The following is a 139,532-nucleotide window of genomic DNA, read 5'->3' on the forward strand; positions in this document are numbered from 1 at the left end:
TTTATCAATCCCTATTTTCAATATCATTCACTCAGAAATGATACTCAATATCATTTCAGTTTTCTTAAATTGATGAATTCTTTTTTTGTGTCCTAACATGTAATCTGTACTTCTAGGGGCATTTAAAATGAATGTATACATGAAATGAATGTATATATTCAGCTGCTGTTAAATTAACTGTCTGTTCTAAAATTCACTTTATATCCAACAGTTCCTTGTATGTGTGTCTCTGGGTGATCCGTCCATCATTGAAAGTGGTGTATCAAAGTGCCCTACTATTACTGCATTGCAGCCTATCACCTTTCAAATCTATTAATATCTGTTTTAAATGTTTAGAAGCACTAATGTTGAGTGCCTATACATTTACAATTGTTATATCCTTTCAGTGAATTAACCCACATAATTATACAATGACCTCTTTCTCTTGTATTACATTTTTTTTATTTAAGGTGTATTATCTGATAAAGTATAAGTTACTCCTGTTCTTTTTTGATTTCCATTAGCAGGCAACATTTTATTCCTTCCTTTTCAGGTTTCATTTGTCATTACAGGTAAAGAAAGTCACTTGTAGGCAGCATATAATTTTTTTAACTACTCATTCAAGTACACTGTGCCTTTGATTGTAGAGAACTTCATTTATATTTAAGGTATTTAAGATATATTTAGTATTCCCATTTTTTTCAATTTTTCCTGATGGTTTTATATATTTTTTGCCCCTTTCATTCTGGTTTTTTTTTTTTTTTTTTTTGTAATTAATGATTTTTCTCTAATGGTATGCTTTCATTCCTTGTTTTTTTTTTTTACCTTTTATGTAACTACCATAGGTTTTTTTCTTTGTGGATACCATGATGATTGCATAATACATCTTTTTTTTCAGGGCCTTGTACATGCTAGGTACGTGCTCTGCAACTGAGCTAACTCCTCAATCCCTGAAGAACACATCTGAAACAGCTGTTTTATAACTTAATTACAAATTAACTTTGATCACATGTAAAACTATAATTTTATTCCAGTACCACCTCTCGGATATTAAATTGTCCATGTCACAATGTACATATTTTAATGAATCTCTGAACAAATTGTTGGGGCTATTGGTATTTTAAGGGTTTTATGTTCTAATTCTCATGCTAAAGGTATAGGTGATTTACAGAGCAATATTAAAGTATTAGAAAATTCTCAGTTTTCTTCATTTTACTGATGAATATTTACTTTTATATGTTTTTGTTTTACTCATTAATGTTCTTTTCCTTTCCTGAACCACTCTTTTCAGCATTTCATGAAGTACAGTTCTGACAGTTATGAACTTCCTCTGTTTTGCTTGTCCAAGAAAGTCTTTATCTTTCCATTTCTGAACAACAGCTTTATATGGCATTGTATTCTTGCTTGGGATATTTTTATTCCTTCAGCACTTTTCATTTATTATTTTACTCTCTCCTGGACTATAAGGTCTCCACTGAGAAGTCTGCTGCCAGTCTTACTGATACTCCCTTATATGTCATTTGTTTTCTTTTTTTTTTTTTTTTGCTTTCAGAATCCTCTGTTTGTGCTTTTCTTTTTACAGTTTTCTTATAATGTCTTGGTGTCTTATTTGAATTAAATGTGATTGGCAACTTTGACCATCCTCTGTCTGGATATTTTATCAATATTTGGAAAATACTCTCATATTATTTCTTTAAATAAGCATTCTGCCTTTTCTTTCTATTCTTATTTATAGACTCTTCTAATTTAAATATTCACCTTTAATAATTTCCAATAGGTTCCATAAGCTTTCTTCTTTCCTATCCATCTTGTTTCTTTATCTCTCTGATATATTTTTAAATAATCTGTCTTTGAGTTCACAAATTCTTTTTACTTTATCAATTCAGCTAATGATTTTTCTATTGTATTTTTCCTTGATTTCATTGTATTTTTCATCTCCAGGCTTCATCTTGCTAATTTTTTTTAATTGAACTCTGCTGAAATACTGTTTTACTCACTTAAGATTTTCTTGATTTCATTGAATTGTTATTGTTTTCCAGTAATTTCTTGAAGTTCACTGAATTTCTTTAAAATTATTGTTTTTAATTTTTTGTTAGGTTGCATATCTCCATTTCTTTTGAGTCAACTACTATAAGGATTTTGTGTTTCTGGGGGTATTGTGCTTCAATTTTTCATGTTTCTTATTTTGTTGATATAATGTCTATACTTTTTAAGGAGAAAGTATTTCAGTCTTTACAGACTGACTTTGCCTGAAAATACCTGTATGCATGTGCATAGGTAATGTCAGGCTGTGTGGTGTGGTGGGAGTTTGAGGAAGAGGTCTTGTTACTGGATTCCTTAAACAGGAATTTTTGTTAGCAAATGGCAGGTCTTGAATATAGGTACATGGGGTGGAATCATTGACTGGATCTCCATAGAAGGGTCTGGAGCCTGGGTCTATGAGGATGGACTTGAAGCCTAAGTCCATAGAAATTGGCCTAGAATTTCATTTCCACTCTGAAGCCTGGATCCATAGAAATTGACTTAGTACTGAGTTTGCCTAGAGCCTTATACCACGGGGACAAGACTTGAGCCAGAATTGTGGTAGTGTTTCAGGAGCCTGGGTCTGTATGGGTGTTTTATGAGCCTCAGTCTATGTAGTTCAGCCTGACATTGAGGACTAAGGTGAATCTATACCCTAGTTATACTGAAGCATAACTGGACCCTAGTGCTGTGGGAACCAACCAGAACACTGGGGCTATTGGTTTGATGTGATGCTGGATACACTTGGATCCTGTATCTAAAAAGACTAATATGGAGGTAGGGTTAACAGGTGCTGATCTGAAAATCTAACAAAGCAAAATGGTGTTGATGCAGACCTGAAACTTTTGACTGTGGGGGCAAATCCAGATTTGGTGAATAGGAAGTTGCTTTTGGTTTCTGAGTTTGCCTTGAATTCTGGAACAGTCAGAGCTTAAGACTATTGAATCTGGTCTGGCACTGAGGATAATACAGAAGCTGGGATCACTGTCTGGCCTAATGAATGATTGGAGTAGATATTGAGTCTCCTATTCAGGCCTAGAGCCTGGGCTTTGAGATTCAACCTGGTGGGAAATTGGGTCTAGAGGCTCCGTACAGTGGTTGCAGTGGCGGGGAGCATTGAGGCTTACCTCATCCTGGGTTATGCTGCTGTATGTCTTGATTGGGATTCTGTGGAAAAGTCCAAGTAGTTCTTTCTCTCAAAACTGGGGTGACACAGGTAATATAAAAATATTCTTCACATACTGTGGGAATTGTCAACTCATTTTTTTCTCGTATCTGTACTATACTCAGATGGTATAATCTATCACCTGTTTTCTTTAACTCTTGTCATAGTAGTTACGTATGGATAGTTATTTGAATTGTTTCTACCAGGGAATGAACACTGGAATGAATCCTATTCCCCCACCTTTCTGATTCCTTTCCCTAAAGATAATATTTTTTAAAATATTGAACAGCACTTTCAACCCTAATTAGAAATATTTTTTAATTATATGGTTCCTTGAGTTTAAGAAATTTCAATAATTGAGAATAAGTATGCCACATGAATATTTAATATCAGTAACTAAAAAGTAAAAACAAAAAGGAGAATACCTTCAGTTCTCTTACTGGAATATACATATATTTACTGTGAATTTCTTTCATATGAAAAAGAATGTTTTACTAGCAATGTCTATTTTTACATTGATACATACATAGAGAGCACTGTTAAACATCTGTATAGACACAATTTATGTTATATATGGACACAAGAATTAATCAGTGCCAGGCATTGTGGCACATGCCTATAATCTCAGCAAGTTGGGATGCTGAAGCAGGAGGAGAAAGCTGAAAGCTAGCCTACCAACAACAAGGTTCTAGCAACTCAGTGAGACCTTCCTAATAAAATATAAAATGGGGCTGAGGATGTGGCTCAGTGGTTGAATTCCCATAGTTCAATCCCCAGTACCCCTGCCCCAAAAGAAAGAATCACTGACGGTTAGAATTTTTCTTTTGAAAGTAAATATAGATATTTTATATTAATATTGAATAATACTATTAGAATTTCATTGGCTTTGCCTCAAATTCTGAAACAATTCATTAGGAAGAAGTATTGCAAGTAAATAAATATATATTTTACAGAGAAAGAAATATGGCATGTCTAATAAAATACATTTTTGAAATATTATGACATAATAATTACTGAATATCAGTCATATCAATATAAGTGGAATTAAATAACAGAAAAAAAATAATTTTCAATCTGATTTACATGTCCCAACAAAATGAGGTATAGGAGATACTCCTAAATCAAAATGATATAAAGTAGTTAAAATTTAGAGTAAACAAGAGGCAGGTGGACATAGAGAAGGTATGGTGATCCTGATTCACTCTTCAACCTCTATGGAAACAGATGCCATTTTAACATAAAAAAATGAAATTTAAAACAAATATTTCAGATTTGTTTCTACACACTGAATAACACAGCAAAATCCATTGTGGAACAAACTCTCCAGATCACCAGGGACATGCAGATAGAAATGCAATAATAATAGGATAATTTACCAAACTACACATTATAAGGCTAAACAACTTAGAGAAAGAAACAAAGAAAAAATTTAAAATTAAATAACATAATCAGTTAGGAATATTGCATTATATTTTGAATGTGACACCCTGATAATATTAAGTACTCCTTCTCCAGTGCCCAGGACTTTTATGTAAAAATTGATATGTTTTATGACAAAGAAACATCTATATTATATTATTCATGCAATCAAAATATTATAACCAGTTTCTTCTAATAATAATGTAATAAAACTAGAAATCTCTAAAGAAACAAAAAGAAAAAATACTATTTGCCAGAGTTCCCCAGAGAAACATACACACATACACACACAGTTGTTTGGCTTTTTTGTTTGTTTGTTTGTTTGTTTGTTTTCTGCCACTGCTTGAAGTCTAAATCTCTGGTGAGCAACTTGCTTATTTCTATAGTGAGCAACTTGCTTATTTCTATAGTGAGCATGTGGCAGTAGTATGAATATCACTGAAGTAATTCTGACATTTGGTTGATAAGATTTACATTAAAATATATTTACAGAAATTCTTTGTAACTAGCATATAGCTACACAACCTTTATCAATTTCAAACACACTTGGTTTTCTCATACATAAAACTTACTGAAATGTTTGCCAAGAAAAGCAATTCCAAACTTTCTTCAAGCAGTTACTAAGGACCTATCTACAAATTTCCTCTATGGTAAAATAGGGAAAGAATACTATAAAGCTGAGATAAAGCAAAGACTAAGATAATAAACTCTTGATTAATTAATCTATACTTATTTTATTGGCAAGTGTCATATGCAAATATGCACCATTAACATCATTCTTTTCAATAGAGTGCTTTGTGTTTTTGTAATTTTTCCCTCCTTGTTGTCCCATAGTTCAATTCCATGAGCACATAAGAACTAACAAGGAAAGGCATTTCTTTCTCTGGAGTATATTATCTCCACATTTGTTTAAAAATAGTTAAAGTGTATGCGAAGATTTTCTATGCTGGAGTTTACTTTTACTAATTTATATTCATAAACTATGATATTGCATATCAATAGACAATCAAGTTCTATAATGTTGATGTGTTTTAATAAAGTTGTATTTACTGATTTGCCTTTGAACAGGTTTTACCTTAATGTTAAGATACAAAAGAACTTTTAGCTTATAGGAAAGCAACTAAATATTTCTAATAATAAGTATAGAAATACAATCTTTACACAATTTTTACAGTAGATTGGCATAAATAATACAGACATACATTAAAAATTTGCTTGTCAATACTGCCTTATGTTCACTTAAATTTTGTAGTGAAATAAAAAATTGGACTTTTATTAACTATGTACTTTGATGACAAAACAATTTTAAAGTGTTAAAAATATCTTTTTTCCTAAACACTGAAATCCAAAGATCTAACATGTGAAATTAGGAGCCCAATTATGAAACCTGGGTGCACAACAAGATGGCAGCTGGAAAAGATCCCCTAAGGATTGTCTCCCTACAGACAAATCAATAATAAGTTATACATACAGCACCAGATTACCTTCATAAAAATTGAGGGAGCCAGGTGAGAAACTGCAGTGACTGATTTCAGTATAATAATAATAAAAACCATACTAAAGAAGGTGGGAAAGAAGACCCATACTACCCACCCCCAACTTCAAGCCCCTTGAGAGAGATATCTCCTTCTTGGAGGATGGAATAAGGCCTAGACCTTATACTTGACACCCCATAGTTGGCCTGCCACTGTGAAACCAGAGCTAGTCAAGTCCTTCAAACTCTGTCCCCAAGCAAATAACTGCAGAAAATGCACTGGGCTTCATTATACAGATGCCTACTGCCCACATCATCCCTTCTCCAATTGTGAACAGAAGAAGGGGAGCTGGATTGCATCCACAGCCAGGTGGTGCACCAACACAAAAAAAAATTGTTTGAGAGGTCGGTGCTGTGGATTACAGGGTGGTATTTGGCATCAAGAGACCTTTATGGAAGGCAATATTCAAATACAGAGCTTGTAGATCTGTTCCAACATCAGAGAACATCAGCAGAACAGGTTCCAGTGCTGGCTAGTACCATTCATCCCCCAAGACAAGGCAGGTCCCTGCAACTATGAGAATCAAGAACCACCCAGATTTATGTCAGCTTCCACAGCCAAGGTACCTGAAATTAAACAGTGTTTCCTCATATAACCAAAAGATCTGGGAAGAAATCAGGAATGAATTAAAAATTTCTTAAAACAAATGGGAATGGAAATACAATATACTCAAACCTATAAACTGCAATAAAATCAATTGTAAGAGGGAAGTTTATGGTGATCAATATCCACATCAAGAAAGTAGAAAGAGCCAGGAATGATGGAACACACCTGTAATCCCAGCAGCTCCAGAGGCTGAGGCAGGAGGATCAAAAGCAAAGCCAGCCTCAGCAAAAGCAAGGTGCTAAGCAACTCAGTGAGACCCTTTTCTAAGTGCATTGTTCACTCTGTTGTACAGATGTAATCTCTTGTTGGGTTCAAACCAAGAAACAAGCTGTGTGAAAGTTCTTTCTTATCATCATTTAGTCATTGTTATAGTTTGGATCTGGAATATTCCCAAAAGTCCCATGTGTGAAAGGCTTTATCCCCAGCTTGGCACATTGGGAGGTGGAGAAAGCCCTTAGAAATGGAATGTAGTGGGAAGTTATAGGCACTGGGGCATGCCTTCACAGGAGATTATGGGACCCTGTTCCCACCCCCCTCCCCTCTCTTTCTTTTTGTTCCTGACCATGACGGGAACAGTTTTTCTTTGCTACACAATCACACTGTGATGTGTCCCCACAGGCTCAAAACAATGGGGACAATCAATGGGTCATGGAATGAAACCTCCAAAACTGTGAGTCAAAATATATCTTTCCTTTTTAAAAGTTTATTATCTCAGATACTTGTTACAGCCACAGAAATCTGACAAGCACATCCATTCTTGAGTTCTGAATTTTTACTTTTGTTTCTTGATAGGTGGAGTACTTTATAATAGTTGGGCTGGGTATAAAATTCTTAAGCCACAGCTTCTATTCTTTTAACATTCAATTTTGGGGGAAATTATTTATTGCAGAGAAGAAATCTGAGTCTTTTGAAAGTAAAAAGATCATTTTCATGTTTTATTTTTTTTCTGTCTAGATTTTTAGAAGATTTTTAATTTACCTTGGGATTCAAACTCAGAATTCATCCAGTTACAGTCTTCATTATTTGGTCTATAAAATGATAATATTTTCCTAGATACATTATTAATTTTTTTAAACTCTGGGATATTTCTTCCTATTGTATCTTTGATTATTATAACTGAAGCAATAGTGCATCCCTCTTCATGGTGTTTATTATAATTGATTGATATTTCTTCCATAAAACATTTAGGGTGATGCCTGGCATTCACTAAGTGCTCAAATATTTATTTCCCTTTCCTCTGCCCTTCACGGTTATCTTCTGGAATAGTCAGGCTTCTTATTTGGGCAGAGTTCACATATATTCATAAATTAGTACTGCCTGACATCCTTTTCTTCAGATCTCTAGAATTAGGTCCATGATAGGGCACCATTGTTTCCTGGAACACATGAGGTACCTGTATTTCAGAGAGAGAGGCTTTGAGATCTGACCTGACTCTCTAAAAGCACTAAGCTTTTGATCTGGTACAAACCAACTGCAACTGCTCAAAAAAACATATTGAATATAGAGATGGGCATTCTGAACTTTCAGAGAGTGAAAAAGCAAAGAAATTCAGCCACTCATCAATTCTTTCTACAAATGCAATTAGTCTGGCTAAGGAATGTAAACAGGATCAAAGAGTCTTCAACCAGCTATTAAGGACCTATCTACAAATTGCCTTTATGTTAATTATAATTCAAGCACTCTAGAAACACCCACATAAGTTATTTTCATGCAAATTATAAATCACTGCAGAAGTTTCTTCACAAAATGACCTGTGCACTACTACAAATTAAGCAACTTAAACATATACAATTGGTATATGTGCTAATTACAAAGGTGTTTTAGAGACAAATTTACATATATGGAGACATTTATGAATTAAATATGTGACATATTTATAAATTAAATATGTATTTATTGCCCACTAAACTTTTTAGAAAATTATATGTACTGATGATTTTCATGCTAACTACAAGGCATGTAATTTGAAATTATATTTGCAAATAATCTATGTGCTAATTACACAATACTTTAAGAACACTAGTGTAGAAATGATTTATGTTCAAATGACATACCTAAAACCTCAAAAATGCTCAAATTCAAATGATTATGTGTTATTATACAAGACCCTTCAAAAACACCAATGTGTACTAATTACATCAATACTTAATTTCAGAAACATCTAATAAAAATCAAATGCAAGCTAATCACGAAACACTTCCTTGTGATTGATGTATGTTCTAGTTGTTAGCTTCTCTTATTTAAGGACCAACTGTCATCAACAGATTGACAGCTTTCTTCTACTTGATACTTATTATGAACATAAGTAAAATGTTCAAGTTCATAATACAAAGGTCTCAGAATTTGGGGCTTGGGTTGTGACTCAGTGGTAGAGCACTTGCCTGACATGTGAGAGGCCCTGGGTTTGATCCACAGCACCACATGAAAACAAATAAATAAAATAAAGGTATTGTGTCCAACTACAAGTAAAAATAAATAAATATTTTTATAACTTTATTTATTTATTTTTATGTGGTGCTGAGGATCAAACCCAGGGCCTTTCATGTGCAAGGCGAGCACTCTACCACTGAGCCATAACCCCAGTCCCAATAAATATTTTTAAAAAAAGTTCTCAGGGGTTGAGGTTGTGGCTCAGTGGTAGAGCACTTGCCTTGCATGTGTGAGGCACTGGGTTTGAATCTCAGCACCACATATAAATAAATGAATAAAATGAAGGTCCATCAACAACTAAAAAAAAAAATTAAGTCTCAGAATTTGCTTTTTTCTCCCTTCCTTCTGCATTCCTGCCCAATTACCACAGACTGTTCACAATTTGGAATGCTGGGAATCTGAAGAACCATCTCTTAGAGAAAAACTCAAAAGGATCCCTTTTGTCCATCTGGAAACATCACACTAAATTAATAAATGAAATATACTTGCTTTTAACCACTCAGTCTATGTATTACTATTTCACATTTTAAAAGAGTATTATAATTTCAATTTGTTTATTTGTAAATTTCATTATTCAGCCTATCATGGCCACTACCACTTCCATATGACCTTTCTGGCATAGGAGAGTTTACAAAAGATTTCTATATTTGGGGCTAGGGGTGTAGGTCAGTGATTGAGTGCTTGCCTGGCATCCACATTGCCCTGGGTTCGATCTCCAGTACTACAAAAATAAATATAGATTTCCACATTCACCATCTTATTGGTCTTGTGTCATATAAAGGAGGGATGAATAAAGACTAGAGATTAGACACTCTCATTTTGTGGGACGGCAAAGTGAGGCTCAGGGTAGCACAGCTGTATTTCTTCCAGGCCCAGCTCCAAAGTCAGCCAGGCTCCACAGCCTACTGGCCCCTCTTCCACCTGGTCCCCAACTGGCCCTTCCTCTACAAGCAAATCTCCAATAATCACCCTTCCAGAAGTCACCAGAACAAAACACCAACACTGGCCCCAGCCTCTACTCTCTCTTCCTCCCTCATCCCATGCTCTCTTTCCCTGGCTATGTTAGGTCGCTTTCCTCTCCTTCCCCCACACCATGCTGGTATTTACCAACCAGATTGGGAGTCCCCAGTGTGCTTCTCACCTCCTTAAGAGTGAAAATGGATACCCCAGAGATTGCAGTTTAATTGACTGATTAATAACAGAAAACCTAGTTGAATGCCCCCAGCTTTTCTGTATGATGTCTTGGGAATAAACACAGTGGGGAGTGCTGAACTGCAGAGCGAGCACTAGTACTTTCAATTTAAAGAGTCAATCTCATACCCCATGATCCGCCTGCAAACCCCAGGCTTCAACAGATTCGCCTCCTTCCAGAAGATCCTCAAATCCACCTTGAGAAGGTGCAAATTACAGGTTCTAGTTCTTCCCCATATCTATCTATCTATCTATCTATCTATCTATCTATCTATCTATCTATCTATCATCTCTATCTCTATCTCTGTCCCTCCCTCCCTCCCTCCTTCTTTTTATTTGGTCTGCTGTATATATATGCATCTCAGTAAATGTTCTCGAGTGCCATTGTAAGGTCTGTGAAGAGCACAATGTGGGCAGCACAGGTGATGTGGATCTCTAGTGCTGAGGATGGAGGGATGCAGTGAACCTGATCCTCCAGTCAGGCCCTTAGCTACAGCCTGCTCCCGGGGCAGCCTGATGGGAAGGCTTCTGGGACTCAGAGAGCTGAGGTAAAAATTGTGAGCTGAGCTCTGAGTGATCAGGGAGCAGTCATGAAGGCTCCCTGGACCCCAGTCTCCTCTTCCAGGCCTATCATCAACCATAGCACCTGAGGCCTCACTGGGGCCACCTGGGCATCTGTAACAAAGTATCATAGGCTGAGTTACTTCAACATTGGAAATGCATTCTCTCACACCTCTGGAGGCTGCAAGGCCAAGATTGAGGTGTGGCAAGCCTAGTATTACCTATGCCTTTCTCTTTGGCTCACAGATGGCAGCTACCTTCTGGTTGTGGCCTCACAAAATCTTTCCCCTGTGTGTCTGGGTGTCAGATTTTTTCTTCAAACGGCCCCAATCAGCCTAGATTACAGCCTCTCTCTGAAGGATTCATTTTAACTTAATCATCTTTAAAAAGCCCAATCTCTGAATGGTCACATTCTGAGTCCTGGGAGATTAGGACTTCAACATATGAATTTGAGGAGAGAGAAAATTGAGACCATATAACATCATTGCTGCATCAATAGATCCAAACCCCTAACTTCTACTGGCTTGGTATGTTCTATGACCTTGAAACTCTGCCCAGCTTCATGGTCCTAACAGAATATCACCAACACAAACTGGAATCCTCAGACATGTTTTGAATTACTTTGTTGTCTTGGCCCCTGCCCAACTCATCTCAAACTGCCCCCCAGGGACCTGACACCCCAAATACACTATCCTCAAACCCCAGTGTCCACTGTCCCTTCCCAGGCACCGGCCTGCCTCAGGTGTCTTCATATGTGCAGCCTGTGTAGCTGAAGCCCACTGTGCATTCACCACAGGAGCCCCACACCTGCTCACACCCCTACCTGGCACTCTTCATGCCCCCAGCCCTGACCTCACTGACATCACTGCCTCCTGATGGACCTGCAAATACAAACCACATCTCAGCCTCTGACCACCTCCTAAAGGCCGAGGGTCTTAGAATCCAGTCCTGCCCATTCCTCTTTTCTTCACAACATCTCCCTGACCACTCCTCAACTACCTGCCACATTTTCACACAGGCTACCAAGATGGTTCCCTGACCAATCCCCAGACAAAGGCCTCTCAACTACCTTCTGACCCAAGTGTTCTCTGAGCTTTAATCCATGCTCATTAATGAAGAGGACCACCTTGTAGAGTAAATGTTTATAATGAGAGAGTTCCTGAAGCAGAAATGATCATTACTGTTTTTGTTGAAAGGACCCACCAGTCACTTCTCTAAGTGAACTAACCCCTATCTCCTGGGGTTAAATTTTGGATCATAGAAGATCCACATAATCATACCCTATAATTAAGGTAGATGGACATTCATTTGTTGGGGACAGGTGCATAGACCCAAGGACACGAGATTGCCCTTCCATTCCCACCTGAATCTCTCGTTGAGCAAAAATAAATTTGCCAGTCAGGTACAGTGAAACATGCCTGTAATCCCACCAGCTCAGGAAGCTGAGGAAGAGGATCACAAGTTCAAATCTAGCCTCAGCAAACGTGAAGCACTAAGCAACTCAGTGAGACCCTGTCTCTAAATAAAATACAAAATAGGGCTGGGACTGGGGCTCAGTGATCAAGTGCCACAGAGTTCAATACCCAGTACCCAATTAATTAATTAATTAATTAAAAATAACAATAAATAAATTTGTCTTTTGGGTTGGCATGGAGCCAATAATATCTGGGTGCTTGGGGAAATGGGTAGACTCTCCAGTAGCAATGCCTGAACTTGACTGCAAGTTCAAAACACAACCACCAAACTCAAGTGCTTAATGACACCCTGGTGAACAGCTGCCAGTGACACCCTTATGGGCAGCTGGGACCTATACAAGGCTATCTGAGACCTCACTGGAGGAGCAGTGCTGTTGCCTGAGTAGAACCTGGAACATTATTCTCCCAGCAGAGGAAATTGGTGCACCAGAATGCATCATCCACTTTTCCAACAGCGACCTCTTGTGAACACTGAGAAGTACAACTTGATCATTTGTAGACTATTCTCTTCCTGGCTTTTGGAAGCAAGATAGACCCCTTGGACAATTTGCTACAGAGAAAGAAGTCTCCAGAGGGAGAAAGTGGACTCCCTGGAAAATTTGGCAGGTGGGAATTTGAGGAACAAATTTGAAAGAGACTTTTTTTTGCTTCACCAAAGTGAGAGCCTAGTGGTCAGTAAGTTTATGAAAATAACCCAAAATCTTTAGTCCTCATACAAATGCAAGTTAAAATCACAAGCACATAGCACCACACATCCTACAGAAGGGAGAAAATAAAAGAACTGATACCAAGTACTGGAAGGATATAAATAAACAAGGGCATGAATGGGGAGCATAGATAGAACATAGATCTACCATAGATGGTAGATCCAGGCCTGACTATTCATGTCCCCATGTGCCCCCCACAACTGGGGAGTGGGATGCAAAGGGGGGATCTGAAGAAGGGGTGTCACCAGCCCTGCATGTGAGCCAGAGAGTCAGGACAGGCAAAACATCTGTAGCCTGGGACACATCACCAGGGCAGTGCCCTTCACCTTTCCATCAGGACCACCCTGTCTTTGGAAATCACCAAAACTTGTGACTTTCACCCTCAGCAGAGTCTTGGTCTCCAGAAAATCCAACAGGACATGTTCCTCTTCCTAATATTGGATGTCAGGAGGCCCAAAGAGGCAGCAGCTTTTTCTAGTCTCCTATTATTTTCAGAAATGCCAGTAATGCTGACAGGTTCTGGGAGAGGAGTGAGTCCCCTGCAGCTAACCAATATAAGGGCCTCAAGATGCCTTGTGCCTATGACAAGTGTGAGCTTGCAGCAGCAGAGACCTGGAGTCTGGGGTAAGTGACTTTCTTTCCTTTCTTCCCTGTTGGTTTGGCTTAGTTTAGTTTGATTGCTGTTGGGTTGCTAAGGACACTGTGCCTTCAATACAGAGCAAAGTCACAAACTCATCTTCTGCTGGGTCCTTAAGGAAATGTGTGTGTGTGTGTGTGTGTGTGTGTGTGTGTGTGTGTGTGTGTGTGTAAGAGAGAGAGAGAGAAGAAAGAGAGAGCTGAGGAGGTAGGAAAAGCAGGTAAAGCAAAGACAGGAGCACATGGAAGAGGGAAGAGAGAGTAGAACAGAGAATAAAGAATAAAAAAATGAGATGAGCAAAATAGCCAGTGGTGGTGGAGAGCTTGAGAGATAAGAAAGAAGGAAAGAAAAGAAAAATAGGGAAGAGAGAGGGGAAATGTAAGTTTGGGGAGAGAGGAAATGGAAAAGAGAAGAGAAGACCAAGCATAAGAAAGGAGAGGATGCACACCTGTAGGCCCAGTGGTTCGGGAGGCTGAGGCAGGAGGATCACAAATTGGACACCAGCCTCAGTGACCTAGTAAAGTCCTAAGCAACTTAGCAAGACTCTTTTTCTAAATAAAAATAAAAAGGGCTGGGGATGTGGCTAAGCAGTGAGGCATCCCTGAGTTTAATCCCTGCCCCCCCCCCCAAAAGAAAATGGAAGGAAAGAAGAAAGAAAGAAAGAAAGAAAGAAAGAAGAGAGAGAAAGGCAGGAATGAAGGAAAAGGAGAGAGAATAATAAAAAAAATAAGAAGGCAAACAGGGCTGGGGCTGTAGCTCAGTGGTAGAGCACTTGCCTGGCATGTATGAGGCACTGGGTTCGATCCTCAGCACCACATAAAAATAAACAAATAAAGGCATTCTGTCCATCTACAACTACAAAAAAAAATAATACAAATTTTTTAAAAAGAAAGCAAGAAGGAAGGTGCTCAAGTGTCCTGTCCAAGGTCTTCAGGACAGCCAAGCTTTCTCATGCCTGCTAATCCTGGAAGTTGTCAGGCAGACCCCAGGGAAATCCTGAGACACAGACCCAAGGGGAGAAGCCCAGGCCCCAGGGAATCCATCCTCCCTGACTTTCAGATTATAGTTAGGATGGCCAGAAATGTGGCTGAACATGCATCCTGAGCCCTAGCAGCCCCAGAGAGGAACTAAAGCAGTGTGTGGTCAGAAAAAAAAAAAAATTCTTTGCCTTTCTATGGGACTGTGAGTGCCTTTGGGTTGGCCAGGGCCACACATGCTATGGTCCAGGACCCCGCTGCTCAGTTCATGGGCTCCCCTCTGCCCCAGCCCATAGGCCCCACTGAAACTGAAGGACATCTCACCCTGAGATGAGGGTGGCTGTTGTGGTCTGCTTAAGTGTCCCACAAAGGTCCATGTGTTAAAGGTTTGGTCCCCACTGTGGCTCTTCAGGGAGGTTGTAGGACCCTTAGGAAATGAGGCCTAGTGGGAAGGCCTTAGGTCACTGGGGGTCAATGTCTCTTCCTGGGTCACAAAGTGAGTAGTTTCTATGACACGTGTTCCTGCCATTGCCATCCAGCACCAGAGGGTTCACTGAAGACCCAAAGCAATAAGGCCACTTCATCTCAGACTAGAACCTCTAGAACTATGAGCTTAATAAATCTTTTCTTTTTATAAATTATAACGTCAAGGATTTTGTTATAGTAACATAAAGCTGACTTCCACAGTGGCTTCTCGGCTTCTGGAAGAGCCAATGCTGTTTTTCCTAATAATTTAAGCTATTTCCAGATCATCTTAGGCCCCCATATGGATGATCTTCTCAAAAAAAAAAAAAAAAAAAAAAAAAAAACACTTTGATATGGAGTCCCTATTACAAAAATCATTTAGTGTGTTGTATAAGTCAGGGTGTATAGTAATTGTACGTAAATGCCAACTTAATATTAAAAACAAAGGAGATTTGATTCATTGTCTTCTGATTTTTAAAGTCATATTTCTAATGAATAACTTTTGGGGAAAAGTGATTTCAGACTCTCCTTTACAGAAATTTTTTAAAACTCATAGGACCAACACAATGGAGATACAGAAGAAGAAAAATAATCAAATAAACAATAGAATAATGTTCTGCCATTGGAAGTAAAATCTTGCTTGGAACTTTCTAGAGGCTTGCACAAAATAAAGTCATAACCAAGAAGCTGAAAAACACTTTTCAGAAAATTTCCTCATTGTTTACCCTACTCTGGATTCGGAGAGAAATATTTCAAATGAGACTTTATTTAGAGACCACAGCATGAATTTTCAAGCACTCCCCTCAAAGGAGCAAAGTTCCCAATAATGTTTTAAAATGACATTGCTGCAGGAAAGACGGCTCTGTAGAAATCTTATGAGGCCCTTCTTCATTTCTTGCAAACTCTTTGCAACATTGTTTGGTCTCACTGCTTGTCCTAGTTTTGTGACTCAGCATGGAACCTGAAACCAAACAATTAAAAATAGTGAAAAAGATGCCAATTTGAACCTAGGAGTAAAAATCCTACTCACAGAATTGCAAATTTAAAATATATTTAATAACATATACTAGGCCCTTTATATCTATGGATTGAAAATAATTTTGAAAGCTTTGCCTCTGTATTAAACAGGTACATACTTTTTTCTTGTTGTTCCCTAAACAATAACAGTGTAACAACTATTTCCATAGCACTTAAGTTGTTTTTGCATTGTAAGTCACCTAGAGAGGGTTGATAACATAAAGGAGGATGTTCGTGGGTTCTATGCAAATATTAGACCATTTAATATAAGGGACTTGAGCATCCTTGGACTTTGGTATCCAAAAGGGTCCTGGAATCATCCCCATAATTAACTGAGGGACTGCTATATATAAAATAAATTATGTAAAATATATCATAAAACATAGGATAAATGTTTATATATATATATATATATATATATATATATATATATATATATATATATATATAAACATTTTTGTGTCCACATGTGTCTATGCTTTGTTCCTAAGTGTTACAACCCTGTATTCATTATGAAGAATTTAAATTTGAAACAGAAAAATGTAATGAGGAAAGGTGTTGCTTCTACAAATAACTCTGTGTGCTGAAAAAGGCTTTTGGCTGGGTGGCCACACCAGGGCCCACTTCTTCTGGTGCCAGCCACGATGATGACAGGCCCAGAAGCCCGACACACAGGGCAGCCCACAGAAGCCTGGGGCAGGTGTCTTAGTTTAACAACTCCACATGGCTTCTGCAGGAATCTGTCCAAGCCTTTTTTCAAACTATTTATACATTCAGCCTTTTCCTAATTGGGGAAAAGATGGAGGGGGGCTGGAAAAAGATTTTAATCACTTGTGATTGCCTCCTTGTCCAAAGATGAAAGATGACAGAGCAGGTTCAATGGTCCTGTATTGAAAACAAGCTGTGGCTCAAGGATCACACTAGGGTCTTCCTAACTTGACTGTCACTTAATCTTCCCAATACCCCTGCAGGGTGGGGCTCTGCAGGGCAGGGATCAGCAGAACACGTCGTACTGGGGAACCAGGCTCTGAGAGGTCAGGACAGTTGCCCAAGGACATGCGCAGTCTATGTGGAGAGAGTGTGAAACCTGGTCCGTTTGCTTGCCAAGTCTGGGGCCCTTCACAAGTGGCCAGCTCTTCCCTGGGTGCCAAGGGCAACTTAATGCCAACATATCCTGGTAACCACCTGGTGGGAGCCCAAGTGCCAAGTACAAAGTGTCAGCTGCAGTTCAGCTCTTGTCAATGTGTCCACCACCTCCCTGCTCCTGCTTGCCCTCCTCACTCCACGACTACTGTGGGTGGCTTTTCTGGATTTTGCAGAAACAGTAAATGAAGGTGGACATGTATGGGGGTCTCCCAGCTCTAAGAGTTCATAAAATAGTCCAACAGCCACAAGACTTTCATAAAAAGCCCATTTCTGCAATGGCGAGGCACGAAGTAACTCAGTGAGACCCTGTCTCTAAAGAAAATACAAAATAGGGCTGAGGATGTGGCTCAGGAGTCCAGTGCCCCTGAGTTCAAGCCCCAATACCCCCCTCCAAAAAAAAAAAAAAAAAAGAAAACATGCTACCATCCACAGTCAGGAAGCCAAAAATTATCATTTCACAACAGGGGGCTGCAGAGCCTGTACACAGCTTGCTGCTGAGCGGGAGGCGCAAAGAAAGCAAAAGGAGACAGAAGTGAGGTGCAGAGGCAAAATGGCAGAATGGCTCCTTGTACAAGCTGCCAGCTTTATTTATATCAATAGGTTACATTAGGTCACTGGCATCAGTATTACATTATTTTTCATTGTGTCATTAGGCAGATTATAGAGTTAGCAACATTAAGCAGCTTATTCCTCAGTTAATATTACAGTTGCCCTGTGCAATGTTAAGGGTTTTGTGTAGCTCTCAAGAAACTCCATTGTTTAAAGTTACTATTATGTGGACAGGTTTAGGTGCAGCGGAGGTGACAGTGGAGCTTGGTGAAACATGATGGTTGTCTAACAAGAGAGTTTATTGATTCCCAGGAGCTGTGTGCCTGAGATCAAGGGCATCTTGTATCTTTGCACAGAAACTTTCCCAGCAGCTAGGTATCCTGTACTTTTGTACAGAATCTTTCCTATCACCCAGCATGCCACAGCCATGAAGCCATCAGACACCGCAAAACCAAACACAGAAAACTTACAGCTCTCTTTTCTTGTTTTGTATGGCCTTTTGGATGAATAACACTTGTCTTCTCTTTAATATTGGTGGAATCAAAAAATAAGGTAGGTCTCGACAACAAGCACAAATAACAATCCTAGTTATTATTAGTAAAAATCCACCTATGAATAATTGTTTGTCTTAGATGAATTGACAGTTTTAGCCAGGTGAACCCAGATATTATAATGGGCTCTAAAAGTAAAAAAAAGTTTGATTTTACTGGATTTCCCAAAGCTGGGGTATAACAACAGAATATTATCATTAGGATGAAAGAATTTACAGAGTTTTCTGTATACTTAGCAATCAAAGGGGTGACTAAATTTTCTGGACTACATTTTATTTTTTAATTTGTTTTAATAAATAAAAGTTATACATGACAGTAGGGGTTTTTAATTTAAACAAAGAGTTAATTTAGGTTTACCTTCAGTAATTGGTAAACATGTTCTAATGACAGTAGAGTTAATTAGTTATACATGGGGAAGCCTGTGACATTCTTTTTTAAAAAAAATTAAAGAAAGCTTGTATATTTGGAATCTTTTTATTTTTTCTCTTTCTGTGCTGTAACATTAGGGAGGCACTGGTTAATAAAGCCAACTAAAAACAGATAAGATACCTAGCCAATTAGTTTGGATTTAAAAGGGACACTTCTGTCTTAACTGGTTTTTCATAAGCCTAGTAAACCTTGTAGGCCCTGTATACATTTTAAACATAAGGCTAGGAGAGCTAGAGATCCAGCAGAGGCTAAGAAATAAGGAAAACTGCTGTAATCATTTTTTTTTTCTTTTGTAAGATTATTCTCTTAAAGCATGACGTAGTAGTTTATATTCTTTCTGGAGAGTTATTTTTGTTTTTGTTTTAAATCTTGTAAATATTGTAATATTCTCCACATATGGCTGAACATGAGTGATGATTTGTTGTAGATTGGAAGGGGAAGAGCATAGTAGCCACAGGGAGCTTTTGGATACCTACTTATTATGGCTTCTTTTGCCCTTAACTGGGATAGCCCTTTGTAGGAGCCAATGTATAAGGCCATACCATAAGAGGTATTACTATAATCCTATAATTGGTTGGTTTCCAATAATCCTGTAATTGGTTGCTCATTTAAACAAAGAGTTAATTTAGGTTTACCTTCAGTAATTGTAAACATGTTCTAATTCAGTAGAGTTAAATTTGCATTTCCCCTTTCATTCAAAGGTTGTTGACTGAAACATAGGGACTCACAATCAATTAAGCAACGGAGGATCCTTTGGGGAGGTTTAAGGGCATATGGGACCACGTTTGGACATATATTGTACCACATTTGGACATATATTGTACCACGTTTGGACATATATTGTACCAGTATAATTAAAATCAATTACTCTGAGAATAACAAATTGTCCCTCTTTAGCATTAAGATGATAATGATTAATGATACAAAATTAATCCAAAACTATTCTTGGGTAAATTAATCCAAAAGTATTTTTGAATTTGAGTAGTAATTTTATATATTTCCCCAGAAAGTTGCATTTGAACATCTGCAGTAGTAATTAAATTAATATTAGAGCTCCCTCTAGTGGCATGAAAGGATTCCTGCAAGGATGTTTTGTTTAAATTGGAAACATTTGTATCATGGAATCTTGAGGCAATTGGAAAAAACGGATTCCCCCTCCTTTTGTTTTGGGTCCACAGGTAGCAATTCTTTAAATACAGCAAAAGGTAATTATGCTCTGGCTGGCTAGTGGGATTTAAATTAATAGGACAAACAGCTAAAGTATGTGTCTCTCCCTCCTTTGTTGCCTGCTGTGAACAGTCAGCCAAGGGAGATTTAAACAGGGGCCACAGCAGTGGAGGAGGAGAGTGCTGTGAAGGCAGAGGGAATGTCTCTGTAAAGGAGACTGTTGCAGCTGTTGCTAAGGGGGAGGGAACATTTGCTGAGAAATATAGAACTTATAAATAGCATGGCAACAAAGAAACCAAGCTTCCAGCACAAGCAAAGGAGTATGTGGCTCTTCATGAAGATTTTTACCTATGTCTTCCCAATATTTTAAACATAAGGAATCACTTTCTGGTTACCAAGGACAAGAGTCTATCTCTGTCAGCAAGGCAGCAAGATTAGCACTACTTACAGTATGTCCAGTCTTGTGAAGTAAAAAGGAGAGCTCAGTCCGATGACATCATGGAGCATCAGATAGGGAATTCCCCATATTGGGATTGGTACCAGCCAATTAAAGACATGTGTTATAGTCTGCTCCAGTCAGTAAGCTATTCTTTTCCTATCAGCACATCTGGAAGAGACCCTTTCTCAGGCGGATCTGTTGCTTTAAATTCCCTGTGGATAGAGGCTTTGAAGTAGTGTGGGGAGAGAACTCTCTTGTGCCCCATGTTGGGTCCAGCTGCAAAGAAAACAAAAGGAGACAGAAGCAAGGTGCAGAGGCAGAATGGTAGAAAGGCCCTTTGTCCAAGCCGCTAGCTTTATTTATGTCAATAGGTTACCTTAGGTCACTGGCATCAGTAGTACATTATTGTTCATTGTGTAATTAGGCAGGTTACAGACTTAGCAACATTATGCAGCTTGTTCTTCAGTTACATATTAAGTTGCAATGTGCAATGTTAGGGGCTTTGTGTAGCTCTCAATAAAGTCTATTGTTTAAAGTTACTGTTATGTGGACAGCTTCATGTGCAGCCAAGAAGCAGGGAGCTTAGTGAAACATTGTGGTTGTCTAACAAGAGAGGTTCTTTATTCCCAGGAGCTGTGTACCTGAGATCAATGTTGAAGCTGATAAGACTCTAGCACAGAGCCTCTGCATGCAGGGCATTGCTACAGCAGCTAGGCATCCAAGTCTTTTTGCACAGAAACTTTCCCAGCAGGTAGGCATCCTATACTTTTGTATAGAATCTTTCCCAGCCACCAAGCATGCCACAGCCATGAAGTCATCAGACACCCCAATTCCAAACACAGAACCCTTACAGGAGGGGGCATCTGGGTTGGTGCGTCTGACAGATGGTCTTTCTTCTGCAGCCAGGCAGGGTCCCTTTTCCTCAGTGAGCCTGGCCATCCCCATCACTGACAATCTCAGATGACCCAAGTTCCCCTGGCATTAAAAGGAAGGATGGGACAACTGTTCCCACCTCAAAGCAATTGCCTGGGCTTCTACTTTTTCAGAGTACCTGGCTTATGCAACAGATGGCTTATAAAAAGGAGCTAGTGTGACAGACTCTGGTGGTGAGGAGAACAGGATTGGAAACCCCTGGCTGTTGACCTTCAGCAAATGACTCAGCATCTCTGTTTCTTCTAATAGGGACTATTCTTCTGCACTTGGCTGTTAAAGAAACATTAAAATAATGGCAGAGTAAGTCCAGGATGCTGTGACTGGCCCCAGGATATGACTAGAGGGTTACATTAAGCTCACATGAGCTGCTTTTGCTAAGATGTTGGGTGGAGATGGAGGAATAACAGGAAGATTGCGGGAGGTGGAGAAGGGTAGAGGGCAACTTAGGAAGAGAGGGGCACCAGCCAGGATGGCCTTGCCCTTGAGCATAACTCTGCAGGCACCCTGGGTGAGCAGACCCAGCTCCCCAGGTGTATGACTTCTGTATTTTCCCAGACCAAAGGTTTGGTGCTCTCTTCACCCAAGGTTGTGAAATTCTTGCTATTTGTGGAGGAGGGTCCCCACATTGTTGTTCTGCACTTGGCCTGTAACTGCGTCTTGACTCTCGATCAATGTAGCCTATTTAGCCTCCACATCTGCAAAGCTGGGTCCTTGGATAGTGACCCAATGATGTGAATGGCAATGCCCAGGGCCTTCCAAGGAGGTGCTAAGCACTTCCCTGTGCTTGGAACTAAGTAAATGCACATCTAACATGTTAGTGCATTTGGAACTCAACGCCCGTATGGCCACATGTAGAAGAGGGAGGGGTGAATCCCAGTGATTTGGAGCCAGACCAACCTGCATTCAAATCCTAATCTGCCACTCACCAGTCCTGGGTTCTTGCACAACTTCCTTCAGTCCTCTGAAACATACTGATGCTGTCGCTAGAGTGGATAAAGTTGATGACTCCATCATGTCTCTTCCAGGTTCTTTGTGGAGCTTAAATTGGGATTGTGTGTGTTAAACACCATGCCAGACACTTCAATAGTAAGCGTTAAAATTCATGGACAAGTGGCCATGTGGATCCCAAAGTTCTACATCTGCACAGTCAGCTAACCTCAGATCAACTATGTTTTAAAATTTTTCCAGAAATGTCCAAATAGCACAACTTGAATGCACAACAATTCAGTGTCATGAGGATGCACCTGCCCACCTGCCTGGGCTCCCACCAGCTCAGCCTCCAGCACTCTCTATAGGAGCATCCATGCTTGGTCTGATCTTTCCTCTAGGTGCCAGGTGATCAGGCCTGCGATCTGTGTCTGTACTGAACACATACAGACTTCTTCTGTTCTTGCCCTTGTTCCCTGAACAACACAGCAAAACAACTGTTTGCATAGCTTTTAGATTGTATAAGGTGTTTTAAGTCCTCTAGAGATGATTTCGAGTCTATGAGAGAATTGTGTGGTTATATGCAAATGCTATTACATTTTATTTAGGGAACATGCTCAGTCTTGTATTTTTGTTATTGTGAGGGGTGGAGGCTGGGACCAATCCACTGGGAGATACAGAGAAAACTGTACCCATTTGTTGAACTTCTGTGATGTACCAGGCACTGAAATCAACTCTGAGCATCCCATGATGAACCAGACAGACAGGTCCTGCCATCGAGTGGCTCACAGTCCAGATATGGAGGCAGAAGATAAGCAAGCAGGTGGGCAGAGTGCTGCAGGCCACTTCAGTGGTGACCTTTGCTCTGAGCAACCTGGGAAGATAAGGGCAAGAAGTAGGACTAGGCTATCCATCATGAGAAGGTTCCTTCCCACCCCAAAACTCAAATTCTTTGTGAACTGAAGGCCACAGATTTCAGCCTTACCCCTCAACTCATCTATTGGGGAAGGGAATTATTCTCCAAAAATTTCCATATGATTCCCCCAACTTCACTCCTGAACAAGGGTCTGAGTCTCTCCCACCTCCTAAAGAGGAAAATTTCCCTGAAAACACCCTTCCTAAGTCTCTGCTTCCTTTTCTGGAAGATGGGGACAATGCTCCAACCCATCCATCACTGATTCCAATCACTGGGAACTTTTGGATTGTCCTCAATGTCCTGTAGCTGAGTGGGTCAAATTGGGGTTGGTATTGTGAACTCGTTCCCTGGACTTAGCATCTCTGAGGTGCCAGGCAAGGTGCTGGGCTGTGAGGGGGATCATGGTTTCTACCCTGTGTGGACCCTCCCTGGGTGACTGTGAAGTCCATACTGTGTGGCACTTGGCCTACCTCCACAGTGTCAGGCACACTGCCCATTGGCTTCTCTGGGAAGCTTTCCAAGCCCACCCAGGCCCTCCCACCCATCAGAGATGCTGATTTAATTAGTCTGGGGCAGGGCCCAGACAGCAGTCTGTTTCACAGCTTCCCAGGTTGGGGGCTCCCCCCAGCAGTCCAGATGGAGAATCAATGGCAGGCAGAAGAGCCAAGTACATTTCAGAGGCAGCTCAGTTGCATGAAGTGAAGAAATAGGGTCTATGGAGGGAGAATCTGTGGAACAATCAGGGCCAGCTTCCAGGAAGTAGGGATGTTCTGCTGTGCCCATGTAGGAAAAGCATTTCAAGCATAAGGAACAGCATGTGCAAAGTGTGCCAGTGGGTGTTCCTGGAGCAAGGTGATAGAGGCAGGAGGGAGGGGGTCCAGGCTGGAGAAGCAAGTGCATCAGCCCAGGAAAGGAGGAAACTACAAGGCTACAGTGTATGTGTCCATGACATTGGATGGACTCAGTTTTGATGATAGAGGTGCTGGTGGGGAGGCTCCTATGGCATCCTAGAAAGCTACTGTGTGGCCAGGGGGCTCCCACCAGAGACTGCTCCAACCAGCAACCAGCCCCAGAGCAAGCCCCATCCTGACCCAGGGCACAGGGGTGGGCATCAGACCTAGAATGGAAAGGGGTCTAGATCCTGGACTGTGGGTGGGTCACATCCTGTGTTGATCTTGACCTCTCAGTCCCAACTCCAGGGCCATCTGTGTCAGGACCCCTACCCACATTTGAGTCTTAGACCCTGCACCCACCTAAGAGCATCCAGACCTTTTTGTGTCTAAAGAGCAGGGCAGGATTAACCCCTGTGTTCATGGTCCATTGCCTGGTTTTTAGATTCCATATTAATTTCTTGCTTCTGAATATTTTTCAGATTCTATTTTCAGTTTAAGACTAGTTCTCCTGTCAACAGGCTCTTTGCAAAAGTGGAAATGTATCTGGTTAATAAACGTGTTGGAAAAATCTCGACTTAGTGGGAATCGGAGAGAAAGAAATTAAAGCAAGAAAGTGCAACTTCCCCCCTATTTTTTAAAAATTATTTTGTCATTAAAGTTATTTGTCTATGAAAGCCAGAAGATGGTGAGGAGGCCCCCACCACCCCAACATAATGGGAGTGTGGTGTGTCATTGAAAATGTAGCAACAAGCACCAAGATCTTTCTAAAAAGCATCCTCTGGCCCCCTCCTCCAGCTGCAGAGTAGCATCTTGAACATGGAAGGTGAGGGATGCACAGAGATAATGCTCCCTATAGCATTAAATATGAACCACCAAATGTGTGGTGACCTAAATGTCCACCCAAGTGAAAAATAAAAAAGCATTGTGACATCTAAAAGAGACTATTACACAGTCATTCCAATGTTCGGGCAGGGGGACTACATGGAAGCATAATTGTAACATAATAGTAATTGAAAAGGAAAAAAGGTACAAAATTCCATAGCAAACAGGATGTCAAGTGCAAAAGAAAAACAGGCACAGGATAGACTGAGAACAGCAAAAATACCCTCCAGTTACATTGATGGAAATGAAGGGTCCTCATTGGCCTCATATTGTGGCTCCCCTCCTCTACCCTCTCCCAGTACCATTTCTATTCTTTCTAAGAAATTATGATTTCCCCTGAACACTGAACCTCTCTATAGCACGGAGGTCAGCCTGGAGGTGGGTCCTAGTTCCTCCAGTCCATCAGCCCTGTGCTTTGGACAAATCACCTCCTTTTCTGAGCCTCATTTTCCTCATCTGTAAAGTGGTCCTAATTTTCCTTCTAGGCCACCATGGGGAAATTAGAACTGAATCAAGGTGTCTAGTCCTTGGACCAGCCTGAGCACTGGTCAGCCAATAACACCTGGTCCACAGACTTATGATCATTTTCTAAAATTAGATATTTTTATGTGTCCTTGGCTTTCTTTCACTATAATAATACCCAAGACAATTAACTTATAAAGACAGGAGGTTTATTTGGCCTCATGGTTTCAGAGGTTGCAGTGCATGCCCAGTTGGCCCTGTTACACATCATGGTGGGGAGCTTGTGATGGAGCAGGCTGGGATCAGCCCTTGCTATCTCCTTCCTGGCCTGCCAAATGGTCCTGCTCCAAGAGTCGGGAAGAGATTGTTCTAGAAGTCCCATATAACTGTGTCCTTCTCTGGTATATGGGAGTCTTTGGTCTCCCCAGGGCCCTCTGGGGTAAATATTAATTCCATGTCTGACATTCAAGGTTCAGCAGTCTTGGGATAAAGTCTCTGTCCCAGCCCTGGACACTTCACCCTTCTAGCTACAGTGAGCACCATTAATTCTGCCTAAATGATGGGATGTTTCTTTCTGCTGGACCCTTCCCCATGTGAACCAGCTGTCAGACTCCTATTCATGCTCCCTCCGGAATCCCAAGAGCCAAGACCTCTTAGAACATGCCCCAGGAAGATCCCCTACCCACTGGGACCCTTGTGGGCAACTCAACCCTGCTGTGGCACATTGACTCCACCTGCCTAGTAAGCCTTTTCCCATCAGAGCACATGGTGTGGTTCCTTGCCCCCACATTTAGTTGAACATCTATTTAGTCCTACATGTATGTGTACCAGCTCCTGCACTGTGGATTTAAAAGCACATTCATGTGTCATCCCCCAAAATTATTTATTGAGCACCTGTATATTCCACTTACTGTTCCAGGCTGCCACAGTTGTCCTGGCCACAGGTGTGGTGGCTTGCATGGGACATTGGCTTCCCTGAGCATCTCACCTCTCTGTGCATTGGAGATTTTCAGTTTCAGTGCATGCAAGAGCATGCATGCACACACACATACACACAAGCACATGCACAGTCTATACTGTACAGCCTAGAACGTGAGTGATTAGCAGGCTGAAGTCTTATAACATTGAAGTCTTGAGTCCTTTCAACATATTGTGTACCAACTGTTTGTCAAGCACCCTGTTTATGAAGACAGCCTCATCTCCTGAACCTTTATGTCAAGTTCTGCAGGATCCACCAAAGAAATAAGAAATGATCCACCAGGCATGGTGGTGCATGCCTGTAATCCCAACTTCTCTGGAGGCTGAGGCAAGCAGATCACAAGTTCAAGGCCAGCCTCAGCAATTTAGAGAGGTCCTAAGCAACTTATTGAAACCCTGTCTCTAAATAAAAAATAAAGAGGACTGGGGAGGTGGGGATGTGGCTAAGCACCCCTGGGTTCAATCCCCAGTACCAAAAAAGAGTGAGAGGGAAAGAAGAAATGAGATGCTCCTGGAGGAGGCAGTGCTGCTCTGTCCAGCCTCCCCCACCTCCAGCATACACCATATTCGCTGACCCTCTGGCCATTACCTCAGAGACCCAGCAACCTCCCTCCCATCAGCACTCCAAAGGAGATACCAATCCAATGAGCCTTTGCAGTGTCATGTAAATCTGGGCCCTAATGAGGCAAGCACCTCAGATCTCTTGGTAATTAGGCTTCAAGTGGCCCTCATAACTCAGCAGCTAATTACCTCACCAGCTCTGTCAGCTTTGGCTTCCAAGGAAACCAGCCTATTTCCCTGGCAGAATGTATTTATTTATTTATTTATTTATTTATTGGGATTTGGAGAAATATACCTGGTACCCAGAGGCCAGAGAAATATACCTGGTACCCATAGTTTTGAAATGCAGATGCTTAAAATGAAAAAGAATGATAAGAGTTGGCCAGGCTCCAGCTCTCCAGATAGCAGAAAAGATGTCATTGTAATAATTATTAGATTCAATGTGATATGACAGAAGCCATGTGAAGCAGAGGCTGGCAAGGTTCATGACCCCAGTTCCATGTCCCCAGCAGTCTGATTCCATCACTGGGCCTTGGAACTTGCTGTTCTCTCTGCCTGGCACTCTGTTCCATGCAGGCCCTGGCAGGGAGACTCATCTCATGGTTGAGTTAGTTCTGAGATTAAGCAGTACATCCTCCTGACACTGTCCCCTGTCCAGGCATGCCATTCTCACCTGCTGAGGAGTTCTCATAGAAGTTTCTTCACCACCCCATCTCTGAAAATAAGTTGCTCATCAACTGTGGACTTGGCTATTGAGTTTCTTCCCCAGATAATGGAAGCCTTTGTCCCTCTCCATCTTCTCTGTGTTCCCGATGCTGAGCTTTGGACAGATGCATAGTGGAAAGTCAGGGCACATGGTATTTGTTGAATGAGTAAGTGATCAGGAGTCACAGAGGGCCATGGCAATCCCTGGCTTCTGGTCTCCTCTCTTCTTCTGCCTTCAGCCCCAGAAACCATGCAGTCCACTCTTTCTTAGTACATATGGGGAGACTAAGGTTTGGAGTGCCCTGGGGCCACACTGTGTGCTTGTGGCAGGGTAGAAAACAGAATCAAAGTGGCAGAGTGGGAGAAAAGTAGAATTTGGAGTCCCACCACTCTCATTTGGGACCTGGGCTCTGTCTCTTCACTTGACCTCTCAGAAAATCAATCTCCTCCTACTCCCATCACACCTAGGGAAGCACATGCAAAGCACACTTGGCACACAGTAGGTGCTCGGCAAATGATGCCTCAGGCCAGACCCAGTGATGAGCACTGTATACTCGCTTGTCATTTCCTCCTGTCAACAGATACTGAGAGGAATCACCCTTCCAGAGAGCATGACAGGCTCAGAGGCATTTGTCACCACCCGAGGCTAACCAGCCAATGGGAGATCCTGACTGTGAACCTGGCTACTCTGACATCAGAAGCTGAGTTATCTGTCATTTCTCCTGCAATGGAGGCTCCTTAATCTGTAAAATGGAAAAGCCAGACTTGTGGTCATCCTGCAAACCCCTGGGGTTTCCTGGGAAGATGGTTGGGGTATGGCATGGTGGTGGATGAAAGGAGGGAGAGAAGGAGGATGGTTGAGTGGGCAAATGGATAGATGGATAGGCAGATGGACAGATGGACTGATGGATGGATGCATGGATAGAAAAATGATTGGATGGATGAATGGATGGGTGGATGGATGAATGGATGGATGGATGGATGGATGGATGGATGGAAGGATGGATGGGCAGATGGACTGATGAATTGATGGATGTATGGGCTGATGAATGGATGGATAGATTGACAGATGGATAGATAGACTGATGGATGGGTGAATGGAGAGATGGATGAATAGCTGGATGGACAGATGGAGAGATGAATGGATGGATCGGTGCATGAGTGAGTGAAGCAGTGGGTATATGGCTGGGTAGATGAGTGGATGGGGTAAAAGAGTGGATCTAGGGATAGATAGGAGGACAGGTGAGGGGACAGTGATTGGGAATATGGATGGATGGGTGGATGAGGGTATGGAGAGTGGTGTGTGTCTGAACAGAGGGATGAATTGAGGGATGGGTAGAGGAAGGAAGGTAGGTGAGCTGATTCTCTGAATACCATAAGCATTGTTTTTCCCTCCAAAAGCCATTTCTTCCTGTGACTGGCAGTGGTCCTCTCCAATCCCTTGCTCTCTACAGACATTTCCTGTGCAGACAGGTTCTCAGGACACCTGCTGGGCCTGCCCTGTGCACACCCCTCTACAGAGAAGAGGAGAGGCAGGTCCTCAAGGCTCTGGATCAAGGAGATCCAGAGGGGGTCTCTTGGGCTTCTCTCTGAACACATCCAAGCACACCCTAGAACCAGGGGACCCACACACTATGCATTCTAGAATGTACTTCCCCCAGACAAACTAATGAGGAGGAAATTTTATTTTATTTCCTCTGTTTTGTGTCAAAAACTGTCTATCCTGAAGTCCTTTCCCTGTCTGCTAAAGCTCTTCCCAAACACACCTTCATTCTGCTTTTAGGCTAGAAACAGGTCAATGAATCACCCTTAAGTTTCCGCGGGTACACGACCCCTGGGTTCATGTGTGTCTGGGATGGATGGGGTCGGGTGAGATGTGGAAGCAGCCTAGAGATCGGAATCCCCATTGGTACAACCCCTGAAAGAGTGCTGTGGACCACTGGCTTCCTCCTGGTCAGGAAAGGCCACCTGGAGCTGCATGTTGGGAAGAGAATCCTTTTAGGTTGCCATTGCTGGAAGGTGGGAACCCTGGTGATCATGGCTTATATATTAGGGGCCCCACATATTAGCACAGGGGAAGAGGAGTCTCCTATTGGGTTGCCAAAGGTTTCCTCTTTGCCCTGGCCAAGTGGGCAGGATGACAGCTCTGAGCTGGACACAGCATGCTTTCCTGCAGACTGAACCACCTACCCAAGTCTGGGACTCAGTCTCCCCCTCTGAGAAATGGGGGCAGTTCTCAGACTCATCTCACAGCACTATGAGCAGGGTAAGCAGTAAAAGGAGCATGCCTGGCACATAGTAAGTGCTCACCAAATCCTCTTCCATATCATGACCCTTCCTACAAAGCCTCCAGTGTTCACTGAGTTCACCACATTGCCAGGTGGCCTCAAGCAAGCTCTTCCCCTGCTCTGGGACTCTGTTTCCCCATTTGAAAAGTAATGAAGCTGACCCCAATGATGTCCCATGATCCTTATTGCTTTGCCATCTCTGGTTTGAAGTTTTGAAACTTGAAATCCATGCATAAACAGCATCCCAAAGCACATATTATTCATTATATGGATGATATACTTTTGACCCATCCTGATTCAGACATACTTTTTCAAATCTATGCTTATTTCTCTTGCTAATAAGGGTCTATGCATAGTAACTAAAAAGATACAATCAACTTCTCCTTTTCCATATTTAGGCAGTTTGATTGACGGAAGTACAACTTGACCTCAAATTTTACAGATTAGAACTGATGTTTACATACTCTCAATGACTTTCAAAAGTTAATGGGAGATATAAACTGGCTAAGACCTAGCTTACAGTAAGTAATCTACTGCAGATGTGAGCCCTTTGTTTGATGCATTATATGGAGATCTCTCTCCAGCCTCTCCTTGACAGCTCACAGCAAAAGCAAAAGCTGCCTTATCAAAAGTTGAAATTGCTATCAAGATTGCACAATTTTCTAGAATTAATTTACAGAAACCTATACATGTTTTGATATCTGCTACTTCTCATATGCCCACGTGGGCTATATGGAAGTCTTCAGGAGTTATCAATTTGATAACCAGTAACTTTAAACAATGGACTTTCTTCAGACTTACAGAAAGCTCCTAACATTGCACATTGCAACTGTACATTGAAACTGCAGAAAACTGCACAAATGTTGCTAGTCCTGTAACTTTCTGAGTACAAAGAATAATGCTTGCATAGTCTTTAACCTGATGATGAGACATATATAAATAAAAATTGCTGGTGTACCTCTTTAGACCTGCTTCTCCATCAGAGAGCAGTGCTCCACTCAACTCCGGCTTTATCTTCAAAAGCATCTGTGTGCATGAGTCTTTATTTTTTTTCTTTTTTAATGTATTATCTCTCTTTTTTTTAAAAAAAATACCTTTGTTTATTTATTATTTTTATGTAGTGCTTAGAATCAAATGCAGTGCCTCACACAAGCGCTCTACCACTGAGCAACAACCCCAGCCCTGAGTCTTTATTTTTCTTATCCCCACTTTGCCCCTCACTAGAACCTGCTCATTTGGCTGTGCTGGTTGTGGCACCAGGGACTGGGTGGATGGCCAGGGCATAGACCTGGAGGCTCCCAGCTGACATCCTCCTTGCCCAGGAACTTCTGGAAACTGCTTTAATGGGGACTTGCAGGCAGATATGTGAGGAGAACTGTTTGCTAAAGCCTCAAGGCAGGACAAGGGAAGATTTCAGGCCTTGCCAGTTTGTGGGCATGAACAGGATGGTGGTAGGGAGAGGAAGACATAAAGGGCCTTCAACTCACAGTAGTTTATGCATTGTTTGTTGAGCCCTATCATGCACCATGCGAATGTAGCCTAAAAGTGGATTCCAGCAGACAAGCAGCCCAAGCAAAGGGTCTGAGGCAGGGGCAGACTTGGTACATTTGTGGCTGTGCAGGGAGTTGAGGGTGGCCCAAGCAAGGATGCATATGAGAATAGCTTCACCAGATAAGGCAGTTTAGGAGATGATTTAATTATTTCCCTTGTGCTCCAACTGTCATATAATCTCTTTTACATTATAGATGAAGCATCTGAAGGTGAGAGCAATGAAGGCATTTCCAGGTCCGATGGGTAATGCATGACAGAGCTGGGATTCTAACCCAGGTCTGCCTCTAGAGAAGCTTATCTGTCCCTTATAGCATGACTTTATGACAAGTCCAGACCCACCCAATCTCAAACCAATGCTTTCCAGAGTGTCAGAGCTAAGGGGGACCTCAAAAGACCCTCAGAGTCACCTTGTTCATGGCACATAATGAGAAAACTGAGCCAGGGACAGGGGGAAGGGCATGTAACTTGCTTAGGATCAGGTGTGACAGACTACATCCTTGTGTGACTTCCACAAGTACATTGAAGGCTACCACAATTAGTGAAAACCAATGTCATTTAGGATTTGTGAATTGTTTGGTGGGCACATTCTTTGAAGACCATGGTTCTGCAGTCCCTTGAGTTGACAAAATGCTGCCTCCTGCACCTGCCTTGGAAAGTCACAGGTACATGAGTCATACAAGGCTCTGATAAGTCCTTCTGCAAAGGAGTTTTCTAATATTTCTTTAACCCAGCACTTCCAACATTCATTTGAACATATAATGAATAAGTGTGACCAGAATGGAGACATTTCAGAAGTGATCTTGGGAAAGACTAGTCTTGGTAACAGAAGTTTCAAGTGGTCTTGCTGATCTTGGAAAAAAGAATTCTGTATGTACTTTGGAGACTGAGTAAGATGGTGAAGGGATGGAGAGAGATTTAAAGGACCAAAGGGCTATTTCAAAGTAAAAAATTATCCCTAGGAGGATCCTAAGTTGGATTGTGGAGAGATTTCCTCCCTCATTCCAGAAAACAGAGCCAGGGCCCAGGAGGGTAGGAAAGGGGTTGGAGACTATACCTTAGATGGGCCATCTTGGTAGAGCGTGAGCATCCCATCACCAAAGGTGTGCAAGTAGAAACTACAAAAGTGTTGCATTACACTGCTAAAGGTCACATCCTCTAGGATTTGGGAATTCAGGGTAAAGAAATGCAACCCAGATTCGGCCATGCTCTTTTACTTTCAAGAGTGGGCAAAAATAAGCCAAACATGTCACATTCATCTGACGTTAGGAAATTTTTTTAAAAAAATAATAGTTGGACACAATACCTTTATTTCACTCATTTATTTTTTACGTGGTGCTGAGGATCAAACCCAGGGTCTCACACATGTGAGACAAGCACTCTACCACTGAGCCACAACCCCAGCCCAGGAAAATTTTTATTAATAAAATAGTTCCTATAAAAGCTGTATGAGCTCTCCACAGTTCTTCTCATCTTGACAGTAATAAAACTAAGCCTGTAACTTCAGGGTCATCTCAATATCCACAAGAGGAAACATTTTAAGAAGTATAAAAAGAAAAGTGATTTAGAGTCTATTAACATTTTTAAAAGTGTGTTTACAAGAAGGGGGAGTACATTACTGGCTCGAGGAAAGATCCAGAAACATGAGGAGAGTGGAACCATATCAATTTCCCTCCATCTCCATTTTAACCAGGAAGACTGCATCTTCCTCTTCAATATCCCAACAGCTGCTGGCTCGATGTTCTCCCTTCACTAAGAAGGTTTGGTTGGGAAAGGGTGGTGGGCAGGATGCAGCAGGCAGGTGCCATGGGCTAAAGGTGCACAGATTCCCAGATCTGGGTCCCCAACCTGGCTGAGCCCTGATCACTCTGTTGGGACTCAGCCTTCTCCTATGAGTATAGACAAGTGATCTGGCCAGTGGGGACTGGGAATCCAGGTCCTCTCACTTAGCTCAACAGCCTTAGCTTTCAGGCAAGGCTTGTTATGCCTCAGGGAATGGAAAGATGCACACATAGTAAGTCCCCACCTAGCTGTCTCCCTCCCCTTGCTTCCCCCACAGCCACCATCTGTGCCCCCTAGCTGAGCTGAGCCCTGGTTTGGGGAGTGGAGTGTCATGGGGTGAATTTCAACCCACACATCAAGACAAGTACATAGAAACGATTATACAATGGACTTGAGGCAACCCAGTGCCTCCTTCTACTCAGAGTGAAGGGGGACTGGGCCCAGGGACACCTTGCAGGCGGGCAGAGGCAACCCCATCAAGGGTTTGTCAGGTCAAGGACTGAACCTAGACTCAGACCTCCACCGTGACAGTATCTCAGACTCCCCTTCCAATGCACACGGGCACACTCACCCACACATGCACACACACACACACACACACGCTGCAGCCAATATGCACGCACACATGCATGTGGTCCAGCCCAATCTCATGCACATGGATGTTACATACACATGCCAACATCATCACATGTGCATGTGCCACACTTCTTAGGTGCTCACACGTACATGTCAGCGTGGCTGTCCATGTCTGCTCACAAGTGCACAGATAGTGCACAGACCAATGCATGCACAGCCCTGCTCTTTTGAATAGGCACACTTATGTGCACACACAGGGGACAGAACCTCTGATTGGATCATGCTGCTGCCCATTTCACAGATGAGGGTGGAAGTATTGATCCAGGATCATGGAGGCAGTCTGTGGAACCTCCCACTGAGACCTAGGAGGCTGGGCATCTTTAAAAGAGAAGCTACATATTTTCATATTTTTACAAATTCTTTCCCAATCCACCTCTCCCTATGACCTGTGCAGGACCCATTCTATGATAGGTAAATGTGTGTTGGTAATAGTAATAATTCAGTTAAAATTTCCTACATGCTATAACTAAAACTTCCTACATACTATATGCACTTTATGACTTTTCTGTCATTTACTGAATGCAAAACTCCTCGCCCAACACACAGCATATAGCAAAAGTATAATCAATGTTTATTAAATATATGAAAGAATTAATTAAACATCCAACACCAAAAAGTGAATCTCTTGACTTCAGCCCAGTGCTGGGATTCAGACAGACCTGGACTGGAAACCCTGCTCTGCCACTTAGTTTGTGATGTTGGTTGAGTGACATTCCCTCTCTGAGACTTTCACACACGTAAAGTGGGCATGCTGAAATCTGCCCACCAGACACAATAAGCTCAGCATATAAAATGCTCAGCCCAACACCCAGATCAGCCCACAGTGTGGTCCTTGTTGCTGTTGGTGCAGATGACATCACTGTGTCATTCTCCACAGGAAGGCTGGGAAAGCCTTTCTGAGTGGTTGCGTCCTCCGCTCAGCTTGCAGTTGTGGGTCAAGAAGTTCAAGACCAGAGGTCACATGTGTAGTACACAGGTTTCACCCACCTCCCAGATGTGTTTTGTTCAGCTAAGGTGATACTTCACCATTTTGTTTGTTTGTTTAGTTAAAGAAGTTGCCAATACTTAAAGATTGAAAGATTTCACATAAAAGAACAGACTCTTGGTCTCTCTTGGAATCTTTGCAATTCGAAGCACATCAGAATCACCTTCTCTCAGAGCTGTGGTCAGCTGGAGTTAAGAAGTTTCTGCCCCTTTCCATGGGGCATGAGCTCCTGGTTGCCCCATTCTCCCACCTCTCCCTATTGCCTCCCTCCTGGCCAGCTTTGTTTTTCACCTGCTCCCAGAGGCTTTGTACTTGGAAGCTTTGCTTCAGATATTTTCTTCTGTAAGACTGAAGCTCCAAGTCACATTTAACCAAATGGACTTAAACAAGAAGGTGAAAACCTCACACCTTACCAGAGTTGGGTGGGCACTTCCCCAACCTCAGCCTGGGGCCCAGGATGAAATCCCTACCTTCCTCCAGAAAGCCCCAGCACCATCTGGCTACCCACAACTACCCAGCTGCCTATACCCACCCTAGAAACCCACCAAGAGCCCCAACGTGCCCCTGCCCCTTCTAGAAGGAGGAGGATGAGCAGAAAAAATGCGTCCTTTCTGACCAGGCACACTGCAGCTCCTTGACTCTAACTGGAGACATGGTGTTTAGATGACGGCAGAGTCTACCCAACTTTCAGCCTGGGGTCCCACCAACAAACCATCTACTTTAGAAAGTTTACCTGACATTCCTGAGCTGGGTGGGCTGCCTTGCCAAAGAAAACTCCAGCAGAGCTCATCTTGGTGCTGGCTCCAGCCCAGGCTCAGCCAGAAACATGAAAACATTTACTCATCTGGCCTGTGTGATGCCCATTTCCCTCAGGAAGTTGTTAGGGCTCCGCTGGCTCCATGGACTTGGGGAAGGCACTTCTGAAGGGGCCTATATTCCTCAGCTCGGCCAGGCCTGGCTGCCCAGACAGAAAACACCACAGCCACCCCTGGAGAGGTGAAAGAAAGTGCTAGAATTCCAGGGCTATTGGAGGGGGGCTTTCTGAGGAGTTGGGAGTGGTAACCCTCCATGGAGAAGAGCCCCCACCTGTCGCCATGGGCTTTCAGGTCACAGTCTGACCAGCTCCATACCCACCTTGTTGTGTTGGCCAATAGAAACATCCCTAGAAATGGCCAAAAGAAGGCCAGGTGGGTGGTGGTCTCCATGCTGACAGCTCTGAGGAACGACCTCTCACCACCCTCTCTCTCTCCCCTGTTCTCTTTTCCTGGATGCCTTTCCCTGAGGTTCTCCTGTGCCCTCCACATCCTCTGGTCTGAGGCATTCCTGTGAAGGTGCAGCTAGCCTCCCAGCTCTGAGAGCCAGGGACTGTGGTCAAGAGGTCCTGGAACTTGTGGTGCAGAGACAACAGAGCCCTGGGGACTGCTAGGTCATCTGTTAAGTCCCGCAGGGATCCTCCTGCTCTCTCCATCCCCTGAAGTGGCTGCAATAGCCTCCTCCAAAACCTACCAACCTCCACTCCTGCCTCCCTCTAACCCATTCTCTGAGCCAAGGTCTGCACAACCTTTTATCTGTCAATTATAGAATAAGGTAATGTGTGCATTGCTTAATGACAGGGACACGTTCTGATAAAGGTGGTTTCTTCACCAAGGGAACATCCTGGACCATGTTCACACCAACCGAGGGGGTGGACGTCGATCCTTCTCTCGATGAAGTCAAGAAATGCAGCCTTAGAAAAGAAAAGTTTTGGAGGATTAGGAAGATGGCGGCGAGGGGAGTGCATTGCCCCCGTGTGCTGCTTCACTGTGTGGGAGTATGACAAGTCAGGACGGCTAAAGGCTATCTTGTTAGGAATTTCCAGCAATAGTGGGGTGCTCCGGAACCTGGAGGAAGGATTTCCATCGCACGAGGATCGGCTACGGGGACTCAAACGTGAGAGGTTTGTCGCACGGAGGGTAACACTGCTTATTCAGCAAATCGCCCCGCGGCTAGAGTCTGCAGCGTGCGCTGGGAAACAAGGAGATAGCGACGCAGGAATACAGCTCTGCAGTTTCTGCCAGCCGTGCAAGCACCGTACTCAGGGCTGAACTCTGGGTTTGAGACGGGGGAAGGAAGCGGTCCATCTCGGTTCTCCACACCGGTCAGACCACAGAGGAGGCCAGCGGACACCATGTTGGAAAGCTGACGTCACCATCCCTGTTTTTGACTGACCGCAGCTCATTCAGCCATAGAACAGGTAATTTCAGGCTGCCATTCGCCTGCGGCTTGCAAACAGATTGCTCAGGCTCAGTGCCTGGGTGCTTCTTAGAACCTGCTCTTATCGGAGCGAACACCGAGCGCGGGGCGGCCGAGTTCCGGCTCGCGGAACCGCCCTGGCCCAGGGCAGGGGAGCCTGCGGAGGCTGCTTCTTGGACCCTGCTCCTATCAGAGCATACACCAAGCACTAAGCGGTCGAGTTCCAGCTCCCGGAACTGAGCCCGCGGGGGCTGCTTCTTGGAGCCTACTCTTATCGGAGCATACACCGAGCACGGGGCGGCCGAGTTCCAGCTCCCGGAACTGCCCTGGCCCAGGGCTAGGAGCCCGCGGAAACTGCTTCTCGGTCCGGGTCCTGCTGAGGGCCGGTCAGGACCCACCCGTTGCTTTGGTTGCCCGGCAAGGGGAACGAAATGCTGCCATTCGCATAGGATACCAACATGGCAGAGATCTGATGTCATCAGAAAGCGGCGGAGGAGAGAACTTCATCAATACCAGCGGCGACAGAAACAGTTGGTCTCCTGGTAGGGGGGGTGAGGCACAGACACCCGAGTCTCCTCGATTTGTCATCGAGCCAGAGGGGAGGAGCCGGGCCGCCGCCAGCGCCCGGAGCAGGCCCAGCGGCTCGCCAGCATGGTGTCCGAGTGACCCCAATTGGAGAGAGGGCGGAGCGGAGCCTCCACCCGCGCCCGCAAGGTGGGCAGACCCGCGACCCAGTGGTACACGGGCGTGGTAGGAGGGGCAGGGCAGAGCCGCCGCCCGCGCTTGCAAGGTAAACAGACCTGTGACAGACTGGCGGGTCAGGCCCAGTGGCCTGCCAGCGTGGTACACACGTCACCCCAACTGGAGTAGGGGCAGAGCAGATCCTTCGCCCACGCCCTGATCAGGTCCTGCCGGTGTGGTGGTCACGTGAACCCAATTGGAGTGGGGGCAGAGCGGAACCGCCACCCGTGCCCGCAGGGTGAGAAGACCTGTGACCAACCTGCAGATCAGGCCCAGGGGTCCGCAGGCCTGGTAGGAGGGGCAGGGCAGACCCGCCGCCCGTGCCTGCAAGGTAGGCAGACCTGCGACAGACCTGCGGATCAGGCCCAGGAGCCTGCCGGCATGGTACACACACCACCCCAATTGGAGTAGGGGCAGAACAGAGCCGCCGCCAGCGCCAGGAACAGGCCCAGTGACCTGCAGGTGGGGTAGTCACGACACCCCAATTGGAATAAGGAGAGAGCAGAGCCGCCGCCCGCGCCTGCAGGAAAGATACGCAAGCAGTATGAAAAGACAAGGAAAGAAAGGACCACAAGCAATGCAGGTCAACGCAACATTAGAAGAGGTAACAGCTGCAGCAGATGGAATGTCAGATAAAGAATTCAGGATATACATGCTTCAGATGATCTGGAGTATCAAGGAAGACATGAGACAGCAAAATCAGACAATGAAAGATCACTTCGACAATGAATTATGCAAACAAATCCAGGAAGCAAAGGATCAACTATACAGGGAGATAGAGTTTATAAAAAACAAACAAACAGAAATCCTAGAAATGCAGGAAGCAATAAACCAACTTAAAAACTCAATGGAGAATACTACCAGCAGAGTAGAACACTTAGAAGATAGAACATCAGACAATGAAGACAAAGTATTTCAACTTGAAAAGAACATAGACAGCTCAGCAAGACTGTTAAGAAACCATGAGCAGAACATCCAAGAAATATGGGATAACATAAAGAGACCAAACATAAGGGTCATTGGGATACAGGAAGGGATAGAGGTTCAAACCAAAGGAATGAGCAGTCTATTCAATGAAATAATATGAGAAAACTTCCCAGACTTGAAGAATGAGATAGAATCCCAAATCCTAGAAGCCTACAGGACGCCGAATGTGCAAAATCATAAGAGATCCACACCTAGACACATTATAATGAAGATGCCCAACATACAGAATAAGGAGAGAATTTTAAAAGCTACAAGAGAAAGGAAGCAGATTACATTTAGGGGCAAGCCAATCAGGATAACAGCTGATCTTTCAACACAGACTCTGAAAGCTAGAAGATCCTGGAATAACATATTTCAAACACTGAAAGAAAATGGGTTCCAACCAAGAATTGTGTATCCAGCGAAATTAAGCTTCAGGATGGAAGATGAAATTAAAACCTTCCACGATAAACAAAAGTTTAAAGAATTCGCAGCTAGAAAACCATCTCTTCAAAACATCCTCGCCAAAACATTACAGGAAGAGGAAATGGAAAATTACAATGAAAACCAACAGTGGGAGGTAGGACACTAAACGTGGGGAAAATAATCAAAGAGGAAAACAAACCATGTTTAGTAACAGAAATAAACAAATATGGCTGGAAGAACAACCCATATCTCAATAATAACCCTAAATGTCAATGGCTTAAACTCACCAATTAAGAGACACAGGCTAGTAGAATGGATCACAAAACAAGACCCAACAATATGCTGCCTACAGGAGACGCATTTGATAGGAAAAGACATACATAGGCTGAAGGTGAAAGGTTGGGAAAAATCATATCACTCATATGGACTTCGGAAACCAGCAGGAGTGTCCATACTCATATCAAATAAAATAGATTTCAAGCCAAAGTTAATCAAAAGGGATAAAGAGGGACACTACATACTGCTCAAGGGAACCATACACCAACAAGACATAACAATCATAAATATTTATGCCCCAAACAATGGTGCAGCTATGTTCGTCAAACAAACTCTTCTCAAGTTCAAGAGTCTAATAGACCACCATACAATAATCATGGGAGACTTCAACACACCTCTCTCGACACTGGACAGATCTTCCAAACAAAAGTTGAATAAGGAAACTATAGAACTCAATAACACAATTAATAACCTAGACTTAATTGACATATATAGAATATACCACCCAACATCAAGCAGTTACACTTTTTTCTCAGCAGCACATGGATCCTTCTCAAAAATAGATCATATATTATGTCACAGGGCAACTCTTAGACAATATAAAGGAGTAGAGATAATACCATGCATCTTATCTGATCATAATGGAATGAAACTGAAAATCAACAATAAAAGAAGGAAGGAAAAAGCATACATCACTTGGAGAATGAACAATAGGTTACTGAATGATCAATGGGTTATAGAAGACATCAAGGAGGAAATTAAAAAATTCTTAGAGATAAATGAAAACACAGACACAACATATTGGAATCTATGGGACACATTGAAAGCAGTTCTAAGAGGAAAATTCATTGCTTGGAGTTCATTCCTTAAAAAAAGAAAAAACCAACAAATAAATGATCTCATACTTCATCTCAAAATCCTTGAAAAAGAAGAGCAAAACAACAGCAAAAGAAGTAGAAGGCAAGAAATAATTAAAATCAGAGCTGAAATTAATGAAATAGAAACAAAAGAAACAATTGAAAAAATTGACAAAACTAAAAGTTGGTTCTTTGAAAAAATAAACAAAATCGACAGACCCTTAGCCATGCTAGCGAAGAGAAGAAGAGAGAGAACTCAAATTACTAGCATACGGGATGAAAAAGGCAATATCACAACAGACACTTCAGAAATACAGAAGATAATCAAAAACTATTTTGAATCCTTATACTCCAATAAATTAGAAGATAGTGAAGGCATAGATAAATTTCTTAAGTCATATGATCTGCCCAGATTGAGTCAGGAGGATATAGACAACCTAAACAGACCAATATCAATTGAGGAAATAGAAGAAACCATCAAAAGACTACCAACTAAGAAAAGCCCAGGACCGGATGGGTATACAGAAGAATTTTACAGAACCTTTAAAGAAGAACTAATACCAATACTTTTCAAGCTACTTCAGGAAATAGAAAAAGAGGGAGAACTTCCAAATTCATTCTATGAGGCCAACATCACCCTGATACCTAAACCAGACAAAGACACTTCAAAGAAAGAAAACTACAGACCAATATCTCTAATGAACCTAGATGCAAAAATCCTCAATAAAATTCTGGCGACTCGGATACAAAAACATATCAAAAAAATTGTGCACCATGATCAAGTAGGATTCATCCCTGGGATGCAAGGCTGGTTCAATATACGGAAATCAATAAATGTTATTCACCACATCAATAGACTTAAAAATAAGAACCATATGATCATCTCGATAGATGCGGAAAAAGCATTCGACAAAGTACAGCATCCCTTTATGTTCAAAACTCTAGAAAAACTAGGGATAACAGGAACATACCTCAATATTGTAAAAGCAATCTATGCTAAGCCTCAGGCTAGCATCATTCTGAATGGAGAAAAACTGAAGGCATTCCCTCTAAAATCTGGAACAAGACAGGGATGCCCTCTCTCTCCACTTCTGTTCAACATAGTTCTCGAAACACTGGCCAGAGCAATTAGACAGACGAAAGAAATTAAAGGCATAAAAATAGGAAAAGAAGAACTTAAATTATCACTATTTGCAGATGATATGATTCTATACCTAGCAGACCCAAAAGGCTGTACAAAGAAACTATTAGAGCTAATAAATGAATTCAGCAAAGTGGCAGGATATAAAATCAACACGCATAAATCAAAGGCATTCCTGTATATCAGCGACAAATCCTCTGAAATGGAAATGAGGACAACCACTCCATTCACAATATCTTCAAAAAAAATAAAATTCGTTTGTCCCCCTTGTATTATTTTTCCCCTTCCCCTCACTTCCTCTTGTATGTACTTTTGTATACCTCTGAGGGTCTCCTTCCATTTCCATGCATTTTCCCTTCTCTCTCCCTTTCCCTCCCGCCTCTCATCCCTGTTTAATGTTAATCTTCTTCTCATGCTCTTCGACCCTACTCTGTTCTTAGCTACTCTAAAGGGGGCAGAGAGAGAAGAGGGGAGGGGAGGGGAGGGGAGGGGAGGGGGGATAGTAGAGGATAGGAAAGACAGCAGAATACAACAGACACTAGTATGGCAATATGTAAATCAATGGATGTGTAACTGACGTGATTCTGCAATCTGTATATGGGGTAAAAATGGGAGCTCATAACCCACTTGAATCAAATTGTGAAATATGATATATCAAGAACTATGTAATGTTTTGAACAGCCAACAATAAAAAATTAAAAAAAAAAAAAAAAAAAAAGATAGTAAATGTACTGAAAAAAAAAAAAATAAAAAAAAAATAAAATACTTGGGAATCAACCTAACAAAAGAGGTGAAAGATTTATACAATGAAAACTACAGAACCCTAAAGAGAGAAATAGAAGAAGGTCTTAGAAGATGGAAAAATATACCCTGTTCATGCATAGGCAGAACTAACATCATCAAAATGGCGATATTACCAAAAATTCTCTATAGGTTTAATGCAATGCCAATCAAAATCCCAATGGCATTTCTTGTAGAAATAGAGAAAGCAATCATGAAATTCATATGGAAAAATAAAAGGCCCAGAATAGCAAAAACAATGCTAAGCAGGAAGTGTGAATCAGGCGGTATAACGATACCAGACTTCAAACTATACTACATAGCAATAGTAACAAAAACAGCATGGTACTGGTACCAAAACAGGCGGGTGGACCAATGGTACAGAATAGAGGACACAGAAACCAATCCACAAAACTACAACTATCTTATATTTGATAAAGGGGCTAAAAGCATGCAATGGAGGAAGGATAGCATCTTCAACAAATGGTGCTGGGAAAACTGGAAATCCATATGCAACAAAATGAAACTGAATCCCTTTCTCTCGCCATGCACAAAAGTTAATTCAAAATGGATCAAGGAGCTTGATATCAAATCAGAGACACGCTGTCTGATAGAAGAAAAAGTTGGCTACGATCTACAGTCGGTGGGGTCGGGCTCCAAATTCCTCAATAGGACACCCATAGCACAAAAGTTAATAACTAGAATCAACAAATGGGACTTACTCAAACTAAAAAGTTTTTTCTCAGCAAAAGAAACAATAAGAGAGGTAAATAGGGAGCCTACACCCTGGGAACAAATCTTTACTCCTCACACTTCAGATAGAGCCCTAATATCCAGAGTATACAAAGAACTCAAAAAATTAGACAATAAGATAACAAACAACCCAATCAACAAATGGGCCAAGGACCTGAACAGACACTTCTCAGAGGAGGACATACAGTCAATCAACAAGTACATGAAAAAATGCTCACCATCTCTAGCTGTCAGAGAAATGCAAATCAAAACCACCCTAAGATACCATCTCACTCCAGTAAGATTGGCAGCCATTATGAAGTCAAACAACAACAAGTGCTGGCGAGGATGTGGGGAAAAGGGTACACTTGTACATTGCTGGTGGGACTGCAGATTGGTGCAGCCAATTTGGAAAGCAGTATGGAGATTTCTTGGAAAGCTGGGAATGGAGCCACCATTTGACCCAGCTATTCCCCTTCTTGGTCTATTCCCTAAAGACCTAAAAAGAGCATGCTACAGGGACACTGCTACATCGATGTTCATAGCAGCACAATTCACAATAGCAAGACTGTGGAACCAACCTAGATGCCCTTCAATAGACGAATGGATAAAAAAATGTGGCATTTATACACAATGGAGTATTACTCTGCATTAAAAAATGACAAAATCATAGAATTTGCAGGGAAATGGATGGCATTAGAGCAGATTATGCTAAGTGAAGCTAGCCAATCCCTAAAAAACAAATGCCAAATGTCTTCTTTGATATAAGGAGAGTAAGTAAGATCAGAGTAGGGACGAAGAGCAGGAGAAGAAGATTAACATTTAACAGGGATGAGAGGTGGGAGGGAAAGGGAGAGAGAAGGGAAATTGCATGGAAATGGACGGAGACCCTCAGGGTTATACAGTGGAGGGGGTAGAGAGAGAGGAAGGGAGGGGAGGGGAGAGGTGGGGAGGGGGGATGGTGGAGGACGGGAAAGGCAGCGGAGCACAACAGACATTAGTATGGCAATATGTAAATCAATGGATGTGTAACTGATGTGATTCTGCAATCTGTGTATGGGGTGAAGGTGGGAGTTCATAACACACTTGAATCAAAGTGTGGAATATGATATGTCAAGAAATTTGTAATGTTTTGAACAACCAACAATAAAAAATTAAAAAAAAAAAGAAAAGAAAAGTTTTCACAGTAAGCACAAGATGAATGAGGCTTCCACTGGCATAACCTGCCAGACCATTTTACCATCAGCATTTTTTGTAATTTTATTGTATATTCTCTTTTTTTTTCTTGGTACTGGGAATTGAACCCAGGGGTGCTTAACCACAAAGCCACATTCCCAGCCCTTTTTATTTTTTATATTGAGACAGGGTCTTGTGGAATTGCTGAGGGTGGCCTGCCTCCACCTCCCAAGTAGAGGACTGATGGGATTGTAAACATGTGCCACTATGCCTGCCAAGTTGTGGTATATTCTAAAACAATGAATAAAAGTACAGTGTAGCAAATACACAAATTAATGAAATTGACATTCACTACCATTATCAAATATTATGTATCGTACGTAGTAGTTGGTGCTATACTTTTTAGGTTTTGTTTGTTTGTGATGGGGTCTTGCTATGTTGCCCAGGTTGCCCTTGAACTTCTAGGCTTAAGTGATCCTCCTGCCTCAGCTTCCTGAGTAGCTGGGAGTATGGGTGCATGCCACTGTGCCCTGCTTGTTTAGAGATTTTATATAAATTGAATAATTATATTGATAACCTCAACCATGGCATTATAGTTTTTGTGATTTCTTCCCTTCAACATTACATGGTGAGATTCATCCACAGTGTTGCAAGAATCTAGAATTCATTCATTTCACAACTTTCTAGGACTTGACAGAGCCTTTAGTATTTTAATGTGTTTATGTACATCATAACTCATCACAAGCATCACCTCTATGCCAGGTCCAAGCAATACAAAGGTGACTAAAACTGCATTAGGAATAAATAGGATAGATGAAATACACTGGCCTTAAATTTGATTGTAGTTTTTTTGTTCTTCCAGTCCTGCTGGGCCGACTTTGAGGAAATCCCTGACCATCTCTGGGCTTTCGGTCTTCTAATTTGCAAAATGCAAGTTTAGTGATCGAGACTCCCTCAAAGACTTCTCTCCTGATACTTCCATACCCATGTACACATATTTTAATTAATCATAGGATTTTTTAAGATTGAATGGGCCTTGAGGATTTGGGCACTGTGAGATACTGGAAAGGGCAGGGACAGTAGGTGGAAGTGATGGAATGTGGACGCCCAGAGCTTTAGGAGGAAGAGGAAAACAGTAAGGCTCAAGGGAGGTTTCGCCCAGAAATATAAAAAAGAAACAATGGTTCAGGGCACACCACCTGGTGGCCAACTCCCTGCCTATTCCCACCCAGTCATGAACACCATCAGAGGTAGCCAGAGACTTCATTGTCCAGAGCACATGTTCTCAACACAGGTGGACGTTCCAAAAAAAGAAAGAATCCTACAGGTGAATGTGCAGGATTCACAGTATGTCTGTGGTACTAAAAATTCATTGGTGCTCAAGGGCTAGCAGGAAAAAATGTCTAAAAGGGCTCCTTAGGGGGGCGATAATAAAAAGAAAATGCTAGGTTGCCAACTCCAATGTCCAAAGGAGACAAGTTGAAACCTTCAGGAGCGAGGTAGAAGGTGATGAAGAAATAGAGGGTGGTGAAGATTACAGCAAACTACAGTGACCAGACCGAATACATTATATCATTTTTAAAAGTGTTATTATTGTTCAGGCCAAAGAAAATACATCTGCAGTTTGATTAAACCGACCATTCCCCACATTGTACCTCCAGATTTAAAGAATCCAGCCCTGTCTCAGTCCTCATGACCAATGGGAGGGCAGCTTCATTCTGGCTCAATGCCCATTGGCTGGTGTGTGTGTGTGTCTGTGTGTGTGTTCGTTCGCACGTGCACACCCTGCTCCAGATAGGATGCTTGGCCTTGTTCCTCAGTATCTGCTGGAGCCTACTGAGGGGATTAATGCCACATGGTGCATAAATAATGCTAAGAGATAAATGTGCAGATTGGCAATCACAGATTGACTGCTATGATCAGGTTTCTGAACATGACCTAATTGATCCACTGCCTGAAATCAATATATTCAGCACTGTTTTGTTAAGCACCTGTACAAACAAATCGTGACAAGAGGAATACACCACCTTGTAGGTTTAAAGAGACTCAGACTCGTGTTTGAAACTGCCTGGGAAGGATCTCTTGGTTCTCCGGACTTTCCATCACCTGGCATCAGTGATGTGCCAGAGCCAAGCAAATGTACCATTGTCAGAGAGGTATGGTTGTTGCCTTTTTGCAGATATGGAAAGGTTATTTTGGTTAGAATCTTGCTGTTAATAGACAGAGGAGTCAGGATTCCAACATAGTCTGTTGACGCTTAAATTGCTACTGTTTATTTTTCCGAGTATTTTCTGATTGCTCAAAACTGGTGGCACATCAGGGGAGATGTCCCAGACACTGGGGACATGCAGTGAACCAAACAAGACTCTCCCTCCAGAGAGCTCCATCTTGGAGTCTTTAGTTCAAGAGGGGACACTGCTATGGTTTGAATGTCCTCTCCAAACTCATGTTGAGACGTGATTGCCATTATGATGGTACTAAGAGGTGGGACTCCTAAAAAAGGATGAGATCCCTGTGCTCTGGCCTCATGAATGAACTAAGCCATCATCACTGGAGAGCATTCCTGAATCAAAGTTGAGGTTAGTCCAGCATTCTCTATCTTGGATAAGGCTGCTTGCCTTTCATCAGGGCATCTGCAGTCCAGAGGTCCTGGCCACTTGGAACCTGAGAACCCTGAGACAGATCAACCTTTCTTTTTCTTAAATGATGCAGTCTGTAGTGTTCTATAATAGCTGCAGAAAACAGATGAAGATGGCATCTCCCACAAGGATCTATGGCCAGTGTAGGATCCCTGGGTGGTGGGAGGAAGGCACACAAGAACACAACAGATGATGCACATCTGGAGCTTCCCTAGTGAATGAGAGGTGCTAATGACCACTGCCTACCTCCTCTTTCCAGAACTGACTCTCAGATTCTTTTTTCTCTAGGGAAATACCTCTCCTTGAATCTCTCCCAAGTGTTTTAGGTAGGATTGGCCCCACCTTTCACCTAAGGGGTACGACCTGATAGATTAAATTAATCAACTCTTTCCATTCTCCTGATAGAAGCATTGGTACAGAAATCATGGGACCCAGTTAGGCCCATGACACAAAAGATTATGCTGAGAAATAGGAAAGTTTCTTTTCTCTTTTAAGTAGGAGTTATAGAGCATTCTATGGCCTAATGGATAGTGCAGAATGAGGCTGTATATTTGCTAAAGCCATATCCATCATAATGAAGGAAGCCTCTGAATCAAACTGTACTTGAAGCTTATTTTGAACAGCAACTTTTCATTCATAGAAGCCAGTGAATTTCCCTCTGGCCTTTTGTTTGTTTGTTGTTGGTTGGTTTGGTTTGGTTTTCACCACTTTGAGCTAAGTTTTCTGTATCTACCACCAAGGACTCCTCACAGACATGGAGGGGTTTAACTTCCTAGTCTCTTCTGGATCAACACATTTAATAAAGTTCAGAGCACAAAGCACCCTAGAGCTCTCGACATTGTGGGGTAGTGGAGAGGAGGTGAGGGTGATGCACCATCTGCCAAATGTGTTTGGTTCTTGCTCTGTCATTCTTCACTTCACCCCTGTCCTTTCCTGCTCCCCATGCACCTCTCACCCCACACACCATACCTGGGGCTCTGGCCCTCTTTCTTCCCAGGGTCCCTGCAGGCCTTGCTCAACAGAAAATGACCAGGGTTTCACTCAATTACACACAACTGGGGGGAAGTCATATGGGTTTGGCCGTTAAAAGGGTCCAAACTCACCCAGCGTAGCTGAAATGGCGTAAATGTGTAAAGAGACCCACCTCACAGTGAGCCCTGCAGCTGTAATGCCAGAGCCACTCTTAGAGTACACTTTTTTTCCCTCTCATTTTATTTTACCATTATTTTTAATGGACAAATCACAATCATTTGTGGTCAACATGTACAACATACTATTCAGAAATGAGTCTACATTGTGAAGAAACTAAATCAAACTTAACATATGCATTCAATCTCACACTTAATTTTTCTTGGTGTCACACTTAAAATCTAGTCTTTTAGCAAATTTCAAGAATAAAATACAGTCAGGTGAGAAGGGTGGTGCATGCCTGTAATCTCAGGGAATGAAGAGGTTGAGGCAGGAGGATCTAAAATTTGAGGCCAGCCTCAGCAACTTAAAAGACCCTGAGCAACTTAGTAAGACCCTGTCTCAAAATAAAAAAAAATTAAAAGGCTGGGGATGTGGCTTAGTGTTTAAGCACCCCTGGGTTCAATCCTTGGTATCAAAAAAAAAAAAAGAGTACAACACAGTCGCCCCCCTCCACCTCCCACTTATCCACAGCTTTGTATTCCCTGATTCCAGTTAGCCATGGTCAATTACAAAGATTATAAAATGGAAATTTCCAGAAATGAACCACTCTTATTACAATGTCTTATTACATTTGTTCTCTTAAAATGCTGTTGTTATCTCTGACTGCACCTAATTTATAAATTAAGCCTTATCTTTGATGTGTATGTATACGAGAAAACATAGTCTGTGCAGGATTTGGTCCTTTCCAAGGTCTCAGTTAGCTCTGCAGTGTTGGGGTGTGTCTCCCATGGATAACTGGAGACTACTGAATGTGGTTGTTTACTGCTGTCACCATCCAGTGCAATGGCTCTCTTGAACTTATTTCTATTAGTGTGATGTGGACAACTGTCCCTAAAGCCTGGTGTGTGGAAAAGACTTCATCCCAGCCTGTGGCACTATTAGGAGATGGTGGCACCTTTAAGAGGTGGGGCATGGGGGAGGAAGGTAGATCATTGGTGCATGCCCTTGAAGGAGACTCTCATTTTTTCTTCACTTCCTCACAGCCACTGGGAAAGCAGCTTCCTCTACCAGGAGCTCCTGAGCTGATGTTCTGCCAAGCCACATGCCCAATAGGGCCTACTAACCACAGACTGTTCAAACCTCTAAAATTCTGAGCCAAACACAAACTTACCTCTTGATAGACTGATCATCTCAAGTATTAATTACAATAATAGGAAGCTGTCTAACATGCTTAGTCTCTTGATTTAAAATAAGAAAAATGTCATGAATGGTGGCATTTGCCTATGATCCCAGTAGCTCAAGAAGCTAAAGCAGAGGCATCACAAGCTTGAAACCATCCTCAGCAAATTAGGGAGGCTCTAAGCAACTTAGCTAGACCCTGTCTGCAAATATAAATATACAAAGGACAGAGGATATGTCTGAGTATATAATTGCCCCTGGGTTCAATATGTGCTAGCAAAACAAACAAAACAAACAAAAATAGACTCACCAAATTTTCAATCTTTCTGATAGTTTTGTTTACTACAATTTCCCTCTGGAATCATGACACTGAGATTAGCTTCCAGAAAATCACTTCCATTGAACTTCCCATCATTCACTTCCAATCAAAATCCTGCTACCCTGGTTTTGATCCTTCTCAATGAAATGCCCAACATTTCATTGTGAAATGAGGCACAGCATGTGACAACTCTAAGTGGAACAGGCTGGCATCCAGCAACTTGGTATTCCACTGTGAGGAGATTCCAGGCTCCGGTAGGAGATTGCACTTGCTTTCTCTCCCCACTGGGTGTTTCTGGGCCTTGGGCGCCATGGGTGCAACTTAATGCCTGCTGTGACATCCTGGCCACTCTCCAGACACCTCCTGATGTCACAGACAGGCGGACTGACAGCACTATGACGTCACCATTCCCCGGGCAACCAGAGAAGTTTGTGCTCCGCGCTGCTTCAGACAGATTCAAGACAAGCACCAGCTCAGTTGTGATGATATGAGGGAAGACCAAGGGACCGAGCCTCAGGGGCATGTTCTTTTCAAGAAACAGGATCCCGATTTTTTCACCTACTGGAAGTGGAGCCAGGTTGTGCTGGGGGCGTGGCCCATTTGGCCTATGGGCGATCTGGCTCCTTCCCCGGCCCGAAGCCTGCCTGCCTGTATCACCTTCCAAGGCCTCTAGGTGGCACAGTCTAGGCTTGGCCAAATGAGGCATGTTAGCCTCCTTAACTCCTGCCACCTCCTGGAGGCAATTGGATACACCCCAGGTCCTGTGAACCCTGGAGGTAGGGAGGGGAACCCGCGTAGACTTGAGGATCACCCACCATAGCGCCAGACCCAGCGGCATTGCCCTCCAGCCCTGCTCCTCCAGGCCCTGGCTCACCTGAAATATTGCCCAGTCAGGGAACTGGCCTGGGCCCTACCAGCCATATGGAGTGGTGGCTGTTGACATCTGAGGGCAGTGGAGCATCCAATGCGGCTGGGTGGTTTAGGTGAAGTTTGAATTTGAAAACATCACACAAATTCTGGCGGGGTGCCCCTTCATTCATAGGAAGCCAGTACAGGCGACAGCTGGAATCTGTGGAGAATGAATGCTAAGGAGAGGTGGGTGGCAGCTGTGCTCTCTAGTGAGGGTGAGAGGGAGGGAGTCACTGAGCATGTGTGAGGGAGGGAAGGAGTGAGGTAGCAAAGGAGTATCCCTGTTCTTTGCACCCAGGGCACCTGCCAGGTCCCACCATGGTTACTGATACCCTGCACAGAGGCCCAGCCCAGAAACTTTCTTTGCCTGAGTTTTCAACAGTCTCCTTAAACTCACCTTTAGATGCAGAAATATCTGACCAATCTGTCTTAACATAATGGTTCATCCTCGTGGCCTGACTGGTACCTATCAGACACAAGGCCCTCTGTGACGATGCCAAGGGTCCTTTGAGCAGCCCCTGGAGGATACAGATTTTAGGTGAGCATCACAGACCCTGACACAACAATGCTCCAAAAAAGTTAATGTGATGGATGAAACAAGTGCCTAATAGTGCCGTGATGAGCACACTTTTCCAGTGCTTAATGTCATCTTTACACATACACCATGCTCAAAGACAGGAATTGTACAAAGTTTTTAAAGCTGAATATTTACAAAGGAAAGCTAAGGACTTTTCTTTGGAACACTAACTACAGAAAAGAGTTGGAAATGAAAGGCTAACTTAACAGACACAGAAAAAATTGTAATTGTCAATGGTTTCCTGAAGAATACCAAAAGTTTCATCAACTTCAAAATATCACCAGCAAGAAGTAAACGGGAGAAGATTAGGTAAGCAAAGATAAGAATTGACAATAAATCAACTTGCAAAGGACCTAAATGCAGAGTTCTGAGATTGGCTCTTCTATGAGTCTTGCTCACTCTGTCTTTGTTTTAGTCTCCCCTATCAAGCCCAGTGACCCAGATAGCTTCAAAACTAAAGCTGTGAAAGTGTTGAAAGCTTCAGCTAAATTCCAGATAAACTGCCCTCAAAAAAGATCATCTTCCTCTACAGGATCATTCTGATCTTGCTTCCTCCACAGATCATTATCCTCCTATGCCCTGTATAATTTACTGGAAGAAGCAGTTGTTGCAGGTAATCTGGAGAAATATGCTGAAAGAAGCCAAGAGCCTCAAATTTTGTCTTCACACAAGCCAAGGAAGCTAGTTTATCTTTCATAGCTATGAGGTTGTATGAACTACAGGTGATTATCCATGAAAAGAGCTGGCATCCAGTAAATCAGAATCTGAGTCAAGTAAGTGGCATTCAGCTTCACGAAGAACCGGATAATGAACCTCATGAAGTCATACATCAGGATGTTCCACAAAAACCAAGAAAATCTTTGTGATATGTGGACCTCCTTGAACTTACCAAAGAGAGGCAACAGGACTGACCAACAATAAATCAATTTGGAAACTACAATGAAAGAAGATGGGCTACTGCGGCATGTAGATCTTACAAATATAAAAGGAAAATTTTCTACTTTCAGAATGCTTTGGTTTCTCAGATTCAGAAATGCTTATGGAAATAGAGGTAGTCAAAGAGGCCCTAGTTGCTGCGCTTATTTCACCAGGCAGGCAGAATGCCAGCATCAAGAACAATGGCGCATGTAACCTCCCTTCAGGTAATCCCTTGTTGAAAGTAGAAACATCAGCACAATCTCCCATTAGAAAGTTTGAATCATTCTGTTTCCACTCAGGATTTACAGTCCCCAGAAAGCAATGTTGAAAGGTCTGGGACAAATAATGAATATGGCAACTACTCCCCGTGTCTAAGTCTGTGACAGTTGCAAGCCCTCTGTGGAATCAGCAGAAAAGTCTTGTTCATCTATAACAGCATCCTTGAGTTTCGTGAACTTTTAGTGCTACTTCGGAAAGTACATCTGAAAAAGTCATCTGTCTGTCATAAAAAGTAGCCAAGGGCCAAACAAGTATTAAAGGCTTTTCAGAAAGATGGACCCAAAATGAGCATGTGAGCTGCAGTGAAGATTGTGTGCATGTCTCCTTTCATCAGTCCATATCTATATCAGTGAAGATAGAAAACTTGGGCATTGCCTTGGAATTGGAATAGAAGATGTAGGAAATATTAACTACAGGGGTCCAGATTAGTTGGCTGACAAGGGAAGTGTCCCCAAATCTTAACAGTCAGTAAGTGAAATCAGCTGTGTCACTTTAACCTCAGCAGAATCATCTTATCAGTTACATTGCACCTTAGATGTAGAAATTTCATCCAAACTTGTAGCAGGTAAGGAGCATGCACTCAGCAGACTTCTGAGATTTCTTAATTTCTAATAAATTAAATCTATTAGCATGAACTCATGATATTTGTTTTATAACTTGAGTTATAATCAAATACTACCTTGGTGGCTCAAATTGTTCCATCTTTGGCCGTTGGATTCTTTCAGTTGGCTCCAGTGTCCCATTGACATACATACATTTTGGTATCTCCCCTGCCCCTCTTCCTCTCCCTTTCTCTCTCTGTTCTGGCTCTTTACTTCATGACTTTCTGGCACCATATAGTTCCAGGTTCATCTTATATACTTTCAGCCCCTCTTGGAATCACCTATTTCTCCAGGGATCATTGGATACTTGATAGAGAATGGTATAGAAACCAACATTGTGTTGCTAGGTGGAGTTGTTGCTATAGGGTTTTGTTGCTTCTGGGCCCTGTGAGCTGACATAGCTAGGAAATAGATGGTGTATATTAATCTGTGTACATTCATCTGTGGGTATGTAGGCATCTAAAAATATTCACACACATAGCCCTCTATATCTTCATTAAACAAACATGAGTTCATATTGATGTCTCCAACTCTAATCCATTAACACATGGATCATTCCACCCTCCTTCCCTCGCTCACTTCAGTAGTGGTAAACCTGGTTTGTTCATTTGCCACGCATGTATTTAATACTTGTCAACGCTTTCTCCACCCTTGATTTATGTACTCCTTTAGATTCAAAATTTGTTTGAAAATTCAGATATCGGCCTTCAGAGCCATCATATTGTCCTGTTTTTCACACTGTTAACTGAGCTTTGGGAAGCTTAAATGGTTACTTCATATCAGTGTCTCCTCCACACTTAATTTACAGAGCACCAACATGAAAATTCCATAAATAAGCAAGAAAAAAAATTATTTGTAAAACATAGAGAAAACAAACAAGGAGAAAATGGGGGAGAGGGAGGTAGGAAGTGTAGGCAGCAGTAGGCATCCCACCTACTCCCAGGCTGGAGGGAAATGGTCCAGGCAACAGTGGGAATGAAATGAACTAGGAAGTTGGCCAACAGCCGCAGCATCCTGGACTCCCTCAGGGACTATTCTGCAGGGTTAAGCTGGATTGATCAGCATCCCATTTATTGTTGTCTAAAGCCCGGGTGAGGAACCTGCTTGCTGCCTGGGGAAACAGATCCTTGGGACCAAAGGAAGGGCACCTCTTTTAATGTCAAGCAATATGGAGATGTAGAGAAATGTGTGACTCCTTGCAATGATGCAAGGAGGAAGGGATGGGACACTGGGTCAGAGGCAGGCCATGTCAGTTCAACCCTGTAGACATGTCTGCCTCCTTCCCATCATACCTTCTTAGCATCTTGGGCTTCCAGTTGACTATAGAAAGGCAAAGATCTGAGATAAGTTTGTGTTGGAAATCTAGATAGAGTATAAGATGCAGGTTGGGGAGTAACAAGACAGAAAACCTGTATGGTTCCCAAGCAAGCTATTCTTTCAGTCCAGTTTTTGCTTCTTTGACCCAATGTTATGCCTTCTAAATCAGAAGAAATTAGGCTGGTATATAGTCCAACAGTTCTGTGCTCAACACTCTCTGGGCAGGCGCTGTGGGAGCCTAAATACAGAGTTGCTCCTTGCTGTGCCCAGGCCAAAGACAGGATTGCCAGGAGTGATGAAGGGAATGTGCATGCATCTGAGCACATTTTTCCTTGCTATGGTCTTGACTTTCTCTGTGATGAGGGGATGCTGCCTGGGTGGGCCATGGGGCTCTGACTGAAGTTTGGGGAAAATGATGCTTCTAAATATGAGGACATTTATGGTGCTGAATCCCATGTTCACCATGGGGGTGCAGTGGCTTTGGGGGCTTTACTTATTAGGTCTTCTTCAGTTCCTTTGAGCATTATTTAATAGTTTTCAGTGAACCAGACTTGTATGTCTTTGGTTAAATTTATAAGTATAGATATTCTTCAACTTGTGATAGGGTTATAACCTGAAAACCCCTTTGTGAAAGGTTGAAAATGTCATTAAGTTGCATATACATTTAATACACCTAACCTACTGAACATCTTAGCCACACAGTATATTGTAGTACTGGTTGTTTACTCAACACAGTGAATTGTACTGGTGATTGCCTGGCTCAGCTGGGAGCTGTGGCTCACAACAACTGTGAAGCTTCTCAAGACACCATCATATTGAATGTTGCTGCTCTGGGAAATGTCAAATTTACAGTATAGTTCCCACTGAATACACATCTCTTTTGCACTATTGTAGAGCTGAAAACATATAAGTTGAACCATTATAAATTGGAGAGCATCTGTGTGTTATTCTTTTCTAATGCTGTTGTAAATGAAACTGCTTTCTTCACTTCCTTTTGGATTGTTCATTGATAGTATACAGAAATAAATTATTTTGCATATTGATCTTTTATCCAGAAATATTGATGACTTATTATTTCTAACAGTTTTTGTTTTTGTGTGGACTTTTTAGAATTGTTTATATTTAAAATCATGTCTTCACAGACTATAGATAATTTCACTTCTTTTCTAAGTTAGATGTCTTTTCCTTTTTGTTGCATAATTGCGTTGGCTAGGATTTCCAATAAAATATTGAACTGATGTGGTGAAAGGGAGCATCCTCATCTTATTCCTTAGGGGAAAAGTTTTAACTTTTCACTATTGAGCATGGTGTTAGTGGCCCTTCATTATGTTGAGGGAGTTGCCTTGAATTCCCAGTCAGTTATAGTTTTTTATTGGTGAATTATAATTATGCATAATAGTGGGATAAATGCACTTTAGTGTCACATATTTGGACATGTACATATGAGAACAATATAATTGGCTCAATTTTGTTTTGTTGAAGTTTGCATCATGAAAATGTGTTGGGCTTTGACAAATGCTTTCTTGCATCAGTTGACATGATCTCTTTTTTCCCCTTCATTCTGTTAACATGGTATATTGCACTGATTGAATTGGATGATTTGTGACCACCTTGCATTCTTGTGATAAGCCACTGATGATCATGGTGTCTAATATTTTTGCTGTTCTTTTGGAAGTGTTTTGCTAGCATTTTCTTGTGATGGTCTGTGAGGTTTTTTGTTGTTTGTTGTTTGTTTGTATTGTCATTTCTTTGTCAGGCTTTGCTTTCAGGGTAATGTTGGGCTAACACAATGAGTCAGAGATTGTTCCCTCTTATATTTGTTAGAATATTTGAGAATTATTGGTGTAAATTTTTATTTAAATACTTAGTTTAATTATCAATATAGTCATCTGTCATGGTGTTTTGTTGGGTAGTTTTTGACTATTGATTCAGAAGTCTTTATTTGTTATTCCTCTGTTCCTCCTTTCTTTCACTTCTTGAGTCAGTTTTAATTGTTTTGAGGACTGAGTCCATTTTATATAATTTAAGTTTTGGTGTGCAATAATTTATAGTATTTTCTTATAATTCTTTGTGGAAAAAAATTCCAAAAGATTGCTAGGAATCTTCCTCACTGCATTTCTGATTTTAACAATTTGCTGATTTTTGATGTAGTTAAAGGATGAACTTTTGATTTTGTTTTATCTGTTGCTTTTCTAGCATTAAATTTCATTAGTCTTCACTCTATCATTAACTTCTGCCTTCTGCTTGGTATGACATAGCTTATTCTACCTTTTCTGATAGTCTACTGTAAGCTTATTGATTTTCTTCCTTTTCACCATAGGCATTTACAAGCTATAAAGTTCCCTCTGAGCATTGTTTTCACTACATTCCTTTAGATTTAATAAGTTGTGTTTCCACTTCATTTATCCCAAATTATCTCAAAATAAAGATTTTCCCTGTGATTGACTTTTGTGATATACTGGTTGTATGATGTTTAATTTCCATGTGTTAATTTTCCTGTTCTTCTGTTATTAACTTATAGATTCATTCCACTGTAGTAAGAAAAGATAGTTTGTATGATTTCAAGCTTTTAAACTGCAGTGAGGCTTGTTCTGCTGACTAAAATATTGGTCTAGTCCAGATAAAGTTTCATGTGCCTTTGGAAAGAATATATATATATATATATATATATATATATATATATATATATATATAAAATATTTTTAGGTATAGATGGACACAACACAATGCCTTTATTTTTATGTGGTGCTGAGGATCGAACCCAGGTCCCGCCCATGTTAGGTGAGTGCTCTACCGCTGAGCCACAATCCCAGCCCCAAAAAAGAAAGAATATATATTTTGCTCATTTGGGATGGAGTGTTCTTTGCATGTTTCTTTTTCTTTTCTTTTCTTTTCTTCTTTTTTTTCCCCTTTGGTTGTGCTGGAGATCAAACCCAAGGCCTTGTACATGCAAGGCAAGCACTCTACCAACTGAGTCCCTTCAGTAAATGATGGATTAAAAAAAATGTGACCTATATACACAATGGAATTTTACTCAGCAATAAAAGAGAATAAAATAATGGTATTTGCAGGTAAATGGATGGCATTGGAGAAGATAATGCTAAGTAAAGTTAGCCAATCCCCAAAAAACAAATGCTGAATGTTTTCTCTGATATAAGGAGGCTGCATGGGAGGAATAGATGAAAGATGAACTACAGATAGGGCAGAGGGGTAGGAGGGGAAGGGAGGGGTCAGAGGGTTAGCAAGAATAGTGGAATGTGATGGACATCATTATCCAAAATACATGTATGAAGACACGAATTGGTGTCAACATACTTTATATACAACCAGAGATATGAAAAAGGTTTTTGTATATGTGTAATATGAATTATAATGCATTCCCTGTCGTTTTTTTTTTTTAAAAATCAATTAAAAAAAGAAAATTGCATTGGATTCTATTGCCAATATGTGCTGGTTTCTCCTCTATAGTCTGTATGTTATCAGGGAACTAATAAAGGTGCTTCTTTCTGTTAAAAAATAAAGTTAAAAGAATTTACAACTAGAAAGTCTACATTACAGAACATCCTTGGCAAAATATTCCATGAGGAGGAAATGAAAAGTGACAATAAAAATCAGCAAAGGGAGGTATTACACTAAAGGAAAAAACAGTCAAAGAAGAAATCAAGTCAAGTTAAAAAACCAAAAGTGCCGCAGTCTGGCTGGGCACAATCAGGAGCCACTTGTCAAAAGAAACTAACTTTATTTTTAGAACCACACACGCCAAACAAAACAGCCTCTCAGGAAAAACCCTCAGAGCCTCAACTGCCACCACCGGCTTTCCACAAGCCTCTCTCTCCCACCCAAGCTTCTTCACCTCCCACAATCCTCCTGCTCTTGAGGCCGATTGGCTGGGTCACGTGGGCGGAGCCAAAAAAGTCCCCCAATGAGCAGCTCCGTGGTCTGAAAGGGCAGGGAAATAGTCCAATGAGCATCACCGCAGAGGAGCCAATCAGCTAGATGTTGCTGGGGCCGAGGAACCAATCAGCTAGATGTTGCTGGGGCCGCTGTGAGCCAATCATCAGCCAGCAGCTGGTGCTGGCAGCTGGAAGTTTGCTGGGGCCCCTTCGGCTGTGGCTCTCAACATCTCCCCCTCTCTGTTTAAACAACAAGCATGTGGCTTAGGGACCGTGTCTGTTAGGCAGTCCAATTCAACATATGGTCCTTACCCGTCATCGGATGAACTGACCTCTAGGCGTCAGCCTCCTGTCTTAGGTTGGTACCACTGCAATTGGATCATACCCGTCACTGACTACCGGTCCAGCATACAGCTATACTTGTGGATAGGCCTTTGCACCAGTAGGGGGGTGAGGTTCTTTGCCTCACCTCTGTTGGCCCCCAAATTTTAGACCATCACTAGTAGAGGAGGATGCAAAATACCATGACATTAAGCCAATTGAGGGCTCCTTTGAAAAATTGTACCACCGGTGACATCATCAGCAAAAATACCCCAACACTACCACAAGTCGCTGCACCAACAGATAGTTCACAATGCATACAGGTGAGCTCACAATGTGTCCAGGCAAGTTCTGCAAGCAGTTCAGTGATGGCTATTGTAGAAGCTGTAGATTGGTTTTATCTTTGACTTCACCAGCACTGGGATGAAGATAGGAATTCTGGCAATAATGGCTAAAGAAAAAATTATGTAACATTACAGAAGGCACTAAAAGAAAACAATTTTCTTAACAATTTACATTATCTTTAAGAGAATTATTAAATATAATGAAAAGGAAAGGTGAAAGTAAACAAACAGATCTGTTAACCTTCTTTTTTGTTTACATATTAAAACAATCCTCAACAGTTGTTTACCCAATTTAAATTAAACCATATAAATCACGTGAAAAAAAAAATATTTGGATCCATTTTATCATGAGCGCTCATCATATATGATATATGGACATACGTACATTCAAACATATAACACAAAACACAAGTGTGCACACATAATATAATACATACAACACATAACATTATAGTAAAGGCCTTATAACTTTTTACAGGTGAAATCTCCATTGCAATGTTTAAAAACTCTATAGTCAAAAAATAGAACTGATCAGCAAAACATTAACCTAGGTCTGTATGAGCTCAAAAAACAAAATAGAACTTCATGATATGGCAAAGGGCAATAATAAAATAGATATTGAAAAAAGCATCCTGGTTCTGTTGCAGATGTAAGAATAGCCAAACTGGAGTTTTGGATATCAGTTGTTATGGATTTGAGCCAAATCATCTTCTTTTTGGTCTGTAGAAATCGCTTTAGTTAATCTTTCTGGAATCCAAATCGGCTGCTGTTCTCCCTGTGGAAACACATAAACAGACCCCCGACTCCAGACAATCACTGGGTCAGGACCTTGGTTAATCTCTCTGGAATCCAAATCGGCTGCTGTTCTCCCTGTGGAAACACACAAACAGACCCCCGACTCCAGACAATTACTGGGTCAGGACCTTTCCATTGTCCTGTTAGAATATCCTTCCAAAGTACCTTGGGCTTATGCACATTTTTTGGACACATATGCCTTTCCGCAGCACTAAGTCCTGATGAATCCAAATTTAAAAAGTTTAGAGTAAAAAGGGTTATTTTAAGTTTATCTTTGGGGAATATATACCCCTTCCCAATTCCTTCTTTTTGCTTTAATAAGTACATTTTAATAGTTTGATGAGCTCTTTCAACTATGCCTTGTCCCTGTGGATTGTATGGGATTCCTGTTATATGAGTAATGCCAAATGTTGAGCAAAATTGTTTAACTTTACTTCCAGCTGCCAGCACAAAAGTAAACCAAAACAACTGGGAATACGAATCATGTCTCAATAAAAACTCTTGAGTGTTAATGGCCTAAACTCATCAATCAAAAGACATAGACTGGCAGATTGGATTTTTAAAAAATACCCAAAAATAAGCTGCATTCAAGAGACTCATCTCATAGGAAGACATCCACAGACTGAAGGTGAAGGGAAGGTTGGGAAAAATCATACCACCCAAATGGACTGCGTAAGCAAGCAGGGGTTTCCATCCTCATATCAAATAAAATAGATTTCAAGCTAAAGTTAATCAAAAGGGATAAAGAAGGATATTTCATACTGCTCAAAGGAACCATACATCAATAAGACATAATAATCATAAATATCTATGTCCCAAACAATGAAGCATCCATGTTCATCAAACAAACTCTTCACAATTTCAAGAGACAAATAGACCACAACACAATAATTCTTGGTGACTTTAACACACCTCTTTCACCACAGGATAGATCTTGCACACAAAAGCTAAACAAATAAACTATAGAACTCAATAACATAATCAATAACTTAGACTTAACTGATATATGTAGAATATTTCATCCATCAACAAGTGAATATGTTTTCTTCCCAGCAGCAGATGGATCCTTTTCTAAAACAGACCATATATTAGGTCACAAAAGCAATTCTTAGCAAATACAAAAAGTAGAGATACTACCCTGAATTCTGTCAGATCATAATGGAATGAAATTATAAATCAATGATAAAATAAAAATTAGAAGCTATTCCAACACCTGGAGACTAAATAATATGATATTGAATGAACAATGAATTGCAGAAAAGAGGATTTTAAAAATTCTTAGAGGTAAATGAGAACAATGATACAACATCAGACACTAGGAAGGCAGTACTAAGAGGAAAATGCATTGCATGAAGTTCATTCCTTAAAAGAAGAAAAAAGTCAACAAAAAATGACCTAACATTACTTATCAAAGCCCTAGAAGAACAAATCAAGACCAAAAGTAGTAGAAGACAGGAAATAATTAAAATCAAAGCTGAAATCAATGAATTGAAATAAAACAAATAATTTTAAAAATTGACAAAACAAAAAGTTGGTTCTTTGAAAAAATAAATAAAATTGATAAACCCTTCACCATGCTAATGAAGAGGAGAGAGAAAACTCCAATCACTAAAATCTGTGATGAAAAAGGAAATATCATAATAGACACTACAGAAATACAGAAGATAATTATTTTTTAAAATTTTTACTCTATTAAAATAAAAAATATGGAAGACACTGAAAATTTTCTAGAGTCATATGATTTACCCAAACTGAATCAAGACAATATATACAAGTTAAACAGATCAATTTCAATCAATGAAATAGAAGATGCCATCAAAAGCCTACAATCCAAGAAAAGCCCAGGACCAGACATATTCACAGCTGAGTTCTACAAGACTTTCAAACAGAACTAATACCAACACTCCTCAAATTATTCCATGAAATATAAAAAGGAGGGAACCCTTCCAAATTCATTCTATGAGGCCAATATCATCCTGATTCCAAAACCAGACAAAGACACATCAAAGAAAGAAAACTTCAGACCAATATTTCTAATGAACATAGATATAAAAATTCTGAATAAAATTCTGTCAAATTGATACAAAAACATATTAAAAATATAGTGCACCACAAAAAACATATTAAACATATAATGCACCACAATCAAGTGGGTTTCATCTCAGGGATACAAAGTTGGTTGAACATATGGAAATCAATAAATGTAATTCATCACAACAATAGACTTAAAGATAAGAATCATATGATCATCTCAATAGATGCAGAAGAAGCATTTGACAAAATACAGCACCCCTTTATGTTCAAAACACTAGAAAAACTAGGGATAACAGGAACATATTCTCAACATTGTAAAGGCTATCTACACTAAGCCTCAGGCCAACATCATTCTAAACAGAGAAAAATTGAAGGCATTCCCTCTAAAATCTGGAGCAAGAGAGGGATGCCCTCTCTCACCACTTCTATTCAACATAGTTCTTGAAACACTGACCACAGCAATTAGACAAAAGAAATTAAAAGGATACAGATAGAAAAATAAAACTCAAATTAGCACCATTTGGGCTGGGATTATGGCTCAGTAGTACAGTGCTTGCCTAGCATGTGCAAGGCCCTAGGTTCAATCCTCAGCACCACATAAAAATAAATTAATAAAATAAAGATATTTTTAAAAATTAGCACTATTTGCCGACAACATGATTCTATACATAGAAGATCCAAAAAATTCCACCAGAAAACTTCTAGAGCTAGTAAATGAATTCAGCAAAGTAGCAGATACAAAATCAACACCCATAAATCAAAGGCATTTCTGTATGTCAGTGACAAATCCTCTGAAAGGGAAATAAGAAAAACTACCCCATTTACAATAGCCTCAAAAAAATAAAATACTTGCAGATCAACCTAACAAAAGAGGTGAAAGATCTCTACAATGAAAATTACAGAACACTAAAGAAAAAAAAATTTAAAAAGACCTTAGAAGATGGAAAGATCTTCCTTGTTCTTGGATAGGCAGAATTAATATTGTCAAAACAACCATACTACCAAAAGCACTCTACAGATTTAATGCAATTCCTATCAAAATCCCAATGACATTCCTCATAGAAACAGAAAAAGCAGTCATGAAATTCATCTGGAAAAATAAGAGACCCAGAATAGCTAAAGCAGTCCTTAGCAAGAAGAGTGAAGCAGGTGGCATCACCATACCAGAACTTAAACTATTCAACATAGCAATAATAACAAAAATAGCATGGTAATGGCACCAAAACAGACTGGTAGACCAATGGTACAGAATAGAGGACCTAGAGACTAAACCACATAATTACAGTTATCTTCTTTTAGACAAAGGTGCCAAATATATATATTGGAGAAAAGATAGTCTCTTCAACAAATGATGCTAGGAAAATTGAAAATCCATATAAAACAAGATGAAATTAAACCCCTATCTCTCACCATGCACAACACTCAGCTCAAAGTGGATCAAGGACCTAGGAATTAAACCAGAGACCATGCATCTAATAGAAGAAAAAATAGGCCCAAATCTCCATCATGTTGGATTAGGCCCCAGCTTCCTTAATAAGACTCCTATAGCACTAGAATTAAAACCAAGAATTAACAGATTGGATAGATTCAAACTAAAAAGCTTCTTCTCGACAAAAGAAACAATCAGAGAGTCTACTAATTGGGAGCAAATTTTTACCATTTGCACATCAGATAGAGCACTGATCTCTAGGGTATATAAAAAAACTCAAAAACCTAAATACCAAAAAATAATAATCTACTCAATAAACTGAACAGACACTTCTCAGAAGATATACAATCAATCAACAAATATATGAAAAAATGTTCATCATCTCTTTTAGCCCGCGACCAGCACCAGCTTCATGAATAAAGGTTCGAAATGTGAGAAATCTCTAGGGAGTTTTGAATTAAAGAGTCAAGACTCTAATTACCTTTAAACCAGCTCCAAGATGGCTCCTCCTAGCTCCAGCCTCCAGTCACCTATTATGGTAGCAAGGTTTACTGAAGAGGCTAGCAAGCGAGAGAGAGAACATGCCAGGGAGTGGACTTTTATTGGGGAACAAAAAATTCTGGGGAAAATACCATCCAATGAAGATTAAGGGGGGCAGCGTCCCAAGGTCAGGGGCGACAATTGGGTCTTCGGGGTAGTGGCCAGACACGCCTCCACACGGACAAGCCCTCAGACCTGAGAAGGGTGGGGAAAGCTCTGGACACAAGATGTACCTAAGCGCCTCTCCCCCAGCCAGGGAGGTAACTCAAATCACATGCGAGGATGGCCTCCCACAGTCTCTAGCAATTAGAGAAATGCAAATCAAACTACTCTAAGATTTCATTCACTCTAGTCAGAATGACAGCTATTAAGAATACAAACAACAATAAGTGTTGGCAAGGATGTGAGGAAAAAGGCATATTCATAAATTGCTCTTGGGACTGCAAAATGGTGCAGCCAATACGTAAAGTAGTATGGAGATTCCTTGAAAAACTGAGAATGTAATCACCTTTTGACCCAGCTATCCCACTCCTCCATCTATAGCCAAAGGACTTAAAAACAGCATACTACAGAGACACAGCCACATCAATGTTTATAGCGCACAATTCATAATAACTAAACTGTGGAACCGACATAGATGCCCTTCAGTAGATGAATGGATAAAGAAACTGTGGTATATATACACAATGGAATATTATTCAGCATCAAAAGGTAATAAAATCATGGCATTCTCAGGTAAATGGATGGAGCTGGAGAAGATAATGCTAAGTGAAATTAGCCAATCAAAAAAAAAAACAAATTCTGAATGTTTTCTCTGATATAAGGAGGCTGATTCATAGTGGGTTTGGGAGGGGGAACATGGGAGGATTAGATAAACTCTAGATAGGGAAAAGGGGTGGGAAGAGAAGGAGGAAACATGGGTGTAGAAAAGATGGTAGAATGAGATGGACATCATTACCCTAAGAACATGTATGAGACACAAATGGTGTGAATATACTTTGTATACAACCAGAGATATGAAAAATTGTGCTGTATATGTGTAGTATGATGTGTAATGCATTCTACGGTCATATATAACAAATTCAAATAAAAAAAAATTTAATAAAAGAACACAAACCACGGGCTGGGGTTATGGATCAGCAGTAGAGCACTTGCCTAGAATGCATGAAGCCCTGGGTTTGATCCTCAGCACCACATAAAAATAAAAAATAAAAAAATAAAGGTATCTAACTTCAATTAAAAAATAAATACTTTTTAAAAAAGAATATAAGCAACAACAAGTTTTGGTGAGGATTTTGGGGAAAGGCACACTGTTACATTGCTGATGGGACTGCAAATTGCTGCAACCAATATGGAAAGCAGTGTGGAGATTCCTTGGAATGGAACCACCATTTAACCCAGCTATTGCACTCCTCAGTTTATACCCAAAGGACTTAAAAACAGCATACTACAGGGACACAACCACATCAATGTTTATATTGGCACAATTCACATTAGTGGAACCAAACTTCAATAGATGAATGGCCAAAAGTTTTCTCTGATAAGTGGATGCTAATCCATATTGGGGGTGGAGGGGGGAGCATTGAAGGAATGGAGGAACTTTAGATAGGACAAAGGGGAGGGAGGAGAAGTGAGGGGTTATGGGGGTAGGAAAGATGGTGGAATGAAATGGACATCATTACCCTAGGTACGTGTATGAAGTCACCAATAGTGTGACTCTACTTTGTGTACCACCAGAGAAATGGAAAATGTGCTCCATTTGTGTACTACGAACTAAAATGTATTCTGCTGTAATGTATAACAAATTAGAACAAATTAATTAATTAATTTTAAAAAATCAAAACACCAAGCTGGCATTTCACTAAAACTCATATATGAATGTCCCAGCTGCTCTCTTGATATCTTTACATACTGATGTTCTTCAATTTTCCCTTGAGTTTGTCTTGCTGTTTAGCTGTTCTGGGAACTATACTAGGTATTCTACTAATTCCACAGTCTAAGAAGTGTTTACATTTGATCAGTTCAATCGTATACAGAAAACTTACAGATATAGCAATCCCCATACCGGTCACCACATAAAAATAAAAAAATAAAATAAAGGTATTGTATCTAACTTCAACTAAAAAATAAATACTTTAAAAAAAAAAAAGTTTGAGTAGTCATTGGTATTAGCTTTATATGAATTGAACATAATTTGTATAATTTTCCTTTCTAGGCTTTCCACATTCCACGGTGCAGCACTGGGTGCTCCAAACCCTCACTGTCAACCTCTGCATGTCCACTTGACTGGTCGAGTCCTGAGCCAATTCCTGGACCCTAAAAATTCACAGGTGTGTTAGTGCACGTGGAACAGAGCACTGGGAGTGTGTAGGTGGCAACAACGCCAACGCGCAGTCTGCCTCCTCCCGCCGCCTGCAGGATCTCCAGGGTGCTGTGTCTGCTGGTGGGTTCTCTACTGCAGTTACCCGTGCCCGGCACATCTTCGCTGGCCTTCCGCTGAACATCCTGCGGACCAGTGAGGGTCTTGTGGCCTAGTGGACATGAGCGCGGTCCCTTCCCTGAAGCAGGAGTTTCAGAGATAGACATGATTGCCTGTGCGCATGCTCTTGACCCACAGTCCATCTTTGACGGTTGAGGAAGTTGAGGTCCAGTCGCCTGGGTCGCACCCACTCTGTCTAGGTCACTCTGTCCTTCCCTGTCAGACATTTGGTCTAGAAAATTCAAAATCAGGGTAGGAGAATCTTTTAAGGGGAGGAGGTATTGGGTGAGTTCAGGAACCTAAACTCAGTTTGATGGCTTGTGTGGGAATTGGTGGGAAAAAAAAATAGAACCATTTGCAGGAATGATATTTCATTTTTGACCAGATGTCTGCTAGCTGTGAATGGCTGGGAGGAGGGAGAGCAGATCTGTTACATAATGGGGAGTGGGCAGGGAGCTTGACTTTATCTAACAGCTTCCTTAAATGATAATGATCTGGGAATTTGATTTATCAAAGTTGCCCCCACCCCTAGACTATAGATTATTGAAGGATTTTTTTTTTTCTCAGAGCTCAACAATCACCTTTTCTTGACTTCTTACTAAAACTGGGCTATAACTTGATTCAGTGATAACATCCCAGGACTGCTGTCAGGCTAGATAAAAATTTTGTCAGTAGTGCTTTCATTCGTGAAACTACAAAAAAAAAAAAAAAAAAAAAAAAAACAAGTTATTTATTTGGTCTAAAAAGATATTTTTTTTCCAGAGCTTTCAAAAGAGGACAAACTGAAAGAGGATCTTGTCACCTGCCATACTGACCCTCTTTATATATACCTGCTTGTTCATACTGTTCATCATATTCTTCTCTTTGTAGGATTTTGAAAATAGAATCTGGTTTCAAAAATCAGCTGGCTTAACATCGAGGCATAATTACAATTAATGTTTTTAGCAGGAAACTTGGGTAGGAGTCCTCAGTGCTTCTTCCCTGGCTTGACTTGTAATAATAGATTTTGTTTCTGTTTTTTTTTTTTTTTCCCCAACATTCCTGCTCTCTAATTCTTCAGAGGTGTTTAGTAAATGTTCTGTCTCTGGATTTTGCATCAACATAGTGATGAAAATTGTACTATGCCCATTACCACAGGAAATGCAGGTAAAATTGACCTTGTTAATTACTATTGGCTGTTATTGGAGGAGTGCTGGGCTTGGAACCCAGGGCTCATTCAGGAAGCACTCAACTTTACCACTAAGATAGACACTGAACCCTCACAGTTGGACTTGACTGGAATTCACAAGACAAGGCTTTCCAATAAATCTCATTTAAATTCTCTCCATGACCCTGGTCAGCAATCAAAAACTAATAAGTATCACATTTCACATGGCATAGCTGATATGGGAGCATTAATCAGCCTACTGTTTAAGACAAAAGGATGGTCACAATGAGTTTGTAAAATGAAATCCAGGGAGGCACCCAAAAGGAACACCTGCTCTAGTCTTTCCAGGTAGTAGCCTTCTGGGAAAGGCTACATGGCTATATATAAATTAAGTATAAATGGGAAGGAATGTAGGACAATCTAAATGTGAGTTGGAAAACCTGTAGTTGATGGCAAAAAAAAATGTGCTGCTCCTTGGCAGCACATTAACCCCTCTATTTTGCTTAAGCTTGAGGAATTTTTCATTCTTCCTCATGGAAATGAGTTAATTGGTATAGAACAAATATCTTTGTGTGTTCTGATTTGTCTGAGGAATAGCTAACTGGGTCACTGAAGAAATTAGTTTATAAATTCCTAGAATCAAATGAACATGAAAACACAACAAACCAGACTTGTGGGACACAGAGCCAACACCGCTGAGAGAAGTTTATAGCAGTGAGTGTCTATAAGAAAAAAGATATCTCAAACTAATAAACTAATGATGCATCTCAGTATCTTAGAAAAATTTAAACCAAGTCCAAAACAGCTAGAGAAAAAATAATAAAGATCAGTGCAAAAATAAATGAAATTAAATCTAAAGCAACAATACAAAATATCCTTCTTCAAAAAGATAAAACAAAATTGACAAACCTTTAGCTAAATTAACCAAGAGAAAGACAGAGCCAAATCAATAAAATGAGACTTGGTACCCATAACAGATTCCATAGAAATTCAAAAGATCATTACAGACAATTTTGAAGAACTTATAAGCCAGTATATTGGAAAATCCAGAAGAAATGGAAAAATTTTTACCAAACTTGAACAAAGATGATATTAAAAAACCAAAATAATAGCTGAGTGTGATGGCACATGCCTGTAATCCCAGTGGCTTGGGTGGCTGAGGCAGGAGGATCACGTGTTCAAAACCAGCCTCAGCAAAAGCAAGGTACTAAGCAACTCAGTGAGACCCTTTCTCTAAATAAAATACAGATCCTCTTCCAGTCTGTCCTCTTTTGAAAGCTCTGGGGATGTGGCTCAGTGAGAGAGTGCTCCTGAGTTTAATCCCAAGTATCCCCAAAAAAATAATAATCAAAATAATGAGTAACAATAAGATTGAAGCAGGAATAAAAATCTTACAGCAAAGGAAATAAAGCTCAGGTCCAGATGGAGTCGATGCTGAATTTTACCAAACTCCAAATGAAGCACAAACACCAGCACTCCTCAACTTATTCCATAATGTGGAAGTGAAATGAAACTGTCTAAACTCAGTCTACAAGGCCAGTATGACCCTGACTCAAAATCTGACAAAGATAGGACAACAATAACAACAACAACAATAATGAGAGCCTGCTATCCCTGCCCAGGAGTGGAACCAAGCACTGTGGTAGATGTCATCTGTGAGTTAAGTGTAGGTCTCCTCAGTGGAGAGCCTGCTCCTGGGGCTTTCCTGTTGCTCCTGTAATAGGCACAGTCTGATTAGACTTTTGTGACTTTTGGAGAAGTCATTAAGTCCTTATTTCTGGTTCCAGTATTAAGAAGTCTACTGGTCTGTCCCCCCACTGACAATTGTACCCAGGGATTCTGTGGGGGAGATGATGATTGGGTCCAAAAGGTAGGTTGGAGCCCCTGGGTCTCCAAGCCCTCAGTAAGGTCATCACTGCCACCACCATCTGATGCTTTGTGTCTTTACTGAGTTCTTCCTTTTCATGGAAGTTTTTGAGGTGGTTTTTATTCCAGTGCCCATTTTCCTTACAGTAGGCACTTTGGTTCTTTCCTAAAGTCATTTTCCTTTTGGGGTAAGGCTCCCAGATCTAGATTCATTCATAGGTTTGCATGTTTTGGATGACAAAGTAGTAGCCTATTTGGCCTTTTTAAATTTCCTGGTCATTACAACCATTGCAGGCTTTGTCCACCGACTGTATAGGGTGCATCTCCATAGCTCCTCCAACTTTTGGAAATACATGCCTGATCCCAGGAACTTTTTGTTCTGTGAAGATCATATTGACCAACCCTATGTTCTCAGGGACTTCAGGTTCTAAGTTGGCATAGTGTCAATAAGTCAAATGTACTCTTTTAGGTAGGCCATAGGGTCCTCTGTGACCACCTGTTATAGCTGTTGTATTTTGTTGAGGCTCTTGGCTTGGACACCCCTGCTTGAGTCCTCCCAGGATGTACTTATGCTAGTGGTCCAATCAGATCATGTCATCATTTCATCTCAATTTTAATCTAGTTCCACTAGTGGTATCACTCCTGCTGGACAGGGAGTGTTTAGGTTGTTGGCCTTGTGAAGACTCTAGAGACTTTCTCTACATTAGCCTTATTTAAGAGGAGATGGCTGTTGTCAGCAGTATACAGTATATTTAGCAAAGTCTATATATTGAGCCAAGAGGGGCAGTAGGTGGGCAAAGAGGTTAGAAAGGGAGTTCCACCACTCTGAGGGTCACCACATTATGGAGGGTTAGAATTCTGCCCATTTAGCAGAAGTCAAAGAGTGGGGTATAGGCCCTGAGATAGCCAGTTAGCTGCTGCTCCCATGAGATATTGTCTCGGTGGAAATTTCTCTGCCCAGCTGGTTGATATCCTGGCCAAACTGAGTGCTCTGACCTGTCTTAAAGGGGGAAAGCATTTCATAACCACCCTCCTTTGTTCCAGTGGTCCCATCACTGGAGGGAGTGTCAACTGAGGCCTAGCCAAGGGGAGTGGAGGACCTGTTGGGATCAGGAGAGTTTCAGGGCTTAAAGTGATTTGCAACATTTTATCTTCATTTTGGACATCTCTGCTGTTGTCTGGCAAAGGCCTCTCTGTTTGTGAACAGATGGCATTTCATCCCATTTTCCTAACATTGATGCTAAATTCTAGATGCAAAATAGTTTAGTAATCTTTTAGAAAAAGATTTGTTAATCATGGGTTAAGAGCTACAACAGAACAGTCAGTGAAATTCTCTCCAAGAAGCTTCCTGATAGTAAAGACTTAGCATTTCCCATAGTTACAACAGTAATTTCCCCAATATCTTGGTTTTTCTGTGTACCTTATATCTCTTTTCACTATCTGATACCACAAACCTGACAATTTCTGCTTCCCCATTCAAGCAAGTGGTTTAAACCCAAAGAGTTCCAAAGAAATGAAATCAGAGAGAGCCAGGTAGAGAGGCTCTATCTATCTGTACTGGGGAAGACTCTGACCACTAAACCCAAATAAGATGACAGTCAACTACTAGCCACCTTTGAGGGCAAAGCTATCAAGAAATGGGCAGGAATGGGATGCAGGTCTGAGTCTCTATTTTGCCCCAGGATCACAGAGATCAGGGCAAGACCTGTGGGATGCATCTAAACAGGGATCAAAACAGGTCCTGTGAGGGAGAAGATGGATGTTGTCTTAGGGTAATCTTTTTCCTCTTGGCCCTGCCCTGGAGGCTAATGGTCTGGATCCTGGTCCATCAGGGCCTGGGATAGATGAGGAAGGGGCCATAAAGACAAGGCTCCTCTTCATTGTGCCACCACAAGAAGCAGAGAAGCCAGGGTGAGAGGCGAGCACAGACATGCACCTGGATGTGACCTAGCTCATAGTGGTGCTGATGCCTGGAGGTGATCTTGAAGGTTTCTGCTTGGGCAACTTTTGGGATACGGTACTAAAAGAAATGGTACCAATGCCTCTTTACATGGGTTTGCCCTTCAACTTGTGTCCCTTGGTCCTCTTGGAAGTGCCCTAGTAGGGGCACCACAGTGTATAGGCCCAAGCTTGCCCCACAGCACTGTCTAGTTCTTGGCTCCCTTTACTTTTAGGACAGATACTTGTTGCCACCATGGCAGATATCAGATCTGGGGACAAGTCTATCCTCCTGGTTCCCATTGAGGTGGCTGACACTTCCAACCTGGGGGGGGTGCTGTGCTTTGTTTAGCACATGTTGACCAGGGAGTCTGTTCTTGGGGCCAACTCTGGCCATAGCACTGGGCCTTTGTGTGGCAGCTACAGAAGCAGAGGCAGATTCAGTAGATGTACCAGTGGGCCACACAGCCTGGCTGACAACAGAAAGTGTCTAGGTGCTCACATGGGTACCCAAAGTGGAGTTTCTGGGTGTGTAAGCTCCGAGGGCTGACAGAGTTCGCCTGCACAAGTCTGTTCGATCTTCAATAAGGGTGGAACCCTTGCTGAAGCTAGACCTGGATGAAAACTGGAGAAATATGGGACAGTGTAGGCCCTGTTCTTCTGACCATTTGACGAGACTGCTTCAAATGTTAGGTGATTTACCAAACCCTTGAGAGTGGAAGTGTCCATGGCTGAGATCCTATGGCCACTCTTGTGGTTTGGGCCCTGGAGAGAGGGGAGGAAGCTCCCACCAGTGCCAGTGGGAGACCCCAGGAGAATGGGCCACTGGGCATGGAGCCAAGCTTGCCATTGTGCTGGGTGAGGGCCTGGACAAAGGTCAGAAGCAACAATTGGCAGGCTTGGGAAGAAAGGGATGAGAGTGGCTCACATTCCATGGGGTGAGAGTGCTCTGGGAGGAGAGAGCAATCCACCACCACATTGGACTCAGAGACTCCAATATGGAGGTACTAAGGATATTGGAGAAGGCAGAAGTGGCCCTTTTGTCTGAAGCCCCAAGATGTCACTTACCTGTTCCCTCCTCATGCAGAGAGGGCCCCACAGGGACTAGAGAGCATGGCACAGCTGTCCCAGAGGACCTGAGCCTCACCTCTCAAAGCACTGTTGATGTGCTACAGAGTCTTCTCTTGGTCTAGGTCCCCAACAATGACTGGAAATGCCAATTCCAGAGGTGACAGCAGTCTCTGTGCAAGGGCACAGCTGGAGAGGAATCTTTTGTTTACCTGGCCTACAGCTGTCAACCATGGGTGAGCACTTCTTCCACAAAGCTGGCTGCTCTGCTGTCTGTCTGATATCTTCTTGAACTGGCCTTCTTTCAGGCAGTCTCTGAGACTGAAGAGGGAGCCTGGGAGCCGTTCTCCTTCATTTCTGAGGATGCCAGGGGCAGTTTTCAGTTGGATGAGCCCCAATCCCTCCTCTTCAGTGGTGGGAAATCTCAAGTTGAGCTGTATGAGCTGGTGATGGCCTTTTGTTCACACAGGAGGCCCTCCATCTTGGAGCTCTGGGCCTGAAAGTTTCTCAACAGGGCCCCAGACCTGGGCACAAAGGAAGACTGGCCTCCATGGAGCACCAGGAGCCTAAAGGCAGACTGTGTACTCCCAAACCATTTGTGCCCCCCTTCTGCTGCTCTCTGACTTCAGGGTCTTCCTCCTGCTCAGCCACCCCTTTGCTTCTGTCTCCTGGAGCTGTGAACAGACTTTCCAGTGCAAGGGTTGGGCAGGCCAAGGTGTTGCAAGCTGCCAAGGCCTGCTCCTGTGCCAAACAAGGTGTCAGTTTGCTCAGTAGGTGATCTAAACTACAGGAAATCTTGAAAGGGGCAGCAGGCAGCAACAAATGGAGACAAGCTGTGTGGATTGAGGTAAAGGTCCCCTCTCCCAGAAAATTGTTGGGTCCATAAAATCCCTAAAAGTGCCTGGAAGGCCTTTTTACAAACCACCAATGTACAGTGTCAGGATATGTGAGGGATAGCCCACTTGCCCATGGGTACCAGCAGTTAAGCATGGCCAGCCAGTGGGCCCTTGGAAAGTGTAGTAAGCAGATTACATGCAGGACCCTTTTGGCAGATGGTCCTTTTCCCCCAGGGTCAGGGGCAGTAGCAAGGGGCAAAATTTGCCCAGGGGACTGCCCAGGCAACAATTGGAGAAAGTTTGATTCTGGAGTTCCAGAGTGAGCACAGATGGTCTTTCTTCAGGAGAACATGCAATATTTGGCCTGTTGCCAGGACACATGTTTGGAAAGTACAAGCAAAGAATGGGCATGTGGGCAGAAAATCAATGACCAAGGGCACAATATACTGATATGCCAGAAAGGGGCACATATGCAAGGTAAGTGTGTTTACACAGATGCAGGAAGGAAGGATGGATTGTGTGCATGTGTTTTTGCTTTCATGTGGCCTGATGAGACAACATGGGCTAGTGGATCCCACAGGCCCAATGGCAATGCATGAGGTCTCCACATCTCCTGGGGAGGATGGAAGATATTGGTATTGAAGGCCAGCAGCTCTTGCAGTAGCAGAGAAACCTCTGCCCATGGCTGGGCCCTAGAGCTGTCAGAGAGCTCTCAAGGATGATCCACACCATGCACATGAGGAAACACTGGGAGCAGGGTTACTGGCATAACAGCAACTGCATGAGGAGACAGCTTTAAGATAGGGCCTATGTGTCCTTCCATCCATGTCCTTGGAACACCAGAGGGAGCATCTGTGGGAACAAAAGTGCAAGTACCACCCAATGTTGGCTAGGGTGACAGCTGAGGGGTGGAGCATGGCCTGCTGGGAGGACAGCTTACCCTGTGACCCACAATCTTTTTTCTAGGTATTAAAGGCAGAAAAGCCAACTTTGTGTCCTCACGAACACATGTATGAATGTTTGGGCAGCTTTCTTCATATCTTCTAGATGCTGAGGATCTCCAATTTGTCAAGTGAGTTTATCATCAGGGTTTGGCTTTCTGGAAACAACAGTAGGTATCCAAACTATTTCACCATCCTGTAGGAAGTCTTATTTGCCAAGGTAAATAAAATACAGAAACCTGTACACACATGGACATCACTTTGCCATCCACTCTCTGTCAGAGTTGGCATTCTGTTAGCTTTGTATGAGTTGAACAGCACCATGTCAAAGTTAGTTATAAAGCTCTAAAGCTTCCCATATTGCCCGTGCATCTGTCTCATCTCTGGGAGTGAGTCAGGCCTTCTGAAGCCACTTCCACATCTAGCTTATGCAGCGATCCACCAGGCAGTGGCCTGGGAAGGAGCCCTAGTAGGATGGGAACCAGTAGAGGGCTGGTAGGGTGTGAGGGGATAGTGTGAGAGCAGTGTGGCAGGGCCTGCAGCCACCAAGGCTGTTCCCAGTTCACAGCAGGTGAGGACCATAGTGATACCTATGGGTCCCAGGATCCTGGTGCCCTGAACTCCCCAGGGCTATCAGAGAGCTATCAGGATAGGGCTGACCAGACAGAGAGGAACTGCTGCAGGGCTCCTGGTTAAGAGGCATCTGCAAGAGGTGGCATCTTTGAGATCAGGGCCTATGTGTCCTCCTGTTCTTACCCTAGGGACACTGGAGGAGATGGCTTCTGAGAACAGAAGTATGGGTGCCACTAGATGTCTGCCTGGATGGCAGCTATAGAATGCAGCAGACCCAGCTGATAGGGACAGCTTACCTGTCGACCGCAATCTTTTCCTAGGCATTGAAGCCAGAAAAATCAGGCTCCTGTTCTCAAAAAAACTTGTTTGTGAATGTTTGAGCTGCTGTCTTGGTATCTTTAGCTATGGAGGTTCTCCAGTTTTGTCTTGAGTTTATCTTTGTTGTTTTGCTGTTTGGGGAACAATAGATGGTATCCTATTTGTTCCACAGTGTAAGAACTGTTGACATTTGACCAGTTCAATCCAATACAGAAACCTTATAGACATAGAGATCCCCTTATCCTTCACTCTTTGTAAGTTAGAGTTGCCTCTGGTGTTCATTTTCTATGAATTGAAGGGCACCCTGTCAGACTTTGTATAATTTTTCACTCTAGAACTTTCCACATTCCACAGTGTAGTACTGGGTGTTCCATCCTCCTTAGGTGTCTGGTGATGTAAGTTGATGTGAGCTGTGAGATATAGTGGATAGGCTCTCCTCACCTCTTCCCCGCACCAATCCACTGGCCCTCCCAGATACATAAGATACATCAACTTTTGGCGTGGACCCATGCTCCATCCCCTGCACGTGAATTAGTTAGGGTCATGCCCACTGGGGCTTGGCCACTCTGTCATCCCCTGTGTTGACATGGGAGAGCTGGTGCTTGTCTTTAACCTTCTTTGGGCATGGGCAGGACCAGAGTTTGCCTGACTTCCCTCAATGGGTGGTGAAATCAGGAGTTAACCAGAGAGGGGTCATGAAGTCATAACAGGCCTTAGTGTGATACTTTAAGCCCTAGGGCCTGAAAGACCCACCAGGAGAAAAAACAAGTGCAGGGTCTGCAATCACCAGGGCTTTTGAAGTGAAAGCTGGTGAATGTCAGCTTTTACAATTTTAATATCACAGTTGTCAAGTACTTTATCTTCATTTCAAGGAAGCACTATTAGTATAGTTAGACATTTGTTTTAAAGTAATCAAAATCAGGGAAGGAGGGATATTAGGGAGAAGGGATGTTGGGATGTTGAGTGGAAGTGACTTTTAGGAAGCAAAAGTCACTGATGGTTTGAGATAGGAATTGCTGAAAAAAATGGAACCTTTAAGGGGGCTGACAATTTTTCCTGGCCTTTATTTGGGGTGGATATGTGATGGTTAGAATTTTTGTTAAGGAATGGCTAGGAAGAGGGAGAGCAGATCTTAAACAAATAGTTTGCATTACAAAGGGGTGGGGGTTGAATTAATACAATAGCTTCTTAGGTAATAATGATGATCTGAGAATTTAATTTATCCAAGTTGTCCCTGTACCTCTTGTCCCATGCCAACAAGGATCATTGAAGGTTTTCTCTGGTCAGAGCTCAGCAACAGCTTTTTGTTTGCTTTCTTGCCAGGACTGAGATATAACTTAATATGATTACACATCCCAGGACTGCTTTTCTTGACAAGTAACTAAAATTTTGTCAATAGTGCTTTCAAGTATGAAATTGCAAAATTGGTTAACAAGTGATTCATTTTGTCTCAGAATAGTTGTCTTCTAAAGCTTTCAAAAGAGGTCAGACTAGAATAGGATCTAGTCACCTGCCATACTGACCCTCTTTAGATATTCCTATCAATGCTTTCTATCACTTTCTCCTCTTCATAGAATCAGATAAATATAATCTAGTTGGAAAAGAAGCTGGCTTAAAATAGAAGAATAATGACAATTAGTGTTTCCAGCAGGAAACTTGGCTACTATTTATGAGGGGATGGCTCTTGTCAGCAATTTTCAGGATACTAAGCAAAGCCTATATATAACATAAGTGGGGCAGTGGGTGGCAAAGATGCTTAAAAAATGGTCCCACCATTTCTGCCATGTAATAGAAGGTTAGAGTTCTTCTCTTTAGCACGCCAGAAGATGAGAGTGTGGTGTAAGTTGAGAGAGAGTGAGTGACTGACTATGGTATCACTCCCCAAAGATATTTTCTTAGCAGGAATTTTCTGAGTGCCACCGGGGTGAATGCCCTGGCCAAATTGTTTGCCCTGCTGGGTCTTCAAGGAGCAAAGGTCTTTGAACTTACCATCCAATGAAGGAGATTTTAGGATGATAATCAGTGGCCCCATTGACGAGAGGAAGGCCATCTGACACCCAGCAGAAGCAAGTGGAAAAACTGTTGTGATCAGAAGAGCTTCAGGGTTTAAAGCAGTAGCATCATTCTATCTTCCCCTTTGACCTCTTTACTCTCAACCAGCAGAGGCCTCTCTTTTGGTTTGTGATGCCTTAGTACCACCAGTTCAGAAGGGCCTTTATTATATAAATCATGAAAGATTGAACACATGGTATTTCATCCCATTTTCCTGATCTTTGACACAAAACTCCAGCTGTAAAATAATACAGTCATTCAAGGACCCATGTTTGCATCTAATACATACACAGGCCAGGTTGTGTTCCAGCAGTAACTCCTTTTCTTCTTGCTCACAGGTTCAGAGCTACAAGCAGAGAATTCAGTGAAAATTCTTCCCAGGAAGCTTCCTGATAGTATGGGCTCAGTGTTTCCCTACTGACAAATGACAACAGTGATCTTCTCAATACCCAGGTTCCTCTGTGTATCTCACATCTCTTCTCACCATCTGGTCCCACATATCTTGCAATTTCCACTGTTCAGAAAAAAAAAAAAAAGTTATAAGCACAAAGAGCTCAAACAACAAGGAAACCAGAGAGAGTCAGGCTGAGGGCCTCATGCCTCTAGTGGTTAGGACCTCAACCAAGGAGCCCAAATAAGATAATAAACTCCTACTGTCTAGTTTTGAAGCAAAGGGGCTAAGAAAGGCAGGAAAAGAATGCCATGTCTCTGAACCTCAAGTTTCCCCAGGATCACAGAGGTCAAGACAAGACCTGTTGTATGCTTCTAAATGGGGCACACACCAGGTCCTGCAAGGGAGAAGGTGGATGTTGCCTTTGAGCAGTATTTTTCCCTCTTGGACTCCACAGGATTGGGTTCTGCCCTGGAAGAGGGTGGTCTGGTGGATGGTCCAGCACTCATGGGACCTCTCTGGTGGCAGAGCCCTGGGTAGATAAGGAGGGTGCCCTAAAGTCAAGGTTTCTCTCCACTGTGCCCCTATGAAAAGCAGAACTGCCAGGGCAAGAGGCTGGCACAGATGTGTAGATACATGAGCAGCCTTGCTTGAAGTAGAGTTGGTGCTCCAAGGTGACCTTGGGCGTTTTCTGCTAGAGCAGTCCTTTGAAGTTGGCACTAAGAGACACTGGAGGCTCCAAGCACATGGTTTCTCTTTGTTCCATGTAACTTGGTCACAATGGAAATGCTCTGGCTTGTGGGTGTTCAGATCCAATCTTGTCTCAGTGTGCTGTTTTCTCCTTGGGTTTCCTTCTCTTTGGGAGCAAACGCACATTGCCCCAAACACAAATATCACATCTGGGTGTAAGTCTGTGCTCCCAGATCTCACTGAGGCTACTGCCAACAGGGATGTGCAACAGGAGGAGGCCTTTCTGGGGATAGTACTGGTCCCTGGAGATGAATTTGGGGATTTCTGCTTGGGCAGGACTTTGTGGCTAGCACTAAAAGTAGAAACCAGTGGCTGTATGCACAAGTTTGATTTTCATCATGTGTCCCTTGGTCAGTTACTCTGGCTAGTGGCACTACAGATGTTCAGTCCCAAGCTTGTCCCTTAGCACTGTCTGATGTTTGGGGTACCTCTTATTTTGGAGCAGAAACTCATTGCCACAAAGGCATATATCAGATCTTGGGGTAGTCTGTGCTCCCAAGTCACATTTATCCTGCTGGCATGGTCATTTAACTAAAGATGGCTATTCTAGGGGTGGTTCTGGCTCCCAGAGATGAACTTGGAGATTTCTGCTGGGGCAGGGCTTTGAGATTAGCACTAAATTTAAGGGCATTAGTGGCTCCATGCACAAGTTTGCTGTTCATCGTGTGTCCCTCTGTCCCCATGGATGTGTTCTGGCAAAGGACATTGCACTGTTTAGGCCTGTGCTTAACCTATAGCACTGTCTGGTTGTTGAGGTCCCTCTACTTCTGAAGCAGAACAACATTGCCACAAAGGCAGATATCAGATCTGGGGACAAGTCTGTTCTCCTTGTCCCATTAAGGGGGCTGGACTTTCTTTGGCCCATTTTGACCAGGGCTGCCTGTTCTTTGGGCCAGATTGGCCACATCAGGGGGCCTCTGTGTGGCACCTACAGAGGCAAAGATAGATGTAGTAGATGTACTAGCAGGCTATGAAGCCTGACTGATTATGTCAGGGTGCTTACACAGGTACCCAGATTGGGTTTCTGAGTGGGTAAGCCCCAAAGGACTGACTGAATTGGGATGCCTAATACTGGAGGGCCTGCAGTAAAGGGTGGGGCCATGCATAAACCTGAACTTACAATTCTCATTAGTTCTTGCATTCTATCTGCTTTTCACATTAGATGCATGTACATATTGATTATAGACTTTTGAAAATCATGGTATTATAATTCTATTATCTCTGCCACACCAAAACTTGGTTCTGAGGCTTGGCTTGCTCTCTCTTCAAACTGCATATTCTCTCTGTTAATGTTGCATATCTCCTACTTTCTCCATTAAAGATCTAGCACAGTTGATTTAATTTCTCAGTTGGATAATCCTGAAATCATTGTATATCTTTCTATGGTTCTGATGCTACTTTGTCTCTGCAAATGATGCTTTTTTCCTTTAAATGTGCCTTTTCACATTTAGTCCTGATGTAGACATGATGTACTGGTATGCAAACATTGAGAGAAATATGTCTTAGTGTGATGTTTTATATTTTTCTGGTTCAGATTTGGGGAGTGTTGTCCTGTGCTGTATTTTTTGTTAATAATCACTTGTGATGTTGGTTTTCCATGGGGATTTCTTCTTCATAAGGTCTGAACCTTGCGGCTCCTTCTGTTGTAACCTGCTGTTAGTATATGGAGGTCCTAGCAATGCAGGGTGAGTTGTGGAGAGAGAGGAAGCCTTCTTTCATCCTGTGACTAATCTGTGAGTGAACCTGAAACCCTGGACTTCTAGAATTACTAATTTTATTTTGAGACACGATCTCCTCAGTTGTCCAGCCTGGCTTCAAATTGGGATTCTCATGCCTCAACCTCTCAAATTTCAGGGTTTACAGGTGGGTGCCACCGTGCCCTGCCCATGTGCTTTTTGAGCACAATAAAAACTGGAAGTTACATATTGCTTCTCTGGGTAGTTTATAGAATTTTGTTCACACAGTACTGAAATTTATTATATGTATGCTTTTTTAACACTATATCTTACATGAATGCCCTGTATTTAGAGGGCACCCTTTGGGATATGTAGAAGGTCCTACTCAATCTGCCTGGAACTCTGGGTCGCAGTCCTGTTAAAGTTGTGAGAGACCCTGTAACTGCATTTGTCGCTATTATTTTGTCAGTCGTTGTCTTCTTATGTCTTATAATGCCCTAAAACCTTATGTAATATATTTTAGACTGTGATTCTAAGTAAAATTTTGGAAGCCATGTTTTGATACTGAGACTTATCTTTCTTTGATTTGACTGCCTAGAATCTCAAGAGCCAAATTTGAAATTCCAGTTTACCATTCATCCTAACTTGCATAATTGTGTTTCTTCTCCCTTCCTTCTTTTCTTCTTTCCTTCCTTCCTCCCTCCCTTCCTTCCTTTCTTCTTTCCTTTCTTCTGGTACTGGTGATTAAATTCATGGCCTTGCATACATTAAGCACACACTTTACTACTGAGTTACACCCCAGATTCTATGTATCTTTTTAAATATATTTTTCTTAAATATATTTTCCTATGTCATTATTATATTTGTTTGTTTAGTAAGCTACCTTAAATCCTTTGTGAAAAAAGGTGGGTTATAGTTTATCTATAGAAATTTGAAGCTCAGAACTCTACACAGACCCTTGATATATAATTACTAATAAAATTTTATTTATTTTAAAATCTGGTAACCATTCAAAATCATTAGTTCTCATTTAGAACTAAGGAACAGAGGAAATCATTTGGAAATGCATTCCAATGTCTAATTGTAAAAGTTAGTCTGTGCCCTTATTAGTTCAGGGTATAATGTATGTATTTGGAATCTAGTTTAAATAGTGAACCAGACTATAAATATAGTTCCCAATTCATCACTTACAGGCATCCACTGCACCTAATTCTTGCTTTTGCTGGGTTCAGGGTTTGGCCTCCTGACTTGGGAAATGAAAAACTCTGAAATTAAAAAACTCCATTCTAAGTCACAGTTACTTCAGGAACAAGTAATAGTTGAGTGATGAATTGCTGGAGCCTCTAAATTTAGAGTTGTTGGGTTTTCAAGTTGGCAGAATGGAGAAAGTTGATTTCCTGGCTGCTCCATGTTGTGAAACCAAGAAAGCAGACAGGTAGCTTCTCAGCAAGGTGGGGGGTGCAGGAAAGCGGGTTTACTGGAATTTAATACTGTACATTCAAAACAAGTTGGGGACTCAAGAGATTGTATAGAATAAAATAAAGAAGGATTCCCCAGAACCACAGCCACTGCATGGCTTGAGGCACCAGCCAGGGAATAGCAACACAACATATCAAAATCTCTAGGATGCTATGAAGGAAAGTTTATTGCATTGAGCTCATTCATTAAAAGAATAGAAAGTTACCAAATAAATAACCTAAAATCGCATCTCAAAAGCCCTTGAAAAAGAAGAAAAAATCAACACCAAAATCAGTAAAAGACAGGAAATAATTAAAATCAGATCCAAAATCAATGAAATTGAAACAAAAATAAATAAAGAAACAAAAATTTGGTTCATTGAAAAAAATAAATAAAATTTAGAAACCCTTAGCCAAGCTAATAAAGAGAAATAGAAAATTCAAATTACTAAAATTCATGAAGAAAAAGGAAATATCATGATGGACACTACTGAAATACAATAATCAGAAGGTATTTTGAAAAGCTATTCTCTAATAAAATGTAAAATTTTGTTATTTGGTTGGTTTGATTGGGGTGGGGGGCGTCTTACACATTAGTTATGGTTATGGTTTTGGTTTTGTAGTGCTGGAGTCCAAACCCAGAGCCTCTGCACTCTACCATCTGAGCTACATCCCCAGCCCAAGTTGTACAGTTAATGAACATAGCTGTATGAGATCTGATTTAATCTCTCATTCCAGCTTCATTTTTAATTATGTGGCCCAAGGAAATCATTTTTTGTGCCTAGGAAATAGTATTTATGTAACACTAGTTAATTAACAAATAAACATGTAGTCTCATTTTATAATAAAAAGATGGTATTTGGCAGAATTTATTTATGTCAATTGTTAGAAGCTTATATAAATTCTCATGGAATTAATGTCATATAAGTTCCTTATTCAGCCTGTGAATGCATATTTACCACACAGGCCAAGTGGAAAGAGTGCCTCTGCATAAAAGTGATAGAGGATAATTTTTAATACTAGTAAGAAAATAGTAAAATTTAAATGAAGTTTTAATTACCTTGTGCCACAGTAAGATTTTATAACTGACAGGAGGGAAAATGAATCTGTCTTGGTCATTTTTTTCTTTTAAATCTTTATATCCTAGAAAGTAAAAATGCTTTGTCTGCCTTTTCTGACCATCTTACCATATATGCATTTCAAGGATCACTTTATTGCATCTGTTTTCAATCTGCACAAGCCTTTTATATCACAGGAAATTGAAGCTACATATGAGTCTACAAATTATTCATGTGTGCATATGGAACATTTTAGTATACATTAATCTATGATTTGCCCATCCCTCACTGTCTATAGAATGAAGTAAAAACCCTTATAGAAACTTAATGATTTCTACCAGTCTGGCCTAACTTCCATATGAATCTTCAGCATGGGTAGAAATTATTTCTTTCAGATTTCTGCAGTTCTAAGAGACGCTTTCTATGGCAGTGGTTTGAATCCCAGCTCTGCAGATTTCTAAAATGATTAGTTTACTATGAGACTACCCTTCAGAGATCCACAACTCCTGGAAGCTTAATTGACCAAGGGTCCAGGCTACTATGCTCTGAAACCTGTCACTGTGCTTCTGCCAACAAGACCTTTGTTCCCTCATAGCCCAGTGACTGAACATGACAGAGATACTAGGAAGGTCTGTTTCTAAAAGACACAAGATTGCTCTGTTAGCCAACTGAGGCTCAATTACCCCCCACTGGCTTTGTCAACCCTTCCTCTCACTATATGGCAGTCATGGACACTTCCACTCAACCTTTCTTCCCTCTGTCTTACACTTGGGGTCAGACTTGCACTGTAATGAGATTCCACCCCATCTTTCCCAGCTGCTCCCCATATTCTCTCCTAAAAATATTGCACTTTAATTCCATATTGGCACCTACCTCTGGGGTGGTTAAACTGGGACAGGCCCATCCATTACCTGGCACACCAAGAATATGCCACCCTTTGGGTAGGTGGGACCCATATAGTCCCTAGCATAATGGTGCAACTTAATTTCACTAGTGTTTACCAGGGACAGTGTCCTAGAAGGAAATACTGTAGTAGGTGTGAAGATACAGGCATTTATAGAGTGTGGGAAGGTAACACTGCCGCAGTCTGGCTGGGCACAATTCAGGAACCACTTGTCAAAAGAAACGAACTTTATTTTTAGAACCACACACCACACCACACAGCTCCTCAGGAAAAACCCTCAGAGCCCAACTGCCACCACCACCACCGGCTTCCCACAAGCCTCTCAACCTCCCCCACTCCTCCTGCTCTTGGGGCTGATTGGCTGGGTCGTGTGGGCGGAGCCAAAAAAAGTCCCCCAATGAGCAGCTCCATAGTCTGAACGGGCGGGGAAACAGCCCAATGAGCATCACCACAGAGGAGCCAATCAGCTAGAAGTTGCTGGGGCCGCTGTGAGCCAATCATCAGCTGGCAGCTGGAAGTTTGCTGGGGCCCCTTCGGCTGTGGCTCTCAACATCTCCCCCTCTCTGTTTAAACAACAAGCATGTGGCTTAGGGACCGTGCCTGCCTTAGGTTGTCCAATAGTACATATGGTCCTTACCCATTATCAGATGAGCTGACCTCAAGGCGTCAGCCTCCTGTCTTAGGTTGGTACAATTGCAATTGGATCTTACCTGTCACTGACTACCGGTCCAGCATACAGCCACACCTGTGGATAGGTCTTTGTACCAGCGGGGGGGTGAGGTTCTTTGCCTCACCTCTGTTGGCCCCCAAATTTTAGCTGAACGACCATGACAAGCAGAAGGGAGGAAGATACACCAAGCCAATTGACGGCTCCTTTTGGAAAAATTGTACCACTGATGACACCATCAGCAAAAATACCCCAACACTACCACAAGTTGCTGTACCAACAGATAGTTCACAATGCATACAAGTGAGTTCACAATGCATACAAGTGATACATAATCCAGGCAAGTTCTGCAAGCAGTTCAGTGATGGCTCCTTTTGGAAAAATTGTACCACCAATGACACCATTAGCAAAAATACCCCAACACTACCACAAGTCGCTGCACCAACAGATAGTTCACAATGCATACAAGTGAGTTCACAATGCATACAAGTGATACATAGTCCAGGCAAGTTCTGCAAGCAGTTCAGTGATGGCTATTGCAGAAGCTGTAGATTGGTTTTATCTTTGTCTTCACCGGCACTGGGATGAAGACAGGAATTCTGGCAATAATGGCTAAAGAAAAAATTTTGTAACATTCCAGAAGGCACTAAAAGAAAACAAATTTCTTAACAATTTACATTATCTTGAACAGAATTATTAAATATAATGAAAAGGAAAGGTGAAAGTAAACAAACAGATCTGTTAACCTCCTTTTTTGTTCACATATTAAAACAATCCTCAACAGCTATTTACCCAATTTAAATTAAACCATTTAAATCACATGAAAAAAAATTTGGATCCATTTTTTCATGAGCGCTCATCATATATGATATATGGACATACGTACATTCAAACATATAACACAAAACACAAGTGTGCACACATAATATAATACATACAACACATAACATAATAGTAAAGGCCTTATAACTTTTTACAGGTGAAATCTACATTGCAATGTTTAAAAACTCTATAGTCAAAAAATAGAACTGATCAGTAAAACATTAACCTAGGTCTGTATGAGCTCAAAAAACAAAATAGAACTTCATGATGTGGGAAAGGGTAATAATAAAATAGATATTGAAAACAGCATCCTGGTTCTGTAGCAGATGTAAGAATAGCCAAACTGGAGTTTTGGATATCAGTTGTTATGGATTTGAGCCAAATCATCTTCTTTTTGGTCTGTAGAAATCACTTTAGTTAATCTTTCTGGAATCCAAATCAGCTGCTGTTCTCCCTGTGGAAACACATAAACAGACCCCCGACTCCAGACAATCACTGGGTCAGGACCTTGGTTAATCTCTCTGGAGTCCAAATCGGCTGCTGTTCTCCCTGTGGAAACACACAAACAGACCCCCGACTCCAGACAATCACTGGGTCAGGACCTTTCCATTGTCCTGTTAGAATATCCTTCCAAAGTACCTTGGGCTTATGCACATTTTTTGGACACATATGCCTTTCCGCAGCACTAAGTCCTGATGAATCCAAATTTAAAAAGTTTAGAGTAAAAAGTGTTATTTTAAGTTTATCTTTGGGGAATATATACCCCTTCCCAATTTCTTCTTTTTGCTTTAATAAGTACAGTTTAGTAGTTTGATGAGCTCTTTCAACTATGCCTTGTCCCTGTGGATTGTATGGGATTCCTGTTATATGAGTAATGCCAAATGATGAGCAAAATTGTTTAAAAGAGGTAGAAGTATAACCAGGGACATTATCTGTTTTTAACTGTTTTGGAACACCCACAGTGGCAAAATTTTGTAAGCAATGAGCTATAATATCTTTAGTTTTTTTCTCCGGCATGAAGGGAGCCCATCAAAAATCCAGAAGAAGTATCAACTGTAACATGCAAATATTTTAATTTTCCAAATTCTGGCAAGTGTGTGACGTCCACCTGCCAAATATGGTTAGGTATCAGTCCTCTAGGATTGATTCCAAGATTAACTTGTGGTAAAAAGGTCACACAATTTTGACATGGTTTTATTATTTGTCTAGCTTGTTCCTTAGTTATTTTAAAATGCTTTTGTAAAGTATTAGCATTGACATGGAACTTTTTATGAAAATTTGTAGCTTCTTCTAGTGTAGAGAAAATATGTATGTCATGTGTAGTTTTATCTGCTAAATCATTGCCCAAACTAAGGGCTCCAGGCAATCCTGTATGTGCCCTGATATGTCCTATAAAGAATGGATCTTTTCTGACTTTGTATAGTGGAAAGCAAAGAGAAAACAGTAGAGGAATGGGAAATCCTACCAGCATCTTCAAGGGATACTATAGCATTAACTATATACTGACTATTGGAAAATAAATTAAATAAAGAATCTTTAAACATCACAAAAGCCTGTAATACTGCATTAAGCTCTACCTTTTGAGCTGATTGTTTGGGTACTAAAAATGTAAAAGTTTGATCAGGTGTAACTATTGCTGCTGTACCATTATTTGACCCATGAGTGAATATATTTGGAGCATTCATGATAGGTGTTTTTCTGGTCATTTTTGGAAAAATTACAGGATGCAATGACCAAAGAGACAATAAAGGATTAGATGGTAAGTGGTTATCAAATGAAACATTAGATTTGCACATGATTATTGCCCAAGTATTTAACTCATTAACTAACTCATCAATTTGATTCATAGTATATGGAGTAATAATTTTATTGGGAGAAATTCCAAACACTCCCTTTGCTGCTTTTATTCCTTTGAGTATTAATTGTTCTACAGCCTCAGGATACCTAGTAAGAATAGTGTTAGGAGAATAAGATAAATGTATCCATAATAATGGACTTTCTTGCCAAAATACTCCTGTAGGAATATTTTTTGTTGGTAGTACAATAAATAATAAAGGCAAACTTATATCAATTCTATCCAAATGCATATTTTCCATATATGTTTCAATGATTTTTAATGCCTTTCTTGCTTCAGGCATTAACATGCAGGGTGAATTTGGATCTGGTGGACCTTTTAGGATATCAAATAAAGGTTCCAACTCTCCTGTTGGTATACCTAGATAAGGCCTTATCCAATTTATGTCTCCTAATAACTTTTGAAAGTTGTTAAGTGATTTGAGTTGATCTACTCATATTTGAATTTTTGGTGGACGGACCATGGTTAAGGATAATAGAACTCCTAAATAATTAATTGGAAAATTTAATTGTACTTTATCTATTGCTATCTCTAGATTATAATTTTTTAATAAGTTTGTAAGTGTGGCATAACATTCTAGCAATGTGTTTTTATCTTTGTGTGCTAATAATACATCATCCATATAGTGAAATATTTGTAGTTCAGGATTTTGATTTCTAAGTGGCTGGATTACTTTGTTAACATAAATTTGACACATAGTTGGGCAGTTAGCCATCCCTTGAGGGAGTACTTTCCACTCATATCTCTGATCAGGACCTTCATGATTCAGTGCAGGGATAGTAAATGCAAAACGTGGACTATCCTCAGGATGAATTGGAATTGAAAAAAAAACAATCTTTAATATCTATAACTAAAACATACCAAGTTTTTGGCAAAGCAGACAATTGAGGAATCCCCGATTGAGCAGGTCCCATAATAACCATCTCATTATTAATGGCTCTTAAATCTTGCAGTAATCTCCATTTACCAGATTTCTTTTTGATGACAAAAATGGGAGTATTATGGGGAGATACAGAAGGTTGTATATGTCCTTCCGCTAATTGTTGTTTGACCAGGTCATGGGCTGCTTGTATCTTTTCTTTAGTCAGGGGCCACTGAGGAACCCATACTGGTCTTTCTGATTTCCAAGTAATTTTTATTGTCTCAGTGGCCCTTTCTGAAAATCCAACCCATGTCTGTCTGTTCCTTGATCTATTTGTATTGGTGCTGCTATACCTTGTTCTTGTTTTTCTAATCTTTTTCCTTTCCTAAAACCTTGTATAGTCATAATAGTGGGTGAATTTTTGTTGATGTTATTTGTTAATGTTAAACCTAATTGATCTAGGACATCTCATCCCCATAAATTTACGGGAAGATGATCCAATACATATGGCTGTATGGTTCCTTCACATCCTTCAGGATCCTTCCAATCTAATACCATTGCACTTCTATGGGGATTAGTCGCCACTCCTAGGCCTCGAAGCATTTGAGTGGCTTGTTGTAATGGCCAATGTTTTGGCCATTCTTGACGAGAGATGATGCTAAGGTCTGCACCTGTATCCAGTAGCCCATTAAATTCATGTCCTTGAATATTTAGTTTTAGCATGGGGCGAGAATCTAAATTTAAAGAAAGCATAGCCCAATCTACACCTGTGGAGCCTAATCCCTTGGAACCTCTTTCTACAGTACGACTGGAAATTTTATCATGTAGGCTGGGTATTATTAGTAACTGTGCTATTCTATCTCCTGGTGAAATTACTGATATACCCTTTGGAGAACTGGCTATAATTTTTATTTCACCTTCATAATCGGGATCAATTACCCCAGGACTTATCATAAGTCCTTTTAGAGTAGAAGAGCTGCGTCCCAATAATAAGCCTACTGTTCCTTTGGGAAGAGGTCCTTTTACCCCTGTGGGAATGATTTGAACTCCCATCTCTGGAGTTAGTACTGATCTGGCAGAGGCGCAGATGTCCAACCCTGCGCTCCCTCTGGTTTGTCTGATGAGGGATCTAATGGAAAATGTGTCCTGGGCACTACCCTGATGGGGTTGCTGGGTTCCTCCAGTGCTCCGTATATTTGTGGTTTTGGGCCCCGGAGCATTGGGCCCCCCTGTCCATTTTTTAGCAATGGAGCCCGATGCCTTTCTCCACGATATCGTGGATAAACACCTGGTCCTTGTTCATTTTTTGATAATGGAGTACCCTTTATGGTGGTTTGAGAACGGCATTCATTAGCCCAATGTCTCCCTCTACGGCATCGTGGGCAAATACCCGGTATTCTACTCCTTTGATACCTAATTTTGTTAAACCCTCCTCCTATGGGGCAATTCCTTTAAAAATGTCCTGTTTGTTCACAATTGTAGCATGTTCTTGGCCTGGCATCTAAAGCCTGTTTTACTGCAGCTGTCACAATTTGCCCTTGTTCATTAATGTCTCTGGAATCTAAAGCCTGTTGTACTGCAGCTGCCACGATTTGCCCTTGTTCATTAATGTCTCTACATAATTTAATATATGTGTTTAAATCTTCATGTTTCCATGGTCTAATGACTTCTCTACACCAACGATTCACTTGCTTATAAGCCAGTTGTTTTATTAATGGTATTGCTTGTTCTGTATTCCCAAAAACTCTGGTAGCTGTTTGAATAAGCCTATCTACAAATTCAGTGTAAGATTCATTAGCTCCTTGTATTACCTTAGATAATTGACCTTGTAAACCTCCATGCCCTTGTAAAGTCTTCCATGCCCTAACCGCATCTGCAGCAATTTGTGCGTATACACCAGGATCATATGCAATTTGTTGCTGCTGATCCTCATAAGGTCCCTTTCCTAACAACATATCTAGATTTCTCTGAGGATAACCAGCTGCTGCATTTTGCCTAGCCGTCTTCTTGCAAAATTCCTCATTGGCAACCTTCCATAACAGGTATTGTCCTCCATTTAGCACAGATTTACACATACTAGCCCAATCTGCTGGCATCATGTCCAAGTTGGTAATGGATTCGACCATGCTTATAGTGAAGGGTGCTTGAGGACCATAGGTTGTTACAGCCTCTTTTAGCTGCTTCACTTTTTTGAAATTTAAAGCATGGTGAATTCACTGCCCTCCTGCCTCAAATACAAGGTGTGTTAATATTTGAGATCCTGTCTCAGGATCCAAACTATCAACTGCGGGGGTTGGGAGCCTCCCAGCATATGGAGGTGGCGCTGTTGGTTGGACACTTACACCCTCTGGTGATAGAAAGGTGTTAGTAGCAGTCTCCTGTTGTAACTTTTCCCCTGATGGCTTTTTCTGCTCTAAACTTTCTTCCTCTGTCTGACTAGTTCGAGAGACCTTCTCTTTTACTTGAATCTTTTCCTCTGTCTGACTAACTTGAGAGACCTTCTCTTTTACTTGAATCTTTTCCTCTGACTAACTTGAGAGACCTTCTCTTTTACTTGAATCAATATGTCTTCTCCTTCCTCTACCATTGTCTGAACTGAAGGCTTTGGACTAAGCAAACAAGATACGAACGTCCACAATGGCAATGTGCCAACTGGCAGAGTCCCTGGGCTTTTCTTTTCTATTCTTTTTAAATCTTCACCATGATGGTTCCATTGTGATATATTTAACAACTCCTCCTTAAAAAGCCATGGGCTACATTTTTGTATTGTATCAACGTATGTCCTGACTGCTCTTTATTTTACTGGGATGCCTCCTTCCTCTAACAATTTACTTAACACTCTTTCGGTTTGTTTTTTACTAATTTCTGATCCCATATTTCTACTATAATACAACCCAACAAGATGATGCCAAACAAAGCCGAGACAAAATGAAACAAAAATGGAACAACAAAAAATCATTATAGCCTTTCTATCCTCCTGAAATGTCCATCCATCCTTTCTCCCTATCTGTCCCTCAGACGCAAATAGTTTTTCCTCAGATGTGAGCGGTTTTTCTTCCGTCTCACTCATATCCAGGGACAGGCAACTTAAAACAAAAGTGAAGCAAAACAAAAGAAGAATCTTAAAATGGCTACCCATCCTCTCGCCCTGCCCTCAGGGGCGAGCAGTTTACCTTATCACTTACCCTCAGTCGTTTCCCGTGCGGCCCACCAAATGCCGCAGTCTGGCTGGGCACAATTCAGGAACCACTTGTCAAAAGAAACAAACTTTATTTTTAGAACCACACACCACACCACACAGCTCCTCAGGAAAAACCCTCAGAGCCCAACTGCCACTACCGGCTTCCCACAAGCCTCTCAACCTCCCCCACTCCAGGCATTTGGAAAATATAGAGTGTGGGAGGGTAACACAAAGACAGCCTAGTTGGATGGTTACTGCTAACTTGTATTGGTGCACTGCAGAAGGAAAATGAGGAAGACCTGTTAAGCAATTAAGAACTAAGTGTGAGGGGCTTTGTGGTAACTTATAGAGGCTATTATTACCTGTAGTAGAAAGACAGATGCAGTTAAACTGCAACTCAAGAGCTAATTGTTAAAAGGCACAGAAATCCAGACACTTTTGAGTGTTGAATATTTAACTCAGGCAGGTTTGTTAATAAGAGGCTGGGGATAGACAGCCTACATCTTGGGAGCAAATCTTTACCCCTCACACATCAGATAGAGCTCAAATATCTAGGATATATAAAGAACTCAAAAAGCTAAGTGCCAAAACCACAAATAATCCAATCAATAAATTGGCCAAGGAACTGAACAGACACTTCTCAGAAGATGATATACAATCAATAAACAAATATATGGAAAAATGTTCATTATCTCTAGCAATTAGAGAAATGCAAATCAAAACTTACTCTAAGATATCATCTCACTCCAGTCAGAATGGCAGCTATTATGAAGACAAACAACAATAAGTGTTGACGAGGATGTGGGGGAAAAGGTACACTCATGCACTGCCGGTGGGACTGCAAATTTGTGCAGCCAATATGGAAAGTGGTATAAAGATTTATTGGAAAATTGGGAATGGAACAACCATTTGACCCAGCTATCCCTCTCCTCAGTCTATACACAAAGAACTTAAAAACAGCATACTACAGGTCACAGCCACATCAATGTTTATAGTAGCACAATTCACAATAGCTAAACTGCGGAACCAACCTAGATGCCCTTCAATAGATGAATGGATAAAAATAATGTGGCATATATACACAATGGAATTTTACTTAGCAATAAAAGAGAATAAAATCATGGCATTTGCAGGTAAATGGATGACATCGGAGAAGATAATGCTAAGTGAAGTTAGCCAATCCCCAAAAAACAAATGCCGAGTGTTTTCTCTGATATAAGGAGGCTGACTCATAGTGGGGTAGGGAGGGGGAGCATGGGAGGAATAGATGAATACTAGATAAGGGAGAGGGGTGGGAGGGAAAGGAAGGGGACAGGGGATTAGCAAGGATGGTGGAATGTGATAGACATCATCATCCAAAGTATGAAAACACGAATTGGTGTCAACATACTTTATATACAACCAGAGATATGAAAAATTGTGTTATATATGTGTAATAAGAATTGTAATACATTCTGCTGTCATTTATTTTTTCAAAAATCAATTTTAAAAAATAACTAAATAAAAGGAAGACATGCATAGGCCAATGACAAGTATATGTCATGAATTATAATTAGCCTAAATATGTGTACCTTGGGTTCAATAAAAACATAAAATATATAATATTATACAAGGAAGGAGATATAATCTGAGTATGTTATATGGCACAGAAGAGACTGGCACATAAGTAATATCAATAATAAATAGTAATCTAACAAAAAGTGTCATAGAGCCAAATTTGGAGATTAAAAGAGTGAATTTGTGTGGCAAAGGGGGAAATGATAAGTAAATCCTCATCTTCTTCATTGGGAAGTCAACAGATAGTGCCTAAAGTGGAAAAGCAATGTCACAAAATTATCACATTATTTAGAACTAAAAAGGTAAACAAGAGAATTTGCAACCAGAGTTCAAAATGGTTGACTATTGTGGTGGGTTGGGAGTGAAAAAGGAAGTTGGTGTTTACAACAAAGCTGTTAAAAAGCTGACTGACCCTTTAAACTGTGTAGAAAATCAGTAAATTTAGTAAAAATTAAAATTATAAATTAATTAAAGGTGTTGTCAGCAATAACTGAAAAATAAGTGTATAGTAAAAAATAATGGAAACTCATGCCTGAAGATAGTTTTCCTAAAACTGATCCTATCAGTTGATCTATTATTTCAACCAATTGGTTCTCAGCCAATTCTTTGGCCATTTTTTAATTTTAAAAAAATCTGAAGAAAGTATGTGCTGTGCATCTACTTGTACTTCTATTGGATTAATAGCCATATTGCATACAAAAATAGGTTAAACTTTTATTTAGGAATTATGAACTGAAAAGACAACTAAGATATTGTTCTGATTAAAAGTAAAAGCTCCATAAAAATAATTGAAAAATTGTTACAAAGTAAACCAAAAACTGGAAAAACTATTGTCCAAATGACATAACAGCCTGGGATGGTGGTGCACACCTGTAATCCCAGCAGCTTGGTTGGCTAAGGCAGGAGGATCACAAGTTCAAAGCCAGCTTCAGCAATTTAGAAAGGCCCTGAGCAACTCAGAGAGACCCTATCTCTAAATAAAATATAAAAAAGGGCTGTGATGTTGCTCAGTGGTTAAGCACCTCAATCCCTAGTACCAATAATAATAAGAAAATTGTTAAACACTGAAAAACTGGGTTTTGCATAATTCTGCAAAAAAAAATCCTGCTCTACACTTCTGGTAGAAAATATCCTTTTGTTCTGGCATGATGAACCATACCCTAAAGTGAGGTTTTTAGCACTGTGTCAATTAGCCATAAACTGTGTGTTTTCCTTTCTAGTTACTGTATATCAAGTGTGTCAGTGAAACACCACCCCAAGACCCTAGCCAAGAGGATGAGACACAGGTCACAGGCTATCTCCTCTGGCCACTGATCTAATCTGAAACAGAAGTATGTACAACAACAGTAAAAGCTGAGTTTTAACAGAACATTTAAAGTTTATATTCTTTAATTGTGTCTCCCTTAGCACAATAGCCAAGAAAGCCATTGGTCTGTCTCCTCTGAGATGCTCAACATTATTTACAGTGCTTCCATAGTTGGGGGTAAATATTAAATCAGGGTTTCTTCATATAAGAGGGAAAGCACACAAATAAAAGGGATTTGGGGTCACACATTGGTAAGGAATAACTAAATCCAACCTGCCCAAATCCTAGTCAAGCCTGAATACAGGGTTACTAATGACTTTGAGGTCTACAGGGGTTCAAGGGATGCCTTCTTCCCCCTTGTTTTTCAGATGGGTAACACAAGCAATCATACACTGGGATTCCTTTGATCTTCAAACCCTGAGGTAAATGCCTAATATTTTCTCTACTCAATTCTGGCCCAAATACTAGTTAAAGAACAGGGAGAGATGGCTCTTGAAGGAAGTATAAACTATAACTCCGTCTTACAGCTAGACTTACATGAGCTGCTAAGAGCCACAGCCAAGTAATATGATGTATGGCATTTTTGGTTGAAAGGTGATGCCAGCAAGCCATTGAGATGATATGATTATGTTAAGATCTGCATTCATATGGATATTGGACTCCTGCTGTCCACCTCAGCCTGCTAAGGGACTCCTGGAGAGTTCCCATTGGTTGGGGAAGTGCGGTAGGAGGGAATTCCGGAGGAGGGACTTCCTGTTGGGGTCCGGGAGAATGCCGCGTTGGTCTGTTGGCAATCTTCCCGGGAGCATACGGGGCATTGGCGGCAGTTTCAAAAATAAAGTTTGTTCCTGCTTGAGTGGCTCGTGATTTTGTGCCCAGCCAGACTGCGGTAATGAGCAATTACCCAAACTGACTTAAGGCCAGAGAAAAAAAAGTGTCCTTTTAAATCCAAACTTCTATGGCATTCTCTCATACTCTGAGATTCTACTCTCTCAGTATGTTTCATAAAGAGGGACAAAAAGGGAAAATATGGAAAGGGATACATCCACTGAATATCAATATGCCTACTGTAATAAGAAGGCCCAAAAGAAGTCTTTGAATACAAAGTTACTGTATACAAATGAGGAAACTCACTTGATGGTGAGGAACTCACTTAAAGTGATGCCATTATAATAAAAATAAGGGAGACAAGTAAGGCTAAAAAATATCTTGTGTTCCAACCCCTTGAATACCTCCCAGTATGAAATTTGTTGTGTAAATTAAATTCCCAGATGACATTCATGAGAATTGTTTCAGAATATGAATTTTTATAGTTTTTTTGTTATTGTTCTTTTTTGTCAGAATATGAATTTAAGAAAGGGTCTGAAACTAGAAAAGATAAAAGAAATTTATAGCTATGGAAATACATTTTAGTATGGAAAAAGAACTATTTCTGGATGAGAAAGTATTTTGTATGATAAAGTAATATTCTTGTGCTAAAATACAAGATCAAAAAGAGACCAAGTTAAGGATATAAGAAAGTTGTAAAATGTCTAGGTTGCAGAAGGTTTATGGAAAGGCAAATCTCAAAAAGTTTGTGTAAGTGGTTAAATTGGTTATAATTAGCAACATCAGCTAAAGTTATTCAAATTTTAATGTACTAATAGGAAGCAAAGTCTGAACAATTGATCTCCTATCTGTTAAGATGATTTTTCTACTAAGATACATTATCTATTAAGATAATATTATATTAAGATAAATTTCTTGTCTCTGTTATGTTTTATTATTTAGGGAAGCTAAGTCTTAAAGGAATTGGGTTTTTAAATATTTTTTAATTGTAGATGATCACAATACCTTTATTTTATTTATTTATTTATTTATTTATTTATTTATTTATTTATTTTTATGTAGTGCTGAGGATCGAATCCAGTGCCTCACACATGCCAGACAAGTGCACTACCGCTGAGCCACAACCCCAGTCCCAAATGAATTAGATCTTATACCTGTTTTAAAGTCTTTTAAATTATTCTTTCATAAATGGTTAATTAAACAACTACTATTTTAGGTTATTGAATAGAGTTGACACCCTAAATATATGTGATTTGAGATATGTATACATCTGAGAACCATGTTTGTGGGAGCCTTGTCTAAGTATCATGTAAAAGTTTGTAAAATGAAAGTTTATGTGGGTTTACCAGCAAGATAACCAATAAGTGCTCTCTTTTATACACCATATCTGACATAGAAGGACCACATTGCTATTTGAAGACCTGGCTTATATCTGTTTTCTTTAACCAAGTCTATTTCCTATATACATAAGAGATTAAGGCTATTGGTTGATTTTTGCTAGTACTGCTGACCCACACAGAACTATGATTTTTGTTACCATATACTATGAATTCTATATTTTATTTTAAAATTTAAACTTAATTAACATAGGACATCTGTATAATTGTGACACTGATTGTGACTACTGGCTTCTTTGTATACTAGATACATTTATTTTGTTCAAGTAGATAAGCCTTTGTAAATGTAAAACTTGAAAGAGCAGTTTATCAAGTTGATGTTCTCAAAACTAGTAGCAATAATTCTCTTCAGATTTCTCTAAAAGTAACAAATTTGGCTAGTATTTATGTCATTTGATATTTTGTAACTGGATAAAGGTAACCTGTTGTCAATAAATTATATATAAAATTTTTTGTTACTCTTTACACTGGGATGGGAATTTAAGTGCATTTTTGGCACATAATAAGAAGAGACTGATCTGTTCAAAAATTGACACTGTAAAACACAAAAGCATTTTACCAGTTTCTCCATAAAAAGAAAGTTAGGAGGAGTTTAGTTTTTGTTTGATTCATGTTTCGGGTGTAATATTGCATTGTGGTTTTTGTCAAGAGCTCCCCCTTACCTGAGATAAACCTCTGCTTCTCACCCTACTCCATGTTAGGACGGTTCCAAACCAGGCTAGACTTAAGCTTATATAAAGATGTGTTCAAAAAAATATATTTTTGTTGTAAAGATTACTGTGATCTCAAAATAAACAAGGCATATAATACCAAACTAAGTAAAGGGTTGGGTAAATTATAAAGGGTATGTAGGACTTAAGAGATGAACTGCTAAAAAGGGGAGATCATTACCATGGGTGAATTCCACCTCAAAAAGTTAGATGGATGGCAATAACAAATGGTACAATGAAAACGGGGTAAAAAAGGTCTAAAAAGAAAAGAAAGGTGTGAGAAATAGAAAGTCTGGTGGTCCAATAGCCTTAGTTGAATCCAATGTAACTGTAAGACTAGAAAAACGTCGCACCACAAGACACAGATTACCAAAGAGTTTTCCCCCTTTATTACAAAAGGCTGTGTGTTTATATAGGTCTAAGGAGAGGCCGCAGGGCTGAGGTAGATAACAGGTCGCCCGTTTATTGGCAAGCTCTTCCATATGTCAGTTCCGGAGCCCAAGAAGTTAATTCTAATTGGGGCTAAGGCTTCCCACCAGCAGGGTTTGAACATTGGCTCTGGCGGGAAGGTTTCGCGCCAGTGAAAGAAACAAAGAGGAGAAGGAGGGTCGTTAGACGCCATGCTGGGGTTTTTCTCTGGGGTGCGGCTGCCGTTATGTTTTCCCAACAGTAACCATTTTAATTATAGCCCTTCCCTTTGCCTGCCCCATTTTAAAATTGGTCAATCACATAGATTATACCCCCCAGCTCCTCCAATCAGGGACAAAGGCAGTACTGCCTTAGTGACAAAAGTAGGCAGACTGCCCACACAGGCACACTTGCTAGCCATGTTCCAGTAGCCTGCTCTTCTGGCAGGAGTAAAAATAAAAGTTTGCCTTGATCACCCACTTTAGAGCCTGTGTTTGATTTCTTGTGGCACCTCAGTTATTTTTAACACTTCCAACCCTACATTGGAGACCAAGATCCTACAGTCCCACCTTCCCCTCCTCCTCTCCTGTGACTTTCTCCCCCCCCCCTTTCTCTTGTCCTGAAAAAGACTTTCCTTGACCCTGAATACCACTTCTAGATATTGCCTCATTTCTCTTCATATTCATTAGCAAATGTGATTTATTTTTAAAAAGAGAGACTGAGATGTCAAAACTTCACAGGATTTGTACTCACTCTCATTTACAGTTTGTTGTCTCCATGACCTCATCTCCTATCATCTCCAACCTCCTCTGATTGAGTTTCTGCCCCCAATCATTCCACTGAAACTCTTTGCTGGGTTTCTCTTGGGAGCATTCAACACACAAGTCCTCTCTTCTTGAAATGCTGACTCCCCAAAAAGAAGAAACAAAGACATATGTGCAGATGGTTTATTTGGGGGAAGATAATAGGGAGCTAAAATGAGCAGTAACAGAGAAGGAGAGAAAGCTGCTCCATGGAGTTGGGGACCACTAGAGGTGGCTGATGCAAACAGTGCTTTATTCACGAGACTCTGAAGTCTTATAAAATGTGCCTTAGAGATAAATAAGCTGCATCCAATGGATCTCACCCCAGAGGGCTATTGTGAGAATAATAGAAGATAAAGCAGCTAAAGGGCAGACACAGTGCCTGACACAGGGTGAATGCTCAGTATATGGGAATTGTTCCTGTCATTGCCATTATCATTATCTCACAATCAATCTCATGCTTCCATTTACTAAATTACTATAACTGTTCAACATTGTCTATCAACTACTCATTTATTTCATTTCATGTCACTTCTTCCTTATTCTCAGTTTATCTTTATTTCAACCACATCTCAATCACAATCTCAAACTCACTCTCATCTCATTTCATCTCACCTCACCGCATTTCTGCTCATCTCATTTTGTCTCATCTCATGGTGTAGGGAATTATTATGAGGTGAATGCCCCTGTAATCATCACTCAAGTCAAGAAATATGTATCCCATCCTGGGTACCCCCAACCTTATCAGACCCCCAGAATTAACTCTCTGACTTTTGATAAATTATCCCTTATGTTTTTTATGATGTTATCACTCAATTGTGCTTTATCAGACTTTATAGTTTAGTCTTGCCAAATTTTTTTGATGTCTTTTAATTTCCTTCACAATCTGTGGAAGAACCTGTGAAATTTTCTAGTGTTTCCACAGTCTAAGATTTTGTTGATGGTGCCATTCAACAAGATCCTCTATCTTCAGCATTTCCTGCAAATTGGGTCCAGACACCTGATCAAACTCAGATTAGATCCCTTTGGCAGGATGGAGATGATTGTCTTTTCTGCCTTTTATAATAATGTCATCATCATTCAGAGGCATTAATTCAAGAATTTGAAAAAAAGGGTGAAATATCAAAATATTTCTGTAATTTTATTTTTATTTGTTAGCTAGAATAATTTTTTAAAGAGATGCTTCTTTTAATCTACAGTAATACAGTACATGTAGGAAAGGTGAGATAAATCCCATATTTTTCTTGTATCAGTTTTCTAGATGATGAATTTGTTTGTTGTCATCCTCTGAAGTAGACATTTTTAAATACCATAAATGTATAAGATGTATAAACAGACATCTTTATATGAATTTAATAAATTCCAGCACATTGCAGTTCCTGTCTTTAATGAAGCTCAAATGTTCCATTTTTGTCCAGTGGGAGCCTCTTTAGATTATCCCTGAGTCCTTTAAACATGACCCTACTAAATTGTTAGTGAATTGTATCTCTGGTATAACATGTTCCTTACTAATTTTAAATACTTTTTTCTCAGACCTGGAAGTCAACCATTTCTCCTAGAAGCTCTGCTTTCCTTCAGTAAGAAATGATATTTCTAGGCCACAGTCTGTTTTTCAGGAAAGTAGGAATACACACACACACACACACACACACACACACACATACACACACACACACACGTATTTAAAGATAAAGTATCTCTTTAACACATACTACTATGTTCAATGCAAATTCATGATTATAGAGCTTTAGCTTGGCTTCTTGTCTGTTATATCTTCTTGCTTTGACACCATGCATCTTGGTTCTCAAAGATAAAACACATGAGACACTTAGAATATCCCATAATAATTCATTTGTTTTATTCCAATTTCATGTACAATACCCTCATAATAATAATTCCTATATGACCACTAGCAATTATTTTTACTAAAAACAGTTCAATTCTTTTTTTGTGTGTTTGTTTCTGCATATGTTCTATTTCTGCTCCTCCATTGTTTGTTCTGGGCCATATCTACATTGTCAGAGCATACAGTTAATTATCTTTAATTATCTGTAGTCTTAGTTCTACAAGTAATTACATATTTAATGTTCACTACCAGTCCTTCTATAGATATATGAGTTAGTTTTGTTGAATTAAACAGACACTTCTCAAAAGAAGAAATACAAATGGCCAATACATTAAACATTAAAAAGTGTTCAACATTATTAGCAATTAGGGAAATGCAAATCAAAACTACACTGAGATTTCATCTCACACCAGTCAAAATGGCAGTCATCAAGAATACATATCAGAACAAATGTTAGAATGGATTTGAAAAAAAAGAAACATTTTATACTCTTGATGGGATTGTAAATTAGCATAACCACTATGGAAATCAGTATAGAGGTTCCTCAAAAGACTAGGCATGAAACCACCATATGACCCCCCTATACCACTCCTTGGTTTTTATTCTGAAAAATTAAGGTCATAATACTACAGTGATACATACCCATGTTTATAGCAGCACAATTTACAAAAGCCAACTATGGACCAGCCTAGGTATCCATCAATGGATGAATGGATAAAGAATGTGATGGACATCATTATCCAAAGTACATATATGAAGACACAAATTGGTATCAACATACTTTATATAAAACCAGAGATATGAAAAATTGTGCTGTATATGTGTAATAAGAATAGTAATGCTGTCATTTTTTTAATTAATTTAAAATTCTGCTGTCATTTATTTTTTAAAAATCAATTAAAATTTTTTTTAAAAGAAAATATGATATATAATAAAAAATAAAGTTTTATTCATCATGAAGAAAACTGAAATTGTGTCATCTGCAGGAAAATGGATGGAACTAGAGACTATTATATTAAGTGAAAAAAGTCAAACTCAGAAGGTCAAAGTTTGTGTATTTTCTCTTATTTGCTGATGCTGGAGAGGAAAAAGTAGACGAAAGGGAGGGTCAGGATCTTATGAACATCCAAGGGAGATCAATAGAGTAGAGGAAAGGGAACGGGGGTTGGGGAGGGGAAGGAAGTTTGATACAGAGAGTCTCCTGCCCTTGGTTATACCCAGGGCCCCATCCCAGGGTCTTGTGGATGGAAAGAATTCCCCTCCCCTGGATCCTCAGAGGCCTAGTTGTCTGTATGTATCCCCTGCCACCCCCACTCATATGTGTCTCATGCACACTTCTCTAAGTGGGAATGTTTACTCCCAATCTCTCTATAACATGTTTGCTCCATAAACACCACTTCTTTTACTGATTAAATGCAGAAGCTCTGAGGAAGACTTGAGCATCATTCTCTTTGATTTTGAGCATGAATACACTAGTAAAAACATTGGACAAGGGAAGGCTGTACATCAAGAGACTTTCTCTTCATTTCATTATTATCTATCTCCTGCTGACCTCATTGTACCATTCCAAAACAGTGTGGAAAATTTCAAGAACTTTAATCATAAGGGACCACTAGGATTAGCTGTTAGGTACACTTTTATAGAATTTTTCCTCTGTTTACATTTAACATTATTTTGTGACCAATACCTAAGATGAACTAATTTGGTGGGCAAGTATTGTTTTTATTTTGCTTGGTTTTTTTCCAGCGAAGGAATTTTAAAGAATCCAGGGTTTTGAAACACACTCAATATTCATTCAACATGAATTCTTAAAGGAACACTATGAAGTGTATAGCACTGCCCTGGACATGTGGGACATAAGATACCTGATCTCTGCCATAGGAGGACAGCTGGTAGAAAGGGCTTAAGTTTACAACCAGGCCAAGATCTGAACTGCTATCAGTGTGTGTGTGTGTGTGTGTGTGTGTGTGTGTGTATCTTGTATATATATACATATATATATATATATATATATATATATATATATATATATATGTATATATATATATATACACACAACTTGTGTGTGTGTATATATCCATGTTTCTCTGTTTTCTCTCTGTAACTTAGATACAATAAACCTTATTTCCTGATATTGTGAATATTTAAAGCCTCTAGTCACATCAAAATATATATTGCATCATGACCAAGTTGAGACTACCTAAGGGATAAGTCATTTAATATTTTTTAAATACATTTAATACATCTATTAAACAGTGATTAGAGAAAAACCATTTGATCATCTCAGTATAGATGGAAAAGATTTTTGGAGAAAAACCTCAATATTTAATCATGATGAAAACTTTTTTTTTTTTTTTTGGTACTGGGGATTGAACCCAGGGGCACTCAACCACTGAGCCACATAGCTAGCCCTTTTTATATTTTATTTAGAGACATGGTCTCACTGAGTTGCTTAGGGCCTCGCTAATTTGTTGGAGCTAGCTTTGAACTCATGATCCTCCTGCCTCAGCCTCGCAAGCCTGGGATTACAGGCGTGCACCACCATGCCTAGCATAATGAAAACTCTTAACCAACTCTTATGAACTTCCTTTACTTAACAGTGCCTACCAAAAACCTAGAATTAACATCTTTATTAATGATGACATGTTAGAAGCATCCATTTAAAATCAGCTCAAATGGAGGTTGGATGGGTTTCTTTTCTTGTTGTTCATTCATTTTGTTTTGAAATGCTAGGGTTAGAACCCAGGCCATGTTCATGCTAGAATTTTTTACTAAAATTTTAAAACACAATAAGTACATGAAGACTTTTTAAGAGACATGTTGGCAAGGATACTTTTAAGGGAGAATCTGTAAATATATATATATATAAATTTTGTTTTCTCAAAATTTATTTGCTGCAGATTCAAGAGTCTCCTCTATCACTCCTATCAGAAGAGCCTCAAAAACCCTAAGTGCTTTAGCAAAACTTCCCTTCCCAACTGGTTTTATAAGATAAAAATTATTTCCTTTACAATGATTTAAATTTACAATGAAAACATATGTCAGCTTAAAATATACTAGAAGATACTATTTTTCAAAATTATTTTAGAAGGCATGCAAACCGAAAATGTTTGATGACTTGAGTTTTTCCTATTTTTTTCTTCTCTTCTCAAAACCCCAACTTTACCCAGATTCTATCAGTAGATGACCTGGCTTTCTATTGTTGAGAAAATTAAGACTTTCAAGGCAAAATCCCCCCACAAAACACCTGCCACATCTGTACACTAACATCTGCACCTACTCCCTCTGCTAACCCTCCTATTCCTAGAAAGCTGCTAACTCAGCCCAATCCCCCTCCTTTGTACCAGGCACCCTCTCTTCTTGCTTCTTCCAAGGAATTGAGCAGCAATCTACTTCTCTCCCTCATCATCTTTTCCCCTTTCTACTGGATCATCCTTATTTGTATACAAACATTCTGCATTTTCTTTCATATTAGAAACAGTAACAACAGGACTGGGGATATAGCGCAGTGGTAGAGCATTTGCTTAGCATACAAGAAGCCTTGGGTTTCATCCCCAGTACTGAAAACAAATAAACCAAACAACAACAATCTGTTTTGATCTGTGTTCCCTGTCAGTGACCCACCCATTTCACTCCAATTCCTTTTTGTATTATTTTATAATTTATAGCAAAATTCCTTAAAAGAGTTGTCTAGTCTCAATTCTTCAATTCCTCTCTCAGACCCACTTCAGTGTGGTCCACCTTCCACTAACATTACTCTCTCTGAGGTCAACAGTGACACCTGTTTGCCATGTCCAATGGTCAGCAGACACACATCAACCCTCCAGACTTATCAACAGCATGCAGCACACTTAACGTTACACTGTCCTGGAGTTCGTTTCTGGTTGCTTTTTCTCAGTCTCCTTCACTGACTCTGTTTTATCTATCTAAGCCTGTATGAACTGGAATATTCCACGCTTCAGTCCTGGATCTCTCCAAGGTCATTTTTGTCTGAAGGACTTCCCTTCATCTCATCCAGTAATGGTTTTAAATGCCATCTTATCCACTTGTTCCATGTATCTTCTCTTTCCTGTATACTGATTCTCCACCTTTCTCCATCCTGGTCTCTACCCAAGAAGCTGGCATCTATGTACTTTACTAACTGGTCTTTGGATTTCTAATTTGGTGTGTAACATGGTGAGGATGGCAAGTTAGTACGGTGAAAAAGAAGAGTGACACTGGACTTTGATTTCCTTAACTCCCTCTGTGTGAGGACCTTTAACCAATGATGACTCTTCCAAGGCCTCCTCCTCCTTTATTCAACTCTCTCCTTCCAAATTTCTGTAAACCCTGTCTGCCCTGGACTTTGCATTTAAAGAAGAATGCTTTGTGTTTCTCTGCACTCGCACCTCTAAAAATAGTCCCTTTGTAAATACCCTCATTAAATGTTCCTAATTTGAGTATTCCATTGTTCTCTGTTGGGATCCTGAAAGATACGATGCAGATGATTTTCAGTTGTGCAGCTTCCTTTTGAGTCTCCCTTCTGAACTTCAGACTTCTCTAATCAGCAGGCTGTATAAGATCATCTGTGAATAAATAAAAAAAATGTGGCATATATACACAATGGAATTTTACACAGCATTAAAAGAGAATAAAATCATGGCCTTTGCAGGTAAATGGATGGAGTTGGAGAAGATAATGCTAATTGAAGTTAGCCAATCCCCAAAAAACAAATGCTGAATGTTTTCTCTGATACAAGGAGAGTGACTCATAGTGGGGTAGGGAGGGGGAGCTTGGGAAGAATAGATGAATTCTAGATAGGGAAGAGGGGTGGGAGGGAAAGGGAGGGGGCAGGGGATTAGCAAGGATGGTGGAATGTGATGGACATTATTATCCAAAGTACATGTATGAAGACACAAATTGGTGTCAACATACTTTATATACAGAGATATGAAAATTGTGGTATATATGTGTAATAAGAATTATAATGCAAAAAAACAAAGTCCATGTATAAAGCATGAATAGGTATGAACATACTCTAGATACAAAGATATGAAATATTGAACTTTATATGTGTAATAAGAATTGTAATGCATTCTGCTGTCATGTATTTAAAAAATAAAATCAACAAAACTAAAAAAAGTTCATCTCTAAGATATCTAATAGAAATCTCAAATGTCATGTCTAATGCCAAGCTCCTGGCATTCTCTCTCCAACCTGTTCATCCCTCATCCTTGGCTTCTCAATCAATGGCATCAAGGTCCTTGCTGCTGCTCAGGCATGTCTCCTGGTCGAATCAGCTCTTGATTTCTCACACTTTACACTGAGTTTGTCAGCAAGTCCTGGTGGTGCTGCTGTCCACTGGCCACTGCTCACCACCTTGTTGCTACTATTCTACTACTAGTCTGTTCCAAACTCAGTCTCATCTGGATTACTCTAGGACCTCACAGAAGGCCTGCCTGCTTCTTCCCATGCCCCCTTCATCCATTCTCAGTCAACATTCAGGGCAGTCCTGCTACACACCATCCAGAACTTATCACTCCTGAGCTGAGCAGAGGCTTTTCTCTTACCCATTAGAGGGGCTCCTTTTCCTCCACATTCTCACCTATAACTCCTGGTTTGTTGTCTCCACTTCTGAGTCCTGGGCTCCTCACAGTTCTTCAAACACCCCCTGAACAAACCTGCATGAACTTGGTGATGTGGCTGGTATCCTTCAGACCCTTTACTTCTTTATTTTTCAGTTATTTATTTTAACTAATTATTTTGTTTATTGTCTTCTTCCTACAAGAAAGTATGTTCTGTAAGGGCAGAGGGGTTTGCCCCTTGGAATAATATCCAGTGCACAGCAATTGAATTTTTAAAGAATAAAAACATTTTAAAACCCTAAATAAATGAAGACATGCTGTTTTAGTGAGTAGGAAAACTCAGCGTTATAAAGATGTCAGTTGTCCTCAAGCAGATCTATAGATTCACCACAATTTCCCTACTGTTAACATATGCTGATGAACAGAGTCTAAAAATGTTTATCCACCTGTAAAGAAGAATAATGTGGGGGAGTTTGACTTTCCAGAGATCAAAACTTTTTCTTAAACCAGGTGTGGTGGTACATGCCTGTAATCCCAAAGACTTGGGAGACTGAGGCAGGAGGATCACAAGTTTAAGGCCCACTTTAGCAACTTAATGATATCCTGTCTCAAAAAAAAAGTACTGGAAATGTAGCTCAATGGTAAATTTCCCCTGGTTTTAATCTCCAGTATGAAAAAAATTTTTCATAAATTTATGGTTAGGCAGACAGGGTAGTATTGGCTCAGGACTAAGAAGATTGACCGTAGAACAAAAGAGAAAATCTAGAAACTGACCTATAAATATGGCAACTTATATAAGACAGAAGTAGCATTGCAGTCACTGGAGATAAAAGAAAGGGTATTCAATAAATCACACAGGGACAATTGGTTACCCACATAGAAGAAAAGTGAAATTGGATTCCTATCTCACACCATACACACAATTAATTACAGGTGAATTAAAAAGCAAAACTTTAACATTTTAAACAGAAAATATATATTCACAATTTTAGAGTAATAGAGGACTTACTAAAAAGACCCCACCAACAATAAAAAAGTTAACTATAAAGAAGATACTTATAAATCTGTTTACATAAACATGAGAAACATTTGTTCATTAACAGATACTATGACAAAATGAAAATATACGTAACAAAATAGAAGATATTTCAAATAAACCTAACAGGCAAATGAATATATAATAAATCTCTAAAAGCCAACAAGAAATATATGGATATCCCAAAATGAAAATGGACAAAGAACTTGAATCAGCTTTCACAGAAGCAGAAATGCAAATGCCTAATATGCATAATAATATGCTTAATTCCATTAATAATCAGAAAATTAAAAAAATTAAATTGCAGTATAAAGCACTAGATTTTTATTTCATTAATATCATAAAACAAATGTGAGTGCAGATATGGAAACAACGTTCTGTTGATGGAAATGTCACTTGGACAACCATAGGGAAGACAACTGGTATTATCTTTTTACAATATCAGAAGATGTGTTAAGGAAGATGTTTAGTAACACTGTTTAAATTAACAAAAGTCAAACTATAGCCCTTAAAGAAACACAATTGTACACAATGTAATATTACTCAGCAATAAAGAAGAATGATTTTAAGACACTCACCCATAAATGGATGGATCTGAAGACCATCATGCTAAGTGAAATAAGCCAATCCCCAAAACACCAAAGGTTGAATGTTCTCTTTGATATGTGGATGCTAACCCGCAACAAGGAGCAGGGGAAAATAGAAGTTCAGTGGATTAGACAAAGGGAAATGAAGGGAAGCGGGATAGGAATAGAAAAGGCAGTGGGTTGATTCTGATATAATTTTCCTATGTACATAGATGAATACACCACAGTGAATCTCAACATCATGTACATCCACAAGAGTAGGATCCTAATGAGAATAAGATATATTCCATGCTTGTATAAATATATCAAAATAGATTCTACTGTCATGTATAACTAAAAAAAATTTTTAAATTTTTAAAAACTCAAAAAAAAGCAAGAGAGAATTCAGATTTTCACAAAATGAATAGATTTATATGAATAGATAGTTTATTATTAGCATAGTAATTATATGTAGTGTACTTATATAATGTTTTTTTATAATAGTGGCAATGGATGAACCACAACTACACACAGACTTTCTGTTTAGTCCTACCAGCCTGTGTATTTCATGTCCACCACACCATGCCACTCAGTTCCAGCTGGAGATAGCTAGTCAGTTTGGTATCAGTGTGGATTTTCAGCACAGCCCCATTTCCCTTCAGACTTATCCCACTTCTGACTCTATCAACCAGTCTCAGGACCCACTCCCAAAGCAGGAGTGTGTGTGTGTGTGTGTGTGTGTGTGTGTTGACTGCTGTGTAGAACAGGAGAAAGGAGGATTCTGGAACAGCATTAGAATTCTGTTAAGATGAGGAAGGAGGAAATGGGTACTGGTACACAGCCATCGTCCACTACTGTTTCTGTCTCCTATTATACCGCAAACTCCTTGAGGGAGGGACCACGTCATGATTATCTTGCATTTCCCCAGCACTATGCCTGGCACATCTTACACATTAAACAAATATTGAAATAAAAAAAAAGAAATATTGAACAAAACATTAGCATAAGAAACATCCAGAAACATTAAACTGGTCAGATCTAATGAAACAGACCAACTGAAACCCAAATCAGGTCAGGAGCCCCTTGCCAGAACCAGCATTCTCACTGAGAAGGCTGGTGTGGACAGACAAGGAAGTGGGTGAGGGCAGATTAGGATACAGATGTAGTTTAAGGGCTATTCTGAATGGCAAAGCAGCTGGTCAGGTGCACTAAGCTCCCTGGGAGTGAGTTGAGGTGTAAGGACTGATGGACACATTACCTTTTAATGAAAGTGCCCTGGAATCTTTGGAGGTGACTGCACAGTAAAGTGGTATTTGCCTGTTCTTAAAAGTGCAGTAGAGAGGGCGCATACGCACTGAGAAGATGGACTGAGAGACACGGAGAACTGTTTCACTTGACGGCAGTGAACCAGGTGGACAAATGTTCCCTTCAGCACTCAGCTAGGCTGGATCAAGAAGTGCTGGAGTGCAGCGGGCCAAGAGGAGGGCAGTGGACTGGCATTCACATGAGTATCCCAAAAGCAGCATAGGGATTCTTTCCCAGGAAGGATCCTACCAAGAAAGACGACTGGCAGCAGGTCCCCAGCGCTTTTTTTCCCAGGAGAGAGAGAAGAAAGGTACTAAACCCTTAGTGCTTCCTTCAGAACAGTGGCTGAATTCATGGACTATACTTCAAGTCAGTGTGGGAAATATTATTTTTCTGTGGCAGAGGAAAGAGGGACAACCCATATCTATCATTATCACAGAGGGAAGTCGCAGCTACACATGTGCTCTTACAGAAGGCATGGTCAGAGAAATGACAGAGAAAAGACATCCCTCAGTTCCGGAAGCAACTATGAAACATCAGCATGTTTCAGAGGCATCCAGCCGGCCGAGAACATATCAAAAGACCTCTACATAAAAGTATATCCAGGGACCTATTCTGTCATTGTGGGCTCAACTTCCTTGACCAAGAAGACTCACGTAGTAGTCATTGTTTACTGGACAAAGTGTCTTCCCTGTTGGCCTTCACTGCCATCACAACACTCTTTTTTTCTTTTTCTTTTTCTTTTTTAATTTTTTTTAGTTGTAGTTGGACACAGTATCTTTATTTTATTTATATATTTTTATGTGGTACTGAGGATGAACCCAGTTCCTCACACTAGCTAGGTGAGTGCTCTGCAGCTGTGCCACAACCCCAGCCCCCCAACATCACTCTTTTTTTAAGTAGCAAGAAGAATAAAACCCCCATATGATTTTCTTAATAATTACACATTAATCCTGCTTTTAGCGCTAACTACAGAGGTCAGCCTTCCTGGGAACTAGAATATGTCTCTTTCAGTTCCATTTTAACTTGAGAGTCCCCCATCCTCATTTGCCTGAAAGTAATAATGTGATGATGCTGTCTGAGTAGTTTTTACTACTGGCTTTCCAAGTAAAGGCTAATTATGATAATAAAGGGAAAGATTTGGAAACAGAAAATTCATTTTATTGCTATTAAAAAGAGGTCAAACACAATGTTCCCCATGTACAACTGTAGGCTTTATGAAAAGACAGCAGAGAGGCTGTGGAGACATTTGCCCAAATCAGGTCTACTATACCCTGAGGCCTCTGTGGAAGTGTTGTCCTCAAGCAGTGCCACCAAGCAGGGCCACTGGCTCCTGTGCCCCTTACACGTGGGGCCTTTCTGTTGCTCATCTGCAGTGAGGTCTTAATGGGGTGAAGACGCTGCTGCTTACTTGACTCTCACCTGTAGCCTGTGTTCTACCTTCCATTGAACAAGGTCTTGTCGACCACTCTTTGTAATTTGTCAGGTATTTATCGTCATAATTCTTTAACTTCCTGTTAAAAAGAAAAAGAGAAAAATCCTGAGTCCCATGCTGAATAAAAATTTAAGGATCAAGCACTTGCCTAGCCTGCATGAGGCACTGTGTTCGATCCTTAGCACCACATAAAAATAAGTAAATAAAATAAAGGTATTGTGTTCATCGACAACTAACAAATATTTTTTTTAAATGTTTAAGGATCAGAAATCACTGTTTTTAGAAAATTCATTGATATATCCCAAGATTTTTTAACCTACCACACCAACTATATCATTTTGAATATAGCTAATCTTTCCTCAGGAAAAATGCTACATATTATGCGACCAAAATAAAGTTTTAAATAGATCTATGTTAGCATTCCCATGAGGAACAGACTTGCCTAGACAGTGAGACTAGTAAAGCCGACCCATGGGTCAGCGCTATTTAAATGGAGAACCTAGCACCTCCCCTCTCCCAAGAAACCAATGATGAGCTTCATGGGTTCTATAAGCCTTCTGAAATTATATGCAAAATTGTGAGTACAATTTTCTGGAAAAGGGAGCCATTGGTTTTATAATTCTCAAAGGGCATGTGACTCCAGACGATCTAAGAACTATGTAAGGATACCCTAAAATGACCCTTCTCAAACATTCTGCTTTACCTAGACCCCCAGGGATTTTAGTTTGAATTCTTGGGAATTCTTGTCCCTTGGATGTATCCTGGTACCTCAGTTTTCTGTGTTCAGCTTCCTCTGGCAGAGTTTACAATGGCTTCCTGTTGGTTGCTTTCAGGGTCAGCTCCTTGGTAGTCCCCACTACTACAGTTTGAACTCTCTGCTGTTTGTTGTTCTTCTCTTCTTTCCAGATGTTGCAACCTCTTGGTCCTAAACCCAAAATAATTAGGTATGGTGAATATACCACCATTTTGATGAGATTAGTCTTGATGACAACTAGAACTACATTAAGATTCACTGAATGCTTAAGTATCTATAAGCTGCTAATATTGTTCTGTATTTTTAAAGAGAAATAAACTTTGTTAATCATTTAAAAAAAAAAGCACAGTAGAAGTTTTATTCTCTAGTCACCAGGAGTGGAGCCAGGCTGGCCATCCAATAGGACTTTTAGTGGCATTTCCAAGCTCACTCCCTAATTGAGCCAGCCACTCTTTTGACAGGCTGGGGCACCTCAGTTCTCATGCACCAGGCCCACAGGGTTCACCCACTTGCCCCTGTTTAACCAATTAGCCCAGTGTTAACATTTCCTACAACTCTGGTAATGAAGGATTTAGAGCACCTGAGTCTGAGGAAAAACAAGTAACTCTGAGAAACCCAAAGTCTTCCTGACTTATGGTGAAACTGCTAAGATCTTACCATTGTTTCCAAGTATTTCAGGACCAAAACCGAACTTCATTCCTACCTACACCTCAGGGGGATCACACTATAGTTAGATACTTTGTGCATTACATGAAGGCTCTGACTGAGGGGCTCTAGACCTGAATCCAGACTGCACTCTGCTCACTAGACCCAGGGGTCTGGTTGTATCCTGCATCTCCCAGGAGAAGGGGGCCCTTTTCTTCTTATAGAGGCAATTACTGCTTGCCACACTAGAGCTTCATCTGCCCAGAAGGGACCCTTCATCTAACTAGCACAGAGACCCATTCCCTTGCCATTGAATTCCTAAGATGGACCCAGAAGCCTTGGACTGATTTGACATCATTCTTGACTCAACAGGAAGTACCTCAGGCTTTCTTACTATCAGTGAGACCATCATAAATGCCTGACCTCATTGATTCTGTTTACCAGATGCTTATTCCCCTTCCTCCAGCAGGGCTGGGATCCTGGCCAATCTTCCCAGCCTTGCTGATGAATATCTCCGTCTCCCCAGCTGCTGTCTTCAGAGCATCCTCTGACCCCTTGATTGCTCTGCTCGGTGGCTGCTCATCCTGCTCCTACCTGCCCCCTGGCTCCTCTCCTGGCAGTTTCCTGGCTTACAGTTTAGCTCCGAACTTTCTTTTATTTGTGCCTAGCCTCCTGCGTGAATTCTGACATCAACACTGAATGCTTCTGGTCCTGGTGTTCAATCTTGATTCTGGACTTCAAAACTTGAAGGCTTAGCATTGACAACAACCTCTGATCTGTGCAGAAAGGATTGTTATCCACAGATGGAGTGCCTCTGTCCAACCCAATAAGACATCCTTGAGCAGCCAGACCCAACACACAGGGCATGCTTTACAGATCTCTACTTGGAACTTCCTCTGTTCCAGCACTCACTCCCCACTTGTTCTTCTGCTCAGTGAGCATGGATTCATCTCACTGTTGTCTTGGATCCCATGCATCCTTCTAGATGATTGGCCTCGACACTATTTTTGGCAATTTGCTCACAAACTCTCAGTAACATCCTTCATAACGTGGCCCATTTCCTAAGATCTTCCCAAATGATGCCTATCACCCCAGCTATCACCCCTAACATCTTCCCTTCACATCCACAACCTGCTTTGGGGTAAGGTCCAGAGACTTTGATTGATGACTAGAGCGGGAGGACTCAGAAGCCAAGTCTGAGAAGGGGCATGTCCTGAAAGTCCACATTGTTACCCAACTGGACTGGCTGCCTGGAACTGAGTGTCATGGTATGTCAGACATGAGACACACAGGCCAGAAGATCTGGAGAGAAAACCAGAATTGGAAAGGAATAAGAGACTAGGTTTATGAACCAAATGTTTGTGTCCCTCCCACCAAATTCATAATGTTGAAGCCCTAACTCTCAATGTGATGGTTTTGGAGGTGGAAACTTTGGGAGGTGATTAAGGTTAGATCAGGTCATGAGGGTGGGGACCATATAGTGGGATTAAGGGTCTTTTTTAAAATTTTTTTTTAGTTGTAGGTGGATGCAATACCTTTATTTTATTTATTTATATGTGGTACTGAGGATTGAAACCAGTGCCTCACATGTGCTAGGCGAGTGCTCTACTGCTGAGCCACAACCCCAACCTGGATTAAGGGTCTTATAAAAAGAGAAAGGGTCTACATCTCTGAGTGCACACAGCAAGGAAAGGCTATGCAAAGGCACAATAAGCTATCTACAATCTAAGGAAAAACCCTCCACAGACACTGACCATGCTGGAACCTTGATCTTGGACTTTCCAGACTCTAAATCTGTGAGAAAATAATTATTTCTAAGTCACCAGTCTGTGGTATTTTGATATGGTAGCCCAAGCTAAGACACTAGGGTGCTGATCCTGTCAAAAGCCTGGGAGAAAGATTACTGTTATCATTTAGATATAAGGTATCTCCCAAAAGCTCTTGTATGAAATAATGCAAGAAGGTTTAGAGGTGAAATGATTGGGTTAGAAGAGCTTTAACCCAATCAGTACATTAATCCTTTGATAGGGATTAACTGAGTAGTGAATGTAGACACAGTAGGGTAACACTGGAGAAGGTGGGTCATGGGGGCATGTCTCTGGGGTGTATAGTCAGTGGTGAGGGGTGTCAAAAGTATTATGAATGAGGGCCATAAACACTCACCTTATTAATTACTGGGAGCTGTTGACAGGGTTGGCTATCCTCAAGTTTGATAATCTACAAAAATATTTAGGAGACTGATATGCTATACTTAATGTGATATGAACTTGAATTATTTACTTATGAAATACTCCAAGGTCTTTTCTACATATTTAAGAGATTTTAAAGATTTCTATTGTTTAATGAATGAAAGTTAAAATTAAATTTTCTTCAGGTATTTTCCATAGAAACATAAGTGATTTTGTTGTTGTTTGGTTTTTGGGTTTTTTTTTTAACAGTACTGGGGATCAAACCTGTGCTCTCATTCATGCTAGACTGGTGCTCTACCATTACCACTGAACTACATCCCTAAAAGCCAATTCTTTTTTTTTCTGGTGAGAGATTTGATTTTTAATATTTTTGTCATATTCTTTTTTTTTCTTTAATTTCTATTGTTGGTTGTTCAAAACATTACATAGTTCTTGACATATCATATTTCACACTTTGGTTCAAGTGGGTTATGAACTCCCATTTTTACCCCGTATACAGATTGCAGCATCACATCGGTTACACATCCACTGTTTTACATATTGCTATACTAGTGTCTGTTGTATTCTGCTGCCTTTCCTATCCTCTACTATCCCCCATCCCCTCCCCTCCCATCTTCTCTCTCTACCCCATCTACTGTAATTTATTTCTCCCCCTTGTTTTTTCCCCCTTTCCCCTCACTTCCTCTTGTATGTAATTTTGTATAACCATGAGGGTCTCCTTCCATTTCCATGCAATTTCCCTTCTCTTTCCTTTTCCCTCCCACCTCTCTCCCCTGTTTAATGTTAATCTTCTTCTCATGCTCTTCCTCCCAACTCTGTTCTTAGTTACTCTCCTTATATCAAAGAAAATATTTGGCATTTGTTTTTTAGGGATTGGATAGCTTCACTTAGCATAATCTGCTCTAATGCCATCCATTTCCCCGCAAATTCTATGATTTTGTCATTTTTTAATACAGAGTAATACTCCATTGTGTATAACTGCCACATTTTTTTAATCCATTCATCTATTGAAGGGCATCTAGGTTGGTTCCACAGTCTTGCTATTGTGAATTGTGCTGCTATGAACATCGATGTAGCAGTGTCCCTGTAGCATGCTCTTTTCAGGTCTTTAGGGAATAGACCGAGAAGGGGAATAGCTGGGTCAAATGGTGGTTCCATTCCCAGCTTTCCAAGAAATCTCCATACTGCTTTCCAAATTGGCTGCCCCAATTTGCAGTCCCACCAGCAATGTACAAGTGTACCCTTTTCCCCACATCCTCGCCAGCACTTGTTGTTGTTAGACTTCATAATGGCTGCCAATCTTACTGGAGTGAGATGGTATCTTAGGGTGGTTTTGATTTGCATTTCTCTGACTGCTAGAGATGGTGAGCATTTTTTCATATGCTTATTGATTGATTGTATGTCCTCCTCTGAGAAGTGTCTGTTCAGGTCCTTGGCCCATTTGTTGATTGGGTTATTTGTTTTCTTATTGTTTAATTTTTTGAGTTCTTTGTATACTCTGGATATTAGGGCTCTAGCTGAAGTGTGAGGAGTAAAAATTTGTTCCCAGGATGTAGGCTCCCTATTTACCTCTCTTATTGTTTCTCTTGCTGAGAAAAAACCATTGGTCCACCCGCCTGTTTTGGTACCAGTACCATGCTGTTTTTGTTACTATTGCTCTGTAGTATAGTTTGAAGTCTGGTATCGCTATACCGCCTGATTCACACTTCCTGCTTAGCATTGTTTTTGCTATTCTGGGTCTTTTATTTTTCCATATGAATTTCATGATTGCTTTATCTATTTCTACAAGAAATGCCATTGGGATTTTGATTAGGATTGCATTACACCTATAGAGAACTTTTGGTAATATCGCCATTTTGATGATGTTAGTTCTGCCTATCCATGAACAGGATATATTTTTCCATCTTCTAAGATCTTCTTCTACTTCTCTCGTTAGGGTTCTGTAGTTTTCATTGTGTAAGTCTTTCACCTCTTTTGTTAGGTTGATTCCCAAGTATTTTATTTTTTTTTTTTTGAGGATATTGTGAATGGAGTGGTTGTCCTCATTTCCATTTCAGAGGATTTGTCGCTGATATACAGGAATGCCTTTGATTTATGCGTGTTGATTTTATAGCCTGCCACTTTGCTGAATTCATTTATTAGCTCTAATAGTTTCTTTGTAGACCCTTTTGGGTCTGCTAGGTATAGAATCATGTCATCTGCAAATAGTGATAATTTAAGTTCTTCTTTTCCTATTTTTGTGCCTTTAATTTCTTTCGTCTGTCTAATTGCTCTGGCCAGTGTTTCGAGAACTATGTTGAACAGAAGTGGTGAGAGAGGGCATCCCTGTCTTGTTCCAGATTTTAGAGGGAATGCCTTCAGTTTTTCTCCATTCAGAATGATGCTAGCCTGAGGCTTAGCATAGATTGCTTTTACAATATTGAGGTATGTTCCTGTTATCCCTAGTTTTTCTAGAGTTTTGAACATAAAGGGATGCTGTACTTTGTCGAATGCTTTTTCCGCATCTATCGAGATGATCATATGGTCCTTATTTTAAAGTCTATTGATGTGGTGAATAACATTTATTGATTTCCGTATATTGAACCAACCTTGCATCCCAGGGATGAATCCTACTTGATCATGGTGCACAATTTTTTTGATATGTTTTTGTATCCGATTCGCCAGAATTTTATTGAGGATTTTTGCATCTAGGTTCATTAGAGATATTAGTCTGTAGTTTTCTTTCTTTGAAGTGTCTGTCTGGTTTAGGAATCAGGGTAATGTTGGCCTCGTAGAATGAATTTGGAAGTTCTCCCTCTTTTTCTATTTCCTAAAGTAGCTTGAAAAGTATTGGTATTAGTTCCTCTTTAAAGGTTTTGTAAAACTCTGCTGTATACCCATCCGGTCCTGGGCTTTTCTTAGTTGGTAGTCTTTTGATGGTTTCTTCTATTTCCTTAATTGATATTGGTCTGTTTAGGTTGCATATATCCTCCTGACTCAATCTGGGCAGATCATATGACTTAAGAAATTTATCGATGCCTTCACTATGTTCTAATTTATTGGAGTATAAGGATTCAAAATAATTTCTAATTATCTTCTGTATTTCTGAAGTGTCTGTTGTGATATTGCCTTTTTCATCCCGTATGCTAGTAATTTGAGTTCTCTCTCTTCTTCTCTTCGTTAGCATGGCTAAGGTTCTGTCGATTTTATTTATTTTTTCAAAGAACCAACTTTTAGTTTTGTCAATTTTTTCAATTGTTTCTTTTGTTTCGATTTCATTAATTTCAGCTCTGATTTTAATTATTTCTTGCCTTCTACTTCTTTTGCTGTAGTTTTGCTCTTCTTTTTCTAGGATTTTGAGATGAAGTATGAGATCATTTATTTGTTGGTTTTTTCTTTTTTTAAGGAATGAACTCCAAGCAATGAATTTTCCTCTTAGAACTGCTTTCAATGTGTCCCATAGATTCCGATATGTTGTGTCTGTGTTTTCATTTATCTCTAAGAATTTTTTAATTTTCTCCTTGATGTCTTCTATAATCCATTGATCATTCAGTAACCTATTGTTCATTCTCCAAGTGATGCATGATTTTTCCTTCCTTCTTTTATCATTGATTTTCAGTTTCATTCCATTATGATCAGATAAGATGCATGGTATTATCTCTACTCCTTTATATTATCTAAGAGTTGCCCTGTGACATAATATATGATCTATTTTTGAAAAGGATCATGTGCTGCTGAGAAAAAAGTGTAACTGCTTGATGTTGGGTAGTATATTCTATATATGTCAATTAAGTCTAGGTTATTAATTGTGTTATTGAGTTCTATAGTTTCCTTATTCAACTTTTGTTTGGAAGATCTGTCCAGTGGTGAGAGAGGTGTGTTGAAGTCTCCCATGATTATTGTATGGTGGTCTATTAGACTCTTGAACTTGAGAAGAGTTTGTTTGATGAACATAGCTGCACCATTGTTTGGGGCATATATATTTATGATTGTTATGTCTTGTTGGTGTATGGTTCCCTTGAGCAGTATGTAGTGTCCCTCTTTATCCCTTTTGATTAACTTTGGCTTGAAATCTATTTTATTTGATATGAGTATGGACACTCCTGCTGGTTTCCGAAGTCCATATGAGCGATATGATTTTTCCCAACCTTTCACCTTCAGCCTATGTATGTCTTTTCCTATCAAATGCGTCTCCTGTAGGCAGCATATTGTTGGGTCTTGTTTTGTGATCCATTCTACTAGCCTGTGTCTCTTAATTGGTGAGTTTAAGCCATTAACATTTAGGGTTATTATTGAGATATGGGTTGTTCTTCCAGCCATATTTGTTTATTTCTGTTACTAAACATAGTTTGTTTTCCTCTTTGATTATTTTCCCCACGTTTAGTGTCCTACCTCCCACTGTTGGTTTTCATTGTAATTTTCCATTTCCTCTTCCTGTAATGTTTTGGCGAGGATGTTTTGAAGAGATGGTTTTCTAGCTGCGAATTCTTTAAACTTTTGTTTATCGTGGAAGGTTTTAATTTCATCTTCCATCCTGAAGCTTAATTTCGCTGGATACACAATTCTTGGTTGGAATCCATTTTCTTTCAGTGTTTGAAATATGTTATTCTAGGATCTTCTAGCTTTCAGAGTCTGTGTTGAAAGATCAGCTGTTATCCTGATTGGCTTACACCTAAATGTATTCTGCTTCCTTTCTCTTGTAGCTTTTAAAATTCTCTCCTTATTCTGTATGTTGGGCATCTTCATTATAATGTGTCTAGGTGTGGATCTCTTATGATTTTGCACATTCGGCATCCTGTAGGCTTCTAGGATTTGGGATTCTGTCTCATTCTTCAAGTCTGGGAAGTTTTCTCATATTATTTCATTGAATAGATTGCTCATTCCTTTGGTTTGAACCTCTATCCCTTCCTGTATCCCAATGACCCTTACGTTTGGTCTCTTTATGTTATCCCATATTTCTTGGATGTTCTGCCCATGGTTTCTTAACAGTCTTGCTGAGCTGTCTATGTTCTTTTCAAGTTGAAATACTTTGTCTTCATTGTCTGATGTTCTATCTTCTAAGTGTTCTACTCTGCTGGTAGTATTCTCAATTGAGTTTTTAAGTTGGTTTATTGCTTCCTGCATTTCTAGGATTTCTGTTTGTTTGTTTTTTATAACCTCTATCTCCCTGTATAGTTGATCTTTTGCTTCTTGGATTTGTTTATGTAATTCATTGTTGAAGTGATCTTTCATTGTCTGATTTTGCTGTCTGATGTCTTCCTTGAGACTCCAGATCATCTGAAGCATGTATATCCTGAATTCTTTATCTGACATTCCATCTGCTGCAGATATTACCTCTTCTAACATTGAGTTGACCTGCATTGCTTGTGGTCCTTTCTTTCCTTGTCTCTTCATACTGTTTGCGTTTCTTTCTGCTTGGTGAAACTGTTGTGCTATTGAATTTTCCCCTTATATATTTATATTGCTCTTGTATAGTTGCAAAGTCTCCCTCGCAGGCGCGGGCAGTGGCTCTGCCCCTCCTCCAATTGGGGCAATGTGCCTACCACGCCAGCAGGCCGCTGGGCCTGTTCTGCCGGTCGGTAGCAGGTCCGCCTACCTTGCAGGCGCGGGGGGGGGGGGGGGGGCGGCTCTACCCTTCCGCAGGCCACTGGGCCTGTTCTGTCTGTTGGTTGCAGGTCTGGCCTGTTCTGTTGGTGGTCGCAGGTCCACCTACCTTGCAGGCGCAGGGGTGGCTCTGCCCCTCCGCAGGCCGCTGGGCCTGTTCTGTCGGTGGTCACAGTTCCGCCTACCTTGCAGGCACGGGGGGAGGGGCTTTATTTAGTTATTTTGTATGCAGTGCTAAGGATAGGACCCAGTGCCTCACACATGCCAGGCAAGTGCTCTACCACTGAGCTACAGCCCCAGCCCAACTAGATGAATCTTTACTGACTGAATACATTCTTGGAACCAGAAACCAAGTTGACAGAACTATATCAGTAACCTCCACATGCTCCTGTCTAGTCATTATTTCCTTCTCCCATCAAAAGAAACTTCCAATAGCACAGATTAGTGTCACCTGCTTTTTTTTTTACAATTAACTTTATTAATTTTCTTTTTTTTAAAAAAAAATATTTACTTTTTAGTTTTAGTTGGAAACAATACCTTCATTTTATTTATTTTTATGTGGTGCTGAGGATTGTACCCAGGGCCCCCAGGGCCTCATGTGTGCTAAGCGAGCACTCTACCACTGAGCCCCAGCCCCAGCTCTTATTTTCTTTTTTATTGGAGCATTGTAGTTGAAGGCTAATAGAGGCATTTGTTGTTACATATTTATATATGCACACGATATAACACTGCTTTTGTGTTTTATATAAATTAAATTATACCTTAGTATGAACTTGTATCTGGTTTGTTTCCCTCAGCTTTATGTGTGAGAGTCACTTACATTGTTAAGTATAATTATAGATAGCTTGTGCTCATTGCCTTAAAGTATTCCACTGGAGGAGTATACCATGATTTGTTTATCTATTCTACTATTAAGCATTTGAGTAGTTTCCAGTTTGGAGCTATTACAAATATTAATATTATGAACATTCAAATACTGAACAAATATAAGTACATATGTTGTTGTATACTTATGAGTGGGATATTTAGTTTAATAGAATTCTATCAAATAGTTTTGAAAATTGGTCATACTCATTTACATTCCCAAATAAATATTTAATCATTTTTATTGTTCCACATTCTTGTCAACATTTGATATTTTCTGAGTTTTTAAAGCCATTTTGATGAGTGTATAATGTTCTCTCATTGTGATTTTCATGTACATTTCCCTGATGAAGTTCAAGTGTTTTTTCTTACATTTATTGGCCATTTGGGTATTTTTAAAATTGTTTCTTTTTAGTTATACATGCCAGTAGAGTCCATTTTGATAAAGTGATACATGCATGGAATATATCTTATTCTAATTAGGGCCTCAGTCTTGTGGATGTACATGATGGTGGGATTCACTGTGGTGTATTCATATATGTACATAGGAAAATTATGTCAGATTCTTTCCACTATCTTTCCTTTTTTTATCCCTCTCCCTTCCCTTCATTTCCCTTTGTCCACTCCTCTGAACTTCTGTTCTTCCCCTCCCTCTCTTATTGTGGGTTAGCTTCCTCTTATCAGAGAAAATATTCACCCTTTGGTTTTTGAGGATTGGCTTATTTTCTCTCTGATTTCCCTTATTTCATCTGTTACCTAAGTTTAGTTTAACTGTAAACTTTCTAAATTCTTTCTCTGACATTTCCTGTGATGTCAATTGAGTCTGTTGTTGAGGCATTCGGGGTGGTTTGGGGTGATTTGTTCCCTTGGGGTTTTTCCGTATTGTTTTAATGTCTACTCATCTATCCAAATGGATCTGAAGCAGGAGAGTTTCTACCTTATGAACTTATAGTGTCCTTGTAGGTTTCCAGTACCTCACAGATTAGGGGGAGATAAATAATAGCAACAACATATGCAAACAACTTATGGCAATAAATTAAGTACTTGATTCTTACTATGACGTACAATGTTAAGTGTCACAATAAAGAGATATGGTGGTATCAGCAATTTCCATCTTTAAAAACAGTAATAAATCATGTATTATGCCTGGCGGTCCCTGGTCCTTTGTTGTAGGATCCCCAAGTCTTGTGTCATTACATATATTCCTAGCAATTCACAGAAAGCAATGTGATCAAAATATATCACACTGTATGTAGACAAAGACTGTGTGGAGGTATTGGGAGTGAAAGTACTTGATACTTAAAATGTTTAAGTATCAAGTACTTTGTTATGCTATACAATAAATTAATTATTTTGGTTGATGGTAGAGTGAAAACATCTGTATTTTGTGATTTAGCCAGTGTTAGAACTGTATATCCTATCCAGCATTTGTAACTGCAAGAACTTTATGTTTGTCCAAGCAGGGCACATTTTCCTTTGTTCACATTCTCTTGAGAAATTGGAATTCTTCTTTCTCTTCCAATTATCTGCCTTCTTTTTTTTTCTCATATTTCCTTTAGGTTCTAGGTAGCCCTCTCTAAAATTCAAATTGACAGGAACAGGGATCAAGTTACTGATGGAAATACAAAATGGTATAGCTCTTTGGAAAACAATTTGGCTGTTCCTATAAAGTGAAACACACTTATCTCATCACATGGCAATTCCACTTCTAGCAGTTTATTTAAGAGCAGGGAAAATTATGTTCACCCATAGCCTTTACATGAAAGTTCATAGCATAATAGAATGAAGACAACCTAAGTGTCCATCAAGAGGTGAAAGTAAAATAAACTGGAGACCTATATAATAGAATACGTTTTTTTTTCATAATAAAAAGAAACTACTGAGAAAAAATAAGTGGTGATTGTTTCAAGTAATAAAAATGATAAAAAAGAAACTTTTCCTGATTGCTATTGAATTTGAGTCTTACTCTCTGACACCCCTCTTAGATCTATGTAAGAGCTAATAGCTACAAGTACCCTGCCTTTCATTTCATGCTTTTCATCTCTTTGTCTCTGTTCTACCTTATGAATAATTTCTTCTGTGTTTAATATGTTTAAACAGTATATTTTAATTTTTAGATGTTCTATTTCTTGAGAAAATTTTCAAGGTCATTATTTTTAGTCCTTTTTCCTTATAGAATTTTAAGGCCCTTTATTAATATTTTTTAGCCAATTAAACACTTTTTTTGTGCAACTGATAATGATAATATCTAATGTTTTGGGTTTAATTTTTCTACTTTGTTTCTTGGATATTCCCTGTAGTGTCTTGACTGCTTGTGTGTTTTGAGATTTCCTATGGTCAAATCATACTCTTTGATGATATTTGGTGGAAACTTTTAGATATGGGATTTGAAGGTGGTTTCCTTTAGTAAAGATCTTGTTTGTTGAAGTGATTGAAACTTGTAACCAGCCTACATTTTTCCTTTTTATCTTGAAGTTTTTTTAATTCTCAGAGATATAAAATGTGGAACACAAACTCCTATTTGGATTAGTTTGTAGTTATGAATTTTCAGGGGTGATTTTTACACCCTTCTACCCAACACAGTATAGTGGTCAAGATGAAAAAATTTCCTTACTGCTTCAATCTGTGGGATGTGTTTATATCTAGTGCACTTGTCTCCTGAAGGTGTTGTCATTTGGGATCCTAGCTACACCTGGGACTCTCATATTAGACTTTACATTGATTGGGTTCTGAGCTTGTTTCTTGTCCCTTTCATCTCATGCCACTGTCAAAAGCATGAGGAAGGCTATGTTCAAAGCACTCTCATCTTTCAGAATTCCCACATGTTTATTTCTGATATTTTATAGTCTTATCAACTCAGTGATTCATTTAATAATAACTTTTAATTCCAACATTTTATTTAGCATTTTTGTTTCCAGTGAAGGGATGTTCAGACTAAATAATTTGCTACATTGAAGAAAAGAGGAGTTCTGTTATATTAATTATTAGTTTTTGTATGCTTGAAGTATTTCATATTTAAAAGAATAAATATTTGGGCTGGGGTTGTGGCTCAGTGGTAAAGTACTCGCCTAGCAAGTGCGAGGAGGTTTGATCCTCAGCACCACAGAAAGAAAGAAAGATATTGTGTCCAACTAAAAAAATATTTTAAAAAAGAATAAATATTTTAAGAAAAACTCCTCAAAGGCAATAGACAATCCCCCTGTTTTAGGTTAGGATGGCAAGATTATTGGTAAGTATTTCTTCCCCCCATTTTTCAGTACTATACATAGACAAATTTTGAAAATAAGTGGTGATGAATCTCTAAAATCACGTCCTTTTTTTCATGTTTTTTTTTTTCTTTTTCACTACTAAAGATTTAATCCAGGGGTGTTGTACCATTGGGCCACATCCACAACCCTTTTTTATGTTTTATTTTGAGGCAGGGTCTCACTAAGTTGCCCAAACTGTCCTCATACTTGGATCCTCCTGTCTCAGCCTCTAGGGTCATATCTTAAAATAACAGTTCATTTCTATAAACTGAATTGCCAAGTAATTCTTAACTTATTTTAATCAAGTAAATTTTGAGAGGAAGTGTACCTACCTATGGAAAATATCCAGGAAGTGGGTAACAAGCATTACTAAATGTTGAAAAAAATACTACCCAGTTGTAAAATACATAAAATCATCATATCTAGAACTTTTTCAGGAACAGTAGAATACACATTTTCCCCTTAAAGAATTGGCTTTTAAAAAGACCCAGAATAGCAAAAACAACTCTAATCAGGAAGTGTGAATCAGGCGGTATAGCGATACCAGACCTCAAACTATACTACAGAGCAATAGTAACAAAAACAGCATGGTACTGGTACCAAAACAGGCGGGTGGACCAATGGTACAGAATAGAGGACACAGAAACCAACCCACAAAACTACAACTATCTTATATTTGATAAAGGGGCTAAAAGCATGAAATGGAGGAAGGATAGCATCTTCAACAAATGGTGCTGGGAAAACTGGAAATCCATATGCAACAAAATGAAACTGAATCCTTTCTCTCACCATCCACAAAAGTTAACTCAAAATGGATCAAGGAGCTTGATATCAAATCAGAGACACGGCATCTGATAGAAGAAAAAGTTGGCTACGATCTACATACTGTGGGGTCGGGCTCCAAATTCCTCAATAGGACACCCATAGCACAAAAGTTAATAACTAGAATCAACAAATGGGACTTACTCAAACTAAAAAGTTTTTTCTCAGCAAAAGAAACAATAAGAGAGGTAAATAGGGAGCCTACATCCTGGGAACAAATCTTCACTCCTCACACTTCAGATAGAGCCCTAATATCTAGAGTATACAAAGAACTCAAAAAATTAGACAATAAGATAACAAATAACCCAATCAACAAATGGGCCAAGGACCTGAACAGACACTTCTCAGAGGAGGACATACAATCAATCAACAAGTACATGAAAAAATGCTCACCATCTCTAGCAGTCAGAGAAATGCAAATCAAAACCACCCTAAGATACCATCTCACTCCAGTAAGATTGGCAGCCATTATGAAGTCAAACAACAACAAGTGCTGGCGAGGATGTGGGGAAAAGGGTACGCTTGTACATTGCTGGTGGGACTGCAAATTGGTGCAGCCAATTTGGAAAGCAGTATGGAGATTTCTTGGAAAGCTGGGAATGGAACCACCATTTGACCCAGCTATTCCCCTTCTAGGTCTATTTCCTAAAGACCTAAAAAGAGCATGCTACAGGGACATTGCTACATTGATGTTCATAGCAGCACAATTCACAATAGCGAGACTGTGGAACCAACCTAGATGCCCTTCAATAGACGAATGGATAAAAAAAAAAAAAGTGGCATTTATACACAATGGAGTATTACTCTGCATTAAAAATGACAAAATCATAGAATTTGCAGGGAAATGGATGGCATTAGAGCAGATTATGCTAAGTGAAGCTAGCCAATCCCTAAAAACAAATGCCAAATGTCTTCTTTGATATAAGGAGAATAACTAAGAACAGAGTAGGGACGAAGAGCATGAGAAGAAGATTAACATTAAACTGGGATGAGAGGTGGGAGGGAAAGGGAGAGAGAAGGGAAATTGCATGGAAATGGAAGGAGACCCTCAGGGTTATACAAAATTTCATACAAGAGGAAGTGAGGGGAAAGGGGAAAATAACAAGGGGGAGAAATGAATGACAGTAGATGGGGTAGAGAGAGAAGAGAGGAGGGAAGGGGAGGGGAGGGGGGATAGTAGAGGATAGGAAAGGCAGCAGAATACAACAGACACTAGTATGGCAATATGTAAATCAATGGATGTGTAACTGATGTGATTCTGCAATTTGTATATGGGGTAAAAATGGGAGTTCATAACCCACTTGAATCAAAGTGTGAAATATGATATATCAAGAACTATGTAATGTTTTGAACAACCAACAATAAAAAAAAATTAAAAAAAATAACTAAATAAAATAAAGGTCCATCTACAACTAAAAATATTTTTTAAAGACTCATCTAACTATACATGTAAATGCATGTTATACATATAGATAGTAAATTTTTTAAGTGTTTGCTTAGATTAGAAAATATCTTATGCAGTTTTTCTTATTGTTTGCCAGAACTGCTCTTCTTTCCATTTCCAATATATAGAAATTTTAGTTAAAGTATTTACCTAATCTCATTACATTCCAGGTTGGTTCTTAGATACTGTCGCCTCCCTCATGGAGCTTACATTCAAGTGTCACTTCTGATTTAATGTTTTCCCAGTCTCTTCAACGCAGAAATAATTATTCCCTTTTCTGTTCTACTCTTAGTTCATAATACAAGGATGACACTTAGTACCAGTTAATATGTTTTAAAGCAGAGTGCCATGTCTTATTTATTTTTGTGAACTACCTAACTCAGTGGTTGGCACAATAAATAAGTGCCAATAAATAAGTGTTTGCTGAAATAATAAACATTTACAATTACAGAGATCAAAAGATCAGCCATGCAGGATATAAATCCCACACAAGGGGCAATGAAGAGAAGGGAGGCAGGATAGGAATCAGAAAGACAGTAGAATGAATCTGACATAACTTTTCTATGTTCATACATGAATACAATACCAGTAAAACTCCACATCATGTACAACCACAAGAATGGGATCTTAACTAGAATAAGTTGTACTCCATGCATACATAATATGTCAAAATATACTCTACTGTCATGTATATCTAAAAAGAACAAATATAAAGAATAAAAAGCATGTGGTAATAAATGTGGACATAAAGAAGACACAAACTTATATCTACCAAGTTTTGTAAATATTTATGATTTCTCTTTTTTACATATTTTAATTAAAATTACCCACACATTTATGGGGTACATGTGATTTTTACTTCGTAGTGCTAAGGATTGAAACCAGGGTCTTGTGAATGCTAGCAAGTGCTCTACGACTGAGCTATACTTCCAGCCCAAAATGTGAGATTTCATTCATGAATACATGTGTAAAAATCAGATCATAGTAACTGGCATATCCATCACCTCAGACATTTATCATATCTTTGTGTTGGGGACATTCAAAATTCTACTATCTAATCTGAAATAATTAATTGCTGTCAATGATTATTGTCTGACTATGCAATGGAACGTTAGAAATTATTCCTTCTACCTAACTGCATCTTTGTTAGCCAAACTTTCTTCATCCTTCTTTCCCCTATACCCTTTCCAGAGTATTTATGAGTGGTTAAGAGGAAAAAAATCAAATTTCTGAGTAATGTGAATAAGAATGACTTTATTTTGTACAACAAATAAATCAATAAATTTATTTTTAGGTATGCAATTGATCCTTCTTATTAGTAGATGTCACATTTGTGTGTACTTGCCTAATAACTGTAATTTATTTGTAAACCCCAAATTAATACTCTTTCACTTTTGCAATCACTCTCAGATAAGCACAGAGCAGCAACAAATTTGAGACAAGTGAAGCACATGTTCCCATGTTTACAATATTTAGTGCCCAATTACATTAAATGTTTATGCTGCCTTTGGTGATTTTTCTATTTAAAATGGCCACACACATTGTGCTAAAGTGCTGGTTAGTGTTCTGAAGTTCAAGAAGGCTGTGATATTCTTTAGAGAGAAAGTATATATGTTTGATAACTTTCATTTAGGTATCAGTGGGTGAGGGTGTGTGTGTGGGGGTATGTGTGTGTATACACTTGTACATGATGTGCATGTTTGTATGAGCAAGGAAAAGGTGTAGAAAAAAAGCATATGAAGTTCTTAACACTAGTCATCTCAGTTATTGACTGAGGGTAGAAGGATATGAAAGAGACAGTATGATGGAATGGCTAAGAGCAAGAACTGTACAGCCAAAGAATCAGGTTCAAATCCTTATTCTGCTACTAACAAGTTGTATGGTCTTGGGCAGGATCATCAAGCTCTCTATCAAAGAACCAGACAGTGAATATTTTAGGCTTTGCAGTTAATTCTACTATTATAACATGAAAGAAGCTATAGACAGAATGGGTAACATTCTGTAACAGAATGGGTACAGCTAGGTACCAATAAATCTTTATTTACAATATCTGGAAGGAAGAAACTCCTGGTCTTCCACAAGTTGTTTAACCTCTCTGGACTTTAATACTTTCATTCATTTGAGAAACAGATGATAGTGACAATGTATTGTTGTGATATTTAAGTGAGTTAATGTTTACAGATAGTGCCTGATCCAACTGTTACTTATTTTTCATATATGGTTTCCCTTTTTACAATAAGTGTGTATTACTTTGGTAATTTATCCAACATCAAATAAAGACAACCAAACGTAAAATAAAGAGAACACCTGTACCCTCAGGGAATTTAAAAATCCTGTCAAAATGACTTAAACATAAAACAGGAGTTAGTACACAAGACAGCAGAGACTAAGCAGCAAATGAGTGCTAACAAGAAAGTGAACTGTTGGTTACCTGAGGCTGGTTCAGAGTAGAAAAACTTTGTGGGCAAAGTAAGAACTAGTTGGGTAAGAAAATGTGGAATTCAGACAAGTGGCAAGGAAGATGAGTGTGATCAGTCCAGGCAATGAAGCAAGAATGCCGTGACACATCTGGAACAAAAGAATCAGGTTAGTGTTACTGGGGCTGAGTTTAAAAAAGAGTAGAGTGAGAGAAAAGATAAAGAACATAGAAAGCAAAATGTAGAAAATCTAGAATGTCACTTTTTTTAAAAAAGAAATGCATTTAATCATTTAAAAATGGGAAACACTATATAATAAAGATTTTTAATAAAGATTGAGTTAAAACAAAAACTCCAGCTCTAGGTCCATCAGAAGTATTTTTATATGTGTGGCAAAGTACTAGTCCTTAAACCTGATTAATTCTTTTTAAGAACAAGTCATACTTATAACCTTCTATTACCAGTAAGTGTCCATATGATAAAATGCATTTGGTTAGGTTCTGGGGATTCCAAAACTTGGTGACAAAATAAACTTTACCTTTTATAATTGTAGTGAAATGATACTAATCTAGATGGGCCTTAATAATAAACAGGCAGAAGAGTTTTTCTTTCTTCATCAGATTAAAGTTTACACAATTTCACAGGTAGTTCAAATCTGAAGTTCTTTTTAGGCTTTGAACAGCATTTTTAAATTGGAAGAACTTTCAAACTAATATAATACAATACACTCATACAGATGCCAAAAAGAAACCTAGAAAATACTGATTTGCCATATCATAGAGTTAGCAAATGCCAGGGGTCCTTTTACTATACTACACAGTTCAACAACTTGAATTCTAATAATTATGTTACCTAGAGGCAGGTACTTGTAAAGAATAATAATAAAGAGGAGACACAGACAAGGTGCAGGGGCAGGGAAGGTGGCAGAGTGGCTCTTTTTTCAAGAGGCCATGTTTATCTATAACAATAGGTTACATTAGGTCATTAGTACCATAGCCACATTATTGTTTAGAGTATCAGTAAGCTTGCTTATTTTGCAGTTACATATCATAGTTACAATATGCAATGTTGGGAGTTTTGTGCAGTTCTCAAAAAAGGTCCATTGTCTGAAGTTACTGTTAGGTGGACAGCTCCAGGAGCACTGGAGATTGGTGAAACATTGTAGTTATCAAGAAAACAAGTTCCTTTATTTCCAGGAGTTATGAAGATTAAGGTTGAAGCTGATAAGACTCTAGCATGGAGGGCATTACCATAGTGACTGGGCATCCTGTGCCTTTGCACAGAGACTTTCCCAGGCACCAAGCATGCCAAGCCATGAAGTCATCAGAGACCCCAATCCCAAACACAGAACACCTACAGGTACTACCTGAAAGAACAATCAAGGCTTGCCAATGGAGAAAATGCCCTTGTGGCAGCTATGAGTTCAGCTTGTTGGTTGGTGGTATTGGATGGGAGAGGTTTTGCCTCTATGATGGATGAGAGTGAAACAACATCATACCCCGCCACTTTAACCCCTTTGTGTATAAAGGAGCTACCATCTGAGAACCAGAGGAGGTCTGAAGAGGGCAGGAGTCCCTCAGAAATGGTGGTAGGGCAGGGTAAAATCGTCTCTAATACCTCCAGGCATTTGTGGACGGGATCTTGTGAGGGAGAAGATGGGAGAAGGGAGGCAGGGTTTAGAACCCTGGAAAGACAAAGTAGCCCCTTGTAAGTGAGGAAATCCTTTAGATGGTGAGGAGATGAGATGGTTAGTGGGGAGCCAAAGGTAAGCTTATGTGCTTCTTTCTGGAGGTCATGGGCTGCTGCTAGGGCTCTGAGGCATGGGGGCCAGCCCCTGATGGTGGGGTAGAACTGTTTGGATAGGTAGGCCACTAGTGCAAATGTGGGGCCATATTCCTGACCCAGAACACCCAGACTTTGTCCCTGTTTTTCATGTACATAGAGGGTGAAGGGTCGGGAGAGGTCTGGGAGATGCAGGGCGGGTGCCCAGAGGAGGGTCTTTTTGTAAAGGGCTTCCCTACTGCTGAGGGTAGGAGTTCACCTTGCGGGCCCTTGGCTAGATTATATAGCAGCCTGGCAAGGAGGGAGAAATTCAAAAGTAATCCAGGCCCTGAAGTATCCAGCCAAACCCAAGAAGGAGAGTCATCTTTGGTCTTTGGTGTAGGTATAGACACAATAAGCTGTTTTCTGTCTACTGTAATGGCCTTTTTCCCTTGAGAGATAGAGAACCCTAGATACATGCTATTTGAGCCTTTTGTGGAGAGGCCCAATATCCCTTTAAGGCCAAGAAATTAAGTAGGAGAACTGTGTCATCTGTTGAGCACCCTTTGGACGGGCTTGAAGAATTTGTAGAGGTTTGCAAGAGGTGCAGAGAGCAGGATTGGATGGGAGCAAGAAGAAAGCCTGGAAGAGATCCCTTAGAATGGAGGGATCCAGGGACCCAAAAAGGGGCCATCTGCTTTGGTTGTCTAAGGGATAAGTAGGCCAGGCCTGGGTGCTATATTTGATCCAAGAGGCATTGTAAGGGAGAGTCGACCGGCAGAGAGGACACATTACCCATGTAAGGAGGAGGGAAGAGGACGCAGAGAAGGAGAAAACTGATTTATTGGCAAAAGGGGCATCCCTGCTAGAGCCAAAAAATCAGGAGTGCCTAAGTGGCAGGTTCAAGCTGCAGAGATTGGTCATCACCAAATCCTGACAGTCGAAGCTCTCGTCCTGGACGGAGCCAGAGCCATAGGAGACCTTGTCCAAGGCTTTTCAGGACCCCTCCTGGAGAGGCCAGATACTCCCAGGGCTGGAAAGAGGGGAGAGGAAGGGGAGGGTAAGTGTCTCTCTAGCTGCAAAGTCTTAAGGTGAGAGGACTAGGACTTTAGACTCTGCCCAAGGAAGGAATCCCTGAGGGCCACCGTAGCCTTAAAGGCTGTGGTGGGGTGCTTTCCTCCCCACAGGTGGGCAAAGAGATTTGCCGGACGATAATCAACATATTGCAAGAGGGTGGATTCAGGACACTGGGGGTGAAAAGATTGGAGGTCAGAGGCCAAGGTTTGTCCAAAGAGGTGTGGACTATCTTGAAATCTCTGAGGAAGGACAGTCCAGGTTAAAGGCAAAAAGATATCCTTTAAATCTATGACAGAGAAGTGGGTGGCAGTGTGGGGGATCTGAGACAGCAGGGTGTATGGGTTGGGAACCAAAGGATGTATGGGCCTAACGGAGGTGTTGATGAGTCATAGGTAGGACCTGTTGGGCTTTTTTACTGCTAATATGGGAGAATTGTAAGGGGAATGAGCAGGACGGAGGTACCCCTTGCTAAGAAGGTCCTGAATAATAGGTTGTAGGCCCAATTTAATATTCCTAGGAAAATTATTTTACTTGCTATCATGAACAAACCCTCTGGCTTTCCATTAGCTACAGAATAAAGCCATAAATCCTTAGAAAAGTTTTTAAAATCCCTATTAATATGTTTCCAAAGTTGCTATCCAGATGTATTCCCTCTTTGTGTCCAATACAATGAGCTCTACACTCAAGATTGGTTGTTTGGGGCTGGGGATGTGGTTCAAGCGGTAGCGCGCTCGCCTGGCATGCGTGTGGCCTGGGTTCGATCCTCAGCACCACATACAAACAAAGATGTTGTGTCTGCTGATAACTAAAAAATATATATATATATATATATATATATATATATATATATATATATATATATATATATATATTAAAAAAGATTGGTTCTTTGTTATTCTCTGAAACATGTCATGCTTATTATTTTTTATTACTTATTTATTTTAATCAGATACGTATGACAGCAGAATGCATTTTGATTCATTATATACAATTGCAGCACAACTTTTCATTTCTCTGTACATAATGTAGCATCACACCATATGTACAGTCATACATGTACATAAGGTAATAATGTCTATCTCATTTCACCATCTTTTCTGCCCCCATACCCAGTCCCCGCTTTGCCCAATCAAAGTTCCTCCATTTTTCTCATGCCCCCCTCCCCATATGGATCAGCATCCATTTATCAGAGAGAACATTTGGCCTTTGTTTTTTTTGAGATTGGCTTACTTTGTTATCGTGATATTCTCCAACTCCATCCATTTACCTGCAAATGCCATAATTTTATTCTCTTTTAATGCTGAGTAATATTCCATTGTGTATATATACCACAGTTTCTTTATCCATTCATCTATTGAATAGCATCTAGGTTGCTTCCACAGTTTAGCTATTGTGAATTGAGCTGCTGTAAACATCTGTGTGGCTGCATTACAGTAGTATGTTGATTTTAATTCCTTTGGATATAGACCAAGGAGTGGGATAGCTGGGTCAAATGATGGTTCCAACCAATAAATGGGATAAGGAGCTGAACAAACACTTCTCAGAAGAAGATATATGAAAAAATGTTCAACATCTCTAGTAATTAGAGAAATGCAAATCAAAATTCTCTAAAATTTCATCTCACACCAGTCTGTTGCCATGCTTATTCTTATTTCATAATTTCCTCATGAAATTCTCCTCTTTCCAAAGTCTTTTGATCATTTAAGTTCCAGTTTAAGTCCTACCTTCTTCATAAAGAATAGACAATTCATTCCAGTCTATACTAAATCTCTCAACTCCTATGATTTGATTTGCCTTACCCATTTTTACAAATATGCAAATATAGGCAAATTGACCTAACTCCTATAAGTGTTATTTCCCTAATCAGATTATAAACTTCTGTAAGAGGAAGTGTTTGGGGTTTGGGTTAATTTGTATATACTTTTACTATATAACAGTGTTGCATATATTATATAATACTGAATATCAATGAATAAAAAAGATGCATTAATGATTGTCCTAATTCAGCAAGGTTGTTTGTCCCTGACATGCCCCTTTTTATAGTTTGGATCCTAAATGTCCCCCAGATGTTCTTACATTAATGTGAATGGCAAGTCTGTAGCACTTTTGGGAGTTGATAGAAAATTTAGGAGATCAGGACTAGTGAGAAGAAGTTAAGTCATTGAGGGTAAGCTCTTCAAGGGAATATCAGGACCCCGGACCCTTTCTTTATATTTGTTTGCTTCTTGGCCACCATGAGGTGAGCAGCTTTGCCCTACCACCTACTTCCTGCCATGATGTCTGCCTTGAAAACCCTCAAAACCATGGACTGAAACCATGAGCCAAAATAAATTCTTTCACCTTTAAAGATCATTGACTCAGATATTTTGTTACAGTGGTGGAATGATGATCAACACACTCCCCCAGGCTCCTAGCATTCAAGTTTCTCTGAGTGCTCTCCCTACCCTTTAATTTCTATCATTTCATCACCATATACAGCACAATTTCCTAACTCTTCGGGAAGTGAATAACTAACAAAGAATCACTCTCTTCAAATATCTCTTTATTTCTGATTTGTTTTACTCTAGACGATAAAAGTACATAAACATGAAATAAATAGGCAATAAGTAACTTTGTAGACAGTTAAAATGTAGACATACTCTCTCAAAATACTATGTGCCAATTAACTGATAAAAATGCTGCTAAATGGGGGCGGGGAAGACACATGAAAATTCTGAAGTGACTCACTAAATGATCATTGACCTCTCTTTAAATTCTACACAAATTGTGTATTTTTTCAATTTTTTTTTTTAGTAGTTGTAGATGGATGGCATGCCTTTATTTAATTTGTTTACTTTTATGTGGTGCTGAGGATTGAACACAGTGCCTCCCAAGTGCAAGGCAAGCACTCTGCCACTGAGCTACAGCCCCAGTCCCAAATTGTGGATTCTGATGGAATTAGAGAGCTGAGCAGGAGCCATTTGTGAGAATGTTTCAGTTCCTTCAACAATTAAAACTTGTAAAAAAAAAAATTAGAGAGCTTGCCTAATACACTACTTCCTATCTTACTTGGCCCAAGGATGGAAATGAAAAACTCTAAAAACTATAATCAAGGATAGTTATATAAATAATTTCCCAGGTTGTTCAGTTAGGGATAAATTTAACAAGCTCAAATTTGAAAACACATAAAAAAAAAAAAAAAAGAAAAAAAAAAAAATTTGAAAACACAAAGGAAGAATGAATACAAAAATAGTCTTATCAGACCCTATCTGAATCTGAGTGGGAAATATCTTTATTGTGAATTTTCCAAAGGAGAACTATTGAGATTGGTTGCCTTCTTTGGTAAATAAGTTTAATAAACATTTTAATCTCCACTACCAATTATCTATAAATTTAACATATGGTCTCTGGATTAATTTTATCAACTGCTCAATGCAAATCATGGATGATTTGTTCATTCAAAAATACTTTTGTATAACCCAATTCAAAGGAATTAAATAGGCAATTCACAGAAGAAATATGAATGGTCAACAAATATATTTTAAAACGTTCAACATCTTTAGCAATTAGAGAAATGCAAATTAAAATGACACTGAGGCTGGGGATGTAGCTCAGTGGTAGAGCACCTGCCTAGTATGTGCGAGGCCCTGAGTTCAACCCCCAGAACAGCAAAAATAAATAAGTGAATAAAGACACTGAGATTCCATCTCACTCCAGTTAAGAATGGCAATTATCAAGAATACAAGTAATGGGCTAGGGTTGAATTCAGTAGTAGAGCATTTGCCGACCATGTGTGAAGCACTAGGTTTGATCCTCAGCACCACATAAAAATAAATAAATAAATAAATAAAATGTATTGTGGCCATCTACAACTAAAAAATATATTTTAAAAACCCACTTGAATCAAATTGTGAAATATGATATATCAAGAACTATGTAATGTTTTGAACAGCCAACAATAAAAAATTAAAAAAAAAAAAAGAAATGAAAGGCCAAATATTTTCTCTGATAAGTGGATGCTGATCTATAATGGGGCAGGGCATGGGAAAAATGAAGGAACTTTGACTGGGCAAAGGGGAGGGAGGGAAGGAGAGGGGGTATGGGGGCAGGAAAGATGATGGAATGAGATGGACATCATTACACTAAGTACATGTTTGACTGCACATGTGGTGCGACTCTACATCATGTACAACCAGAGAAATGTAAAGTTGTGCTGCAATTGTGTACAATGAATCAAAATGCATTCTGCTGTCAGATATACCTAACTAAAGTAAATAAAAATTTTTTTTAAAGAAGCAAAAAAAAAAAAAAAAAGAATATATGGCCACATCAATGTTCAGAGCGACTCAATTCATAGTAGCTAAGCTATGGAACCAACCTAAATGCCCTTCAACAGATGAATGGGTAAAGAAAATGTGGTATATAAAAACAATAGAATACTACTCAGCCATAAAGAAGAATGAAATTATGGCATTTGTTGGTAAATGGGTGGAACTAAAGACTATCATGCTAAGTAAAATAAGCCAATCCCAGAAAACCAAAGGCCAAATGTTCTCTCTGATACCACACAATAAGTGGGGGATATAAGTTCATTGGATTAGGCAAAGGGGAATGAAGGGAAGGGCAGGATGATGGGAATGGACAGAAAGACAGAAGAATGAACTAGACTTAACTTTCCTATGTGCGTATATGAATACATGACTAGTGAAATTCCACATCATGTACAACTGCAAGAATGGGATCCTAATTTGAATAAGCTATACTCCATGCATGTATAATATGTCAAAATACACTCTACTGTCATGTATAAGTAAAAAAAAGTACATTTGGAGGAGAAAAATAAATTATAAATCATGTGAAAATTAAAAAATATATCTTACTCATTTTTGTGACTCCCTCAGAGTGTAATACTGCTCTGCATACAACAGGGGTTCAAAAACATCTCTTGAACTAATTTCATATGTAATTTGTTTGTAAATTTCAAACTCAAAACTTAACATGTATACTTTATACCTGTTAGAATGACTATCCAAAAAGTGGAAAAGAGTAATTGTTAGGATGTGGAAGAAATTAAACCCTATCTACAGCTAGTGGACTGTAAGAGGGTCCAGTCATTGTGGGAAACAGTATGGCAATTCATCAAACATTTAAACACAATTACCATAACATCCAGAATCCCACTTCAAGGTATACACTGAAAAAATTTGAAAGTAGGGACTCAGGTACCTGTAGACTAATGCTCATAGCAGCATCAACTGAAATAATAAAAAGGTAGAAATAATCCAAATGTCTAACAATAGATGTATGAATCAATAGGTGTGGTGGTATGCACCAGTAGTCCTAGCTACTCAGAAGTTTGATGCAGGGAGATTACTACTGTCCGGAAAATTGAAACGAGACCTTGTCGCAAAAAAACAAAATGACAACAACAAAATGAAGACAAATGAATAAACAAAAGGTGGTACATACAGGGAATATTATTCAATCTTTAGAAAGGAGTAAAATTCTAATGCATACTACAAGATAAATGAACCTTGAAAACATTATGCTAAATGAAAGAGCCAGACACAACAGAACAAATACTGACTGATTCCATAGATGAAGTAACCATCACAGGCAAATTCATAAAATAGAACATAGAATAAAGGTTATCAGGAGCTAGAGGATGGAAAAGATGGGGAGTTTAGTGGGTAGAGTTTCTTTCGGGGGTAATTTTTTTAAAAGACTTGGAAAAGCATAGTGGTGACAGTTACACAACATAGTAAAGGTTCTAGTGCCACTAAATTTTACACTTGAGAATAAGTGAGGTGATGAGTTTTATATATAGTGCACCAAAGTAAAAACAAAGTAGTATTTAAGACATCTGGTTTTCACCTCTTTTGCTTCACAACATAAACAAACTTCCCTTTTCTTTTCAAAGACCTTAATTAATTTCAGTTGATGTTATTTTCAGTGTTTTATGGAATTCTAACTAAAATATTTGTAAAATAACCCATATGAAGAAATTTTATTCTGGATCACTCAGGATAGGTTGTTGTGTTATCAATTAACTCAAGATTCTAGAAGCCTTTTGCCAGTAACAGAAGGTAGAATTATTTCAGGATACTGCCACAAGGTGGTGATAGAGATTACAAACAGTAATATTTAATTTCTCGAATTACTTCTTCAGAGAGGCACTAGGAGACACTATTACAATATTTTTATGAGACTGAAAACTATCAAGTAATTCCTTAAAACTTCTAAAGTCTCTTGTTGACTTCAAATTATAACCATTAAATCTGATTCAACACATCTGTTGCCTCCCTTAAATTTCAACAATTAAAAAAAATGTTATTGTCTAGACCTTCATTGGGAGTTTGGAATATAGTGTTATTCTATCAGTTCTTTCTTACTTGCCAGTTGGAATATTTCTATGAAACAATTCTTCCAACTATAATTGTTATGTACTTGTAGATAAGATAAAAGAAAAACCAAGATAAATACTTGATTATTTTCCTCTATTCACTAGATTTTCTGAAACAATAAATTGATTTGCAAACATCCTGCAATGATAGACAATTATTTTTGATTTATTGGTATTATTGTGAATTCATAGATTTTTAAATGCATTTGGTGTGTTTGAATCCATTAAGTTATCACCTTTAAAAAAAAATGAGGAGTGGGGGTGTGAGTAGCAATATGAGTTTCAGATCTAGTTCTAGCTCATTAAACTAGGACCCCCTACTGATGTATTATTAGTTTCAGAGACAATAAATAAGATGAATGATGATTTTTAAATAGCTTTCTATATTTGAGGGGTCCTTTTTTATGGATCTACAATAACAAGATATTCTGATGGCATGTCTAGAGAAACTGATGCCATCTGACATGCCCTGAAAATAGTGTCAACCAATTAGAACATGGTACATTACTACACCTATATTTTCAGAATGTACAGATGGCCTGAATTAAATAGATATTATCACTAAAAACCCTGAGACAGTTATGGCATTTGCTTTTGAGAACAAGTTAAGTATATGGTAATATGTGGTAAATTCCTTAGGAATTAATATTTATGAGTAAAATTAAATTTTATACACACAAATCTATGTATACAGAGAAAAATAACCAGCAGTACAATCTAGTAGAAAAAGGCTTTGAAGTTAAGGGACCTAGATTCAAATTCTGACTCAACTACCTAGCAGTTATGTGATTGTAGCCAAATTACTTAATTTCTCTGGGCCTGAGTTTTCTTTTTGTAAAATGGAGACAATAGATCCAACTTTCCATGGCTCTTTTCTGAGCATGTGTTTTTCTGGAGAGGTAGCATAGCACAGCAGTTAAGTACTTGCACTCTTTTGAAGCTGGCTGCCTAAAATCATATCTGTACTTTACTCACCATATGACTTTGGGCAAATAGTGTGCTTCAGTTTTCTCATTTACAAAATAGAGATAATAATAGTATCTACTTCATAAGGTTATTTAAGTATTGAATTAGTCATTATTTGTAACTTGTACACTCTCTGATACATATTTCATTATATGTAACAAATCATATTTGCTTAAAAACATTACAATCTCCTGATTTTCCTCTAGCCTCCTAGTTGTTCTTTCTCACTGTTTACTTTAGACTTTTCTCCCTGCCCATTTTTTCTTTGTTATTTTGATGTTCTTCCAGGTCTGTCCTAGGTACTCTTCCTTTTTTCACTTCTAAACACACTCCCTGGATGAACAAATATACTCTCGTTTTCAATGACAATTTATATTCTAACTATTGTTATATGTATATCCCCATCCCAGATTGTTCTTGTCAGTTGCTGACCAGTACTTCTGCCTCTCCATTAGACAGTTCCACTTGATGTACTTAGCATATCCAAATGTGAATTATTTTTCCTAAAAATCTACATCTGTTTCCTAGCTAAGTGAAAGACATTATCAAATACTAATCATCCAAGCCTAAAATATATGACTCAACCCTGATCCCTTCCGTATTCCCCTGCCCAATCATTTTAATATTTCTCAAATGTGTTCACTTCTCAGTTTATCCATGTTATGGTAATCTCCACTTTAGATGAGACCAGACTTGACTTTTGCCTGAACAGTTGCAATCACCAATCTGCCTGTTGCAAGTCTTGCCATTCTCCATTCTGTTCTTTACATTGCAGCTAGAGATTTCCTTTCAAGTCACAAACTTAATAATGTATTATTTCCTAGGCTGAAATACTTCAAAGGTTCCCCATTGCCCTCAGAATAAAATCCAAACTCCTTAGCATGTTTCAAGATTTAGCTCAAGCCTCCATAGCCTCATCTCTAATCTAATTTCCTCTTGCATTTCTATCCACTAGCCCTTCTAATCTAGTTTAATTACCCTAAGGGACTCTATGCCCTCTGGCTTTCAGGCTTTGGCAATATTTTCTCCATCTGAAATGTCCTTCTCTATCTATTCCAAGGTCCTACTCATATCCTGGAGATGGCTTAATATAATTTCCTCAAGTAATTATTTCCTGATTCTCATTTTCACCACAATCAAGTTCAAATTATGTGTCCATTGCAAAATATACTGTATCATAGTTGCCTTTACCTACTGACCATATATACTGTGAGCTAAAATAATGACAAAGTTTTTATATATATATCTTTACCATTCAACCATTACCACTATCAAATTCCAGAACATTTGTATCACTCCTAAAAGAAACTACATGCCCATTAGTCATCATGCTCACTCTTCTTCTCTCAGCCTTCAGAATTACTAATATTTTTCATCTCTGTGGATTTGCCTATTCTGGATATTTCATATAAATTGAATCATATAATATGCAATCCTTTGTGTCTTATTTATCACATTCTTAAATCCTGAGTGTCATCACAATATGGGAACAAAACAGGTGCTCAATAAATATTTGCTCAATCAATGAAGAAATACTATTGTAACAAAGAATTAATGGTCTAGGGGGGAGAAATTACAAAATTGTAGAGGTAGGAGGAACTTTAAATATCATCCAGGGCAAATCTCTAATTTTCTAGATGAGGAAATCAAGATCCAAAATATCATTGACTTACCCAGGGTCAGTCAGCCATTTAGTGGTAAAAATGAAACTTAAAAATGCAAAATGTTGGTGCAGGACCCAGGCCCACAGTAGGCCCAGGTCCATCCTGCCACTGGCAGACATTTGCCAGAGCTCAAGCTCTGGCACAGGACTGCCTCTTCTGACTAGCAGACCATCACAGGAGCTCAGGCCCAGCCCAGATCTGCCCACACCAACATATGCAGGACCCAGGCCCAGGTATTGGCACCAAAATTTTTAAAGAACTCAAAAATCTTAACACCAAAAAACAAATAACCCAATTAATAAATGGGCCAAGGAACTGAACAGATACTTCTCAGAAGAAGATATACAATCAATCAACAAATATATGAAAAAATGTCCAACATCTCTAGCAATTACAGAAATGCAAATAAAAACTACTCTAAGATTCCATTTCACTCTAGTCAGAATGGCAGCTATTAAAAATACAAACAACAATAAGTGTTCGTGAGGATGTGGGGGAAAAGGCACACTCATACATTACTGGTGGGACTGCAAATTGGTACAGCCAATATGGAAAGCAGTATGGAGAATCCTTGGAAAACTGAGAATGGAACCACCAT

General features: G+C 40.0%; 1 pseudogene; it reads left to right on the forward strand.

The window, feature by feature from the left end:
- Positions 1 to 10,479: 10,479 nt before the first annotated feature.
- On the forward strand, positions 10,480 to 108,448 carry LOC114106474 (A-kinase-interacting protein 1-like; annotated as a pseudogene).
- Positions 108,449 to 139,532: the final 31,084 nt, after the last annotated feature.

Source organism: Marmota flaviventris, chromosome 1 (genome assembly GCF_047511675.1).
Source record: "Marmota flaviventris isolate mMarFla1 chromosome 1, mMarFla1.hap1, whole genome shotgun sequence".
NCBI classification, from domain to species: Eukaryota; Metazoa; Chordata; class Mammalia; order Rodentia; family Sciuridae; genus Marmota; species Marmota flaviventris.